Source organism: Phyllobates terribilis, unplaced genomic scaffold (genome assembly GCF_046119375.1).
Source record: "Phyllobates terribilis strain yellow unplaced genomic scaffold, ASM4611937v1 Scaffold_8__6_contigs__length_399053987, whole genome shotgun sequence".
In the NCBI taxonomy this organism is placed as follows: domain Eukaryota; kingdom Metazoa; phylum Chordata; class Amphibia; order Anura; family Dendrobatidae; genus Phyllobates; species Phyllobates terribilis.
This window is the reverse complement of record NW_027362768.1, coordinates 249549144-249693322: the sequence shown is the minus strand read 5'-3', so window position 1 is coordinate 249693322 and position 144179 is coordinate 249549144. Positions and strand designations below refer to the sequence as shown.

General features: G+C 45.5%; 1 protein-coding gene across 2 annotated transcripts; it reads left to right on the top strand.

Annotated features, from left to right (window-relative positions):
- The first annotated feature begins 42301 nt into the window (after positions 1-42301).
- PICK1 (protein interacting with PRKCA 1) lies at positions 42302-129154 on the top strand. 2 transcript variants are annotated; one of them, XM_073644134.1, is made up of 13 exons: positions 42302-42419; positions 52948-53014; positions 55118-55229; positions 61780-61908; positions 73465-73531; positions 82348-82437; positions 90819-90872; positions 104412-104474; positions 105550-105683; positions 111759-111851; positions 118874-118924; positions 121101-121245; positions 128826-129154. In XM_073644134.1, exons 2-13 carry the CDS (start codon positions 52974-52976, stop codon positions 129047-129049), a joined length of 1203 nt encoding a protein of 400 aa, XP_073500235.1. In that variant the 5' UTR covers positions 42302-42419; positions 52948-52973; the 3' UTR covers positions 129050-129154. The 2 variants fall into 2 exon arrangements, with proteins under 2 accessions (XP_073500235.1, XP_073500236.1); XM_073644135.1 differs by having other exon boundaries at positions 42404-42433.
- Positions 129155-144179: the final 15025 nt, after the last annotated feature.

Below are 144179 nucleotides of genomic sequence, written 5' to 3'. Positions count from 1 at the left end.
TGGAGCTGCCAGGAGGAGGGTCTGCCCCTGGAGTCAGTACTGTATCCTGTGCACTATATGGCGGGTTAGACTCGGGCTGCCAGGAGGAGGGTCTGCCCCTGGAGTCAGTACTGTATCCTGTGCACTATATGGCGGGCTAAAATGGAGCTGCCAGGAGGTGGGTCTGCCCCTGGAGTCAGTACTGTATCCTGTGCGCTATATAGCGGGCTAGAATGGAGCTGCCAGGAGGTGGGTCTGCCCCTGGAGTCAGTACTGTATCCTGTGCACTATATGGCAGGCTAGAATGGGGCTGCCAGGAGGTGGGTCTGCCCCTGGAGTCAGTAATGTATCCTGTGCACTATATGGCGGGCTAGAATGGAGCTGTCAGGAGGAGGGTCTGCCCCTGGTGTCAGTACTGTAGCCTGCGCACTATATCGTGGGCTAGACTCGGGCTGCCAGGAGGAGGGTCTGCCCCTGGAGTCAGTACTGTATCCTGTGCACTATATAGCGGGTTAGACTCGGGCTGCCAGGAGGAGGGTCTGCCCCTGGAGTTAGTACTGTATCCTGGGCACTATATGGCGGGTTAGACTCGGGCTGCCAGGAGGAGGGTCTGCCCCTGGAGTCAGTGTTGTATCCTGTGCACTATATGGCGGGTTAGAATGGAGCTGCCAGGTGGAGGGTCTGCCCCTGGAGTCAGTGTTGTATCCTGTGCACTATATGGCAGGCTAGAATGGAGCTGCCAGGTGGAGGGTCTGCCCCTGGAGTCAGTACTGTATCCTGTGCACTATATGGCGGGTTAGAATGGAGCTGCCAGGAGGAGGGTCTGCCCCTGGAGTCAGTACTCTATCCCGTGCACTATATGGCGGGCTAGAATGGAGCTGTCAGGAGGAGGGTCTGCCCCTGGAGTCGGTGTTGTATCCTGTGCACCGTATGGCGGGCTAGAATGGAGCTGTCAGGAGGAGGGTCTGCCCCTGGAGTCAGTACTGTATCCTGTGCACTATATGGTGGGCTAGAATGGAGCTGTCAGGAGGAGGGTCTGCCCCTGGAGTCAGTACTGTATCCCGTGCACTTTATGGCGGTCTAGAATGGAGCTGTCAGGAGGAGGGTCTGCCACTGGAGTCAGTACTGTATCCTGTGCACTATATGGCGGGCTAGAATGGAGCTGTCAGGCGGAGGGTCTGCCCCTGGAGTCAGTACTGTATCCTGTGCACTATATGGCGGGCTAGAATGGAGCTGTCAGGAGGAGGGTCTGCCCCTGGAGTCAGTACTGTATCCTGTGCACTATATGACGGGCTAGAATGGAGCTGTCAGGCGGAGGGTCTGCCCCTGGAGTCAGTATTGTATCCTGTGCACTATATGGCGGGCTAGAATGGAGCTGTCAGGAGGAGGGTCTACCCCTGGAGTCAGTACTTTATCCTGCGCACTATATGACGGGCTATAATGGAGCTGTCAGGAGGAGGGTCTGCCACTGGAGTCAGTACTGTATCCTGTGCACTATATGGCAGGCTAGAATGGAGCTGTCAGGCGGAGGGTCTGCCCCTGGAGTCAGTACTGTATCCTGTGCACTATATGGCGGGCTAGAATGGAGCTGCCAGGAGGAGGGTCTGCCCCTGGAGTCAGTACTGTATCCTGTGCACTATATGGCGGGCTAGAATGGAGCTGTCAGGAGGAGGGTCTGCCCCTGGAGTCAGTACTGTATCCCGTGCACTTTATGGCGGTCTAGAATGGAGCTGTCAGGAGGAGGGTCTGCCCCTGGAGTCAGTACTGTATCCTGTGCACTATATGGCGGGCTAGAATGGAGCTGTCAGGAGGAGGGTCTGCCCCTGGAGTCAGTACTTTATCCTGTGCACTATATGACGGGCTAGAATGGAGCTGTCAGGCGGAGGGTCTGCCCCTGGAGTCAGTACTGTATCCTGTGCACTATATGGCGGGCTAGAATGGAGCTGTCAGGAGAAGGGTCTGCCCCTGGAGTCAGTACTGTATCCTGTGCACTATATGGCGGGCTAGAATGGAGCTGTCAGGAGGAGGGTCTGCCCATGGAGTCAGTGCTGTATCCTGTGCACTATATGGCGGGCTACCTCTTGAAGCTCATCAAGAGAATGCCAAGAGTGTGCAAAGCAGTCATCAAAGCAAAAGGTGGCTACTTTGAAGAACCTAGAATATAAGACATATTTTCAGTTGTTTCACACTTTTTTGTTAAGTATATAATTCCACATGTGTTAATTCATAGTTTTGATGCCTTCAGTGTGAATGTACAATTTTCAAATTTATATATATATATATGCTGGGGGCAAAAAAGAGCATAACCCACAACTTTGCAGCCCTTACAAAGCAATTGTGCCCACATTGAAGCTCCCTAGTGTTCCCACACTAGAATACCCCCTCATGGACCCCATATTGTATGATACCAATAAGTGTGCCCCCAAACACAGTATTATACCCTAGAGTGAATTCCTCCACACTCACAGTATGATGACCCTACAGTACCCCCCGTGCTGTCACCTCCGCACACTCCTCTATGACACCCTGCGTCTGCTTTGGAGCTTAATACTTGCTGAGTTTAAGGGCATATGTATTTTTGCACTTTTGAATTTGACATTCTCTTTGGCCCACATGGGAACCTTGAATGTCATATGTCCATGATGATACCAATCATGTGACTACTTATCTCCCTCACTACCATCTCATGCTTTTTTGTATATAATATTGGGCTCGCTTTGCAAAGCATGGTGTCATGGTGTTTCGATCTATTGCAAACCATGTTAATTAGTTTGTATTTATTGAATCATATATTTTAAGATTATTTAATAAAATTATTTTTTTATGCCATGATACTCCTATTTTCTCCTTCTTTTAGTAACCCCCGTAAAGTAGAATACCACACAGCCCTCCAAACAGTATAATGGCCTCCACATAGTCCTCCAAATTGTATGATGGCCTCTACATAGCATTCCAAATAGCATGATGCCCTTCAAATAGTATGACTGCCCCCTCATAGCCCTCCAAATAGTATGACGGCCCCCAACATAGCCCTCCAAATAGTATGACGGCCCCCAACATAGCCCTCCAAATAGTATGACGGCCCCCAACATAGCCCTCCAAATAGTATGACGGCCCCCAACATAGCCCTCCAAATAGTATGACGGCCCCCAACATAGCCCTCCAAATAGTATGACGGCTCCCAACATAGCCCTCCAAATAGTATGACGGCCCCCAACATAGCCCTCCAAATAGTATGACGGCCCCCAACATAGCCCTCCAAATAGTATGACGGCCCCCAACATAGCCCTCCAAATAGTATGACGGCCCCCAACATAGCCCTCCAAATAGTATGACGGCCCCCAACATAGCCCTCCAAATAGTATGACGGCCCCCAACATAGCCCTCCAAATGGTATGACGGCCCCCAACATAGCCCTCCAAATGGTATGACGACCCCCACATAGCCCTCCAAATGGTATGACGGCCCCCACATAGCCCTCCAAATGGTATGACGGCCCCCACATAGCCCTCTAAATGGTATGACGGCCCCCACATAGCCCTCTAAATGGTATGACGGCCCCCACATAGCCCTCTAAATGGTATGATGGCCCCCACATAGCCCTCTAAATAGTATGATGGCCCCCACATAGCCCTACAGATAGTATGATGGCCCCCACATAGCACTTCAAATAGTATGATGGCCCCCACCTAGCCCTCCATATAGTATGATGGCCCACAAACAGTATGATTACCCAAGGTCCCTCAGATTCATGGGCCTCATAGCAGCCACATGGTTATCTGCTGTTAGCGGTATGCCACTGCGTCATGACCGTACCACATGTGACTGCTGCAGCCAATCAGTTGACTGATCAGCTCATACCATGTACACTAGGATTAGACTGCACCTGGCACAGCTGTGATGGATTTGGTTGGGCATATCAGGTGTACACATAGTGAGGGCAATATTATTCACTAGGTCAGATGTTGAAGCAGGGTAAGACATGGTTCCAGAGGCAACTGAGATGAGGATAGAGAAGCCATGCTCTCCTGTATCGTAGCCACCTCAGATATTGGAGGAGTAAAGGATCAGAAGCATTCGATAGGACCAGTTTCAGCCATGGGAGAAGATTCAATGGCAGAGTTCCAAAGCCAGCTAGCTATATTGTGTTCTGTGGGATTCGAGAGCTTGGTGGGGCAACACAATCTCTCAATGTCAACCTCGCTCTCCTTAATGTCCATTAAAAAGGCACATATAGAAGTCCTTATATTTAAAGGGGTTGTCCACTAGTTTTGTAGGATAGGGCATCAATGTAAAAGTAGTGGACAACTTCTTAAGTAGTATAAATCCAACTCAATAAGTGGATTCTTTCAGATGAGGTAGTAGAAGTTGGGACAGGACCCTCTAAAGCCCCCGTCTCACATAGCGATATCGCTGCTGAGTCACGGTTTTGGTGACTCACCAGCGATGTCGCTATGTGTGATACTTTGCAACGATCAGGCCCCTGCTGTGAGGTCGCTGATCGCTGCAAAGTGTCCTGGACCATTTTTTGGTCGTTGGCCTCCCGCTGGCCAGCACACATCGCTGTGTGTGACCAGCGGGACCAACGATCTGGCTGGTAACTATGGTAAACAGCGGGTTACTAGGGGCACGCGCGCACTTAGTAACCCGCTGTTTACCATGGATACCACTCTGCTACGGTGCTCGGAGGCTCCCGCGCACCGTAGCAGAGTGGTATCCATGGTAAACAGCGGGTTACTAGGGGCACACGCGCACTTAGTAACCCGATGTTTACCATAGTTACCAGCCTGCTCCTGCTTCAGCAGGCTGGTAACTGGAGCAGGACATCGTGGAACGATTCTTTCCACGATATCGCTGCTCCCCTGATCGCTGGTGAGCCTGCCTGTTTGACAGCTCACCAGCGATGTATTAGCGATGCAGCAACGATCCCTGACAGGTCGTATCGTTGTCGGGATCGCTGCTGCATCGCTTAGTGTGACGGGGCCTTAAGACCTGGTAATAGGTGGTCTTTTGTCTGTAGTGTCAAATAGGCAAAAACATTTAGATAAGGAGCATTGTCTGGTAAGACACTAATGTCAAGGCAGGGCCCCCAGAGAGGTTAGCGTGGGAACATATAGTTTTACAGGCCCATTAGAATATTTGCTCTGTAGTTAAGAATTTTGGCTATACAGTACTTTGGCTGTATTTGTGCTCCCCTTTCCGTTCTTATTTCTCCTCCTACTCTTTTCGGCAATGGTACTTATCATTTGAGAGTCACTGTTGTCTCAGCTGTGATCCTCTACGAGCAAGTTATAGAAGATTCTGTTGTTTGCGCAGGAAGATGCATCTTTATCCTGATTGGAGAACTAATGCTAGCGCGGGAATATTTCTGCATAAAAGGCCCAGTTTCACCAAAGTCCGGGGTAGTCCATGCACAGCAAGTCACCAGCGTTGGCCACCAACCCTCTTTTTGTTGCGATGCCTATCAGTTGGCTAAAGCTGGGAGGACTTGGTCCATTTTTGATAGTCAGTTGATTATTTATTTGATTACTGACTGATTACATTATTCCATGGTTTTTAATATTTATTGACTTATTAATTTATGTTTTAAGTAACCTATTCTTTATCCAAACTAACCTTGTCTAGTCTTTTTTTATTAATAGGTTAAAGGGAATCTGTCACCAGGTTTTTGTTACCGAATCTGAGAGCAGCATAACTCTGATTGCAGTGATATGTCATCTATTGGGCTGCTTGCTGTAGTTTTGATAAAATCACAGTTTTTTCAACAGGAAATTATCACTAGAGGACTAGTAATCCTGCTGCCAGGTAGTCCTCCATATTCATGAGCTCTATATAACCTTGCCCCCCACCGCTGATTGGCAGCTTTCTGCCTATGCACAGTGTACACCGAAATGTGCCAATCAGTGATGTGGGCAGGGTTATTGATGCGCCCCCTGGGCCGCGTGGGGAACCCGGAACCGGGCCTCTTGTGGGATGCTGTGGGTTGTAGTCACCGTGGCGGCGACCCGGTCCCGTGGCTCAGGGTGGTCAAACCAGTGGCAGACTATTTATATGGTTTTTATGGTTTAATGTCCGACTACGCCACCCGTTGAGTGCGGTCACGGTGTACCGCCGCTGCGAGGCAGTCCGCTGAGGCTGGTGTAGTGTGCGCAGCAAAAGATGGGATAACTCCCCATGGGAAGAGTATGGCCTCAGGGCAGGGAATGTGGAAGATGGGAGTGATGGTGCGCGGGCGTCCCAGTACTAGTAGTGCTGTATGCGGTGAGAAAGCAGGAACGACTCAGATTCTTTACAGTGCAGTTCATGGTCTTTACTGATGATATTATGGCAGACCCTCCCGGGAATACTGGCCAGCATAAGGGGCCTGGTCAGTCTGCGAGCAAGCAGGAGTTCCCCTGGCCAGGTGGAGTTATAGGCCTCCCCGTCTATCTGCACTCTTCCTGGCTACCTTGCTGTAAGTGAGTGGAAGTAGCCCACGTCCCTGAGTATACCGGGTGGTGCTCACCCGTATGGCTGGTGACTTGGGGCCTTCTGATAGCCTCCGCTCCTCGATGGCGGTGCTGGTCCCTTCCTTGTGACTGAGCCTCTGGGCTTCTATGGCCAGAGGACCTGGAATCCCCTGCCAGCTGGGTTCTGCTGCTGGACTTAGAGGTTCCCACAGCCTCGGACTCCGTTGTCCGGTAATTGTCTCTTCAACCAGGACGAGCAATATATCTGCTTCCAGTCCCTGGCACTCAGCTCCTGCTCCTACAGAGCTCCTGCTGTTGCTTTCCCTGTGTCTGCTTGTTCTCCCGACTCTGACTAATCCCGCCCCAGACCCAGTTTATAAGGGCAGATTCCTTCCCTCCCAGGTCTGGGCAGGAGGTGTTGCATGCTTAAGGGCTCCTGACCAGAGAAACCTCCCACTTGCTCTCAGACGTAATATTTCTATTACTGTGGTAACCAGACCCCTGGGGTGCCACATTCCCCCCTAGTAAATTTTAGTACTCCGGGACTAAACACATTTTTAAGAAAACACAAATACAGGGTATAAACAATAATACAACAACATATGTACAAGAAGCTTTAGTCTTTAGAGGTCACGGCGTGTCCGTAACCGGGTGTCCATGTCACCCAACAAGGTGAAGTCTTGGAACAGAGTAGGGGACCTTTCCAAAGCAAACCCCAAACGTTGGCCCTGGGCGTGGCTGCAAGGCTGAGGCTAGCTACTTTGGGCCACAAGGAGGCCACGCCAGACAGGTTTTTCTCTTCCGCGGCCATCTTCGCAAGAGGCACCAAGGTGCAACTATCTACAATGTAGTTCCGGTTACTCGGCGTCCATAACCTGTCAGTCCAAATAAACCTGCAGGGTAACTAGAGAAACATAATCAGTGAACAGGCAACAAAAACATAAACCTTTTTCAGCATTTACGTATGTACAGGTAAATATATACTTGGCATTAGACTCTCCAGCGAGCGGGCATTTGTCCTCTAGTGCTCCTTGTGGACCTACGTAACCCACTATCTGGTTCTGCACTACAGGGTGTAGAAGGTGTTGCGGGCAGGCCTGGCAGCTTTATGCGTACTCTTTGGCTTACTAGGGGCACGGCAAGCTCACTACTAGCAGAGGGTTGATTCTCCTGGTCTGCTGGTATGGGTTCTTCTGCCTCCTGGGCCGGCTGCTCTTCTGACACTCCCTGTTCTTCTGTAGGCCCTTGAGGGGCTGGCTGGAGAAAGGTGAGGACGGTTACCACAACTGCGTTGTTAATTTGAGTCCAGGACCGGGGAAAGTCTCCGAGTACGGTACTGATCATTTCTTCCCTTTCTTCTGTGGGTTGAGGGTTCTCTTGATCTTCGTCAGGGCTTTGCAGCTGCTCAGGACTCTTTTTCAGGTGGTCTCTGGAGACAATGGCTGTGGTCTCTCCTCCATCCTTACTGATTACACAGACTTTTGGGTTCTCATGGCTTGAGGGCAGTACGGTGTACGGGTCCTTCTCCCACTGGTCATCCAACTTGTGGAGTCGCCTCTTTCTCTTCAAGACCTGCTCTCCAGGTACCAGGGGAACAGCGGGAGCATGCTGGTTATAAGCCTTCTCTTGCTTGAGACAGACTTCGCTCGACGCTCTCCTGTACTTTCCGATACTGCTGCTGCCGTTCTGTATCCCAGTCTGCCTCTGGCAAGGTGTCCTCAGGTGTCAGGACTCCCATATCCAGGTCAATCGGCAGCTTACCAGGTCTTGCTCTCATTAGGTAAGCCGGGGTACAGTTGGTGGAACCTACGGGGATGTGATTATACAAGTCCACCAGATCAGGCAGTTTTTCAGGCCACAGACTGCGTTCTTCCAGGGCAACATTTTTAGCAAATGTATCACCACCTGGTTCATTTTCTCACATAGTCCATTGGTCTGAGGGTGATAGGGCGTTGTTCTTATCTTCCTGCAGCCATACAGGTTGCAGAACTCCTGGAAGACCTCCGCTTCGAAGGCTGGTCCTTGGTCCGTCAACACTTGCTCTGGATACCCGTGTGGACGGCAGAAGTGCAGCTGGAAGGCTCTGGCTGCTGTCTGAGCCGTTAAGTCTTTGATAGGGACCACCACCAGGAACCGGAAGTAGTGATCTACGATGATTAGGGCATAGACGTACCCAGATTTGCTTGGAGCCAGTTTCACATGGTCCAGGGCTACCAGTTCCAGTGGCTGCCTGGTGATGATGGGCTGCAGGGGAGTCTTCTGGCTGGCACGGTCCTTTCTTCTTAGGTTGCACGGGCCACAGTCTCAGCACCATCTCTCGATGGCTCCTCTCATGCCTACCCAGTAGAACCGTTCACGCAACAGGAACTCCAGCTTCTTCCATCCGAAGTGTCCTGCTCCGTCGTGGTATGCCTCCAGAACCATAGCCGCGTCTCGTCTTGGGACCACTACCTGCCAGGTCAGCTCATGTGTTCGAGAAACAGCTTACTTTTCTCCTTCCACAGTTGCTTGGTCTCCTCCGGAGCGTCTGGGTCAAGACGGGCATCAGCCTGTGTCAGCATTTCCTTACCAGACGGAATGCGGGATCACTGTCTTGTGTCTCCGCCCAGCTGTAGTGGGGTAAGGGATTGAACGTAGCAGAGCGCCTGTCCCTTACATGGTGGGAATACAGGGTAATCCCATGACGGTGGAACGCAGGGAGTTCGACTTCTTCCAGTTCTTCTGGATCTTCCCCTACGTCCGGTAAGTTTGGCATTCTGGACAGGGCATCCGCGTTGGCATTTGAGCGTCCCGCCCGGTATTTGATGGTGAATTCATAGTTGGACAGGCGGGCCATCCATCTCTGCTCCAGGGCACCAAGTTTTGCAGTGTCCAGGTGTGTCAACGGGTTGTTATCCGTGTACACGGTGAACTTGGAAGAGGCAAGGTAATGCTTGAAACGTTCGGTCACTGCCCACACCACTGCCAGGAACTCTAGCTTGAATGAGCTATAATTCTCAGGGTTTCTCTCTGTAGGCCGTAGTTTTCGGTTGGCGTAAGCGATTACCTGTTCTTTCCCCTGCTGGATCTGGGACAGTATGGCTCCTAGCCCGATGTTGCTCGCGTCCGTGTGGAGGATAAAGGGCTGACTGTAGTCAGGGTACGCCAGGATTTCATCCCCCGTGAGGGCCATCTTCAGCTGGCGGAAGGACTCCTCTTCCAGCTTTTCCCACCTGAAGGGTGGCTTCTGGTTTTTGGCCTTCCTGGATTGACCTATCAGGAGGTCCTGCATAGGAGCTGCCATTTTGGTGAAACCGGGAATGAATCTTCGGTAGTAGCCTACCAACCCGAGAAACTGCCGCACTTCCTTTATGCTGGAGGGTTTTGGCCAGTCTTTAATCACGGTGATCTTATCGGGGTCGGGAGCCACTCCGTCAGCACTCACCACGTGTCCCAGGTTCTGCACCTTTGGTTTCAGCAGGTGACACTTGGAGAGTTTCACCTTTAGGCCGTAGCTTGCCAGGGCGTCAAACACTTCTGCCAGGTGTTTCAAATGGTCTTCGTAGGTTTTGGAATAAACGATGACACCGTCCAGGTATAACAGGACCGTCTCAAAATTCCGGTGTCCCAGGCAGCATTCCATCAACCGCTGGAAGGTTCCTGGTGCATTGCAGAGCCCGAACGGCATACAGTTGAATTCGCTGAGACCCATCGGGGTGGTGAATGCAGTCTTCTTGTCTGCCTCTGCTACAGGAACCTGCCAGTACACGCTAGTAAGATCCAAAGTGGAAAAGAAGTTAGCAGATTTTAATGCAGCTAAAGATTCTTCTATTCTAGGTAACGGGTACGCATCTTTGTGTGTGATACGGTTGACCTTTCTGTAGTCTACACACATTCTCATTGTGTTGTCCTTCTTTTTCACTAGAACTAGTGGAGCTGCCCGGGGGCTACAGCTGTCCCTGATTACCCCAGCCTCCTTCATGTCCCGCAACATCCCCTTTGCATGCTGATAGTGTGCAGGGGGTACAGGTCGGTATCTTTCCTTTATGGGTGGATGGTCTCCTGTGGGGATGTGATGCTCTACCCCCTTTACTCGCCCGAAGTCTAGCGGGTGTTTACTAAAGACTCTTTCATACTCCCGAACCACCCGGTAGACTCCCTGTTTTTGGTGTGAGGGAGTGGAGTCAGTACCCAAATGCAGTTGCTGACACCAGTCCTCCATTTGTTTCTTAGAGCCGTTACCTTCCTCTGGTTGAGATGGAGGCAAGGGTTCTACGGCCTTTACAGAATTTTGGTTTGTGGTGAACAATTTGGCTAGCGTGGCATACCGGGGCAGGTGTACTTCTCTCTCCCCGATATTTACGATGCGGACAGGTACCCTCCCATGGCGTACATCGACCACTCCCCGTGCTGTCAAAATGGTGGGCCTACTGTCTGAGTAGACGGGCTCTACCATTGCTTGGTAGTCTCTACCTCTTAGACCAATAGCTGCCCGGCACCATATCATCATCTCACTTTTCGAGGGCATGGGAATAGGGAACGGGTCACACTGTTATGATCTGCTACAAGCACTAAGTAAAGAAAGGAGATCTGTCCCTACAATAGAACTAAGCTAGATCCCTACGATGTAACGGGGAACCTGATCCTGCGATCAGACCCGCTAAAGTCCTCGGCTAGTCTGTACGAAGACCTATAGATGCAAGGGAGGGATCCCTACAAGAACTAGGGACTGGGATAAAGTTGGGCACCTCCTAGCAGAAATTGTAGCAGTAAAAGACAAACACACAACATCGAACATAAAGGTCCGAAGACCAAGCTAAACAGACTGAGAAAGGTAACTAAGCACCAGGCTAACTTAAGAGTAGAAATTACAATGAAGTCCAGCAAGGCCAGGAGGGCGGAGCAGGATAAAATAGGCAAACAAGGTCATGTGACCAGCAAGATAGGTTTTTTCTAACAGGAGAGTTCTAACACACACATTCTCACGCTACCAATCTCACCACCAGATAATTCCACCCGTTGCCGTTTCATCAGTGCCCGGATTTCTTTTTGGAGGACACGCTGCTGGCTGGAACTGGCGTTCTTGGCAACCTGCTGTAAAATGAGAATCACCTTTGCAAGACAATTTTCAATCACATTAGTTCCCAAGGTTATTCTAGGGTGACTCTCATGATGCTGAATGTCCACAATAATCAGTCCTTGTGCCGCCAGTTCGACCTTACCGACCTTAATGAACCCCACCTGCAGCACGGGCTGACCATTGCTGGCGATGATACTCAGGTCGTCATCTGGGTAGCGGGTTATGTCCGAGTCATTCCAGTACCGCTTAAAGAGCACGTACGGGATGGTAGTCACCTGTGACCCAGTGTCTAGTAGGGCGCTCATAGGAATGCCATCCAGTACCACAGGCAAGACCGGACGTCCCCCTACGTATTTATCACGCCAGTTCGATGGGCCTGATGATCTTATGCCTGGGGGTTGGCCCTCTGCCCCAGGTTGTGCCCTTTTAAATTACAGTACCTTGCCATATGTCCGGGTTGATTGCAGCGGCGGCAGATGGGTTGTCCGTCCTCGTTGCATCTGTTGCTGGGTCTTCCTCTGGACGATGGGATCCTCCTCTGTCGGTGCCACGGGACGTCCTCCGGACTGGTGGCCAGCTTGATCCTTCCTGGAGGATAGACCTGTAAAGACTGCACAGTTCGGGTTAGCGCGGCTACGCTTTTAGTTAGCTCTTGGACCTGATGGTGCAGGTCTGTAGCCGGGTTGTTGTCCAAAGCCTGCGCACCAGCTCCTACAGGCTCTGCAGACAAGGGCGCCGCCTCTTGATGATAGGTAATAGCAGGGCGCCGGTGGGTTACAGCGCTACCCGGTGCCGGTTCTCGGAGCACCCGGATGGCCCTGTCCTTGAACTTTGCAAAGTCTAAACCAGGGTTCTGCAAGGCCATTGCACGCAACTGGGTTCGGTGGGCGTTGGACAGCAGACCCTCAATGAATTGCTCAGTTAACAGTTCATCTGCATTCCGCACACTGTCAGGGTCTGCCTTTTTAATGGCTCCCAGGGCCTCTTGCAAACTCAAAGCATAGTCTCTTATACTGTCTTGGGCCCGCTGCTTGCACCCAAAAAATCTCATTTTGATCTCGGCTGAGGTGCGGGTATCAAAAGTGTCCTTCAGACGGGCCAAGATCTCCTTTACGGTCTCCTTGTCCCGGACTGTACAGTCTCTCTTTAAAGTCGCTTAGGGTATGCGACTCCCCTGAGTATTGGGGCAGCCAGGCCGCTCCGGGGATGTAAGGCATTATAAATGGCATTACTGCGGCAGTGGCCGCGCTGGTGGTAGAGGGTCCCTCTGTGTCCGTCATCTTCCTCCCCCCTAGTTAAGTGTGGCCTACCTTCCGACGATCCTCTTCTGTAGGCCGCGGCTCCGCTGGTGCTGCTCCGGACGAGGACCTTGCGTCGCGTCCTGGTGACGTCAGCTTCGCTCTCTCTCCTTTCCAGGACCTTGTGCAGCGTCAGTGCGTGGGGCAGAGCTTCGGGTCTCGCGCGCTTTCGGCGTCCACGCCCCTCTTCTTCCCGCGCGGCATCCCGAAGATGGCGTCCGATGGCGGGAAAACGACTGCGGATGGCGGGAAAACTACTGCGGATGGCGGGAAAACAGCTGCGGATGGCGGGAAACTTCTGAAGATGGTGGGAAACTGCCCCGGATGGCGGGAACCTTCACCACGGCAGGTATGACAGTCTTTTGAAGGCACGCAGTACCCGGTGGTTGCGGGCACGAAATCCTGCCGACTACGCCAAAGTTGACGCGCCCCCTGGGCTGTGTGTGCACGTGTGTGGGTTACCCGGAGCCGGGTCTCTGGGGGTTGTAGTCTCCGTGGCGGCGACCCGGTCCCGTGGCTCAGGGTGGTCAAACCAGTGGCAGTCTTTATAGGGTTTTTGTGGTTTAATGTCCGACTACGCCACCCGTGGATTGCGGTCAGGGTGTACCGCCGCTGCGAGGCAGTCCGCTGAGGCTGGTGTGGTGTGCGCAGCTAAAGATGGGATAACTCCCCACGGGAAGAGTATGGCCTCAGGGCAGGGAATGTGGATGATGGGAGTGATAGTGCACGGGCGTCCCAGTACTAGTAGTGCTGTATGCGGTGAGAAAGCAGGAACGACTCAGAGTCTTTGCAGTGCAGTTCAGGGTCTTTACTGATGATATTAAGGCAGACCCTCCCGGGAGTACTGGCTAGCATAAGGGGCCTGGTCAGTCTGCGAGCAAGCAGGAGTTCCCCTGGCCAGGTGGAGTTGTAGGCCTCCCCGTCTATCTGCACTCTTCCTGCACTGTAGTTTCTTTAAGTGCAGAATCAAAGCTTTTCTGTACTACAAAAAACTCTTAGAATATGCTGCTTCACTTCTGCACCAAAAAGCATTAAATAAGGGGGAAGAGTCATAACAAATGCAATAATCAGAGAAGACTTTTATTGCGTAGTTTGGTGTGGACACCTGCAGAAAATAAAACACAGTATTTCTGCAACGTGTGAACATGGCCTTACAGTTACAAAAAAGCCAGATGTCATATAGCGAAGCTACATATACAAATGAGAACGTTCTAGGTGGTACGACTGTGAATGAATGAAAAAATAAATCCTTAAGCTTCAACTAGAGATCAGCAGGTTGCACAAAATGATGTCGCACCAGCCATAACTTATCAAGAGCTGTGCCTGCGACACGGGAAGGTAAGAGATTCGCAAGCCTCCTGGCTAGCCACCAGGTAGCACTGACTTGGACACTGGTCCAGAGTACCGTTAATCGATCCGCTCATCTCTAGTCCCAACCGTCATGGGTACGGTGGGACAGTCCTCAATTTGGTTCTACGCCCTGCAGTCTCAGGCGTCTGCTGAATGTCAGGGTAGAAAGAAATGGTAAATGCGTGTGTAACAGGAGTGGTGGAACAACTGTGTCGTGATCCGAAGAGAGCCTGGAGGGGCGTTACTAGGCAAACACCTGACTTTTCGCTAGAGCCCCTGATGGTGGGGTTAGACTTGGCTCCAGATGGACACCAGGTGCTACTCCAGGACAGACTTCGGAGGCACGGCAGCTGACCCCCCAAAGGGGCAGGTAGATGGAATGTCCAAGACTAAATGGGCTTGATAAGTACAGGCAGGCTTGACAGGAGACACAGCAGGTGCCGATAGGAACGGCTGGTATACAGACTGGTACAGCTAGTATACAAACTGGCACGCCAGGTGCTGGCAGGTACGACTGGTATACAGACTGACACAGCAGGTACGGCTTGTATACAGACTGGCACGGCAGGTACAGGCAGGTACGGCTGGTATCAGACAGACAGGTGCCGGCGGGCATAGCTGATACAGTCATATGAAAAAGTTTGGGCACCCCTATTATTCTTAAGCTTAATGTTTTCTAAAAATTGGTGTTTTTGCAACAGCTATTTCAGTTTGATATATGTAATAACTGTTGGACACAGTAATGTTTCTGCCTTGAAATGAGGTTTATTGTACTAACAGAAAATGTGCAATCTGCATTCAAACAAAATTTGACAGGTGCATAAGTATGGGCACCCTTATCATTTTCTTGTTTTAAATACTCCTACCTACTTTTTACTGACTTACTAAAGCACTTTTTTTGGTTTTGTAACCTCATTGAGCTTTGAACTTCATAGCCAGGTGTATGCAATCATGAGAAAAGCTACTTAAAGTGGCCACTTACAAGTTGTTCTCCTGTTTGAAGCTCCACTGAAGAGTGCCATCATGGGCTCCTCAAAACAACTGTCAAATGATCTGAAAACAAAGATTATTCAACATAGTTGTTCAGGGGAAGGATACAAAAAGCTGTCTCAGAGATTTAACCTGTCAGTTTCCACTGTGAGGAACATAGTAAGGAAATGGAAGAACACAGGGACAGTTCTTGTTAAGGCCAGAAGTGGCAGGCCAAGAAAAACTTCAGAAAGGCAGAGAAGAAGAATGGTGAGATCAGTCAAGGACAATCCTCAGACCACCTCCAGAGAGCTGCAGCATCAACTTGCTGCAGATGGTGTCACTGTGCATCGGTCAACTATACAATGCACTTTGCATAAGGAGAAGCTGTATGGGAGAGTGATGCGAAAGAAGCCGTTTCTGCAAGCACGCCACAAACAGAGTCGGCTGAGGTATGCAAAAGCACATTTGGAGAAGCCAATTTCTTTTTGGAAGAAGGTCCTATGGACTGATGAAACCAAGATTGAGTTGTTTGGTCATACAAAAAGGCGTTATGCATGGTGGCAAAGAAACACAGCATTCCAAGAAAAACACTTGCTACCCACAGTAAAATTTGGTGGGGGTTCCATCATGCTTTGGGGCTGTGTGGCCAATGCCGGCACCGGGAATCTTGTTAAAGTTGAGGGACGCATGGATTCCACTCAGTATCAGCAGATTCTTGACAATAATTTTCAAGAATCAGTGATAAAGTTGAAGTTACGCAGGGGATGGATCTTTCAGCAAGACAATGATCCAAAACACCGCTCCAAATCTACTCAGGCATTCATGCAGAGGAACAATTACAATGTTCTGGAATGGCCATCCCAGTCCCCAGACCTGAATATCATTGAACATCTGTGGGATTCATTTGAAGAGGGCTGTCCATGCTCGGCGACCATCAAACTTAACTGAACTGGAATTGTTTTGTAAAGAGGAATGGTCAAAAATACCTTCATCCAGGATCCAGGAACTCATTAAAATCTACAGGAAGCGACTAGAGGCTGTTATTTTTGCAAAAGGAGGATCTACTAAATATTAATGTCACTTTTCTGGTGAGGTGCCCATACTTATGCACCTGTCAAATTTTGTTTGAATACAGATTGCACATTTTCTGTTAGTACAATAAACCTCATTTCAAGGCAGAAACATTACTGTGTCTAACAGTTATTACATAGATCAAACTGAAATAGCTGTTGCAAAAACACCAATTTTTATAAAACATTAAGCTTAAGATTAATAGGGGTGCCCAAACTTTTTCATATGACTGTATACAAGCAGGCAGGTGCTGGCAGGCACGACTAAAATACTAGCAGGCAGGTGCAGGCGGGCATGGCTGAAATACAGGAATACAAGACAAGTACGGGCAGACAGGTACAGGGCAGGTAAAATGACTGGCAGGTACTGGAGACCAGACAACTAGCAAGCATGCAGACAACTAACTGTACAGGTTGCTCAGGCACCTCCCATCAGGTGGACATGCCTTAATTAATAAATATTTCCCAGCCATTGGTTGGGGACACCTTCGGACAGCGCGCGCTGTTCCTTTAAGAAGGAGGGAGCATGGGTACGCACACCCCAAGCACAGTGCCCGGGGATCTGTGAGCAGACCCTGGGCAGCAGCTGGAGGAGGAGGAAGTGTGGGATGGGGGCCGCAGCGGTGAGTGAGTCGGCGTCTCTGCTGGGAGAGGGGAGAAGCGTGCATGGACGCCGGCGCTACAGCGTGTGGGCAAGGGAGTGGCCAAAACTTGGCACGAAGCACGTAGTGCATCGCTTGATTTATCCCTCTTTGTGTTCTTCAAAGGTTGTGACGTATGGAAATGGTGACTCCAATTTTAGCCTCTCCGATCCTACACAGGAGAGTAACTATGCTACACTGTTTCTGTAACTCCCATTAATTTCTAAGGATGTTATGGAAATAGCATAGTGCTGCAGCTCTCAGCTGATTATGTGGCCTCACTTCCAGCGATTGGATCCTGGACAGAATAATTCCAAATCGGCCATAAAAGGTTCATATGAGAGTAACCTATAAAGGGATTGTCTCAACCTCTGCAATGGGTACAATTGCAAAGTGCTTGTGAACATCAGCAATTTAGTAATTCACCTATTCTTAAACATTCTCCGTCAAGATTCAAGGGATTTTTAATTTCTGGCTTAATAATCATAGCCTATGTTACCTACCACCTCTGCTGTCTATCAGAAATGGCCTGTTTCCAGGGGCGTACATAGAAATCATGGGGCCCCATAGCAGAAATTTTAATTGGGCCCCACTAAAAAAAAAATTAAAGGGATTGTCCACTATTAGGATAACCCCTTTTTGATCTAAATGTTTGGCACTGATAAAATAAAAAAGCTTATACTCACCTCCCGTGCTGGCGGCGATCTAGCGGTGTCTGCACTCGCAGGCCCGGGATTCTCGTGCGGTTGTATGACACGTGGCGCCCGGCACCCAATCAGCACTGGCGTCACAGTATGATGACTCCACTGTACCCCACCCTCCTTTAACTCCGCCGGCAAAATATTGTGACCCCCAACACAGTATGATGCCCCAACTGTGACCTCACACAGCTCTCCATGCAGTATAATGACTTCAACACACCTCCACTCAGTATGCTGGACCCCAGACAAACCTTCACACTTTAGAATTGCTCACATACAATATAATGGCCCCCACATAGCTCTCCAAGCAATATAATGACCCCACACATTGCCCTCCAAACAGTATAATGGCCCCCACAGCCCCCCCATATAGTATAATACAGTATAATAGGTCCAACGTTACCTTCCATTTAGTATAATCGGCCCCACATAGTCCTCTATATAGTATATTGGGCCCCACATTGCCTTCCATGTAGTATAACGGGCCCCATATTGCCGTCCGTATAGTATAATGTACCACCACAGCACTCCAAACAGTATAATGGCCCTCACAATGCTCTCATTCATTTAAAAAAAAAATGCTCACCTCTCATCGTTCCCTTGCTGCTTCGGTCTCGACAGCAAGTATTCTGAAGCTCTTCACTGCTCGGCACAGTGGGCGCGAAGTAGTGACGCTGAGATGTCAGAGCTCAGATGCAGAGGGAGAATGGTGGAGGAGGGAGTGGATGGTTCCCTCTTTTATCATTGTTTTCAACTATATTAGCAATTGGCATCCAGGATGAAAATATAGTTGAAAGTGTGATGTTGGGAGGGAAGGCCCAGTGGCAGACTCACAGGCCCCATAGCGGCAGCGTAGTCTGTCGCCATTGGCTGTATGCCACTGGTAGTGGCTTTCGTTTATGTGGCGAAAACCTGGAGACTGGTTCCCTTGAATTGTATGTTTGACCTGTTATATATTTTGTCCACTAGATGTCATCCTGGTACTAAGAAGATGAGTTTTTTAATCCAAAGGAATTTTTCATTTTTTCACATTTATTTCTTCTTCCCCTTACCATAACTTTTTTTAATTTTTTTTCTTTATTTTAGAATGGGGAAAAAGAAGGGTGATATAAACCTTTATATATTTTTCTATAATTAAAACATTTTCCTTTTCTTACTTGAACCTGCGATCGATCGTTCAATCTCTTCACTACATAAGACAATACTATGTTAGGGTATGTGAGCTTGTTCAGGATTTGATTGCAGAAATTTCTGCAAGGTTTCTGCATCTCTTGGCAGGAAAAAGCTGCGGCAAAAACACATTTTGACGTGATTTTGGTGCATTTTTGATGCGTTTTTGTACAATGAATGCTTTTTGGAGCTAAATAAAGATATTAGAAAAAAAGAAACGTGGGACATCGCTTTAACCCTTGGATTACTGTCGGACCTGGGTTGAGTATAGTGGTTCATTTAAATGATTAAAGAATGTGTCATATTTCAAATAAAGTGTCAGCTGCCCCAGAACTGGCACATCCATAAGATGCGCCAGATTGGTGCTTAGCCTCCGCTTTTCCAACTTGCTCTGGTGCGGTGGCAAGTGGGGTAATAGGGTTGGGGTTCATGTCAGCCTTGTATTGACAGCTGACATGAAGGCTAGGTTAGTATTGGAGAGGCGTCTATAAGATGCCCCTATTACTAACCCTGTAGTAAAGTTTTTGAAAGAAAGACACGGCCAGAATAAAGTCTTTTATTTTAAATAAAATTCCACACGGTTTTAATCATTTATATAACAATAAAAAACACTGTACAGTCATGGCCAAAAGTTTTGGGAATGACACCAAAATTATATTTTCACATGATCTGCTGGCCTCTGGTTTTTATTAGTGTTTGTCTGATGTTTATATCACATACAGAAGTATAATTGCAATCATATTATGAGTACCAATAGGTTATATTGACAGTTAGAATGAGTTAATGCAGCAAGTCAATATTTGCAGTGTTGCCCCTTCTTTTTCAAGACCTCTGTAATTCTCCCTGGCATGCTCTCAATCAACTTTTGGACCAAATCCTGACTGATAGCAGTCCAGTCTTGCATAATCAATGCTTGCATTTTGCCAGAATTTGTTGGTTTTTGTTTGTCCACCCGTCTCTTGATGATTGACCACAAGTTCTCAATGGGATTAAGATCTGGGGAGTTTCCAGGCCATGTACCCAAAATCTCCATGTTTTGTTCCATGAGCCATTTAGTTATCACCTTTGTTTTATGGCAAGGTGCTCCATCATGCTGGAAAAGGCATTGTTGGGCGCCAAACTGCTCTTGGACAGTTGGGAGAAGTTGCTCTTGGAGGACATTCTGGTACCATTCTTTATTCATGGCTGTGTTTTTAGGCAAGACTGTGAGTGAGCCGATTCCCTTGGCTGAGAAGCAACCCCACACATGAATGGTTTCAGGATGCTTTACAGTTGGCATGAGACAAGACTGGTGGTAGCGCTCACCTCTTCTTCTCCGAATAAGCTGTTTTCCAGATGTCCCAAACAATCGAAAATGGGATTCATCAGAGAAAATGACTTTGCCCCAGTCCTCCGCAGTCCACTCCCTGTACCTTTTGCAGAATATCAGTCGGTCCCTGATGTTTTTTCTGGAGAGAAGTGGCTTCTTTGCTGCCCTCCTTGAAACCAGCCCTTGCTCAAAGAGTCTCCGCCTCACAGTGCGTGCAGAAGCACTCACACCAGCCTGCTGCCATTCCTGAGCAAGCTCGGCACTGCTGGTAGTCCGATCCCGCAGCTGAAACAGTTTTAAGATACGGTCCTGGCGCTTGCTGGTCTTTCTTGGGCACCCTGGAGCCTTTTTGACAACCGTGGAAGCTCTCTCCTTGAAGTTCTTGATGATGCGATAGATTGTTGACTGCGGTGCAATCTTTTGAGCTGCGATACTCTTCCCTGTTAGGCCATTTTTGTGCAGTGCAATGATGGCTGCACGTGTTTCTTTAGAGATAACCATGGTTAACTGAAGAGAAACAATGATACCAAGGACCAGCCTCCTTTTAAAGTGTCCAGTGATGTCATTCTTACTTAATCATGACTGATTGATCGCCAGCCCTGTCCTCATCAACACCCACACCTGTGTTAATGGATCAATCACTAAAACGATGTTAGCTGCTCCTTTTAAGGCAGGACTGCAATGATGTTGAAATGTGTTTTGGGGGTTAAAGTTCATTTTCTGGGCAAATATTGATTTTGCAAGTACAGTAATTGCTGTTAAGCTGATCACTCTTTGGCAGTCAGGAGTATATGCAAATTGCCATTACAAAAAATGAAGCAGTAAACTTTGGAAAAATTACTATTTGTCTCATTCTCAATACTTTTGGCCATGACTGTATACTCACCTAACGCCCATTCCATTTGAAGACATTGTCTCCTATAAGAAACCAAAAATAAAAAACAATGATATCCCTCACCTGTCCGCAGTGATGTCATAATCCACAGTGTCCCACGACGATCCGGTCACTTTTACAGCAGTCATACCAGCAATCACTGATGTGACTGTTGTAGAGGACAGCACTCCATGCACTGACAGGAGTTTAATCGTTCCTGTCAGTGTATAGTGCTGAGTTGCCGGGACTGAAATCTCTGTCTTGAGTTCATCAGCTGAAGATCAGCTGACTAGCTCCGGTGACCTCACTTACTGCATCACTGTTGCGTGAGAAAATTCTCACACAGCACTGATGCAGTAAGTGAGGTCACCAGAGCTAGTAAGCTGATGAACTCAAGAGACCTCAGTCCCGACAGCTCAGCGCTATACACTGCTGGGAGTGATCGCGCTCTTGTCAGTGTATCGAGTGCTGCCGGGTGATTGGATCGCCTGGCACACAGATTAGCTAGCGTTTTTGGTGCATTTTTGAGAGGAAAAAAAGCTGCAAAACACACCATGTGCACATAGCCTTACAGTGTATAGAGAAATTGTGGTTCTCCTGAGCCCAGGTAGTGGCTGCGTCTCACAAGACCACACCACTCAAGCTTTTTTTTTTAAAGGAAAGCAGCGCTGGAGTGGTGCAACTAATCTAAGTTCCCTGGCCCAGTCTTATACTCACCAGCCGCCATCTTCATCTGTTTTCGGCGATGCTCCTGTCATCTTCTGCAAGTTATGACCTACAGATCGCTGTAGTGTTTGCTGGGCGATCCGGAAGTCACTAATGTCAGTCTATGAGAGTAAGAACATGGCTGTCATAGACTTACACTGAGAGCTTGTAACTGTTACTTCTGACTTCTAGTCACTCAGAAGCTGAGGGCTCTAGATGGCGAATCAGAACTAGAGCAACCTGATATAAGATGAAGACGGCGGCTGATGAGTAGAATACTAGTGGCAGGGAACTTAAATCAGTAACACCCAGTAGCGTAGCTACCAGGAGGCAGAGGGGGCGGTGGCCCTGGATCCCGCGCTATCAGGGGCCCACCCGGAGCTACGCTAGTGCAACTGTAAGGGCGTGCGCAGCACGCCGATACAGTTACACTCTGGGGCAGAGCAGAGAGACTCGATGTCCCTGCACTGCCAGGCGGCCGCTATGGGGCCCTTGAGAAGGAGGGGGGCCCCCGGTGCCAGCATCGGACCCCAAGTTCAATGATGAGAGAGGGAGCACGACGCTCCCTCTCTCATCAGTCCCCCACATCATCGGACGTCGACACTGACCTGGCGCGATAACGTCATCACTTGGTGCCCAATGTTCTAAGATGTGCGGGAGCTCGGAGCAGCGCTGGGTACAAGGAGGAGAGTTGAGTATTGTATTTTTTTTATGGTGGTGCATTATACTATATACTCTGCCTATGAGGGTGCATCATACTATATACTGTACCTATGGGGGTGCATTATACTATGGCTATGGGGGTGCAATATACGATAGACTCTGCCTATGGGGGTGCATCATACTATATACTCTGCCTATGGGGGTGCATCATACTATAGACTGTCTATGGGGGTGCATCATACTATATACTATGCCTATGGGGGTGCATCATAAAATATACTATGCCTAGGGGGGTGCATTATACTATAGACCCTACTGTGGTGAGGCCAGGGACTGGAAATTCATATTCCCAGTTATGAAGGTCTCAGCAAGAATGCTAGTCTGTCGGACTTCAAAGGACCCAAGGGGAAATGGTGTATTCCCCACAGTCAGGATATGACTTAATTACCATTACGCTACTATGCCGGCTCCAAAAGGCAATTACCAAAAGGATGCTATTGCCCAGGATGGCGTTTACAGGGACACGACCAATGTTTATAACGAGTAATACTGATTGTCATAGCAGCTGACCAATGTAAGGAATATGCCGTGAGAGAAAGGTATAGTGCTAGGTGTGAGGGACAACCTCATATATTGCGTCATTGATGGGATAGTTATTACATAGACCATAATGATAGCAGCCTGCAATATGATGTGTACTATGTACAAGGTGAGATGTTCTGCTTGTGCTATAGGACACTGTATTGGAGGTTGGCATACAGGATGGTCAGCAGGGGGTTGGAGGGCCATGTGTTCCCCCCTTCTTCCTGCTGCTTCCAGGTAATCAGCATTAACACAATGGGTACCTGGGCCTGCAGTCTCACCTCCGAGAGGACAAAGTATTTACATCAGCATTTGTTTCCCTTCAATACATCAACCCCTGGGAGCCTCCGTTCGATTCCAGGGTGACAAGCCAGGAGAGAATTGAATACAGGTCAGCTAGGATATATACCTTTGTAGTGCAAACGCCTATTCCTGACAAGAGTATGGGGATGCTAATTGAATCATGGCAATGAGGAATGGCTAACTGAATTACCTCTGAAGTCAGGGGAAGCTCCTGTGTTAGATCAATTACCATGCACACCTTACAATCAGAATATTGCTGGGAAATGGATTATGAAATGTCTGATAGAAGGGAAGAGGAGATTACATGTAAATCGCCTATTTTCTGCCCTGCCCAAATTACGTATAAATGTGTCCCTTTGTGAGAGAGGAGGGGTCTTCTGTTGAAGGTCACCTGTCGCTACAGATGGGCAGAAAGACACAAGGAACCGCCCTGGACCCATGACAGCACCCTTCCTGCCGTGTCCAGAGACCTTTGATGAAAGTGTGGTATATTCACTTTTTATTCCTTTTAATTTCACTGTATCGTATTACTGCTTCCTTACTGTATTTGTCTGACTACTGTATGTGTATGTATATATATATATATATATATATATATGTATATATATATATATATATATATATATATATATATATATATATAATCTTGTAACCGCTTGTATATATTGTACCTAGAATCGCTCTTTTGAGTAAATAAATACATTAAATTTTTAAGCTCGCTTCACATTATCCTAAACCCGGAACTCACGGAAGTTGTGAGGAAGGATCAGGGGCACGTGGCTCCGATCGGTTTGTGACACCTACCTATTGGGGTGCATTATACTATAGACTCTACCAATTGGGGTTCATTATACTATAGACACTGCCTATGGAAGTGCATTATACTATAGACACTGCCTATGGGGGTGCATTATACTATATACTCTGCCTATCGGGGTGCATTATGCTATAGAAACTGTTACGGATCCGGGTGGTGGAACCTCTGTGCTGCGGTGCAAGGAGGGACCAGAGGGGCGTAACTAGGTATCAACTTGGACTGACCAAGGTCGCACGGCGGCTCAATCGACCCCGTGAACCAGGGAAGGACCGAGCAGAGGGACCAGGTGCTACTCTGGGCTTGTCCTTGTATGAGACCAGGTGACTCCCACGGGTAACTGGCAGGAGCCTTCGGGTAGGCACTGCAGGGAACTGGTAGGAGCCTCCAGGTAGGCTGACAGATAGGCACGGCAGATAACTGGTACGTTCTCTGGGTAGGCAGGCAAGCCAGGCCCATAGACTGACTGGCGGGTTTGGATCGTAGGCAGACCGTCGGGCTGGAGAGTACACTTGGCTGGCGGAGACAGGTAGGCTGGCGGGCTGGACTGGTAGCAGGCTGGCGGACTGGACTGGTAGTCAGGCTGGCGGGCTGGACTGGAAGTCAGACTGGCGGACTGGACTGGTAGACAAGCTGGCGGACTGGACTGGTAGTCAGGCTGGCGGACTGTACTGGTAGTCAGGCTGGCGGACTGCACTGGTAGTCAGGCTAGCAGCGGGACCTGAGGGCTGAAGCAGAGTTAAGGACACAAAGCTGCAACCTTGCACGGGCACCTCCATTTTGGAGGAGGTGCCTTTTATATGAGAGGTCCTCCGGCCATTGGCCGGGGACTCCTTAGGATAGCGCGCGCGGCCCCTACAAGAGAGGGGGAGCGCGCGCGCCCTAAGCACAGTGCCTGAGAAGCTGCGCGCGCCGGCAGCAGCAGGAGCGCCGGGTGGGGAGCGCGGTGGTAAAAGGGATGGCATCTCTGCCTGTCAGGGGGCAGAGAGGCCGATACTACAGAAACTCTGCCTATGGGGTGTAGCGCCGGCGTCCCTGCCCTCTGCTAGGCAGGGACGCTGTTCCCCTCACCTCTCTGCTCCGTGCCCGGCATCCTCCTCCCGCTCTGCTGGCAGCGCGCGCTCCTTCCCGGCCACTGTGCTTAGGGCGCGCGCTCTCCCTCCCTCTTAAAGGGGCCGCGCGCGCCGTCCTAAGGAGTCCCCGGCCAATGGCCGGAGGACTTCACCATATATAAGGCACCTCCTCCAAAATGGAGGTGCCCGAGCAATGTTGTTGCACTGTTCACTACTCTGCTTCAGCCCTCAGGTCCCGTTGCCAGTTACCTGCCAGATTCCTGCCTGATTATCTGCTACCTGCCTGCTAGTCTGAGGTCCGATGGTCTGCCTTACTTCTCCTGTCAGTCTGTCTAAGGACCAGCCTGCCCGCTCACCTGGGAGCGCACATCAGCCACCTGCCTGCTTGCCCGAGGTCCGACGGTCTGCCTTCCAACTCCTGTCAGTCTGTCTATGGACCAGCTTGCCCGCTCACCTGGGAGCACACACCTGCTACCTGCCTGCTAGTCTACCTGGAGGCTCCGCCGTCACGTGCTGTGACCACCTGCCTGTCCAGTGACTCCTGCTCGCTCACCTGGGAGCGCTCATCAGCTGCCTGTCTACTAGCCTACCTGGAGGCTCTGCCGTCACGTGCTGTGACCACCCGCCTGTCCAGAGACTTCTGCCCGCTCACCTGGGAGCGCTCATCTGCCGCCTGTCTGTTGGTCTTCCTGGAGGCTCCGCCGTCACATGCTGTGACCACCCGTTCATCCAGAGACTCTCGCCTGCTCACCTGGGAGCTCACGTCTATCATCAGCCGCCACAGGTCGTACCAACCCTTCATCCAGAGACTGCCCCGGTCACTTGCCGTGACCATCAGCCCGTTCATCCAGAGACTACCCCGGTCACTTGCCGTGACCTCCAGCCCGTTCACTCAGAGACTGTCCCGGTCACCTGCTGTGACCTCCTGCCCGTCTTCCCTGGTCGCCACCCGCTCCCTTACAAGGACTGCCCCCTTGTATAGTAGCTCAGAGGTTCCGCCTCCCAGACCCGTTACAGTTTGCTCGGGCCATGGAACCCGGTGGCACCCAAGCTCCCTCGCTCTCGGACCTGTGTCATGAACTGTCCCGTCAAAGGTCCCAACAGGAGTCCATCCTGGGTCACCTGCGGAATGTCAATACTCGCCTGAACACTCTGACTGCTCCACCAGCAACCTCCGCCAGTGCCATGTCTCGCAGTCCGGCAGCTCCGCTGCCCACTAATACCATGGTATCCTACCCCGGACCCTGGCTTTCTGCACCTCCTCGCTTCGGAGGCGACTCCGCCCAGGCTCGGGGCTTCATAAATCAGTGCACCCTGCATTTTGAACTATTGTCCTACCAGTTTAACTCCGACCGGGCCAAGATTGCATTCATCATGTCCCATCTCACCGGGGAGGCCCTGGCCTGGCTAAATCCTCTATGGGAGAGAGGAGACCCCCTGGTGTCCAACTTGCCTGCTTTTCTCACGGCTTTCCGGAAAGTCTTCGACGAACCCGGACGGAAGACCTCATCCGCATCATCACTGCTACGCCTCCGTCAGGGAAGTCTCACCGTGGGCCAATATGCCATACGGTTCCGTACCCTTGCCTCGGAGCTGGCCTGGGATAACGACGCTCTGGTATCCGTCTTCTGGGAGGGTCTGTCCGGCCGTATTAAAGATGAACTTGCCGGTCGGGACATTCCTACCACTCTCGATGACCTAATAACTCTTGCCACCCGGATTGACCTACGGTTCCAGGAGCGTGCCAAAGAAGTCACCCGTGAGAGGAGGTTACCACGTCTAGCTCCTACTTTCAGAAACCCGTCACTCCCTCCGTCTCTACCCAGGTACACTCTCCTGAGCCTATGCAGGTCGACCAGACCAAGATGGTCAAAACTCGTCAGGACTTACGCCGTGCCGAGGGGAGCTGCTTCTACTGTGGCAGTAAGGAGCACCGGATCCGTGCCTGCCCGGAGAGGTCGGGAAACGCCTGTGTCTAGGTTCGCTCAGAGAGGTCGACCTAGACAAGAATAAATCCTCTCCATCTCTGCTGTTGTCAGTCTCAATCGTCTGCGGGGAGAACCGTTATTTCGAACTAGCCCAACTTGACTCTGGAGCAGCCGGAAATCTCATTTCACAGTCCCTGGTAGAGAAATACCGCATCCCCACCAAACCTCTGGCTGTACCCTTGTCTGTTGCTGCCGTGGATGGGGGTCTCTTACCACGCCCCATCCAACTCATCACCGAATCCATTACTCTGCAGGTGGGAATGCTGCATTCTGAGAGTATCTCCTTTCATGTTCTGCCTGGACTCTCTCACGCCCTCTTGCTAGGCCTACCTTGGCTCCAGAGACATGCACCCGTGCTTGACTGGCAGACCGGAGAAGTCCTTCACTGGGCACAGGACTGCCATAAGACCTGTCTGGTTCCCGTCCGTCCTTCTCCTACCCCAGCTAATCTACCCGGACTTCCGATTCCTTATTGGTCTTATGCTGATGTCTTTAATAAAAAGGAAGCAGAGACACTACCCCCTCATAGACCATACGACTGTCCTATCGACCTGTTACCTGGTACTACTCCTCCCCGTGGGCGTATTTATCCATTATCCGCTGCTGAGACCCGGTCGATGTCTGAATATATTGAGGAGAATCTGGCCAGGGGATTCATCCGGAAATCTACCTCCCCGGCGGGAGCAGGCTTCTTTTTCGTCAAAAAGAAGGACGGCTCTCTCCGTCCCTGTATAGACTATAGAGGCCTTAACCAGATCACGGTGAAGAATAAGTACCCCCTTCCGCTCATTCCGGAGTTATTTGATCGTCTGAGGGGGGCTAGAATCTTCACCAAACTGGACCTCCGTGGGGCGTACAACCTGATCCGTATCCGTCAGGGGGATGAATGGAAGACGGCATTCAACACCCGGGACGGCCACTATGAATATCTGGTAATGCCCTTTGGCCTCTGTAACGCTCCTGCCGTCTTTCAAGAGTTGGTCAACGACATCTTCCGGGACCTTCTCTACTCCTGCGTAGTGGTGTACCTGGACGACATCTTGGTCTTCTCTCCGGATCTCCAGACTCACCGGAGGGATGTTCGTCAGGTCCTGCTCAGGCTCAGGCAGAATCACCTCTTCGCTAAATACGAGAAGTGCCTCTTTGAGCAGACCTCGCTTCCGTTTTTGGGCTACATTATTTCTCAGACCGGCCTACGAATGGATCCAGAGAAACTGTCTGCCATCGAGAAATGGCCTCGACCGGAGGGGTTGAAGGCCATTCAGCGATTCCTGGGCTTCGCCAACTACTACCGCCTCTTCATACCACACTTCTCTTCCCGGACTGCCCCAATTTCCGCGCTCACCCGTAAGGGTACTAATCCCAAAGAGTGGCCGCCCGAAGCAGAGGAGGCCTTTCTTTCCCTAAAACAGGCCTTCTCTTCCGCCCCGGTGCTGCATCGCCCGGACGGCAACAAGCAGTTCTTCCTGGAAGTTGACGCCTCCTCCTCTGGAGCCGGAGCGGTACTTACTCAAAAATCATCTTCCGGGAGAATGGTAACTTGTGGCTTCTTCTCCAAACTCTTCTCCTCTTCTGAGCGCAACTATTCCATAGGAGACCGAGAGTTATTGGCCATCAAGCTGGCATTGGAGGAGTGGCGTTACCTACTCGAGGGGGCTCTCCACCCGGTAATAATTTACACTGACCACAAGAACTTGGCTTACCTCCAGCATGCCCAGAGACTTAACCCGCGCCAAGCCCGGTGGTCCTTGTTTTTTGCTCGCTTTGATTTTGTTCTTCATTTTCGCCCGGCTGACAAAAACGTCAAAGCAGATGCCTTGTCCCGATCCTTTCTGGTGTCCGATCTCGAGGAAGAACCTAAACATATCATCGATCCCGCCAGAGTAATGCAGGTGGCTCCCGTGAGTCTAAATCGTCTCCCTCCCGGTAAGACGTTCGTATCAGTACCTGATCGGGAGAAGATCCTACACTGGGGTCACTCGTCTAAACTAGCTGGCCACGCCGGTCAGAAAAAGACCCTCCAGCTTATTGCCCGGCACTACTGGTGGCCTACCCTGCACAAGGACGTAATAGACTTTGTTTCTGCCTGTGTGTCCTGCGCCCGCAACAAAGTCCCGAGACACCTGCCAGCCGGTCGCCTCCTTCCGCTTCCTGTGCCTGCTGCCCCCTAGCAGCATATTGCTATGGACTTCATAACTGATCTCCCCATCTCTGCCGGTTGTACGGTCATTTGGGTGGTCGCTGACCGCTTTTCCAAGATGGCTCACTTTATTCCCCTGCCAGGCCTCCCGTCTGCACCCGAGCTGGCTAAAGACTTTATCCGCCACATCTTCCGTCTTCATGGCCTGCCCCTCCACATCGTGTCGGATCGTGGGGTACAGTTCACCTCACGTTTCTGGAGAGCCACTTGTAAACTGCTAGACGTCACCCTGGACTTCTCTTCCGCTTACCACCCACAGTCCAATGGTCAAGTGGAGCGGATCAATCAGAACCTGACCAGTTACCTCCGGCACTTCGTTAATGCCCACCATTCAGACTGGGTGGATCTCCTACCTTGGGCCGAGTTCTCCTATAACAATCACGAGAGCGAATCCTCCTCCAAATCCCCGTTTTTTGTAGTCTTCGGTCAGCATCCTCGGATTCCTTTTCCTGTCTCCACCTCTGTGGACAACCCGGCTGCGGAATCTCTCGTTAGCAAATTTTCCTCCATTTGGGAGAGTACCCGATCCGCACTCCTTCAGTCGTCCGAACGGATGAAAAGACACGCTGACAAAAAACGCCTGGATCCTCCACAATTTCGTCCTGGAGATAAAGTCTGGCTCTCATCTAAATATGTCCGACTCAAGATACCTTCTTACAAGTTAGGGCCTCGGTTCATCGGTCCTCTGGAGGTCATTAGTCAGATCAACCCGGTGGCCTATAAATTGAAACTCCCGGCCAACTTACGGATCCCTAACTCCTTCCATGTATCTCTCCTCAAACCTGTGGTACTTAACTCTTTTTCCAAGTCTACAGGTACGCCTCCTGCTCCGGTTTCTGCTGAGGACGAGTTTGAGGTAGAGAACATTCTTGCCACCAAAAGGGTAAGAGGAAAGACCTTTTTTCTAGTAGATTGGAAGGGGTTTGGTCCTGAGGAGAGAACGTGGGAGCCCCGGGAGAACATCCATGCCCCTCTTATCCTAGCTAAATTTCTGTCTGGCCTAAAAAAGGGGGGGCCTAAAGGGGGGGGTACTGTAGCGCCGGCGTCCCTGCCCTCTGCTAGGCAGGGACGCTGTTCCCCTCACCTCTCTGCTCCGTGCCCGGCGTCCTCCTCCCGCTCTGCTGGCAGCGCGCGCTCCTTCCCGGCCACTGTGCTTAGGGCGCGCGCGCTCTCCCTCCCTCTTAAAGGGGCCGCGCGCGCCGTCCTAAGGAGTCCCCGGCCAATGGCCGGAGGACTTCACCATATATAAGGCACCTCCTCCAAAATGGAGGTGCCCGAGCAATGTTGTTGCACTGTTCACTACTCTGCTTCAGCCCTCAGGTCCCGTTGCCAGTTACCTGCCAGATTCCTGCCTGATTATCTGCTACCTGCCTGCTAGTCTGAGGTCCGACGGTCTGCCTTACTTCTCCTGTCAGTCTGTCTAAGGACCAGCCTGCCCGCTCACCTGGGAGCGCACATCAGCCACCTGCCTGCTTGCCCGAGGTCCGACGGTCTGCCTTCCAACTCCTGTCAGTCTGTCTATGGACCAGCTTGCCCGCTCACCTGGGAGCACACACCTGCTACCTGCCTGCTAGTCTACCTGGAGACTCCGCCGTCACGTGCTGTGACCACCTGCCTGTCCAGTGACTCCTGCTCGCTCACCTGGGAGCGCTCATCAGCTGCCTGTCTACTAGCCTACCTGGAGGCTCTGCCGTCACGTGCTGTGACCACCCGCCTGTCCAGAGACTTCTGCCCGCTCACCTGGGAGCGCTCATCTGCCGCCTGTCTGTTGGTCTTCCTGGAGGCTCCGCCGTCACATGCTGTGACCACCCGTTCATCCAGAGACTCTCGCCTGCTCACCTGGGAGCTCACGTCTATCATCAGCCGCCACAGGTCGTACCAACCCTTTACCCAGAGACTGCCCCGGTCACTTGCCGTGACCATCAGCCCGTTCATCCAGAGACTGCCCCGGTCACTTGCCGTGACCTCCAGCCCGTTCACTCAGAGACTGTCCCGGTCACCTGCTGTGACCTCCTGCCCGTCTTCCCTGGTCGCCACCCGCTCCCTTACAAGGACTGCCCCCTTGTATAGTAGCTCAGAGGTTCCGCCTCCCAGACCCGTTACATGGGGGTGCATTATACTTTATACTCTGCCTATGGGGGTGCATAATACTATATACTCTGCCTATGGGGGTCCATTATACTAAAGACTCTGCCTATAGGGGGTGCATCATACTATATAGACTGCCTATGGGGATGCATTATACTATATAGACTGCCTATGGGGGTGCATTATACTATATAGACTGCCTATTTGGGTGCATTATACAATATACTCTGTCTATGGGGGCACATTTTACTATAGACTCTGTCTATGGGGGTACTGTATACTATAGAGGCTTATGGGGTGCATTTTACTATATAGAGTCTGCTTATAGGGGTGCATTATATACTATATGGAGGCCTATGGGGGTGCATTATACATAGTAACATAGCTTTTAAGGTTGAAGGAAGACTAAGTCCATCTAGTTCAACCCATAGCCTAACATGTTTATCCAGAGGAAGGCAAAAAAAAAAACATGTGGCAAACACCAACTCCACATTGGGGAAAAAAATTCCTTCCTGACTCCATACAACAATCAGACTAGTTCCCTGGATCAACGCCCTATCGAGGAATCTAGTATATATAACCTGTAATATTATACTTTTCAAGAAAGGCATCCGTGCCCTTCTTAAATTTTAGTAGTGAATCACTCATTACATCATGCGGCAGAGAGTTCCATAGTCTCACTGCTCTTACAGTAAAGAATCCACGTCTGTGATTATGATTAGGCTGTGTGCCCACGTAGCATTTTTCAAGCGTTTTTGATGCGGAATTTCCGCAGCGGAAACGCTTGTAAAACGCTTGGTAACACGCACCCCATGGTCCCCAATGGGATTCCGCAAGTTCTATGCACATGCTGCGGATTTTTCCGCAGCGTTTATGCTGCGTTCAAAAATCCGCAGCATGTCATTTAATTTTGCGTTTCCGCAAGCAGAATTGCCTTTGTTCAATGCATAAAAAACGCAAGGCAATTCCGCATGTGGAAAACGCGTGATAAACGCGCGAAAAATGCGCGATAAACGCGTGCGGAATTCCGCATGCGTTTTTCCGGGAGAGGACTTGCATTTTTGCAGCAGAAATTTTCTGCTTCATAAATGCAACGTGGGCACATAGCCTAAAACCTTCTTTCCTCAAGACGTAGAAGATGCCCCCTTGTCCCCGTCTCAGGCCTCAGAGTAAAAAGATCAGTAGAAAGGTCTTTGTACTGTCCCCTCATATACTTGTACATAGTAATAAGATCACCCCTAAGCCTTCGTTTTTCCAAAGTAAATAACCCCAAGTGTAATAACCTGTCTTGGTATTTCAGACCCCCCAGTCCTCTAATAACCTTTGTCGCTCTTCTCTGCACCCGCTCTAGTTCAGCTATGTCTTTCTTATACACTGGAGACCAAAACTGTACACAGTATTCTAAGTGTGGTCGCACTAATGACTTGCATAAAGGTAAAATTATGTTCTCCTCATGAGCATCTATGCCTCTTTTAATGCATCCCATTATTTTATTTGCCTTTGCAGCAGCTGCCTGACACTGGCCACTAAACGTGAGCTTGTCGTCCACCAATACACCCAGGTCTTTTTCAGTTACAGTTTTGCCCAGTGTTTTACAATTAAGCATATAATTATACATTTTATTTCCTCTGCCCAAGTGCATTACCTTACATTTATCCCCATTAAAGCTCATTTGTCATTTATCAGCCCAAGCTTCTAGTTTACATAGATCCTCCTGTAATATAGAATTGTCCTCTGTATTGATTACCCTGCAGAGTTTAGTGTCATCTGCAAGTATTGAAATACTACTCTGTATGTCCTCTACAAGGTCATTAATAAATATGTTAAAAAGAAGAGGGCCCAATACTGACCCCTGTGGTACCCCACTGTTAACTGAGACCCAGTCTGAGTGTGTTCCATTAATAACCACCCTTTGTTTCCTATCACTGAGCCAGTTCTTAACCCACATACATATATTTTCCCCTATCCCCATTGTTCTCATTTTATGTATCAACCTTTTGTGTGGAACCGTATCAAAAGCTTTTGAAAAGTCCATATACACAACATCCGCTGCATTTCCTTGGTCCAGTCTGAGACTTGCTTTATCATAAAAGCTGATCAGATTAGTTTGACAGGAACGGTCCCTCGTAAACCCATGTTGATATTGGGTCATGAGGTTATTTTTCTTCAGATGCTATACTAGAGTATCTCTTAGGAAACCCTCCAGGATTTTACCCACAGTAGAGGTTAAGCTTACTGGGCTATAATTTCCAAGTTCAGTTTTTGTCCCCTTTTTGAATATTGGCACCACATTTGCTATACGCCAGTCCTGTCGTACAGACCCTGTTATTATGGAATCTTTAAAGATTAAAAATAATAGTCTATCTATGACGTTACTTAATTCCTGCAGTACTTGCAGGTGTATCCCATCCGGGCCCTGGGATTTGTCAACTTTAGTGATTTTTAGACGCCGTCGTACTTCCTGCTGGGTTAAGCAAGTGACATTTAACCCTCCGTCACATACAATAGGCCTGACAGGCACATCTCTTTTACTTTCATTTCTCCTTCCTCACCAGATTGTGAGGAAATCCCCTCCCTCCAGGTAGTCTCCTGTCTCTAGCAGCTCTGTGAAACCTCATACCACAGTTGGATTGCAGAGCTTCAGGAGGACAGATATAACTGCGCTAATCTCTCAGGCTCATTGTATGTGAACACGTCACACTCAATAAGGTTGGTATTTTATGTTTTTATTCATCACAGTTGTTTATTTAGCTTGTTTTATGAATGTATAGCACAAAGTGTGAGGATATTTCATAGAAATAAGGCAGATTAAAAAAGAAAGTGTGCTGCTCAGGCATATACAGTAGTTCCCTAACACATATTCCTTCTCTTGCTTCAGATTATATGCTAAAATGGAGAGGAAAATGTACAATTTATCAAAAAACCTTGATGTTGAGGAAGTAAAAAACATGCTGTTAGATGAAGCCGACCCCACACTGAATGAGGATTTAGGAGAGGAAAGTGAGATTGATTCTCATGATGAGGTGGAAGTATGTGAAGTGGATTCTGAAACAGAGCAAGATGGTGACAGTGATGAGGATGAAGATGTAGAATCTTATTATATGGGAAAAGATAAAAAAAAAACAATGGAACAAGAAGCCACTCCAGAAAAAACGTAGGGAACCTCAAAACATTATTACTCACCTTCCTGCAGTTATAGGAACTGCAAGTAATGCAAAAACTGCAGTTGAATGCTGGAATAGTTTATTCACAGATGACATTCTGGACTCTATTGTCACATATACCAACCAATATATACATTATAAAGGACAAGTTCATCTGCAACAGAACCATCAAGGCCACAGATGAAATAGAACTGCGTGCTTTTTTTGGATTATTATACTTTGCAGGAGCTTATAGGGCAAATAGACAAAGTTTGGAGGAACTTTGGAGTAAAGATGGGGATGGAGTTGAAAAATTTGGCCTTGTTATGTCCATAAACAGATTCAAGCTTCTAATTCGTTGCCTTCGGTTTGACGACAGAACTACCCGAACCGAACGTAAAACACATGACCGACTTGCTCCAATTCGTGATATATTCCAAAAATTTGTTGAAAACTGTAAAAAAAAGCTATTGCCCTGGGGAGAATCTCACTATTGACGAAATGCTCCCTGGTTTTCGTGGTAAATGTGCCTTTCGTCAATATATTCCATCAAAACCTAACAAATATGGAATAAAAATGTATGCCCTTGTTGATGCCAGTAAGACCTACACTTACAACCTGTAAGTTTATGCAGGAAAACAACCAGAAGGTCCTTACTGTGTCAGCAACAAACCCAGTGATGTTGTTAAAAGACTGGTTGAGCCCTTATTTGGATCGGGTCGCAATATAACAGCTGACAATTGGTTTTCAAATTGTGATCTGATTGATTATCTGAAAATGCAGAAGCTTTCATATGTCGGAACTGTAAGAAAAAATAAAAAAGAATTGCCTACACAGTTTGTAAGTGTGAAAGGGAGACAACAGTACAGCAGTATGTTTGCATTCCATAATGGAAAGGTTTTGGTTTCCTATGTACCACAAGCAAAAAAAATTGTACTTCTTCTATCAACACTTCATGATGATGATGCCATCGATCCTGGGACTGAGGCACAAAAAAAAAAGGAGATAATTACATTTTATAATGCAACCAAAGGAGGTGTTGATACAGCTGATCAGATGTGCTCAACTTTCAACGTCAGCAGAAACACCAAACGCTGGCCAATGGTCATATTTTTTACTATGTTGAATTTGGGTGGTATAAATTCACAAGTCATTTACCTTGAAAACAAGCTTGAACCACTCCGTAGACGATTCTATCTGAAAAAATTGGCCCATGAACTAGTGCTTGGAGAGCTACGCAGGAGAAGTATGAAAACAATCAGTATCCCCTCTCGCCTTCAAGTTCAGCTCAAAAGATTCCGCCCAGAAGATGATAGTGAAAATTCACCACCTGCACCACCTCCCAAAAGAAGGAGATGCACCACCTGCACCACGGAAAGCGGAATCAGAAGACTTTCTAATTATGAATGTCACAAATGTCATAATGCAATCTGCCTGACACATGCAAAAATGATGTGTAATTCTTGCTCTTTGCTCTGCAAGTTTAATTTTTCTGGGGAAACTTCAGGATCTAATTCTGATTGAATATGTGTTTAATAGTACTTAAGGTACCTTAAAATTAACTTTATTTCCATAAATTTTCTTTGTAGAGTTTTTTGACAGAGTCGAACTGGGGACTATTTGGCGGGAGTTTTGAAATGTTAGTATTTCAGAGTTATTAGTTTTATGTTAAGTAAATGGTTTTTTTTTTTGCACCTGATTATGTGTAGTCTCTTTTATTACATCCCTATGAAGGTCACTGATCACTTTTAGAGCACTGAAATTGCAAACATTAGATATTATAGGTATTTTTCTAGCCTGCGCCTGACAGTCACATTGTATGTGAACTTGTTAGAACCGATATTGTATGTGACGGAGGGTTAATGGAGAATTTTTGTTATCACTGATCATGTTTTCTGTCATGCGATTTTCTTGTGTAAATACGGTTGAAAAAAAATCATTTAGCATATTGGCTTTTTCCTCATCCTCATCCACCATTTCACCCAGACTATTTTTAAGGGGGCCAACACTATCATTTTTTAGTTTTTTACTATTTATGTAGTTAAAGAATATTTTGGGATTATTTTTACTTTCTCTGGCAATGAGTCTCTCTGTCTCAATCTTTGCTGCCTTGATTTGGTTTTTACAGAATTTATTTAATTTTCTGTATTTATTTAATGCCTCATCACTACCTACTTACTTTAGTTCTCTAAATGCTTTCTTTTTGTCACTTATTGCGCCCCTTACAGCTCTATTTAGCCATAGTGGTTTCCTCCTATTTCTAGCATGTTTATTCCCATAGGGTATATATTGTGCACAGGTCCTATTCAGGATGCTAATAAATGTCTCCCATTTGCTTTGTGTAGTTTTATGTCTCAGGATATCGTCCCAGTTTATTGCACTAAGATCATCTCTCAACCGTTGGAAATTTGCCTTCCTGAAGTTTAGTGTCCTTGTAACCCCTCTACTACACATCTTATTAAAGGTTACATGAAAACGTATTATTTTGTGATCACTATTACCCAAGTGACCCCCAACTCGTATATTTGATATGCAGTCTGGCCTGTTGGTTAATATTAGGTCTAGCTGTGCCCCCCTTCTTGTTGGGTCCTGAACCAGTTGTGAAAGGTAATTGTCTCTCAAAGTTGTCAAAAACCTATTACCTTTGCTTGAACTACAGGTTTCTGTCCCCCAATGTATTTCAGTGTAGTTGAAGTCCCCCATAATAATGACTTCTCCTTGAGTCGCTGCTTCATCTTGTTATGCACACGCCCGGACTGACTGGCGTGTGCGGGTGTTGTGGTTCCACTGGACCATGGACCGGAGAGTGCCTGGAGGGGCGTGACTAAGTATCTGGCCGATCCGACCAAGGTGGCACGACGGCATACGACGCCAGTGCACCAGGGAGAAACCGGGCAGAGGGACCAGGTGCTACTCCAGGTCAAACTCCGGACACGGGGGTTGACCCACACTGGGAATACTGGAACAGGCAGGTTAGGCTGGCACAGACTGGTGGATGTAAGCAAACACGGCAGGTATGCAGATGGGTGGATACAGGCGAGTATGCAGGCAGGGAGGTACTGGCCGAAAGGACGGGCTGGAGCACAGAGAGGTTAAGACCCAGTACAGACTGGGTCACAGAACCGCAGATGCGGTAGACAACCACAGCAGAGAGGGAACGCCCGAAGCGGTGGGCAAGAACAGAGCAGGACGGGGCTGCAGGAGCAGCGAGCACAAGCAGGGCAGGACAGGACTGCCGGAGCAGCGGGCAGAAGCAGGGCAGGGCGGAAACCGCAGAAGCAGTAAGCAAGATAAGAGCAGAGCAGAAACCGCAGGAGCGGCAAGCAAGGCAAGAGCAGAGTGAAAACCGCAAGAGCGGCAAGCTAAGCAGGAGCAGAGCGGACACCGCAGAGCGGTAAACAAGGCAGGAGCAGAGCAGAAACCGCAAGAGCGGCAAGCTAAGCAGGAGCAGAGCGGACACCGCAGAGCGGTAAACAAGGCAGGAGCAGAGCAGAAACCGCAAGAGCGGCAAGCTAAGCAGGAGCAGAGCGGACACCGCAGAGCGGTAAACAAGGCAGGAGCAGAGCAGAAACCGCAAGAGCGGCAAGCTAAGCAGGAGCAGAGCGGACACCGCAGAGCAGTAAACAAGGCAGGAGCAGAGCAGAAACCGCAAGAGCGGCAGGCTAAGCAGGAGCAGAGCGGACACCGCAGAGCGGTAAACAAGGCAGGAGCAGAGCAGAAACCGCAAGAGCGGCAAGCTAAGCAGGAGCAGAGCGGACACCGCAGAGCGGTAAACAAGGCAGGAGCAGAGCAGAAACCGCAAGAGCGGCAAGCTAAGCAGGAGCAGAGCGGACACCGCAGAGCGGTAAGCAAGGCAAGGGGATAGGACTCTGTTCACAAAGAACAGACGGAGAAGGAAAGGCAGAACCAGAAGCACGCACAGTACTTACATAGAAGTAGCGATCGTACACTAAATTCACAACAGAGGTACAGAGACGACGAGAAGGAATTTAGGAGCGGGTTCAGACTCTGCAGAAAGACGCAGAAAACACATAGAGGGAAAAGGGAGACAAGGTTAAAGTAGAAACGAGGCACAGACAACAGGGAACCGAGGAACGGGAACAGAGACAGCAAGGCAGGAACACAAACAGGACTCTGTTCAGACGGGAACAGATACCGCAAGGCAGGAACACGAACAGGACTCTGTTCAGACGGGAACAGATACCGCAAGACAGGGACACAAACAGGACTCTGTTCAGACGGGAACAGATACCGCAAGGCAGAGACACAAACAGGACTCTGTTCAGACGGGAACAGATACCGCAAGACAGGGACACAAACAGGACTCTGTTCAGACGGGAACAGATACCGCAAGGCAGAGACACAAACAGGACTCTGTTCAGACGGGAACAGATACCGCAAGACACAGATAGGCAGATCTAGGAATACGGCCCCTAGAAGGCGAAAGAACAGGCAAGAAGCGTGTTCACAAGAACAGACCACAGTTCAGACACAGAACTGGAAAACAGGCAGGAAAGCAGGATAGGACCTGGCATGTCAGAGACAAAAAGCCAACTGACAAGAAACAATGCTCAGGCGCCATCTTGAGGAAGAAGGTGGTATAAATACCCAAAGATGGACAGCAATAGGCTGAAGGTGCAACAGGGGCGTGTCCGCAGCAGGTACAAGAAACAGGAAGTTCAGCGGGCGTCGCCCTATGCAGCCAAAGTGGAGCAGAGCAGAGCACAAGGAAAGAAGCCAGACCAGGAAGCTGGGCGGGAGATGAAGTTTGCGATCTTGCATGATGAGAGATGGAACACCATGCAAGAACGCCGCCAGGTATGCTACACATCTATTTGCTTTATGAGGATATTCTCCGCTGCTTCCATTATTTTTGGAGACTTATAACAAACCCCTATCAGTAATTTATTATTTTTCTCCCTCCCCTTATCTCCACCCACAGGGACTCTACATTTTCATTAGATTCACATATATTCTCACGCAAGATGGGTTTTAAGGATGATTTTACATATAAACACCCCCCGTCCCTTGCTTGTTTGTACGGTCATTTCTGAACAGACTAAAGCCCTGTAAATTAACTGCCCAGTCATGGCACTCGTCCAGCCACGTCTCAGATATCCGTACCATGTCATAATTATTTTCCAACAAAATTAATTCTAATTCCTCCATTTTGTTGGTGAGGCTTCTGGCATTAGTGTATATACACTGTGTGCCAAATTATTAGGCAAATGAGTATTTTGATCACATGATACTTTTTATACATGTTGTCCTACTCCAAGCTGCATATGCTTGAGAACCAACTACCAATTAAATAAATCTGGTGATGTGCATCTCTGTAATGAGGTGTGCTTAATTATTAGGCAACTTCCTTTCCTTTGGCAAAATGGGTCAGAAGAGAGATTTGACGGGCTCTGAAAAGTCCAAAATTGTGAGATGTCTTGCAGAGGGATGCAGCAGTCTTGAAATTTCCAAACTTTTGAAGCGTGATCACCGAACAATCAAGCATTTCATGGCAAATAGCCAACAGGGTCGCAAGAAGCGTGTTGGCCAAAATAGGCACAAAATAACTGCCCACGAATTGAGGAAAATCAAGCGCGAAGCTGCCAAGATGCCGTTCGCCGCCAGTTTTTCCATATTTCAGAGCTGCAACGTTACTGAAGTATCAAAAAGCACAAGGTGTGCGATACTCAGGGACATGGCCAAGGTAAGGAAGGCTGAAAAACAACCACCTTTGAACAAGAAACATAAGATAAAACGTCAAGAATGGGCCAAGAAATATCTTAAGACTGATTTTTCAAAGGTTTTATGGACTGATGAAATGAGAGTGACTCTTGATGGGCCAGATGAATGGGCCAGAGGCTGGATCAGTAAAGGGCAGAGAGCTCTACTCCAACTCAGACGCCAGCAAGGTGGAGGTGGGGTACTGGTATGGGCTTGTATCATCAAAGATGAACTTGTGGAACCTTTTCGGGTTGAGGATGGAGTGAAGCTCAACTCCCAGACCTACTGCCAGTTTCTGGAAGACTTCTTCAAGCAGTGATACAGGAAGAAGTCGGTATCGTTCAAGAAAAACATGATTTTCATGCAGGACAATGCTCCATCACATGCATCCAACTACTCCACAGCGTGGCTGGCCAGTGAAGGTCTAAAAGAAGAAAAAATAATGACATGGCCCCCTTGTTCACCTGATCTGAACCCCATAGAGAACCTGTGGTCCATCATAAAATGTGAGATCTACAGGCAGGGAAAACAGTACACCTCTCGGAACAGTGTCTGGGATGCTGTGGTGGCTGCTACACGCAATGTTGATCGAAAACAGATCAAGCAACTGACAGAATCTATGGATGGAAGGCTGTTGAGTGTTATCATAAAGAAAGGTGGCTATATTGATCAGTAATTATTTTGGTTTTTGTTTTTGCATGTCGGAAATGTTTATCTCTAAAGTTTGTGCACTGATGTTGGTTTACCTGGTGAAAATAAACACGTGAGATGGAATTATATTTGGTTTTTATTAAGTTGCCTAATAATTCGGCACAGTAATAGTTACCTGCACAAACAGATATCCTCCAAAGATAGCCAAATCTAAAAAAAAAACACTCCAACTTCCAAAAATATTAAGCTTGGATATTTGAGTCTTTTGGGTTAATTGAGAACATAGATGTTGATAAATAATAAAAATAATCCTCTAAAATACAACTTGCCTAATAATTCTGCACACAGTGTAGTGTATATATAGAGTCTGCCTATGGGGAGTGTATTATACTATAGAGGCCTATGGGTAGTGCATTATACTATATTGGGGACTATCTGGTGCATTATACTACTGTATATGTAGGTTATTTAAGGGGCCATCATACAGTGTTGGAGCCATCAGTTTGGAGGCTACTAAGGGGTCAGTATACTGTGTGGGGGGTACTATACAGTGAGAGGGCATTATACTATGTATAGGAGAGCATCATACTGTGTAGAGGGAGCTGTAAAGGGGGAGACTCAGGACATTATTACATGTTAAGTGGGCACTTATCGTTATAGAGGACCTCAGGTTATTGTGATTGTCAAGTAGCAAACAGAGGGCATTATTACTTTCTAGGGGGCAAAATGTGGGCTTTGTTTTCTCGGGCGTTTCTATAGTCTAGAGGGTTGTTTTACCATTTAGAGAGCAGGCACTACCACACAGCAGGTGCAGTAATAGGGACACGGCGGCAGCAGCAGCTCAGTATTGGATGAAGGGTTTGTGCAGGTTGGGAATAGATGAGGACGGGGCATGAAATGTAAGGAGTCAAATGTGTCTTTGTTGTAATCTCAGTAGATGAGTCCTGGATGGAGAAGTTGTCGTGTCGGTCTGGGCCAGATGGAAAATACAGGAAAAGTGAACTATTTCATCAGAAAGAACGTCAGCTGTAAGGTACTATATATAACTGTGCTGTGATCTCTTTAGTGTTCTGCAGGACTGGTATCTAGCTCTATATGTCACCATATAGCAGTAATATCAGCGCTGGTCTTTGTATAGAGATTATTTTTAGTAACAGCGCGGTCATCTGATGAGGTTCTCCTACATCCACTATCTGGGTGCGCCACCATAGCTGTAATCAGGGTTACCAGGTGGGGCCCACTCAGATGTTTCGTTTCCCCCTGAACCAAGCCCTAGTTACGCCTCTGGTGCTTAAGACCCTTGCTCTACCCCTGTAGAGGACTTTATGTAATAGCACAAGTAGTCAACCCCACATAAGCAGATAAAGGGGTTGCCAGAAGATCTGCTGATTGCCATGTGACCGCTGTCTATAGGTCCCTCTATAACAGGCATTGCCTCACTACTCCGCGCTGAGGGACAGCAGGTTACAGACAATGGCAGCCGCAGCACAGCGACCGTATGGACGCGCGCCTGCGCAGTACGCAGCTCCACTTCCTGACAGTCAGACCTGTAGAAAGTTACGCGTCACCAGTAGCTGCTGCAACGTCAGATCCCTTGGCGCATGCGCGGTGTTGAGGTGAGTACCGGCAGGTGCGGATGCTCGGCAGCAGTGATTATGTGTTTCTATATTGAGCCTGTACCCGATGTGTTGTCCGGCAGAAGCGCGGACTGCTCTCCCCTTGGTGCCGGTCTGGCGGCCATTATTTCCTGTTACCAGTGTGGTGCGGTTGTATTAGGTCGGTAATCTGCAGATAAGGCTGCAGTGCTCGGTGTATGGGCGCTGTGCTGTGCAGAATGTGACGTCTCCCACAGCTGCCCCTAATGTGAGCTGCTGAGAAAGACCATTACAGACTTGTCCCGGGGGTGTTTACCATTTGTTCATGAACCTGTGACTGAAGTCCCCATACAGAATATACTAATGTGGGCCGCACCCACCAATCTCGATGGGTTCTGCCGACATTTTGATGTGTATGACGGCATCTACCACTGATCTTTGGGGGAGAGGGCGATCCATCATGTCCCATTTCAGAGTGCTCATCCCTCTGTTCTCCCAGAGACACACCGCAGGCTGAGAAGTCTGGTATCGGCTCTCCTGGAGAGAACAGATGTGCCCCTGTGTGTGTGTGAGCCGCCACAGCACCAGAAGGAGCCCGTGTGTGTGTGAGCCGCCACACCGCCAGAGGGAGCCCGTGTGTGTGTGAGCCGCCACACCACCAGAAGGAGCCCGTGTGTGTGTGAGCCGCCACAGCACCAGAAGGAGCCCGTGTGTGTGTGAGCCGCCACACCACCAGAAGGAGCCCGTGTGTGTGTGAGCCGCCACACCACCAGAAGGAGCCCGTGTGTGTGTGAGCCGCCACACCACCAGAAGGAGCCCGTGTGTGTGTGAGCTGCCACACCACCAGAAGGAGCCCGTGTGTGTGTGAGCCGCCACACCACCAGAAGGAGCCCGTGTGTGTGTGAGCCGCCACAGCACCAGAAGGAGCCCGTGTGTGTGTGAGCCGCCACAGCACCAGAAGGAGCCCGTGTGTGTGTGAGCCGCCACAGCACCAGAAGGAGCCCGTGTGTGTGTGAGCCGCCACAGCACCAGAAGGAGCCCGTGTGTGTGTGAGCCGCCACAGCACCAGAAGGAGCCCGTGTGTGTGTGAGCCGCCACAGCACCAGAAGGAGCCCGTGTGTGTGTGAGCCGCCACAGCACCAGAAGGAGCCCGTGTGTGTGTGAGCCGCCACAGCACCAGAAGGAGCCCGTGTGTGTGTGAGCCGCCACACCACCAGAAGGAGCCCGTGTGTGTGTGAGCCGCCACACCACCAGAAGGAGCCCGTGTGTGTGTGAGCCGCCACAGCACCAGAAGGAGCCCGTGTGTGTGTGAGCCGCCACACCGCCAGAAGGAGCCCGTGTGTGTGTGAGCCGCCACACCGCCAGAAGGAGCCTGTGTGTGTGTGTGAGCCGCCACACCGCCAGAAGGAGCCTGTGTGTGTGTGTGAGCCGCCACACCGCCAGAAGGAGCCTGTGTGTGTGTGTGAGCCGCCACACCGCCAGAAGGAGCCTGTGTGTGTGTGAGCCGCCACACCGCCAGAAGGAGCCTGTGTATGTGTGTGAGCCGCCACACCGCCAGAAGGAGCCTGTGTGTGTGTGTGAGCCGCCACACCGCCAGAAGGAGCCTGTGTGTGTGTGTGTGAGCCGCCACACCGCCAGAAGGAGCCTGTGTGTGTGTGTGTGAGCCGCCACACCGCCAGAAGGAGCCTGTGTGTGTGTGTGTGAGCCGCCACACCGCCAGAAGGAGCCTGTGTGTGTGTGTGTGAGCCGCCACACCGCCAGAAGGAGCCTGTGTGTGTGTGTGAGCCGCCACACCGCCAGAAGGAGCCCGTGTGTGTGTGAGCCGCCACACCGCCAGAAGGAGCCCGTGTGTGTGTGAGCCGCCACACCGCCAGAAGGAGCCCGTGTGTGTGTGAGCCGCCACACCGCCAGAAGGAGCCCGTGTGTGTGTGAGCCGCCACACCGCCAGAAGGAGCCCGTGTGTGTGTGAGCCGCCACACCGCCAGAAGGAGCCCGTGTGTGTGTGAGCCGCCACAGCGCCAGAATGAGCCCGTGTGTGTGTGAGCCGCCACAGCGCCAGAATGAGCCCGTGTGTGTGTGAGCCGCCACAGCGCCAGAATGAGCCAGTGTGTGTGTGAGCCGCCATAGCGCCAGAATGAGCCCGTGTGTGTGTGAGCCGCCACAGCGCCAGAATGAGCCCGTGTGTGTGTGAGCCGCCACAGCACCAGAATGAGCCCGTGTGTGTGTGAGCCGCCACAGCACCAGAATGAGCCCGTGTGTGTGTGAGCCGCCACAGCACCAGAATGAGCCCGTGTGTGTGTGAGCCGCCACAGCACCAGAATGAGCCCGTGTGTGTGTGAGCCGCCACAGCACCAGAATGAGCCTGTGAGTGTGTGAGCCGCCACAGCACCAGAATGAGCCTGTGAGTGTGTGAGCCGCCACAGCACCAGAATGAGCCTGAGTGTGTGAGCCGCCACAGCACCAGAATGAGCCCTTGTGTGTGTGAACCGCCACAGCACCAGAATGAGCCCTTGTGTGTGTGAGCCGCCACAGCACCAGAATGAGCCCTTGTGTGTGTGAGCTGCCACAGCACCAGAATGAGCCCTTGTGTGTGTGAGCCGCCACAGCACCAGAATGAGCCCTTGTGTGTGTGAGCCGCCACAGCACCAGAATGAGCCTGTGAGTGTGTGAGCCGCCACAGCACCAGAATGAGCCCTTGTGTGTGTGAGCCGCCACAGCACCAGAATGAGCCCTTGTGTGTGTGAGCCGCCACAGCACCAGAATGAGCCCTTGTGTGTGTGAGCCGCCACAGCACCAGAATGAGCCCTTGTGTGTGTGAGCCGCCACAGCACCAGAATGAGCCCTTGTGTGTGTGAGCCGCCACAGCACCAGAATGAGCCCTTGTGTGTGTGAGCCGCCACAGCACCAGAATGAGCCCTTGTGTGTGTGAGCCGCCACAGCACCAGAATGAGCCCTTGTGTGTGTGAGCCGCCACAGCACCAGAATGAGCCCCTGTGTGTGTGAGCCACCACTCTGCGAGAAGCCCCTGTGTGCGTGTGTGTGAGCCGCCACTCTGCTAGAAGAAGCCCCTGTGTGTGTGAGCCGCCACTCTGCTAGAAGAAGCCCCTGTGTGTGTGAGCCGCCACTCTGCTAGAAGAAGCCCCTGTGTGTGTGAGCCGCCACTCTGCTAGAAGAAGCCCCTGTGTGTGTGAGCCGCCACACTGCCAGAAGAAGCCCCTGTGTGCGTGAGCCGCCACACTGCCAGAAGAAGCCCCTGTGTGCGTGAGCCGCCACACTGCCAGAAGAAGCCCCTGTGTGCGTGTGTGTGAGCCGCCACACCGCCAGGCGAAGCCCCTGTGTGCATGTGGGAGAGCTGCCACACCGCCAGACGACGCATCGATCGGCTGACAGCCATCTCCTGTGTATGGAGGCTTAAGGTCTTGTTCACATAGTGTGTTCATAGGTTCCATCCGAAACCCCCTAAAAGTGGGAGTTCAAATGAAGAAGTTTGTTTTTTTTTCTGAAAATGTCCGTCTTAGCACATCTGGCACATATATGTGGGCTGCTATGTTTCTGTGTTCATGTGAAAAAATGAACATTTTCATCTCATTGAAATCTATGGTCTCCTTGAGGGATCATCTGAAACAGAACCCCCAGAAATGCAGTGTGAACAGGGCATTAGGGGTTAGAGTTGGTACCACTGGTGTTAGGTGCACCCTGCCTGCAGCATTGGTTTCATAACGTCCATCTGAATCCTTGAAAGTCAGGGTTGTGCCTGTCGTCTGTCGGCGCTTCTCATTGTGGTCAGACAGGCTGAGATCACATGGACCCTATCTCTGCTCCTTGTCAGACGGGCACAAGAGCAGTCCTCTGTTTCTGGGCCTCTCTTAAAAAGAGTCTGTCACAAGGGTTTTGCCACCTAATCTGATAGCAGTGTGATTTTGGGTCAGAGACCAGGTATGTCACTTTCTGGGCTGCTTGCTGTAGTTTTGGTAAAATCACTGGTTTATCAGCAGGAGATTATCACTAGAGGACTAGTAACCCTGCTGCCATGTAGTCCTCCATATTGAAGAGCGCTGTATAACCCGCCCCCACCACTTATTGGCAGTTTTCTGCCTATGCACAGTGTACACAGAAAAATACCAATTGTAGCGTGAAGGAGGGTTCGTAATCCACCCACTTTACATAGCTAACACCTTCCTTAGACCACCTCAGGCACTAATGGCAGCCAGTCTGCTGATCTTCGCATCATTGTATCACACCAGTGGAATAAAGAAGGGTTAAGTACCAAGCCGATTTTCTAACATTTAGCTGTTCTTGATATGGCCATTTGTGAAAGTTGTTTACTGGGCTGGTAGTCCAGACTTGGAGGAACACGGTGGACCCCTCCTTATTGGCCTGCTGTATTCATGAGAGGTTGCTGCCCACCCTGCCGCTCTCCTGAGTGACTGCTGCCCACTATACACCGATGGCTGGCACTCCGCACTAAGGACATTTTGATTTTGTAACATACTGTTTACCTTAAGTTTTTCAAGTGCAAGATTCATTTAGAAAAACGGCATATAAAAAAGCAAGGTGGGGAAACCCCTTACCGACATCCACCATAACATCCAGCACAGTGAGGTTTCGGGTTACAGAGCATGTTAAAGGGGCGCAAGATACATTTCTTCCATCACTTTGTGACAGTGTGGGATGTGCACACTGTCAGGATTCCCCTCTATTTCCAGTGCAAGTTGGTGGTGTAGATTCACATGCTCACGGTCAGCTGCCGTCTAGATTCTCATCCTCTCCTCTCAATGGAACATTGAGCAACTACACAAATCGCTCATTGCACACTGTCACGATTCAGCAATCTGCACTTGCATAGAAGTGGCTGCAGATGTTTCTCTTGAGGCTAGAAAACCCCTTTAAAGATACCGGACAACCCCGGCTTAATCAACTTACCGTAGGACCTAAACTGAAAACGGCCATGTCAGCGCCACTTTTGTCATACAATGAGCAGCCTTTCCTTAGCTGTAGCTCATTGCTATTCTGCCCGGGTGGAACATTAATTTCCGTTTTGTGCCTTCATTTTTTTCTTCCCCAGCTTCTAAGATCCATAACTTTTTATTTTTATATGCATCTGAATAAAAGCCTTTTTTTTTTTTTTTGTTCAATATCCACTCATTTTACAATAACATGTACTGCGGTGAAATGGAGGAAAAAAAGTACAATTTAGACGTCACAGGTGTGCTTTTCACACCGTTCATTGTACTTTAAGGGAATCTGTCACCCCTGGGATGTACACTGCTCAAAAAAATAAAGGGAACACTCAAATAACACATCCTAGATCTGAATGAATGAAATATTCTCATTGAATACTTGGTTCTGTACAAAGTTGAATGTGCTGACAACAAAATCACACAAAAATCAGTGGAAATCAAATTTATTAACCAATGGAGGCCTGGATTTGGAGTCACCCCCAAAATTAAAGTGGAAAAACACACTGCAGGCTGATCCAACTTTGATGTAATGTCCTTAAAACAAGTCAAAATGAGTCTCAGTATTGTGTGTGGCCTCCACGTGCCTGTATGACCTCCCTACAACGCCTGGGCATGCTCCTGATGAGGTTGAGGATGGTCTCCTGTGGGATCTCCTCCCAGACCTGGACTAAAGCATCCGCCAACTCCTGGACAGTCTGTGGTGCAACGTGATGTTGGTGGATGGAGCGAGACATGATGTCCCAGATGTGCTCAATCGGATTCAAGTCTGGGGAACGGGCGGGCCAGTCCATAGCTTCAATGCCTTCATCTTGCAGGAAGTGCTGACACACTCCAGCCACATGAGGTCTGGCATTGTCCTGCATTAGGACGAACCCAGGGCCAACCGCACCAGCTTATGGTCTCACAAGGGGTCTGAGGATCTCATCTCAGTACGTAATGGAAGTCAGGCTACCTCGGGCGAGCACATGGAGGGCTGTGCTTCCCTCCAAAGAAATGCCACCCCACACCATTTCAGACCCACTGCCAAACCGGTCATGCTGAAGGATGTTGCAGGCAGCAGATCGCTCTCCACGGCGTCTCCAGACTCTGTCACGTCTGTCACATGTGCTCAGTGTGAACCTGCTTTCATCTGTGAAGAGCACAGGGTGCCAGTGGCGACTTTGCCAATCCTGGTGTTCTGTGGCAAATGCCAAGTGTCCTGCACGGTGTTGGGCTGTGAGCACAACCCCCATCTGTGGACGTCAGGCCCTCATGCCACCCTCATGGAGTCGGTTTCTAACCGTTTGTGCAGACACATGCACATTTGTGGCCTGCTGGAGGTCATTTTGCAGGGCTCTGGCAGTGCTCCTCCTGTTCCTCCTTGCACAAAGGCGGAGGTAGTGGTCCTGCTGTTGGGTTGTTGCCCTCCTAAGGCCCCCTCCACGTCTCCTACAGCTGTGACATCAGCAACCAGAAGTGACCCAGATTGTCGTGGGACACTTGGTGGTACGTGGACTGCATCGGACAGGTGAGGAATATGGTTGTTTGTTGTTTTACGTTTTTTCAGGAGATCGAGTGCTTCGCGGAGGCGTACAATGAAAAAAAACTTAAAAACCGTGTGTTTTTTATTTCATGAAAATACTTTATTCTGGCCGTGTTTTTATTGAAAAGGCTGCGACTATTTTACTACGCAGTTAGTAATGGGGGCATTTTTATAGACGCTCTCCTTTACTAACCTAGGCTTCACGTCAGCCGCCAATACAAGGCTGACGTGAACCCCAACCCCATTCTCCCACTCGCCACCGCTACAAGGCTGTAGGAAGAGAGAGGCTAAGCGCCAGATTTAGCGCATCTTATGGATGCGCCTTTTCTGGGACTGCTGAGGGGTGATATTAATAGATGCGGAGGGTCTAGTATCCATGCCCCCTTCCATGTGTATTAATATCAGCCCGCAGCTGTCTAGTTTAGCTGTCTGGTTAGATTTTATAGAGGGACCCCACATCAATCTTTTTCTGGGGTCCACCTGTAATCTAGCCAGTAAGGGCTAAACAAACAGCTGTGGGCTGATATTAATAGCCAGGGAACATTGTTGGCTAATGGGCCCCTTCCCCGACTACTAATATCAGCCCCCAGCGGTTGGCTTTCCATCTGCTAGTTATAAAAATGATGTGGGAGCCCGCAACATTTTTTTTTTTTTTTAATTTTAGGCTCTGTGCCCATAATTCAGACGTAGTAGTAGCGCTTTGGACACAAATTTTTTCTGCATCCAAAACGTTGCATTCTATTGAACGCAGGTAAATCCACGTGTTCACTGAACCATGCGTATTTACATTTTAATGAGAGGTTATTTTAACTTTTACTTTCATATTTTTAAAAAACTATTTTTATTTTTGACTATTAATTTGTCGTTAGAGCAGGGGTCCCCAACCACCGGTCCTTGGACCTGGACCGGACCGTTGGAGTTTTTTGCCGGTCCACGCCGCCGCAGACCATGACTAAACACTGACTGTGTGCTCTGCGGCGGCGCAGAGCACACTGTGTGGGGTGGATGCCGCCCTCTGTTCTAGAGTCCCGCAGGGTATTAGAGGACCTGTGGTGACATCAAGGTCACATGACTGTGATGTCACCACAGGTCCTGAAGCAGGATGAAGTGAATGCAGCTGAACAGCAGCTGTCAGGGCACGGCTTGACGGAGAGGGGAAGCAGGCTGGCCTCAGTAGACTCGGCAGAGAACATTATGCGGGGCGTGCCAGGGTGGCGGGCTGGACTTAGTGACACTACTCTTTGCCCAGCACAATATGTGGGAAGGGTCGGCTATCTGGCCACAGTGTCATGGCTCCTGGCATAGCTCCTGGCGGGGACCTGGTTTACAATGTAGACCACGTCCCCGCCAGGAGCCACGACACAGGACCTCTGCTGATGTCAGGCCCAAGTGACCCCTCCATAACCGCGCCCCCATATGAACAAAGCCCTGCCCCTTCCCCACCCACACCCCGCTTTGCAGGGCCATGGAAAAATGGTCTTGCTTGAAGTTGGTCCCTGGTGCAAAAAAGGTTGGGACCACTGCCTTAGAGGACATGAATCTTGTGCTATATACAACAATACCACAGTATTTCTGCATATAGTGAAATTCACGGTCTCATTAGAGCTCTTCCACAGGCTGGCTTTCGAGGGAGCCCTGTAAAGACTGGCGTGGAGGTTTTCAACAAACCACCAGCTGTCATAGTATCCCCTTTGGGCCATACGATCACATCATGGGAGCACTGATGGGTGGATAGAAGGACGCGCCTCAATGCTAGCGTGCTGGTATTTCCACTGTCAGAGTTTGACAGCAGCATTTAACAGTTGCGGAGGGAGTGGTTGTTGGAGGCAGGTCCAGACTGTAACACCAGATCTAAAGTGATAATAGTGCAAGTATTGTCATTGAATAAAGTACACATCAGGTCATCCATACAAGGGAAACCATGTCACAGATAGATATATTTTTAAAGTATATGCGCAGTGCACATGGTGCCCTCAGCATGAATTTGGGTATGTTATGGATCATCTGCTGTGTTGTTTCATGAATTGGTATTTAACATCTGCACTATGTCACTTTAAATGTATGATTCTCCATGTGCACTGCACCTTTATATTTCAAAAGTATATATATCTGTCTGTGACATGGTTTCCCTTGTATGGATGACCTGATGTGTACTTTATTTAATGACAATACTTGCACTATATAACTTTAGATCTGATCTTATATATGGGCATTGTATGCTATATATGTACCATTGATAGTGTCCTGGTCTATAGCATAGCTACTTTATGAATCTTAACTATATGGGGCACTTTATAGCTATATTTATGATCTGGGTGGATAGCAACATTGCGTTTATCATGCGGTGTGCACCGTCCTGCTTTACTTTTATTGTTTGTGTTGTATGTTTTTAATTGTTTTGTGGTGTCTTGAGATAATAAATACAATTTATGATTCTTTACTAATGATTTCATGGCATTTTTCGCTGCTTATGATTATGCCCTAGTGGCGATATATGGTATATTAATATGATTTGGGACTTAAATCCTTCTATAGTTTTGGTAACCAGACTGTAACACACAGCCATTATCTACCAGGTATGGGGTGAGTTCACACCGTGAGCCTGCTCCATATACTTGCTACCCAATTGCATCGTACATGTACAGTGGATGTCCGTAAAGGGTTAACCATGTGTTGAAGAGTTATGGCTTATGGAATACAGGTCTGTGTAATATGCTGCCCATACACGCAGCCTGTTTAGGGGACAGATTTGCTGCTGTTTTTAGAAGAAAATGTTTTCTAATTCTAGATTACCATTTTAAGGTTTAAATAGTATTAAAGGGAATCTGTCAGCAGGATTTCACCCTCCAAACTATTTATATGCACATGTACCTCTTGCAAAGATGAGATCAGCAATACCTTTACATGGCCAGTCTGTTCCTCCATTACTGAGAAATCTGCATTTGAATTTATTTATTTATTTTACTCACTTATATAGCGCCATTAATTCCACAGCGCTTTACAGACATGATGGGCACTGTTCCCATCAGGGCTCACAATCTAAATTCCCTATCAGTATGTCTTTGGAGTGTGGGAGGAAACCGGAGAACCTGGAGGAAACCCACACAAACACGGGGAGAACATACAAACTGCTTGCAGATGTTGTCCTTGGTGGGATTTGAACCCAGGACCCCAGCGCTACAAGGCTGCAGTGCTAACCACTGAGCCACCATGCTGCCCATTGATATGCAAATGAGGCTGAAGTAGATCTGAAGCCTCTGTCACTCCAGCTCTATTCCCACCCAGCGCTGCTTCCTCCTGCTTGACTGAAGTGACAGAGCATAGAGGCTGCCAGTCAAGCAGGAGGAGGTGGCACTGGGCGGAGAATAGAGCTGGAGTGACATAGACTTCAGATCTTCAGCCTTATTTGCATATCAATTAAAATGCAGATTTCTCAGCACAAGAGGAAACGACTGGCCATGTAAAGATATTACTGGTCTTGTCATGTGCGTATAAACCGTTTGGAGAGTGAAATCCTTCTAACAAATTCCCTTTAAAGGGTTTCTCCACGACTAGGAAAACTCCTTCTCTATCTGAATGTTTGTCCCCAGGAAAATAAAAACACTTATATTCCCCTCCCGTGCCAGTGCAGTTCCAGCGGTGTCTGCACTCGTGCTCCCGGAACGCACGTGCAGTTGTCATGTGAGCCCTGCGCCCAATCAGCGCTGACATCACGGTCCCCAGCTTCAGACATATCAGTAATCAAGGCGATTGATTTCCATTTGATTACTTACAAATCTGAAGACGGGGACAGTGACGCCAGCGCTGATTAGGCACAGAGCTCATGTGACAACTGCACGTGCGTCCCGGGAGCACGAGTGCAGAGACCGCTGGAACAGCACTGGCACGGGAGGGAAGTATAAGTGTTTTTATTTTCACGGGGTCAAACATTCAGATCAAGAAGGGGTTGTCCTAGTGGTGGAGAAACCCTTTAAATGAATTGCTACTTTCTATATATGTTAAAACCATTTTGCAACAATTAATATGGGCTGTAATTTCTGAGTTCCTATATGTGTTCTCTCTACAGAAAGGCTGACTGTCACATAAAGTGAAATGTTTTCAGAATACGACTATGACCTTGACGAAGACAAACTGTAAGTAAATGCTAAGTAATGGATGATTGTGAGCAGTTGGAGGGAGCCCCGTTAGGGCTCATACTCATCTGTGAGAAAAAACAGACGAGTGCAATCCGATAAAAAAATCGGATTGCACTCTGACAAATGTTATTATATGAGGCACACCTCATCTGCAATTTTTTTCTCAGCTGAAATCAGACTGAGAAAATAAATTGCATCATGCTGCGTATTACTGTTTATCTCGGACGAGACTCGCCGATGCAAGTCAATGGGTGTCAGAAAAAAATTTCACAGCACTCGGACCATGCGAGTGTCATCCTATTTTTACACACCCGTCTCCTTGAAAACCCAACAATTCATCAGCCGTGTACAGTAAAATCACAGCGGGACCGAAATGATAGAATAGAGCAAAGAATAGATATATACATAGAATGGACAGTTTGAAAGCTGTCAGTGACATATATAATTAGTGCAGTGACAGTGTAGTTTACTGTACATGTATTTTATCATTAAATTAATAATTTTCTTCAAAAAATTGTGTGGGCTCCCCCGTAATTTTATTAACAAGCAGAATGAAAGCGGACAGCTGTGGGCAGATATTTATAGCCTGGGAAGGGAGGGTAATGTCCATTCAGCTTCCCAAGCTATTAATATCAGCTCACAGCTGTATACTTAGCCTTTACTGGTTATTAAAATGGGGGACTCCAAAAAAACATTTTTACGTGGGGTCCCAGCAAAGGCTAGGCATACAGCTGGGGGCTGATATTAATAGCCTAGTAAGGGGCCATGAATATTGGCCTCCTCCCAAACTATAAACATGAGCTCTCAGAATAGGCACATTCATAAGATGCTCCAATTCTGGCTCTTAGTCTCCACTCTTCCCACTTGCCCTGGTGCTGTGACAAGTGAGGTAATAGGGTTGGGGTTGATGTCAGATGCCAATACGAAGCTGACATCAAGTCCAGGGGTTAGTGATGGAGAGGAGTCTAAGGTACCCCCATTTCTAACCCCATAGTCAAATAGTGAAATAAAACAACACCACCCAGAATAAAATAATTTATTTGAAATAAACACACAGACTCCTTTAAAATTTAAACTAAACCAAAAAACTTTAGTTACGCCCATTCCGTTGAATCCCATGTCATCTGCAATAAAAATAAAATGATAAAGCAACCTCACCTCTCCGACGTGAAGAGAAGAATCCATTTCTCCCGTGACGGGTCTAGCTATGCTACGTCTAGATGTCAGCCTGCATAGTAGCTTAATGCGACTATACAGCCTGCCATCCTGCAGAGACACTAAGGAGCGCATGCTTACCACCTCAGTGACTCACAGTGACATGATAAAGTTGAGCGGAGTTCATATCCAATGAATTCTGTTCACCTCACTGACGTCTCCGCAAGTGTGAGAAGGTTCTCACTCTCGTGGTGCAGGCAGAAAGGTCATCGGAGTTCATATCCAATGAATTCTGTTCACCTCACTGACGTCTCTGTGAGTCTGAGAAGGTTCTCACTCTCGTGGTGCAGGCAGAAACGTCATCGGAGTTCATATCCAATGAACTCCGATCATCTTCATGACCTCAGTGCATGTGCGGGGAGAACTTTCTCATGCTCGCGGTGATGTCAGTGGATATGTACCCCACCTAACTTTATCACGTCACTGCGAGTCACTGAGGTGTGCAAGCATGCTCTCCTCAGTGTCTCTGCAGGATGGCAGGCTGTATAGTCGCATCAAGCTACTTTTATTGTTTTAATAAAAATAAAAATTCACAATTTCGCTACAGTTTTCAAAACATTATAAGGTAAAATGAATGGTGTCATTCAAAACTACAAGTTGTCTCACAAAAAGCAAGTCCTCATACTGCTGTGTGAACGGAAAAATCAAAAAGATAAGGCTCTTGGGAGCAGGGGAAGAAAATCTGAAAGCACTTAATCAAGAATTGTCCAGCAAGAAGGGGTTAATAGAATTAAAAATTCTATCATTGCATGTGTCCGTCAGCTTGTGAGCACCTATCTAAATGTGTTATGCTGTGTACAATGTAGAGCAGTAAAATGATCCCCACTGTCTGTCTTGTGTGAGTATATACTATATCCGCCTCATCACTCCCCATCTTTATTCCAGGGGGATACCCACGGTCCCAGGCACAGTGTCGCTTAAGAAAGACTCCCAAAATGTAATTGGGATAAGTATAGGAGGAGGAGCGCAGCATTGCCCCTGCCTTTACATTGTACAGGTGAGACCCTTGTGTTATACATTGTTCTTTGCTGGTCAGAATTATTGCTTATTTTTTATAGGTTCATGAAATAGTTAAAATGATAGCTTTAAATGAAATCGAGGTCTCCTACATTTTCTCCTTTCAGCTAGGGATTATGTAAGAATTCACAATTTCATGAGTTTGCTGCTAATTGAGGAAACTTGGGTTGGTCATAAATGGCAGCCTGCATTCTGCTGATAGATTCACAGGGCAACAGTACAAAAAATGTTCTTCTCCCTGACATTGTTATACTTTTGTATGAGGGGTCTTGATTTATCGGAGAATTGCTCAAAGGGAACCTGTCACTGGATTCATGCTGTCCGAAACACGAGCAGCATGATTCAGAGTCTGTCTGCGTTACTGATGTCTGAAGCGTTGCGGTAGGAGACCATGGGGTGAGATGTGACTAGCCGGTGCTGACCCCGGCCTGCTTCTCCACACCGCCACACTCCAGTTAATTCACAGGTATCTCCCCATGTAATCAACTGGAGCGTGGTGGGGAAAAAGCAGGCCGGGGAAACAACAATCAGGTCTGTCCCTATGGTGTCTGGCCGGCTTTACAAAGTATGTTTTCTCGGTAATGCTGCAGCATGTGAGTACAACATACCTGGCTGCAATTGAGCATCAATGACATCAGTGGATGTCAGGGGCAGCTGCAGCCGGGGTCAAGTGATGCGGACTGAGTGGCCAGCGATAGCGCCGCTCACAGGCAAGTATGGAAGCAGAAGGTATTTACAAAATACTTAAACGGTATAAACCAATGGGAGCATTATACAATATAGTGGACCACCTCTTTAACTCCTTAATGGCCACCAATATGCCTTATTACTGACCTGCGAAATAAGAGAATAACGCCCCCTTATTATGTAGCTGACACCCTATTGCATCTGTTATGATCAGTATAATTATCGATCATGGCTGTTTAGCCACCTAGTTGCTGCTGTCAATAGAGACAGCGACATGTAGATGGTTAACAGAAAGAAGGGGCTTCCTTAACCCTATCTGCACCCTATGAGCACGATTCTGTGATCAAAGGTGACTATGGCAACCTGAGTCTAATTAATGACCTTTGTGTCTGCAAGGTGGCGTATTGGAGAATAGCAACATTTTAGTGGAAAAAAAATGTAATTTTTAATTGCTTATTCATGTCAAGCACCTAGGAAACTCATTGATCCCTTAACAGCAAGCAAAATCTGAAGCCGGCAAGGGTGATGAGCCTGCTTCATACCAGTCAGACGCCGGCTGGGTTACATAGCTAGCATATATTAACTATGTAATATAAAAAAACACATTTGATATTGTTATCCCCCAAAAAGTTAAAATCTACAATTATTGAAACCATATGTTAACATAAAAAATAAAACAAATCTCCAGAATTGTGTTTTGTTTTTTTGTCTCTGCATTTGCCTAAAAAATACAGTAGGAGGTGATGAAAAGATTATACATACCCCAAAATAGTAATAAGAAAAAGAGCAGCTCTATGCACAAACCCTAACACAGATCCGTGGATGGGGAAAAAAGTTAGGCATTTTTATTATTATTTATTCCATGGCGCTTTACATGTGAGAAAGGGGTATACATACAAGAACAATTAAAATAATCTTGAACAAAACGTGACAGCGACTGGTACAGGAGAGGACCCTGCCCGCGAGGGCTCACAGTCTACAATCAGTCTGTTTTTGTAGCATTTTTTTTTTCTGCTGCCAAAATCTTCACTTTTGGCAGTAAACACGCTGTATATAAGGTGCAGCGATTTGCTTTTTTTGCTGCATTGTTAGGCTTTGTTCGCACAGTGTTTTTATAGCGATTTTTTTTTTTTTTTTTTTTTTTTTTTTTTTCCTGCAGGAAAGAAGCTCCTTTTTAGAGAACCAGCAAAAGCTATGAGGCTTCATAAATCTCATGCACACACTTGTTTTTTTCCCTCACTCAATTTGAGCACTGCAGTGTTTTTTTAAATCTGCAGCATGTCAATTCTTTCAGAAAATGCAGAAACCGCAGCACACAGGTTTTGCTGTGTTTTTTTTTTTTTTCTCTTGCATTTTTGGTGAATTAAACTAACTTTATTAAACCTGTGCTGAAAACGAATCACACATGTAAGCTGCACCAAAAAACAGCATAGAAACACTGCGTTTTGAATGCAGCATTTTTACTGTCAAGAGCTGCAGAAAAAAAAAAATGTTGCGTATAAACATCGCCTTATGCTACAATTTTCAGGCTTGATCATATGTGTAATTTGGTTACCAGATATATTAATAAGTTTTATTCATGAAAAATGCTGCCAAAACGCAACACGTTTTGCTGCATTTTTGCACTCTCATTGCTTTTTATGAGTGAAGAAAGCTGAAAGAATTGACATGCTGCATGTTTCAAAAACGTTGCAGAGCTCAAATTCTGTTAAAGAAAAAACAAGCGTGTGTATGAGATTTCTGAAATCTAGCTTTTGCTGTTACTGTAAAAAGCAGCTTATTTTCTACAGAATAAAACATTGCAAAAAAAACCACCATGTGTGAACAAAGCCCTCATACGACTGTGTGGATAGAAAAATCAAAAAGTTATGACTCTTGGAACAAGGAGAGGAAAAAGAAAAAAAAACGAAAATAGAGAATTCCTGAGTCGAATAACGAGGCAAATTGGGTCACTTCGGAGTTCATGTAGCCTCTATTCACACAGTGTTTCTTTTTAAGGCATGCACAAACGTGTTGTCGCCACGCTTTTGAGCACCTTCAAGAAGATGGACACCACCGTAACAGAGACAGAACAAACTGCAAAGTGACTCAATCTTCATTATATTCGGGGTTCTGTCTGAATCCCACATTTTGTGGAAACCCTGTCGTAAGTGCTAAATTAAAGCACAGGATAAATGTGAACTAAGACTTAGGTCAAATGTGGTGACAGATTCCCTTCATCTAAACTATTAATATGGGCATACAGGTTATAGTCTGCTGAAAAAAGTCCTACATGTATGACTCATCAGATGCCTTGTTGTTGATAAATCATCTTTTATCACACATCTGGGTTCAAACCCTTGAGCCTGTGCTTTGTGGTCAGCTTCTCTGTCCGCCAAGCCACAGCACATACACCTTTTCTTCAGGTGTTTTAGTTTGGTATGCTTGCTTCTGTCTTTTTAGGGTAACAGGTGTTTTCATTTACTTATTTGTAAATCTACTTTCCTCCTGCTGGTATTTCCTGCTGGTGATAGTCTCGCAGGGTCAGTTGCAGTTTTTAGTGTGTTTTACCTATTTTCCCGAGTGAGTTTAACACACTATATAAATTACCTCTTCCAGGCTATAGGTAGGATGTTGCCTGGAGGATAACTCTGCCTCCAGATATTATTTTAAATAAAAGGGGGAGTTATGTGAGGCCTTGATATGGAGTCGTGGCGACTGTCTTCGGGAGAGTATTCTTCACCTTGCATTGATTAGCACCTCTTTAGTAATTAGGAACATTCAAAGTTTGCCTTTCCAAAAACTGGCAGCTACTTGTTAATTAACGTTTATACTCGAGTATAAGCTGACTTTTTCAGCCCATTTTTTAGGCTGAAAAAGGCCCCCTCGGCTTATACTCGGGTATATACAGAGTCTGGTGGTGGTGCTGCCGGCTGCTGCAGCTACCACGTGTGCCCGCTGCTAAAGGGAAATGAATATTCACCCTTCTCCACACCCATGGGAGTGGAGAGGGGTGAATATTCATTGCTTTAATAGTGTGCCCACAGTGTCAGCAGCGCTGCAGCGGCTCAGTGATCCTCTATGCCCGCTATTAAAGAGTGTGCATATTCATCCTTCTCCACACTCATGGGCATGGAGAAGGGTGAATATGCATTCTCTTTAGCAGCGGGCAAACAAGACAGCTGAGCCGCCGCGGGAGCTGCGGCCCTGCTGACACTGTGCGCACACCATTAAAGAACAGGGATGTTCACTCTTCTCCACGCACATAGTCCCGGCGTGGAGAGGAATGAATATCCCTGCACCTCACCTCGGCGTCTGAGAGCGCATGGCAGTGACATCATGCACTGCTCAGATGCGGAGGCGAGCTGCTGCTGGCAGAATAGGGGCAGCACTGGAGCAGAGGGGAGGGAGGTGAGTATGAGTGTTTATTTTTTTTAATGTGTGCAGTGATGAGGACAATGCAAACCAGGGTTGGGGATAATGGGGCCATGCATACCAGGATTGGGTCTGAGGGGGTCATGCATACCAGGATGGGGGATGAGGGGTGACATGCGTACCAGGATTGGTGATGAGCAGGCCATGCATACCAGGATTGGGGATGATGAGGGCCATGCATACCAAGATTGGTGATGAGGGGGTCATGCATACCAGGATTGGGGACAAGGGGTGCCATGCATACCAGGATTGGGGATGATGAGGTCATGCATACCAGGATTGGGTTGAGGGGGGCCATGCATACCAGGATTGGGGATGAGGGGGGGGGGCATGCATACCAGGATTGGGGATGAGGGGGGGGCATGCATACCAGGATTGGGGATGAGGGGGGGGCATGCATACCAGGATTGGGGATGAGCAGGGGTGGCATGCATACCAGGATTGGGGATGGGGGGGCCCATTCATACCAGGATTGGGGATGAGGGAGGGAGGGCATGCATACCAGGATTGGGAAATTTACCAGTAGCTGCTGCATTTCCCACCCTAGGCTTATACTCGAGTCAATAAGGTTTCCCAGTTTTTTTGTGGTAAAATTAGGTGCCTCGGCTTATACTTGAGTATATACGGTACTCTGTATACATACTCCATGTCTGCTCTCTATCAGGTAAGCTGCTTTAATCACTTATTCACAGCGGGGGGTGCAGACAATGATCCAATGCCCCACAGATTTTGATGTGTATAATTCATAACTCCGTTTGTGATAGTAAATATAGGAGGTTTCTACATTTCTGGTGGCACAAAGACCCTGGAAAAGCACATGGCTGTTTAACAAAAAGTCCAGTAAATTTGCGCTCTCAAAGCCAAATGGTCCACCTCCCACTTCAGAGCCTGCAGCATGTGAAGACAGTAGTTATCATCCACATGTATGGCATTACTGTAGCAAGAAGAAGTGTGACTCCAGAAGCGCAAGCTTGGCACAATGCATGGGCACTAAGCTGGCATGTATGTAAAATATGGTCCTTTTTAATAGAGTAGTAGTGGGTCCATGAGTTCTTGATTATTCTTCTGTTACTGGGAAAACCTCTTTAACTCATTTCCGTCTAAACCTGTTTTCACCTTCCTGACCAGACCAAGTTTTTCAAATGACATGTAACTTTATGTGGTAATAACTCTGGAATACTTCTACATATCCCAATAATTGATTGTTTTTTTCCTGACACATTGTATTTTATATTAGTGGTAAATTTAGGACAACATGATTTGCATGAATTTTTAAAATATCTGTAATTTGCCAAAGATTATCAAAATTTAGTAATTTTCAAACTTTTTTTTTTTTTTAATGTTCATTCATTCACTTCCATATATTGATCTACTTTGCAGGAGCTTTCCTTATTTTTGGACTACAAGCCATTTTTTTTTTAGCAAGGAAACTGCTGAGCTTCTTGTGTTTAGGTGATGGAGCCTTTCTGCTCTTACACAGACGCATACTTTAGCTATACTGTTTCGTATTCTGGAAACAAAGAAGAGTTGGCCTCTTACATATGAGCTTTACAATCAAAAGGCATTTTAAACTTTTTTGACAAACATATTTTGGTAACGGTACTTAATACCAAAATCCCATGTTATTTTATATGAGATTCTTCAGTCTTTTTTCTATGTATTTTACTTGAGTGATTGCAATTCTTTTTTGAAACTGATGAACTCCTATTCCTTAACGCATATAAATGTATATTCTATTTGAAAACATTTTAGGTAAATTAATGTTATACTTGTGATATTCTGATTTATAGGTGATGTACATAATCTCTAGATGGGTGAATCTCTTATTTTTCACCAACTTTATTGTTTTTTGTTTTATTTTATTGTCTATAGGGTCATAACATGGCGTTTCTCCACCACAACACAATTGTCACAAAAAATACAATTTTATTGAATATTTGTTCACAAATTCAGCTTTGCTCCTGTAAACCAGGGCTGTGGAGTCGGTGTCCATTTTGGTGGAGGGGGAGTGGTATAAAATGGATTGACTCCGACTCCTAAAATCTATAATAAATTGGGTACAGTAGTTTAATGCAGTTTGTGGGGAATATTTTTTCATAAGAATTTGGGAAAGTTATGAAATGTCCTATTCCTGATCTAAGGGTCTAGACTTTTAGCGGAGATGAATCTGTGCTACAGTAAATTTATCACTTAAACATGAGCCATGTATGAGGGAGTCGGAGTCTTGGAGTCGGTGTCATGGAAATTGAGGAGTCGGAGGTTTGGCTTACCGACTCCACAGCCCAGCTGTAAACTTTTATGCAAGTCACATGATGTTTTTAGTTGCATGAGTTTTTTGAGATTTTAAATCAAGACTCTTTGCAAAAGCATTTCATTTTTTAGATCTTTAAGTTGATATAAGCATATAACTTCTAATGTTGGCTTTGCAGGTGTTTGACAACACTCCTGCCGCTCTAGATGGAACCATTGCAGCAGGAGATGAAATTACTGGTGTGAATGGAAAATCAGTTAAGGGCAAAACAAAGGTAGAAGTGGCCAAAATGATCCAGACGGTTAAGGTGAGAATAATTATTTTGATGGTTACCTCCCAAATGTAGAGAACTTAAAAGGTTATTCTCAAAACAGTTACTGATCACTGAGGGTCCAACCGCTGATCGTGAGAATGGTGTTCCTGAACCCAGAGACCTTGGATGGAGTTGTCTAGCATTTGTGCCCCCGATCCATTGAAGATGGGTAACTTCTCGGTTCCTGGTTTCCGTAGAGCAATTGTTGGGTTTGCTGGGGGGCCAAGTGATCGGACACGCAGTGATCAGTAACATATCCCTTATCTTATAGATGGGGATAACTTACTGTTATGGGAATAACTTTTTTAAGGGGAACTATACATTCAAGTAGACTTTGCAGCTAAGCTGTCGTGTGTGTACATGATTAATATCACAATTTCTGACCATTATATGACTTGTATTCTGCATTTTCACTGTTTTTTTCCCTCTGAAGACTCTCTAATTTGCAGTTGACTCTGATCCATTGAGTGGATACTAGTTGCTATTCTGTCTCCCATACACTAAACACAGAAAGAAGAATACCTGCTTTTTTCCTTTTGGTAGCACACGTACAGAAGCAGCAGAGGTCTGCAAGAAATTATAAAGCTGTACTGAGCAGTGTAGCTGTAAATCCTTCACTGGGTTAAACTATGATCTGCACAATCTGTTTTTCACTCTGCTCCTCTTTTCTCCTCCCTTCATAAATTACATTGCACCGTGTAACCTGACTGTGCCTGCAGTCCGTCTTGAGTTGTTGTTTTCAGAGGGAAAGAGTTCAGACGCTTACTATAGATTGTGTGATTGAAATTATTGCATGCAAAGAAAACAAACATGCCACAACAAATGTGCCACAAAACCACCTGTATTTCAATGACCATCCCATATAGCCTTGCAGTGAATGTCACTTTTATTTTGCTTTATGCTACCATACTGTTATCTGCATGTTTTAGATTGATGAAGACTGGTTATCCGGCCAAAAAAAAATAAAAAAAAAACTCTAATAAGTAATACTCTATTTACCGATATTATGTTTGTTTCTGTCCTTTCTCCTCCATATGGACAGGCATCTGACTGCTGCAGACAATCACTGGCTGTATTAGTGACCATTGCATCTTCGTTAAAATCAGTGATTGGCTGCAGCAGTCATATGTCTTCCAGGATTATGAATGAATTATATGGAGGTTTGGAGACAAATCCATTTAATTGTAGGCTTTTTCTCTGCTATAAATGTTTTGCTGCAGTTAGCTTCAGGGGTGAAAAGACTATTAGCATGGCAAAAAATGGAAGCTGGCACGTTTAGGCGGGCTGCTCTGCGGGAATGAAGAGGCTTGGGATTCCAAGACGATTTTTATTAATACCAACGCGTTTCTGCGCCATATCGGTGACTTTCCCAAAATGGCACTTCCATTTTTTGTTATTACCTCTGGAAGACCCCTTTCCTCCAGCCACGGGGCAGGCGCGGCGGCTTTTGATGCATCTATAGGTGTTGTGCCACCATTGATTATACCTACCCCTTGCCAGACGGTATTGCCCTATTTTGTGTGCGCTTTTGTCCCTCTCCAGAGCTTCTCAAGACTATTAGCATGGCATACACTGGTCTACGTATTCTCAATACACCTATGTGCAGTGTTTTTTTATTATTAGAAGTTTTTAGCATCCAAGATGATCACATTTCTATTTTTGTATTACATTATGATTGAACCCTTTCCATAAATTACCATCTGTATTTGGAGACTGATAATTCAACATCTCCTGGTCATTACATGATTAATATCCACTTACAGCAACTCTTTATTTATTTATTTTTTTGTTACTCGGAATAATTGCAAGCATATGTAAAAAAATGTATATTTTTGTCTCATCTTTTTAAAGTGAAAGACTGGAAAAGTTTACTTTTTTATTGATTCAGTAAAATACCAAAATTGCAAGAAGACTGAAATTTCAGTGCTGTTAAAATTAGTGGGATTTGGCCTTCACTCTGCTGAAATGAAGAAGTAGAACTGTGTCCCTGTAAAGATGATTATGGCCATACACATTACATAAGACTAGGCATATGGTTGAACTAACGACTCTAAGGACCAATATTCCTCTACCTTGATCCTTAGTCATTCACACTGACCCTACATTAGAGGACACCAGGTGAGGACTAACAACTTTTCTGAGAAATTCTCTCAAATACAGATGATTTGTGGATAAAAGATCTTTTGTGCAGAAATATCAGAGGGGAACAAATGGCCTGGGAGGGATACATTACTGCTCCTTATGTGAATAGTATGTATATAATAATAATTTGGATACTGTGCTATTTACGGTACATAGTGATATGGTTATCTAGCACGATAAATTATCTTGCCACATTTACATCTTTAATTATGCACCATATATCTTTTGGTTTGAGTGACATGGCTAATGCCCTTTTAATAATATAATCAGTGCTGATGGCCTGATGTGGTTATTATCGTTTTCTTTGTGATAAGTATATCTTAGCGTTAGGCTCTGATTGGTATGCCGTCACAGCAGACACTCTGATTAGTGGAGAATTCCTGTAAAGCTGTTGGCTCTGTTCTCATCTAATTATGTTGTGCCAGTGACGTGAGGTGACCAGCACACCTACTATGGGTGTGCGACTAGTGTATCAGATAGTTGGAGCATTTATGCAGGAAGGGGGCGTATCTGGTCTGCGACATTAACGCTATTGTCCCATCCCCTGATAACGTGCGAATGCAGTGAAACATGTTGGGGGAACTATTTATTTTAATCTATATGTCTTCCTGCAGTCAGTTCAATGGCTGTCATTCAGAGCAGGAGTCAGGTAACCCACACTTTGTACTCTCTTCTAAGTATGTACTTTATTCCTGCGTCCATACTGCTGTGTGCTTTTTTATCCATATTCACCGCCCTATCCCCCCTTCATCGCCACTCATCCATATCTGCCCCTCTCTCCTTCCCTCTCCCATGTACAGCTCCCATGCTCTTTTGAACTTCCTGAAAAATCTCACTCTGTCTCATCCAAAGGTATTGCACAAGAAACCATGTCACAAATCCAAAAACTATCTGCTCTTGCTCTTTCTCTCTTTACTGCTACTACTCATTTCAGGGGATATCTCTCCTAACCCCGGTCCACCCTCCGCCAACCTCAACCTCTCCCTCACCTCACATCTAAGGGGTAACATTTCTCCTTGTGGAGAGTGACCTACTAGCACTGACTTGTCAAGGTAAGGAGGCTTATTCTCCGTGCAATGCTCCTCTGGGAAATGTAATATGCAAATTGCCTCTTCAGAGAAAAAGAGGACTTGAACTCTATAGCGCCACCTATTGGAAGCAGCAATCCTACAAGTCACAATCAACCCTTTAACGAGTCGTGCAATATGACTTGGGATAAAAGCCAAATCAGAATCTCAATTTGCAGACACGGTGTTTCGGGCTGTTGGCCCTCGTCAGTGCAAAGTATGAGAACTGATTTGGCTATATGAGAGGCTCTGGACTGAGGTCTAAGGGGTAACGTTTTTCCTTGTGGAGAGTGACATACCAGAACATCACCTCACCTCACATCAAAACCCTGCTAACCTTATTAACATCAGCTGTACTCCTTCATCTCCCTCCTTCAATTGTGCACTGTGGAATCCACGGTCTGTATGCAACAAGCTTCCTTTCCTGCACAATTACTTTCTGAACAACTGTCTCAATCGGCTGGCCCTCACTGAAACCTGGATCCAGGATTCTGACACTGTCTCCCCTGCTGCTATTTCTCATGGCGGCTTGCATTTTTCCCATTCCCTGCAAACAGACTTGGTGGTGAGGTCGGCCTACTACTGTCCCCAGATTGCACCTTCCAGGTCATCCCCCTAGTTCCATCACTCTCATTCCCTTCTTTTGAGGTCCACAACATCAGGCTCTTCCATCCCCCTCTCCCTCCGAGTAGCGGTCGTATACCGTCCCCCAGGCTCGCATCCGAGCTTGCCTGGAACAACGAGGCTCTGGTGTCCACCTTCTGGGAAGGTATTTCCGGTCGGATCAAGGATGAGCTAGCCGGTCGTGACATCCCTACCACCCTGGACAACCTGTTATCATTAGCTACCCAGATTGACAGCCGTTTTCAGGAACATGCCAAGGAGACTACCCGGGAGAGAAGATTTCCGCGTCTCGCTCTCAACCAGCAATTCCCCGGGCATGTTCGCCTGAGCCCATGCAAATTGACCAAACCAAGATGGTCAAGTCTCACCAGGAGACGCGCCGAGCCAAGGGGAGTTGCTTCTACTGTGGCAGTAAAGAGCATCTGATCCAATCCTGCCCGGTGAGGCCGGGAAACTCCAGTGTCTAGGACCGCTCTGAGAGGTCGTCCTAGGCAAGAGTAAATCCTCTCCGTCCTTGACTTTGTCTGTTTCTATTTCCAGTGGTGAGACCTGCTTCTTCGAGATTGCCCATCTGGATTCCGGAGCTGCTGGGAATCTCATCCAACAGGCTGTTGTGGAGTGGTATCAGATTCCTACTGTATGTCTGGCTGAACCGTTGGCAGTTGCCTCCGTCGATGGGAGGCCTCTTCCGGAGACCATCTTGCTCGTCACAGAGCCTGTAACCCTTCAAGTGGGAATGCTCGGAGAAGATCTCCTTTCATGTGCTGTCCGGTCTCTCTCACTCCCTCTTTCTTGGTCTACCCTGGTTACAAAGACATGAGCCCATCCTGAATTGGAGATCCGGTGAAGTGCTCCGTTGGGGTCAGGAATGCCATACGTCCTGCCTGGTTCCGGTTCGTCCAGCTCGACCTCTGTCTAATTCGGCTAATCTACCTGGTCTGCCGGCACCCTACTGGTTCTATGCGGACGTCTTCGACAAGAAGGAAGCAGAGACACTACCACCTCATAGGCCGTATGATTGCCCCATTGACCTGGTACCTGGTGCTTCTCCTCCCTGAGGGCGCATCTACCCCTTGTCGCTGGCTGACACCCGGGCCATGTCTGAGTACATTGAGGAGAATCTTGCTAGGGGATTTATCCAGAAATCCACCTCTCCGGCTGGAGCAGGATTCTGCTTCATCAAGAAGAAGAATGGCTCTCTACGTCCCTGTATCGATTACAGGGGTCTCAACCAGATTACCATCAAAAATAAGTACCCCCTGCCTCTCATCTCGGAGCTGTTCGACCGCCTTAAAGGCGTGAAGATCTTCACCAAGCTCGATCTTCATGGGGTGTACAATTTGGTCCGGATCCGCCAGGGAGACGAGTGGAAGACTGCATTCAAAACCTGGGATGGTCACTACGAGTACCGCGTGATGCCTTTTTTCGTCTCTGTAATGCTCCAGCTGTCTTCCAGGAGCTGGTTAACGACATCTTCCGTGATCTTCTGTATTCCTGCGTAGTGGTATACCTGGATGATATCTTGGTCTTCTCTCCAGATCTGCCCTCACACCAGAGGGATGTTTGTCAGGTTCTGCTAAGGCTCCAGCAGAATCGCCTATACGCTAAGTTCGAGAAATGCCTCTTTGAGCAGACCTCTCTACCGTTCCTGGGCTATATTATCTCCGAGACTAGTCTGCGGATGGATCCCGAGAAGGTCTCAGCCGTCTTAAATTGGCCCCGTCCGGAGGGGTTGAAGGCGATTCAGCGATTCCTGTTACCGCCTCTTCATTCCTCATTTCTCCTCCCGGACTGCTCTCTTCTCTGCGCTCACCCGTAAAGGAGCAAATCCCAGGGAATGGACTTCTGAAGCGGAGGAGGCCTTCGTCTCCCTAAAGCAAGCCTTTTCTTCCACCCCTGTGCTGCACCGTCCGGATTGCAACAAACACTTCTTCCTGGAGGTTGATGCATCCTCCTCCGGAGCCGGAGCGGTGCTCACCCAGAAGTCCTCGTCCGGAAGAATGGTAACCTGCGGCTTCTTCTCCAAGCTCTTCTCCTCGTCTGAGCACAATTACTCCATAGGAGATTGTGAGCTGCTGGCCATCAAGTTAGCGCTGGAGGAGTGGCGCTACTTGCTGGAAGGGGCTCTGCACCCGGTGGTCATCTACACTGACCACAAAAATATCGTTTATTTGCAGAAAGCCCAAAGATTAAATCCACGCAAGGACAGGTGGTCTCTTTTCTTTGCCCGATTCTACTTCACTCTGCATTACCGCCCGGCAGACAAGAACATTAAAGCTGATGCTCTATCCCGCTCATTCCTGTCTTCCGACCAAGAGGAGGAGCCTCTACATATCATCGACCCCTCCAAAGTAATGACTGTGGCCCCATTTGACCTGTCTTATCTTCCATCCGGTAAGACCTTTGTAGCGGTACCGGATCGTAAGAAAGTTCTACTCTGGGGCCATTCATCCAAACTAGCCGGTCATGCTGGCCAGAAGAAGACCTTTTTGCTCATCGCCCGACATTACTGGTGGCCTTCCCCGCGCAAGGATGTTGCGGACTTTGTCGCGGCTTGTTCCTCCTGTGCCTGTAACAAGGTTCCCAGGCACCTTCCATCTGGCCGTCTTCTTCCTCTTCCTGTGCCTTCCGCTCCGTGGCAACACATTGCAATGGACTTCATTACGGATCTCCCGGTTTCTGCCGGTTGTACTGTTATTTGGGTGGTCGTTGACTGCTTTTCTAAAATGGCCCACTTCATCCCTCTGCCTGGTCTTCCGTCTGCATCTGTGCTGGCTAAGGACTTCATTCATCACATTTTTCGTCTCCACGGCCTACCCCTCCACATTGTCTGATCGCGGAGTTCAGTTCACTTCGAGCTTCTGGAGAGCTACGTGTAAACTGCTGGATGTCTCCTTGGATTTCTCCTCCTCTGCTTATCATCCTCAGTCCAATGGTCAAGTGGAACGTATAAACCAGGTTCTTACCAGCTTTCTTCTGCACTTTGTCAATGCTCACCATAACGATTGGGTTGAGCTCCTGCCCTGGGCCGAGTTCTCCTATAATAACCATGAAAGCGAGTCCTCTTCCAAATCCCCGTTCTTTGTGGTCTACGGTCAACACCCCCAGATTCCGTTTCCCGTCTACTCTTCAGTGGACAATCCTGCTGCAGAGTCTCTGGTCAGCGAATTTTCAGCCATTTGGGAAGACACTAGATCTGCACTTCTTCAGTCCTCTGAGCGGATGAAGAAACATGCTGATAAGAGACGCCTGGATCCACCTCAATTCCGTCTGGGAGACGAGGTCTGGCTTTCCTCCAAATATGTTCGTCTCAAGATACCTTCCTATAAGTTGGGTCCGCGGTTCATCGGTCCTTTCGAGGTTCTGAACCAAATCAATCCCGTGGCTTACAAGCTGAAACTCCCGGTCACCTTACGGATTCCCAACTCCTTTCACGTATCCCTCCTCAAACCTGTTGTCCTTAATTCTTTCTCTGACAATCCAGGTACCGCTCCAGCTCCACTTTCTGCTGAGGACGTCTTTGAGGTAGAAAACATTTTGGCCACCAAGAGGGTAAGAGGAAAGACTTTCTTTCTTGTGGCTTGGAAGAGGTTTTGGCCCTGAGGAGAGGTCTTGGGAACCCAGGGAGAACATTCATGCCCCTCATCTTAAAAAATTTCTTGCGGGCCTGAAGAAGAGGGGGCGTAAAGGGGGGGGGGGGGTTACTGTAGCATCGGCGTCTCTTCCTCCAGCCGGGCAGAGACGACGTTCCCTTCACCGCCACGGTCCAGGTCCGGCGTCCTCCCGCTCCCCTGCTGCTGCGGCACGCTCTGCGCGCAGCTTCCCGGGCTCTGTGCTTAGGGCGCATGTGCGCCCCCTCCCTCTTAAAGGGGCTGCGCGCGCCGCCCTATAGAGTCCCTGGCCAATGGCTGGAGGACTTCCCTTATTTAAAGCACCTCCTCCAATATGGAGGTGCCTGTTCAAGGTGGTTGTTCCGTGTGCTAAACACTTGCTCCAGCCCTCAGGTCCCGCTGCCTGTAAGTCCTGCCTGCCAGTCTTCTGTCAGTCCAGCCCGCCAGCCTGTCTAACAGTTCTGTTCTCCAGTCTGTCTGCAGTTGTGCCCGCCAGTCTGCCTACCTGGAGCACCTGTCTGTAACCTGCCCGCCAGTCTGCCTACCTGGAGCATCTGCCTGTTACCTGTCGTGCCCGCCAGCCAGTCTACCCGAAGCATCTGCCAGTTACCTGTCGTGGCCGCCTGCTCACCTACCCGGAGCACCCGTTTGGCTATCTGCCGAACCAGCCTGCTTATCTACCCGGTCCACCCGTCAGCCTTCCTGCCGTGCTCATGCGCTGTACCGGTCAGTTCCTGCCATCTGACCCGTGGGAGTCACCTGCTCTCACACAAGGTCGGTCCCAGAGTGGCACCTGGTCCACCTGCCCGGTTCCTCCCTGGTTCACGGAGTCGACTAAGCCGCCGTGTGACTTTGGTCGGGCCGTGTAGGCACTTAGTCACGCCCCTCTGTTCCCTCCTTGCACCAAAGCACAGAGGTTCCACCACCTGGACCCGTAACAGTGACCACTCTCTGCTCATTCTTCTTGACCTCTCTGCAGCCTTTGACACCGTTGACCACCAACTCCTACTCTCTATGCTCCACTCAATCGGCATAAAGGACACTGCTCTCTACTGGTTCTCCTCCTACCTATCTGACCGCTCTTTCAGTGTATCGTTTTTCTGGCTCCACTTCTTCCCCCCCCTTCCTCTCACTATTGGGGTTCCTCAGGGTTCCGTCCTTGGCCCGCTTCTCTTCTCTCTCTACACAGCCCCAATTGGACAGACTATCAGCAAATTTGGTTTTCAGTACCATCTTTATGCTGATGACACACAACTATACACCTCATCCCCTGACCTTACCCCCACTGTCCTACAGAACACTAGTGACTGTCTGGCCGCAGTTTCTAACATCATGTCTGCTCTCTACCTGAAACTCAACCTTTCCAAAGCTGAACTTCTTCTGCTCCTGCCGTCTGCTCATCTCCCTAAATCTGACATCTCTCTCTCCGTGTGTGGCACCACAATAATGCCGAGCCAGCAGGCGCGTTGTCTGGGCGTTGTGTTTGACACCAAACTCTCCTTCACCTTCCATATACAATCTCTTGCCCCCTCTTGTCTCTTGTATCTGAAGAACATCTCTAGAATCCGCCCCTTTCTCACCTTGGAAACAACAAAAACCCTCACTGTTGCCCTGATCCACTCCCGCCTTGACTACTGTAACTCTCTCTATTAATTGGCCTCCCCTTCACTCGACTTTCCCCCCCTCCAGTCCATCCTTAATGCTGCAGCCAGGGTCATCGATTTGGCTAACTGTTACTCAGACTCCTCTGCTCTGTGCCAGTCATTGCACTGGCTGCCCTTGAATTATAGGATCCAATTTAAATTGCTTGTTTTCACCCACAAAGCTCTCCACAGTGTGGCACCCCCTTACATCTCTTCCCTCATTTCTGGTTATCGGCCTACCTGTTCTCTACGCTCTGCAAGCGACTTTCGACTAACATCCGCACTAATCCATACCTCCCGCTCCCGGCTTCAAGACTTCTCCCGAGCTGCACCTATTCTTTGGAATGCTCTACCCCAAGAAATTAGGATGAACCACAACTTACACAGTTGTAGGCGATCCCTAAACACACACCTGTTTAGGGCGGCCTATCACCTTCCCTAATGAGCTCATGCAGCCTTTATCTATCCCTCATCCCCTCAAGATGGCTGGACCATCCTTGTAAATAAGCCATTGTAGTTTGTGTCACCCCCACCTCATTGTAGATTGTAAGCTCTTACAAGCAGGGTCATCATTATTTTTGCTGTAATTATTGTATTATCTGCTATTATTAGCTATGTTACTTATGACTGTTGTATATGAACCTCTGAATTGTTAAGCGCTGCGGAATATTTTGGCTATATAAGTAAAGATTATTACATTATGTCCTATCCTGCCATCGTTTGATAATGAGAAGCCGCATCTTATAGAATTTATGCAGCTTTGGCAAATTAGCGACAGATTCTTTTAAGATTCACTACTCTATTACCCTGATTCATTTATTGATCACTAATAAAAGTTAAAGGGAATCTGTCAGCCCCTGGCACTTATCTGACCTCTAATATGGGCATACAAGTGATAGAAATGTAAATCTATTCCTACCTATCCTGTATGCCTCATATTAGAGGTCTTGTTGCTGTGAAATTTATTTTTATTCCTACAAGTTTCTGATGCATTCCCATCCCAGGGCCTGGAAGAAATCCCACCTCCTGTGTGAATTATAATGTTTCCCCCCTCCCCTGCACGTCACAGTGCCTTGTGATGTACAGTTGCGGCTGCCAAATCCTGTGTCTGCGCACTTCATCTTTTACGCGAGGCGCACTTCTTTCTGCCATCTATGTTCATTGTAGAGCAGGGATCTTGTGTGCAGGCGAGTCACTGTGACTTCCCTTCACCTGCGCACAAGATCCCTCATGTACACTGAACATAGACTAGCATAGAGGAAGAAATGCGCCTTGTGCAAAAAGTGAAGTGCGCAGGATTTGACTGCTACAACTGCATATCACAGACACTTTGACGTGCAGGGGAGGGGGGAAACATTGTAATTAACTCAGTAGGCGGGGATTTCTTCCAGGCCCCGGGCCCGCAACCATCAGACTTGATTGAATAAAAAGACATTTCACAGCAACAAGACATCTAATATGAGGCATACAGGTAAGAATAGATTAACATTTCTATCACCTGTTTGGCCATATTAGTAGGTCAGATAAGTGCCAGATGGTGACAGATTCCCTTTAAGTCTTATGGCCTGTTAGCGAGGGTTACACAGTGGGGTTCTCCCCTTTTTGCTTTTCTATCTTTTTTGCAGCTAGATGACAATTTCTAACACTGTCCACATCATTCTTAACACTGTCATCTGTTGGCTATCCACAATCATGCATTGGTAAATGGTAAGCTGTCCTGTGAGAGTGCATAAGGAATAACACCATTTCTGGCCATGATGTGCTTTATGTCCTGCATTCTCCCCACTTTTCCCCTCTCCATGCTCTCTGTAATTTGCAATCCACTGGGATCTGGTGGAGGAGACAAGCTGCAGTGATTTCTCCTTTAGACGCACAGCTTAGAGGGGATTCCTGCTCCTCATTCACATAATAGCTCACACAGTTACAAGCTGCAGCAACATGGAGGGCATCATGTAGCAGAGCTGAGCTGTCTTGATCTGTATCAAGCTCTGATGTCCGGTAAAACTCTTGTTACAGAGCTCTGCCTCTGTCTCTTCAATTCCCTGCTCGTCTCCTCCTCCCTCCTTTCTCCATAGAGGATAATGTCTTGTGACATCTGCAGTCCGTCTCCTCTGAACAAGATGGACTTGAACTGCTTTTTCACAGTAGATGACATGTTCAGGGGGGGTGGGGAGATGTGTCTGATAAGTGGGGAGGAAAGCTGATTTCTCTGATAAGATAAATAACAAAGTTCCTTATAATCGCTTGTACTATAGATTCATGCAAAGTTTGTTGAACCGTTCCTTTTACATGTCACCCAGCGAAAAGTCCATTTTCATAGACATTAGTTTAGGACAATCCTTTGTTCTGCCAATGATGTCATGATTTGTAATCACTTTTAGAATGGAGTCTATGTTCAGTGTGAATTTTAGTGAAATCATTATCGAATCTTTAGGATAACCTAAGGTCTATTGTCCTCTTTAGGGCGAGGTGACTATTCACTACAACAAGTTGCAAGCTGATCCAAAGCAGGGAAAATCACTTGATATTGGTAAGCCATTTTTTTAACCCCTTCCCAACGCGTCCTATTTCTGATTTTGCATTTTCGTTTTTCCTGCCCCTTCTCCCCAGAGCCATAACTTTAGTTTTCTGTCCACATACAGTGGGGAAAGTAAGTATTTGATACACTGCCAATTTTACAAGTTTTTCCACCTAAAAAGAATGGAGAGGTCTGTAATTTGTATTGCAGGTACACTTCAACTGTGAGAGGGAAAATCTTAAAAAAAAATCCAGAAAATCACATGATTTTTACGTAATTAATTAGCATTTTGTTGCATGAAATAAGTATTTGATACAATAGAAAAACAGAACTTAAAGGGGTTTTCCCACGAACAAAGTTCATTTTAATCAATAGATCTTGATTTAAACATTTATTTAAACATAATTGGATGTGTTTAAATAAATGTTCCTGTGCTGAGATAATCTTATAAATGTGCCGCTGCTGTGTACTGTGTAATGGCTGTGTCTGACCGTACAGGAACATGGGCTGATCATACTACATCTCCTGGGCAGGGGAGGATAAAAAAGAATATACAGACAAGACAGAATGGGATGGCTAATAATTCTTTCTTTTGAGGTAAAACATTTTTAAAAACAGGCAGGGAAATGCTTTATCTCACAAAAAGAATCAGCTGCAATCACCTACTGTAATGTCTGCATCTTCTTTTGCTTCCTCCCCTGCCCAGGAGCTGTGGTATGATCAGACCATGTTCCTGTACGGTCAGACACAGCCATTACACAGGACACAGCAGGGGCACATTTATAAGATTATCTCCGCACAGGAACATTTTATTTATACACATCCAATTATGGAAATTATTATTATTCCAAGATGTATTGATTAAAATCAACTTTAAAATTAACTTTGTTCGTGGTAAAACCCCTTTAACCCCTTTACCCCCGAGGGTGGTTTGCACGTTAATGACCAGGCCAATTTTTACAATTCTGACCACTGTCACTTTATGAGGTAATCACTCTGAAACACTTCAATATATCCCCCTGATTCTGAGATTGTTTTTTCGTGACATATTGTACTTCATGATTGTGGTAAAATTTCTTCGATATCACTTGCGTTTATTTGTAAAAAAAACCGGAAATTTGGCGAAAATTCAGCAATTTTCAAAATTTGAATTTTTATGCCCTTAAATCAGAGAGATATGTCACACAAAATAGTTAATAAATAACATTTCCCACATGTTTACTTTACATCAGCACAATTTTGGAACCAAAATTTTTTTTTGTTAGGGAGCTATAAGGGTTAAAAGTTGACCAGCGATTTCTCATTTTTCCAACAAAATTTACAAAACCATTTTTTTAGGGACCACATCACATTTGAAGTCACTTTGAGAGGTCTTTATGACAGAAAATACCCAAAAGTGACACCATTCTAAAAACTGCACCCCTCAAGGTGCTCAATACCACATTGAAGAACTTTATTAACCCTTCAGGTGCTTCACAGGAATTTTTGGAATGTGGAAGAAAAAAATGAACATTTAACTTTTTTCACAAAAATGTTACTTTAGAGCCAATTATTTTTATTTTCGCAAGGGTAACAAGAAAAAATGGACCCCAAAATTTGTTGTGCAATTTCCCATGGGCATTTGGAGCTCCCCCACAAGTGACCCCATTTTGGAGACTAGACCCCCCAAGGCACCTATCTAGATGCATAGTGAGCACTTGGAACCCCCAGGTGCTTCACAAATTGATTTGTAAAAATGAAAAAGTGAAAAGAAAAACACTTTTACTTTTATGGATTAATTTGTGAAGCACCTGGGGGTTCCAAGTGCTCACTTTGCATCTAGATAGGTGCCTTGGGGGGTCTCGTTTCCAAAATGGGGTCACTTGTGGGGGAGCTCCAATGTTTAGGCACACAAGGGCTCTCCAAACGCGACATGGTGTCCGCTAACAAATTGAATGGAAAATCGGCTCAAATTGTTAGCGGACACCATGTTGCTTTTGGAGAGCCCCTGTGTGCCTAAACATTGGAGCTCCCCCACAAATGACCCCATTTTGGAAACTAGACCCCCCAAGGCACCTATCTAGATGCATAGTGAGCACTTGGAACCCCCAGGTGCTTCACAAATTGATTTGTAAAGATGAAAAAGTGGGAAAAAAAACACTTTTTTATTTTTACGGATTAATTTGTGAAGCACTTGGGGGTTCCAAGTGCTCACTATGCATCTAGAGAGGTGCCTTGGGGGGTCTAGTTTCCAAAATGGGGTCACTTGTGGGGAGCTCCAATGTTTAGGCACACAGGGGCTCTCCAAACGCGACATGGTTCCAGTTTGTTAGCAGACACCATGTCGCGTTTGGAGAGCCCCTGTGTGCCTAAACATTGGAGCTCCCCCACAAGTGACCCCATTTTGGAAACTAGACCCCTCAGGGAACTTATCTAGATGTGTGGTGAGCACGTTGAACCCCCAAGTGTTTTGCAAAGGTTTATGACGTAGAGCAATGAAAAAAAATCATTTTTTTCCACAAAAATGCTCATTTAGCCGCAATATTTTTATTTTCACGAGGGTACTAGGAGAAATTGGAACCCAAAAGTTGTTGTGCAATTTCTCCTGAGTACGCTGATACCCCATGTGTTGGAGAAAACTACTGTTTGGGCGCATGTCAGGGCTCGGAAGGGAAGGAGTGACCCTTTGGAATGCAGACTTTGATGGAATGGTCTGCGGGCGTCATGTCACGTTCTCAGAGCCCCTGATGTGCCTAAACAGTGGAAATGCCCAACAAGTGCCCCCTTTTTGGAACGGATACCTGATTTGTCAATTTTATAATGTAGTGTTATACGCCAGTTGTGTAGGACAACCTGACAAACACTACACAACTGAAGTATGACAACCTGACGAACACTACGTCAGCTGTGTAGTGTTCGTCAGGTTGTCATACGTCAGAAATTAATTCAATAGTCCATGGAAGTATGGTACCTTTTGAAGCATTCTTTCATGCACAGGCCAGGTTTGTCAGGGCAGGTGTCACATTGGTAAATGGTGTCCTTGCGTATTCCCCTTCGGTAACACACTCGGCACTTCTTTTGTGACTTACCTTTTTTTCCACTGTGAGGGATCTGCCCCGGGAAATGCTGGCCTGGTACAATTCGAGGTCCTTCAGTTCCAGAAGTAGTGAGGCCGACTCCGCCACCACTGCCAAATATCAGGTCCTTGATAACTGTCTCCTGAAAGTGAAGCTACGACGCAGAAGTCTGGCCTGCACATTTTGACAGAAGGAAAGCGTTGTGCATTGCCATCTGAACAATGTGCACGGCCAGCTTCTTATACCATACCTTGGCCTTTCTCAAAGCACTGTACGGCTGGAGGACTTAATCGGAGAGATCAACTCCCCCCATGTACTTGTTGTACCCCACTACACAGTCTGGTTTGGCGACCTGTGTAGTGGAACCTCTTACAGTGCTGAGGGTGCTGCCATCACCATGTATGGTGGTCAAGAGAAGGACATCCCTCTTGTCCTTGTACTTGACCACCAACAGGTGGTCGCTACATTGGGCTCTGCTCTCACCCCTTCTGAGCAGCTGCCCAATTAGCGTCTTTGGGAGGCCTTTCTGATTTTTGCGGACAGTACCGCAAGCTGCGGTATGTCGCGCAGAGAGGGACTTGAAGAGCGGGATACTTGTATAAAAGTTATCCACGTACAGGTGATAACCTTTATCCAGCAGTGGGTGCACCAAGTCCCACACAATTTTCCCACTCACTCCCAGAACAGGGGGGCATTCAGGGGGTTCAATCCGGGAGTCCTTCCCTTCATAAACTCTAAACTTGTGAGTGTACCCTGAGGTACTCTCACAAAGTTTATACAGCTTGATCCCGTACCTGGACCTTTTACTGGGCAGGTACTGCCGGAATCCAAGCCGCCCTTAAAAGAAATTAAGGATTCATCCACGCAGATGTCCCTTTGGGGCACGTACACTTCACCAAACTTGTTGTTGAAGTGCTCGATGACCGGCCGAACTTTGAAAAGACGATCAAAGTTCGGGTCATCGCGTGCAGGACACCTTGCATTATCTTGGTAATGCAAGAACTTGCGGATGGCCTCAAAACGTGTCTGGGTCATGACCATTCGGAACACTGGAGTGTTATACAAAACGTCAACACTCCAGTATTGCCGAACCTCTGTTTTTTTCAGGATCCCCATATGAAGGACCAGGCCTCAAAACTTCATCATTTCTCCTGCGTCTACAGGAGACCAGTTAGAAAATGATGAAGAGGGGTTTTGTTCCAAAAATTGATGAGCATACAAATTAGTTTGGCCCACCATTAGGTTTATAAAATCCTCAGAGAAAAAGACTTTGAAAAAGTCTATTTCTGTGAGGCCGGTGATGTCAAACTTGATTCCTGATTCCGCCACGAAATCAGGAATCAGTGGCTCAAAATTTTCGGGGGGCGAGGTCCATATGGGGTCAGTAGTGGGGGGTGCTGGAACATCTTCTCTCCTGCGACGACTGCGGGGCGGTCCAGCAGCACCTGAGGAGGAAGAAGAGGAGGACGATGAGGCGTCGGAAAAGTAAAGAAATGTGGGATCCTCGCTGTCAGTCTCAGTGTCGGAGGCAACAATAGCGTATGCCTCCTCCGCTGAATAGCGAGTTTGGGATGAGCCAGACATTTTTTTTTTCTCGTGTATGTGGTGCGTGTGTGTCAGTACTTTATTTAGAGTGTGTGTGTGTCAGTGTGCTTGGTGGGAACTTTTTTTTTCTGAAAAAAAGGAACTACCGTAGGTGGTGCAAACAGCGAGCATGAGTGCGGATCGCTGAACTATGTCACCAATCAACTCTCGGCAGCTGCTAGGTGTGTGCGCGGATGTGGTGCAAAGGTGTGTGGGGGGGAATTGACAGGGACAAGAAAAAGTCCTGAAAAGCAGCGAGCACGGACGTTAATTAGTGACGTAGACACTGCTCAGATCTCGGCCGCTGCGGGACGCACGAAAAAAAACAAAACTGGGGGGGGGGGGGGGGGATTGGTGGTAAAAGGAGGCGGGGAGAGGAGGAGGTGGGGGGGAGAGGGGTGGATGAGGGGAGAGCAGAGGTGGACTTACCAAAGTCTTCTCTGTTCTTCTTTCAGCAGGATCAGCAGCAGGTTCTGGAAGAGGCTCTGGAGCAGGATCCGCAGCAGCAGGATAAGGAGCTGGAGACCCAGGACCCTGAAGACAGCAGCAGGACGCCGAAGCTGGAGACCCAGCAACCTGGAGACAGCAGCAGGACGCCGGAGCAGGAGATCCAGGACCCTGGAGACCGCAGCAGGATGCTGGAGCAGGTAGGAGAAAGGTCTTGTAGTGTAACAGAAGATTCTGTGGCACTACAAGGCCCAGCACAGCGCAGATCAGACGTGACCGCTCTGTAGAAATCCTCACCAAGTGTGAGGATCTGCAGGGCGGTCACAGGGGGGTGACAGGCAGGTCACAGGCCGGTCACCTCCCGGTCAGGTACTCTGATTGGTGCGATCGATGATGACATCGATCGCACCAATCAGAGATGGCTGGGGCCTGGGCACGCACCACAGGGAGGTGACAGGCAGGTCACAAGCCGGTCACCGCCCTGTGACCGCCCTGTTACCTGTGTTCAGGTACTCTGATTGGAGCGATCGATGTCATCATCGATCGCTCCAATCAGAGCTGGCTGGGGCTTCTTTGACATCACAGGGGGTCATGGGGAGGTGACAGGCAGGTCACAAGCCGGTCACTGCCCCTTGACCGCCCTGTTACCGCGCGGTCCCGCTGTGATCGGTGCAATCGATTTGATTGGCGATCGGACTGATCCTAGCAGTTTGGGGAGAGGGCTGGGGTCACTAGGCAACAGTCTAGGATCGGTGCTCTTAGGAGCACCGATCCTAGGCTGCACATCACTGTTTCCGGCAATCTGATTGCCGGAAACAGTGAGAAATGCTGTGATTGGCTGTTCAGAATTGAACAGCCAATCACAGAGATCGTGGGTGTGAAGGGGCGGCGACACCCCCCTTGATGTCGGCGCCATCTACCCTAAGGTAAGATGGTACCGGAACTTTAATGCTATCACCGCGACTTCGGTCGCGGTGCCGCATTAAAGATAGGGCGTATTAATACGTATCTGGTCCATAAGGCCCAGGGCACAGATAGGTACTAGTACGCCCTATGTCGTAAAGGGGTTAATATTTGGTACAGAAACCTTTATTTGCAATTACAGAGGTCAGATGTTTCCTGTAGTTCTTGACCAAGTTTGCACACACTGCAGCAGGGATTTTGGCCCACTCCTCATACACATCTTATCCAGATCTTTCAGGTTTCTGGGCATGCTGGCCAACATTGAGTTTCAGCTCCCTCCAAAGATTTCCTATTGGATTCAGGTCTGGAGACCGGCTAGGCCACTCCAAGACCTTGAAATGCTTCTTATGGAGCCACTCCTTAGTTGCGCTGGCTGTGTGTTTTGGGTCATTGTCATGCTGGAAGACCCAGCCACGACCCATCTTCAATGCTCTTACTGAGGAAAGGAGGCTGTTGGCCAAAATCTCGCAATACATGACCCCATCCAGCCTCCCTTAAATACGGTGCAATCGTCCTGTCCCCTTTGTAGAAAAGCACCCCCAATGTATGATGTTTCCCGCACCCTGCTTCACCGTGGGGACTGTGTTCTTGGGGTTGTACTCATCCTTCTTCTCCCTCCAAACACAGGAAGTGGAGTTGATACCAAAAAGTTATATTTTGGTCTTATCTGCCCACATGACCTTCTTCCATGCCTCCTGTGGATCATCCAGATGGTTAATGGTGAACTTCAAATAGGCCTTGGCATGTGCTGGCGTGAGCAGGGGAACCTTGCATGCCAGGCAGGATTTTAATCCATGACGGCGTAGTGTGTTACTAACGGTAATGTTTGAGACTGTGGTCACAGCTCTCTTCAGGTCATTGACCAGGTCCTCCAGTGTAGTTCTGGGCTGATTCCTAACCTTTCTCAAAATCATCCTTACCCCATGAGGCGAGATCTTGCATGGAGCCCCAGACCGAGGAAGATTGACAGTCATCTTATGTTTATTCCATTTTCTCATAATTGTGACAACAGTTGTTGCTTTCTCACCAAGCTGCTTAACTATTGTCCTGTAGCCCATCCCAGTCTTGTGCATGTCTACAAGTTTGTCCCTGGTGTCCTTAGACAGCTCTTTGGTCTTGGCCATGGTGGAGAGGTTGGAGTGTGATTGATGGAGTGTGTGACAGGTGTCTTTTATACAAGTAACGAGTTCAAACTGGTGCAATTAATACAGGTAATGAGTGCAGAGTAGGAGGGCTTCTTAAAGAAAAACTAACAGGTCTGTGAGAGCCAGAATTCTTGCTGGTTGGTAGGTGATCAAATACTTATTTCATGCTGTAAAATGCTATTTAATTATATAAAAATCATACAATGTGATTTTCTGGTTTTTGTTTTTAGATTGTCTTCCACAGTTGAAGTGTACCTACGATATAAATTACAGACCTCTCCATTCTTTGTAGGATGGGAAACTTACAAAAGAGTCAGTGTATGAAATACTTGTTCTCCCGCAATAGACAAGACCTCATATCTCCAGTGGGGAAGATGAGTTGTATTTCTAAATGACACCGTTCATTTTACCACATAATGTACTGGAAAACAAGAAAAAAAATCCAAGTGCTGTGAAATTGTGAAAAAAAATTGAAATCTGACATTGTATTTTGGATATTGTTTTTCTGATTTTGCTGGGTACAGTTTGTGGTAAAAATTCTCGCAATATGATTCTGCTCAGAAGTAAGATTACGCCAGTGCCAAACGTGTCCAGTTTTTCGAGTTGTATGCCATTTTTAGGTCGATGAAGCTGTGCTTTTTTTTTATCTCTGGACGAGACATCTTTATACCATTTTGGTATAGATATGACATTTTGATAGCTTGTTACTACAGCATTTCGTGTGGTATTGAAGTGACAGAAAAAACTTAACTTTGACTTTCATGAATTGCTTACGTTTACAATGTTTACCGATCGAGTTAATTATTTTTATATTTTGATAGATTTGACTTTTATATATGCGGCAATGCCACACGTGTGTATTTTATGGGGGAAAAGGAGGTTTATTTGAACTCCTTATGTACATTTTTTTTTCTTTCTTTTCATTGTATTTGTTAGCCCCTTGGGGGACATGAACCTGCGATTGTCTGATTGCTTTTGCTCTATACAGAAATACCACAGTATTGCTGCATATAGTAAAAACCGCGGTCTCCTTTGAAGCTCAGCCACAAGCTGGATTTCATGGGAGCTCCGTAATCACAAGTATGTATGTCAAGCCTTCAACAGACCCCGGCTGTCATAGCAACCCATTGGCAATGCTCGATCACTTCATGGGCGCCCCAATGGGCACATGGGATGACGCGCCACATTGCCAGTACACTATCAGAGTTTGACAGGGGCTTTTAACAGGTTAACAATCGGCGGCGGCACTTCACGCCACCCATGGTTGTTAGAGACAGGTCCTGGCTGTATCACACAGGCATTACCTGCCGAGAATGGGGCGAGCTCACCCCGAGAGCCTGCTCCATACAGCTCCTACAGACATACGCCGTACTTGTACGTTGGATGTCGGTAAGGGGTTAAAACCTATATAGCACTATTCTTTGAGCCACGTTCTTAATTGTGAAATGGCTGGAAAAAAGTAGGCAAAGCTGAATTTCCTAGCACCATATTTGTTTTTCACTACTTTGTTGTTTTTCCCCACTGAAGTGTTTTTTTAATTTTTTTTCCTAAATTTTATATATGGGTTTTCAAAGTGAAACATGAACTACACCTTAGTGATTGCATTTTAATATTTATCTCTGTGTTTTTTCAGTATTGAAGAAAGTGAAGCATCGCCTGGTAGAGAATATGAGTTCAGGCACTGCCGATGCTCTTGGCTTAAGTCGTGCCATCCTGTGCAATGGTAACTTCTCTTCCCATATATACCTTATACAACGCGCTGGAAGCCGCCTATCCTAGATCCTGGGATTCACGTGCTTTTATTAGTGTCCTGTGTAAATGCTTACACACCCTTGTCTGTTCTTTCTTCTATTGATTACCTAAAGATGTTAGCAGATAACAGACATTCACGTTCTTACAAGTGTGATGTCCTATAATTGGTTTCTAAATACAGTGTCTCATAATGGGTGAAAAATTTAAATGTAACGTTTGCAGTGTATCCGGTTTGCGCCCCCATACAGCTGACCGGGTTTGCTAAGGTACAGTAGCCAAACTGGGACTAGACCTTCCTGACACACAGACCCCCCACCAGCCCACATATAATATCACCCCCAGCACTCCAACAAGGAAAAAATAGCAGGGTGCAATGCAAGGTTCAGGAAAATTAGCCTTTCGCCTCATTCAGACTTTTTTGGTTTTTCTCAGTGTGTGTGGTTGGGGTGTCCATTTTTACCATCAGTGATTTTTCTCAAATGCAAAAAAATAAACAATTGTAAAGCTACTATTACAACGGTAAAACCAGACAGTGTACATTTTACATGTGGATGGCATCCGTCTGCTGCCAGTGATATTCACGGACCCAGAGACTTGTATAAGCACTTGTGGTCCATGACTCATGTCAACGGCCCCATAGACTATTATTGGTACGTGTTCTAGTCTTGAAAATCATTCATAAAACACATAAATGAATAAAAGGACGTCTTAATGAGGCGTGTCTTTCAGTGCTCCCTTAAACTTGTAACCGCACCATCAGGATCATACAGTCAAGGAGAAAGTATGGTACCACAATACAACCGAGCACTGAAGCCATGATTCTTCTGTACAGTGACTATATGGTGATCTACCCATGTGCTCTGCTGACAATTCTCACACTGCTGGCTACATATGAGACTGCAGCACTGATCATACACACTGGCAGAATATATCACTATTGGAATAGGTAATATCCAATTGGTGGGGTCGCACACATGGCACTTACACTGATCAGCTTTTTTTAGCTATTGCTGTGTCCAGATAGTGGTTCCAATACTCCAGACCTCATAGCCCCCATCACATCATGTTTTCAGGATTCCCTTAGTATTGCACCGGTGGGAGAACCTGTGGCAGTTTCTGACACCTTAATAATAATTCCATCACCTGTGCAATATTAACCCCTTTCTGATGTGGGGCGTATTAATGTGTATCTGCGTTCTGGGCCTATTGGACCAGATACGTGTTAATACGCGCTGGCGCGATTGCCGCCAGGTGTCAGCTGATAGTACCGGTTGTCAGCTGTGACAATGTGCAAGGGGCAGTGCTGCACCGCTCTCACATTAATACCCCGAAATACTGCGATCGAAGTCGATCGCAGCATTTCCAGGGCAGGCACCGGTAAGAGCGCCCCCTCTTACCTTCTATCCGTCATCCCGCACTGTGTATGCTGGGTCCGGATAGTTGCCATGGTGACCCGATTTCGTCATGACAACATCCGGGTCACCAGGCATCAGCATGTTAGGTAGATCGTGCTCACTGCACAATCTACCTAACTTGTGTGTACCGAGCTGCAGCCTGCATAGCATATGGGATGATGCTTCATCCTTATGCTGTGCAGGCGATCAGCCTGCATTAAAAATGAAAGCCCCATAGTGGGACAAAGTGTAAAAGTTAAAAAAGTCTCAGAAAGGGGGGAAAAAAATTGTAAAAAAATAATCCAAAAGAATAATAATATACTGTACTCATAAATAAATAGAATAAAAGAAAAAACAATAAAAGTACAAATATTTAGTATCGCCATGTCTGGAACGACCTGACCTATAAAACTGTCCCACTAGTTAACACCTTTAGTGAACACGGTAAAAAAACAAAAACAAAGCAAAAAAACAATGCTTTATCATCATACCGCCAAACAAAAAAAATGGAATAAAACGCGATCAAAAAGACGTGTGTAAATAAAAATGGTACCGCTGAAAACATCATCTTGTCCCGCAAAAAACAAGCTGCCATACAGCTCCATCAGCTGAAAAATAAAAAAGTTATTGCTCTCAGAATAAAGCGATGCAAAAAAAAATGTTTTTTCTAAAAAAAAATTGTTTTTGTGTAAAAGCGCCAAAACATAAAAAAAACCATATAAATGTGGTACCTCTGTAAGCGTACTGACCCGAAGAATAAAGCTGCCTTATCAATTTTACCACACGCAGAACAGCATAAAAAAAAACAATTTCTGAATTGTTGTTTTTTGTTTATTCTGCCTCCCAAAAATCGGAATAGAAAGCGATCAAAAATGTCACATGCCAGAAAATGGTACCAAGAAAAACGACAACTTGTCCCGCAAAAAACAAGCCCCTACATGACTGTCAGAAATATGGAAAAAATATAGCTCTCAAAATATGGCCATGCAAAAACTAGTCTTTTTTTATTAATTTTTTTTAGTGTGTGACAGCTTCCAATCATAAATACCCGATATAAATCTAGTATCTGCACCAACCCGAAGAATAAAGTCGTCTAATCATTTATACCGCACGAGGAATGACAAAAAAAATAAACGCTAGGGTTGGGGTTGTGTTGTGATTTTTTTCAAAAGTAAAGAAAAAAAAATGACGACAATATGGCGATTAGTGTTGCAAACTCAAGTAGCGAGTATTTGCTTTCATCGGGTGCTCGGATATGCACCAAGTATCGTGGGTGCTTGAGTGACATGCTTGAGTCTCCTCCCCATATGTTTCTTGGCTGTTAAACAGCCAAAAAAAACTTGCGGGGATTGCCTGCCATGCACGAGCGATTCCCGCATGTTTTTTTGGGTGTCTATCAACCGTGAAACATGCGGGCGGGGACTCGAGCATGTCACTCGAGCACCCGCTATACTTGGTGCATACCTGAGTACCCGATGCAAACTCAAGTAGTGAGCACTTTTCTCAAGACTAATGACAACTTATTCAATATGATGACCTAATGTTTTCAAATTCTGTGTCGTACCTCTGGGTTCAAAATGTTCACTATATCCCTTAATAAAATCCTTGAGGGGTCTGGTTTCCAAAATAGGGTCTCTTGTGGGGGGTTTCCACTGTTTAGGCGCATCAGGGGCTCTCCAAACGCGACATGGCGTCTGCTCTCAATTCCAGACAATTTTGCGTTCAAAAAGTCACACAGTGCTCCTTCCCTTCTGAACCCTGCCATGTGCCCAAGCAGTGTATTTTCCCCACATATAGGGTGTCGGTGTAGTCAGGAGAAATTGCACAACAGTTTTTGGGGTCCATTTTCTCCTCTTACCCTTGTGAAAATAAAAAAATTGGGGCTAAAACATTATTTTTGTGGAAAAGGTGTTTTTTTTTTTTTTGTTTTTTTTTTTTATTATTTTATTTTCACGGCTCTACGTTATAAACTTATGTGAAGCACCTGGGGGTTCAGGGTGCTCGCCACACATCTGGAGAAGTTCCTTGAGGGGTCTTGTTTCCAAAATTAGGTGTTTTGTGGGCAGTTTCCACTGTTTAGGCACATCAGGGGCTCTCCAAATGTGACATGGCGTCCACTAATTATTCAAGCAAATTTTACATTCAAAAAGTCAAATGGCGCTCCTTCCCTTCCGAGCCCTGCCGTACGCCCAAACAGTGGTTTTCCCTCACATATGGGGTATCGGCTTACAGCAGTTTACTATGAGTGCATCATTGCACTACATAACATTTCATATTCATCCCACCATTCCCACAGTACTCTTACACTAAGGTAGAAACCATCCACATGACAGCCCACATATAGGTCATGTCCTGTGGGTTTTAGATTAGTATGGGCTGTAGTATATAACAGAAGATTAACATTAGGGATTCTGAATATACATACAGTGACATGTAAAAGTTTGGACACCCTTGGTCAAAATTACTGTTATTGTGAACAGTTAAGCAAGTTGAACATGAAATGATCTCTAAAAGGGCCTAAGGTTAAAGATGACACATTTCCTTTGTATTTTAGGCCAAAAAAAAATATTGTTATTTTTACATTTTAAAAATTACAAAAGGAAAATGGGCCGATGTAAAAGTTTGGGCTTCCTTGGAGATTTGTGTGCGCAGAAAATTTTGACCAAGGTTTCAGACCTTAATTAGCCTGTTAGGGTTATGGCTTGTTCTCTATCATCTTTAGAAAATGCCAGGTGATGCAAATCTCGTAGCTTTATAAAAACCTAGCCTCCTCTAACCTTGTGCCAAAAACTGCAGCCGTGAGTTCTTCTAAGCAGCTGGCTAGCACTCTGAAAATGGTGGAGGCCAAAAAGTAGGAGAAAGCTATAAGAAGATAGCAAAGTGTTTTCAAGTTGCCATTTCCGCAGCTGGAAATGTAATTAAGAAATGGCAGTCAACAGGAACAGCGGATATCAAGATAAAGCCTTGGTGCCCAAACTTTAATATGCCACTGTATTGCGCACACACAGACACCAAAAGAAAGGGACCACGGTACAAGAATTGTGTATGGGCCCCCACCTTTAAAATGAATCTTTCGCTAAGTTTTTTGCCAACTAATCTGAAAGCAGAATGATGTAGATGCGGAGACCCTGATTCCAAAAGTGTCACTTAGTAGCAGGGCTGTGGAGTCGGTATAAAATGGACCGACTCCTAAAATATACACTGCTCAAAAAAATAAAGGGAACACTCAAATAACACATCCTAGATCTGAATGAATGAAATATTCTCATTGAATACTTGGTTCTGTACAAAGTTGAATGTGCTGACAACAAAATCACACAAAAATCATCAATGGAAATCAAATTTATTAACCAATGGAGGCCTGGATTTGGAGTCACCCCCAAAATTAAAGTGGAAAAACACACTACAGGCTGATCCAACTTTGATGTAATGTCCTTTAAAACAAGTCAAAATGAGGCTCAGTATTGTGTGTGACCTCCACATGCCTGTATGACCTCCCTACAATGCCTGGGCATGCTCCTCATGAGGTTGCGGATGGTCTCCTGTGGGATCTCCTCCCAGACCTGGACTAAAGCATCCGCCAACTCCTGGACAGTCTGTGGTGCAACGTGACGTTGGTGGATGGAGCGAGACATGATGTCCCAGATGTGCTCAATCGGATTCAGGTCTGGGGAACGGGCGGGCCAGTCTATAGCTTCAATGCCTTCATCTTGCAGGAACTGCTGACACACTCCAGCCACATGAGGTCTGGCATTGTCCTGCATTAGGAGGAACCCAGGGCCAACCGCACGAGCATATGGTCTCACAAGGGGTCTGAGGATCTCCTCTCGGTACCTAATGGCAGTCAGGCTACCTCTGGAGAGCACATGGAGGGCTGTGCGGCCCTCCAAAGAAATGCCACCCCACACCATTACTGACCCACTGCCAAACCGGTCATGCTGAAGGATGTTGCAGGCAGCAGATTGCTGTCCACTGCGTCTCCAGACTCTGTCACGTCTGTCACATGTGCTCAGTGTGAACCTGCTTTCATCTGTGAAGAGCATAGGGCGCCATTGGCGACTTTGCCAATCCTGGTGTCCTGTGGCAAATGGCAAGCGCCCTGCATGGTGTTGGGCTGTGAGCACAACCCCCATCTGTGGACCTCAGGCCCTCATACCACCCTCATGGAGTCGGTTTCTAACCGTTTGTGCAGACACATGCACATTTGTGGCCTGCTGGAGGTCATTTTTCAGGACTCTGGCAATGCTCCTCCTGTTTCTCCTTGCACAAAGGCGGAGGTAGCGGTCCTGCTGCTTGGCTGTTGCCCTCCTACGGCCCCCTCCACGTCTCCTGGTGTACTGGCCTGTCTCCTGGTAGTGCCTCCAGCCTCCGGACACTACGTTGACAGACACAGCTAACCTTCTTGCCACAGCTCACATTGATGTGCCATCCTGGATGAGCTGCACTACCTGAGCAACTTCTGTGGGTTGTAGAGTCCGTCTCATGCTACCACGAGTGTGAAAGCACAACCAGCATTCAAAAGTGACCAAAACATCATCCAGAAAGCATTGGTACTGAGATGTGGTCTGTGGTCCCCACCTGCAGAAATACTCCTTTATTGAGGGTGTCTTGATAATTGCCAATAATTTCCATCTATTGTCTATTCCATTTGCAGAACAGCATGTGAAATTGATTGTCAATCAGTGTTGCTTCCTAAGTGGACAGTTTGATTTCACAGAAGTTTGATTTACTTGGAGTTATATTCTGTTTTTTAAGTGTTCCCTTTATTTTTTGAGCAGTGTATAATAAATTGGGTACAGTAGTTTAATGCAGAATGTGCTGAATATTTTTTCATAGGAATTTGGGAAAGTTATGAAATGTCTTATAAATAGCTGTTCTATTCCTGATCTAAGGCTACATTCACACACAGCATTTTTGCTGCGTTTTTTGAGGGTACGTTTTTCAGCTGCAAAAGCAGATCAGCTTTTTAAAAAAAACGCATCACCTGAAAGGTTTTTGAGCTCATAGATAGTGTTTTCAATAGCAAAAGCAGATTAGAAAAACGCCGCACAAACTGACATGCTCACTCTTTGTGAGGATCCGTTTTTGAGCCCAAAAATGGATCCTCACAAAACGATGTGTCTGAATGTCATATCTTGAAACCCATTGACTTTGCTGGGATGCCCAGAGTCACTGCATTTTACTGCAAAAAACAGATCCACAAAAACGCTCTGTGTGAATCATGGCCGTAGCCAGCGAGGGGCAGGGGGGGGCAGCTGCCCCCCCCCCCTAGAAGCAGGGGCACGCACCTATCAAAACTCACTTGTATGCTGCAGTGCTCCCGTCCTGAACCGACTGCAGGGGGCAATCTGCCCTCCTCTGGTCCTGTCTTCTGCCGTCTTCACCAGAGAGAGGAGGGGGAGGGGTGCCTGCCCTGCACAGGATCTGATTCCTGGGCCCCGATCTGGAGAAAGTGAAAGTACTACTGCTCATCTCTGTCACAGGAAGGTAACTAATGCTAATATTGTAGGTGATTATTATGTGCTCTCTGTACAATGTGTGAACTATATGTGCGATATGTGCAATGTACTATTTGCTGTCTGTAGCTGTCATTTGTCTGTCACACTCTATCTATCCCTCCATGTATTCATCTATCTATCCATCCCTCTATGTATCCGTTCATGTATCCGTTCATGTATCCGTTCATGTATCCGTTCATGCATCCGTTCATGTATCCGTTCATGTATCCGTTCATGCATCCGTTCATGTATCCGTTCATGTATCCGTTCATGTATCCGTTCATGTATCCGTTCATGTATCCGTTCATGTACCCGTTCATGTACCCGTTCATGTACCCGTTCATGTACCCGTTCATCTACCCGTTCATCTACCCGTTCATCTACCCGTTCATCTACCCGTTCATCTACCCGTTCATCTATCTATCCATCCTTTCATCTATCCCTCCAGCTATCCCTCCAGCTATCCATCCAGCTATCCATCCATATGGCTATCGATCATCTCTCTATCCATATATTTATCCATCCATCCCTGTATCTATCTATCTCTCCATCTATCCATCCCTCTATTTACCTATCCATTCCTCTATTAATCTATCTATTCCTCTTATCTATCCCACTATCTATCCATCCCTCCATCTATCTATCTATGACTTTATCTATCTTATCTTATCTATCTATCCATCCTTTCATCTATCCCTTCATCTATCCCTCCATCTATTCATCCATATGGCTATCTATCATCTATCTATCCATATATTTATCCCTCCATCCCTGTATCTATCCATCTCTCCATCTATCCATCCCTCTATTTACCTATCCATCCCTTTATTAATCTATCTATTCCTCCATCTATCCCACTATCTATCTATCCATCCCTCTATGACTTTATCTATCTATCTATTTAAATATAAGAAGTATATGTGGGAGTCGGAGCTGGTGTAAGGGAAATTGAGGAGTCGGAGTCGCAGGTTTGGCTTACCAACTCCACAGCCCTGCTTAGGCTACTGGCTGTAGTTTTGATAACAGTTTTATCAGCAGGAGATTCACTCAAGAACTAGTTAAACTGCTGCCATGCAGTTCTCCGTATTCATGAGCTATTTATAACCCTGCCCTATCACTGATTGGCAGCTTTCTGCCTATGCACAGTGTACACAGAAAGCTGCCAATCAGTGAAGCAAAAATTTGCTATATATGTCTGTGCACACCCATTGGGTATTCGTAAATCTGTGATTATACCCTGTGTACCCCTACATGTATATGTGTGTGTGTATAATCTGTATATATCTGCTTTCATGTTTTGCATTTCCCTGACATTGTTATATATATATGATTATTTTTAATAAGCAAAATGTAATAAAAACAATATATTTTAATTACACAATTTTGTACAGTTACTATTTATGATAAAGAGGCTATACCAAAAAGAGAGATTAAAAAACAAACTAATATTTCTATTTTAGATGGCTTGGTAAAGAAGCTGGAGGAGCTAGAGAAAACAGCCGAATTCTACAGAGGTAATAAAAATTATTTTGAGTGTTGCCTATTCATCCCCATTGTCCTCCACTTTAGAGGATTGTCTAGCACTAACTTGAGATTACTTTTCTGTTGCTGTTTTCTGTTGCTGAACGGCTTTTCTGTTGCTGTTTTCTCTATGGCCAAATAATCACTTTAATAATCATGTGTACAAAAGTGATGGAAATCCCTTGGTGAAAAGCAGAGAAATGTGGCGCTGTCTAAGCGTAGTAAACAGATGTGGTACAATTAGGTGAGAGACTGTGTGCTCACCTGAATGGCTTGTGCTGACTGAGGCCCAGCACTAGGAGTAGTTTGTCCAAGATGCAATGGGGAGCAGCCGACTTGGTGTGCTGCAGGAAGTTCCTCCAGTGTGTGATAGCGGTGTGAAACCCAGGTGTTGGCGCTGCCACAGTAGGGACAAGGTAAAAATTTAAGTGTTGACAAAAATATCTTTTAAAAAAAAAAAACAGAAATAAAAACCCAATGTGTTTTCAGTTGCTAACAGCCTTCCTCAGGTGCCTGGAGATGAAATGGAAATCCAGACCCACTTACACATCTCCTCAATTGGAATGGGTGTAGCAAAAAAAGTCCTGATTTTAAAAGGGCTCATTCCAAAAGAACCAAATATTACGTTCTGTAGGGGTATCACTGTTAGGCTATGTGCCCACTATGCAGAAATGCTGCATATTTTTTCCGCTTCTCCCTGGCAGGAAAAACGCATGCAGATTTTACATGCGTTTTTCCCGCCATTTAGAAGCGTTTGTCAAGCGTCTTTGCATGTGGGTTATCAAGCGCTTTTCCAAGCGATTTTAGCATCACTTGGAAAAGTGCTTGACAACTTGGTCACACTATATAAATCCATGCAACCGGCATGGATTTATATTGTGTGACCAAGTAATAGTTAAAAAAAAGAATAAGAATGTTAAAAAATAAAGATTATACTCACCTTCCGATGTCCTCCCAGTGTTTTCTCTGCTGCATCCGGTGTCTTTGGCGGCTCACGGTGGTGTGAAGGACCTGCGGTGACGTCATTGAGTCATGTGTCAGGTCACATGACTCAATGACGTCATGGCAGGTCCTTCACAACACTGCGACCCATACAGCAGACCAGACGGAGGGGAGAAAACACCGGGAGGACATCGGAAGGTGAGTATAATCTTTATTTTTTATTTTAAATTCTTTTTTTAACAGTTTCTATGGTACCCAGGTCTTGAGGAGAGTCTCATCTTCTCCAGGCCTGGGTACCATCCGCACATAGAAACGCATAATATCCGTGTGTGCAAATGTGCTGACATGGATATTATGCGTTTCAATGCAAGTCAATGGCGGCAATTACGCTGCGTGTCCGAAAAATTAATGGACATGCTGCATATTTTTCCGCAATGATAATCCGCAGCGTAAATTTCCGCAGCATGTGCACAGCGCATGCGGATTATCATTGGGGACCATGGGGCACGTATTACCAAGCGTTTTTTAAGCGTTTTCGCTGCGGAAATTCCGCGGCAAAAACGCTTGAAAAACACACAGTGGGCACGCAGCCTTAAAAACGTGATTGTACCAAGCAAATTAAGGTAACTTGACCCAAAGGAACAAACAACAAAAATTGATATCTCATCTGGTATGAATAGAGGAGTCACCAGATGTGGGATAAAAAACTGTTGTTGTTGTAAAATGTTTGATCGTGATTCTAAGCAAAGAACATTTAATAGTACTGGTGATGGGGTTAATATTCAGTTTATCATGCAACTCTGATTGCGTTATTTATGTGATTAATTCCATAATAATAATTTGCGATCTTCAATTTGTTTGCCACACAATGCAAACATTAGGGTCCCGCATGAATGGACACAGACATAATATTAATTTTTTTTTTAAGCCAAGTCTTTCACGCCATCTTGCTATTAATCATGAAAAGAATTTTGATGTGATCAAAGTAACACCCCTAGAACAGATGAGTAGTGAAACACCAAACACAGAAAACATTAAGTTTTAAAGAGTCTTATTGGATATATAAACTACAAAGTTTGCATTCTGATGGCTTAAACCCTGTAGTAGAGCAGGTTTAGTGTGTATATCCATAGCCTTTCATAATTGGCATCTATTCTCTGAAAGATACTTTACCTACATCTCTCCTCTGCGAGGAGGCATTTAAATGAACAACGCTTTCCTCATATGTATGAGCCCTTTGAGTTTCCGTAGCCAATTTCTTTAAATTATAGAATAGCCTTTTTCATTTTCAAACTTGTTTCAGTATTTCTTTGGCACTATCTGTTTGGGATAAATGTTGTTGTCATGCGGACTTTGTGTCGACAAGTAATTATAACCGTTTGTTATTTTCTGTGTAAATGTGCAATACATTTTTTTGGTTACCTCTTTGTGTTTTTTGTCCTTTCCATATGAGTCCATATCTAACAATTGTTTTTTATTTATTGATGTGCTGAGAACAATTGTTATTGTTTAAGGCTGTGTGCTTTTTTTGTTAATTAATAACCCAACCCATTCTAATGGAGGAGATGTAGAAGTGGGTCTCCATTTCATCTCCAGGCACCTGAGGAAGGCCGTTAGCAGCACTTTGTGTGTTTATTTCTGTTTCTTTCTCTCATCGCTAATAACCGTATGTAGAAGGGAAGTATGGGGTTGTTTAATCCTATCTGTACATGAAGATGAAACTGATTTTGATGAGTATATTCAGGTTTTTGTCAGAGACAGGTGACATTGCTGGAGCTTAAAGTGGTGTGAAAATGATTGGACTACCAGTTAGACCACTAAAGAAGCAGCCATTCCCCTCTGCTAACCCAAACCAAGCAGTGCGTCAGGTTCCTCATTGTAAATGCTCTAGAAATAGCCAATTAATTTATAACATTTATTAAAGTGCAATATCCTTTCCAAAACAACCCACTCCAGATTACTGAAGAATTGCTGACATTTCTGGATCATCAGCTTTTTGCTTGGTGAAGCTGAAGTCACATATTACAGATTGCCCATGCACAGTAATTTAGTAAGGTGGAAAAAAAAAGTCACAAGTCCATCACCTACAACCTATTATCTTGACGTGTTGGTGGAGAGAAAAGCGAACCCTATAAGACAGAAGCAAATTTTTCCTCAAACTGTGATGAATCCCTGATAATCAACAACTACAGCAATCTAGTACAACCCCAGTTCCAAAAAAAAGTTGGGTCGCTGTTTAAAATGTAAAGAAAACATGAATGTAATGATTTGGAAATCTCTTATAGCCATATTTTATTCACAACAGATCATAGAACACAGATCACAAGGTGAACATTAGACATTTTCCATTTCATTTGAAAAAATTAACTCAGTTAGAAATTGATGACGGCAACGCACCTCACAAAAGATGGGAGAGAGCCATGTCTACCATTCTGTAGCATCTCCTCTTCTTTTTAGAACCAGCTGTAAACGTCTGGGAAGTGAGGAGCTCAATTGCTGGAGTTTTGTGGGGAGGAATGTTGTCCCATTCTTGTCTGATGTCGGATTCTCGCTGCTTGACAATCCGGGGTCTTTTACTGATTTTTTAAATTCATAATGCGCCAAATGTTTTTTATTGGTGAAAGGCCTGGACTGCTCGCGGTGAGTTCATCACCCGAACTGTCCTGCAAAAAGCCATGCTGTCATGATAGATGCTGTGTGTGGTTTAGCATTGTCTTGCTGAAATGTGCAAGGCCTTACCTGAAATAGACATTGTGTGGATGAGAGCAAGCTATATGTTGTTCTGAATCCTCTGTATAATAATCAGCATTGATAGTCTCTTTCAAGATGTGTAAACTGCCCATGCCATAGGCACTAATACAACCCCATACTATCAGAGATGAAGGAATTGTGCGCTGGTAGCAAGCTGGATGCTCCCTCTCCTGAATCCACGGGACATGGCATCCATGGTTTCCATAAAGAATTTCACAATTTGATTCTTCTGACCATAGAACAGTTTTCCATTTTGCATCCGCCCGTTATAAATGAGCCTTGGCCTAGAGTAGACGGCAGCGTTTCTGCATTGTGTTGATATACGGAGGCTTCTTTTCACAATTGAGCTTTAACTTTCATTTGCTGATTGCACAACGATCTGTGTTCACAGATAATGATTTCTGGAATTATTCCTTTTTACGATTGAACTATGCCTGTTTTAATGCAGTGCCATCCGTATATCACGAATATCCAATATTGAACGTTGGCCTTGTCCTCATGCTCATGAATAGCTCCAGAATCTCTGAATCTTTTCATGATATTGTGTATTATGGAAGGTGAAATTCAAAGTCTTTGCAATTTAATATTGATGGACATAAATTATTTTCAAAGTTGTTTAGATTAGTGAACTTCTGACCCTCTTTGCTTTTCAGAGACTCTGCCTCTCTAACATGCTCTTTTCATACAGTCATGTAAGTTGGTTACAAATTGACCCTCCAGTTGTTTTTAATTAGTACCACTTACTTTTCCAGCCTTTTGTTAACCCTATCCCAACTTTTTTGACATGTGTTACTGTCATGAATGAAATAATGTCTAATGTTCACCTTCTGATTTGTGTTCTAAGTTCTGTTGTGAATATAAAATTTTCAAATCATTGCATTCTTGTTTTCTCATTATTTTACACAGTGGTGCAACATTTTTGTAATTGGATTGTGTATATATGCATTTCTTGCATCCTTCAGTAGAAAGTTTCAAAAATCTCAATGCTATTTCAATAAGGAAACCGCCCTTCCCCACGCTTGCTCAGGGCCCCGGCAGCCAGATACTTGCCTCTCCCCATGCCTCCGCAGATCCGCTGTCTTCCAGCTGTGCGCTCCCTGTGACGTTTCAGGTCAGAGGGTGCGATGACATCTTTCCACCGCACCCTCCCCTGAACCGTCACAGACAGCGCAGAGCGGGGCGACTCTGGAGTCCGGACCTGAGCAGCGGCAGCAGGTGAGGAGGAGTGAGGTGAGTATTTGATTTTTTTATTTTTTTTAATGTATTGAGGCATGGGGCATTATATGGGGGGTGACATCCTGCATTGGGGCATTTTAAAGAGAGGTGGGTGATATCCTGCATGGGGCACTATAAAGAGGGGGGTGACATCCTGCATGGGGCATTATATGGTGGTGGAAAGGGACATCCTGCATGGGGCATTATATAGGGGGGGGGGACATCCTGTATGGGGCATTATATGGGGGGTGGACAATCCTGCATAGGGCATTATATGGGGGAGGCATCCTGCATAGGGCATTATATGGGGGGGCATCCTGCATAGGGCATTATATGGGGGGTGGACATCCTGCATAGGGCATTATATGGGGGAGTGACATCCTGCATGGGGCATTACATGTGGGGGGGGGGGGAGTGCCATCCTGCATGGGGCCTTACATGGGGGGGGAGTAACATCCTGCATGGGGCCTTACATGGGGGGGGGAGTGACATCCTGCATGGGGCATTATATGGGGGGGGGGAGAGTGACATCCTGCATGGGGCATTATATGGGGGGGTTGACATCCTGCATAGGGCATTATATGGGGGGGGACATCCTGCATAGGGCATTATATGGGGGGGGGACACCCTGCATAGGGCATTATATGGGGGGTGGACACCCTGCATAGGGCATTATATGGGGGGTGGACACCCTGCATGGGGCATTATATGGGGGGTTGACATCCTGCATAGGGCATTATATGGGGGGGTGGACATCCTGCATAGGGCATTATATGGGGGGTGGACATCCTGCATAGGGCATTATATGGGGGGTGGACATCTTGCATGGGGCATTATATGGGGGGTGACATCCTGCATGGGGCATTATATGGGGGGTGGACATCCGGTTTGGGGCATTATATGGGGGGGAGAAGTGATATCCTGAATGGGGCATTATATGGAGGGGGAGTGACATCCTGCATGGAACATTATATGGGGGGATGACATCCTACATGGAAAATTATATGGGGGGTGGACATCCTGCATAGGGCATTATATGGGGGGTGGACATCCTGCATAGGGCATTATATGGGGGGTGGACTGACATCCTGCATAGGGCATTATATGGGGGGTGGACTGACATCCTGCATAGGGCATTATATGGGGGGTGGACTGACATGCTGCATGGGGCATTATATGGGGGGGAGTGACATCCTACATGGGGCATTATATGGTGGGGGAGTGACATCCTGCATGGGGCATTATATAGGGGGTGGACATCCTGCATGGGGCATTATATGGGGGGAGGACATCCTGCATGGGGCATTATATGGGGGGAGGACATCCTGCATGGGGCATTATATGGGGGGGGTGACATCCTGCATGGGGCATTATGTGGGGGGGAACAGCCTGCATGGGGCATTATAAGGGGACCAGTATCCTGTACAGAGCGTTATATGGAGGCCAGTATTCTGTATGGAACATTTTATGGGGGCCAGTATACTGTGTGGAGCGATTCGCCGGTTTCTAAGCTATTGTGGAATTTATAATAGATATCACTCATGTAATGTAAGAAGTGAAATCTTTGCGTTGTACTATATCTATATTTCTCTGCGGTATCTGTGCATCATGAATCATGGTATGTGTTAAAGGGGCCCATTGAGACTCTTTCACCCGGGGCCTAGAAAAACCTGGAGCCAGCCCTGTGGGGGAGGATACAGTAGGTGAGGGTAGAGCTAGTTGTGCAGCGGTATGGTGGAGCAAGGGTTACCGCAGGTTGTAGGCTTGTCGGAAGAGGTGGGTCTTCAGGTTCCTTTTGCAGGTTTCCACGGTAGGCGAGAGTTTGATGTGTTGGGGTAGAGAGTTCGAGTATGGTGGATGCACGGGAGAAATCTTGTATACGATTGTGGGAGGAGGAGATAAGAGGGGAGTAGAGAAGGAGATCTTGTGAGGATCGGAGGTTTTGTGTAGGTAAGTACCGGGAGACTAGGTCACAGATATATGGGGGAAACAGGTTGTGGATGGCTTTATATGCCGTGGTTAGGGTTTTGAACTGGAGTCTCTGGGCAATGGGGAGCCAGTGAAGGGATTGACAGAGGAGAGGTCGGGCAATAGTGGGGGGACAGGTGGATTAGTCGGGAAGCAGAGTTTAAGATAGATTGCAGGGTTGCGAGAGTGGTAGAAGGGAGGCCACAGAGCAAGAGGTTTCAGTAGTCGAGGCGGGAGATGATGAGGGCGTGCACTAGTGTTTTTGCAGATTCGTGGTTGAGGAATGTGCGGATCCGGGAGATATTTTTCAGTTGGAGTTGGCAGGAAGTGGAAAGGGCTTGGATATGTGGTTTAAAGGAGAGGTTGGAGTCCAGGGTTACCCCGAGGCAGCAGGCTTGCGGGACTGGGAAAAGTCGTCAGCCATTGACTTTGATGGATAGGTCAGTTGGGGGGGTTGAGTGTGGTGGGGGATAGATGATGAATTCAGCTTTATCCATGTTTAGTTTTAGAAATCTGTCAGAGAAGGATGAAATAGCGGACAGACATTATGGGATTTTAGTCATTAGGGAGGAGATATCGGGTCCAGAGAGGTAGATATGTGTCATCAGCATAGAGGTGATAATGAAAGCCATGGGACTCTATGAGCTGTCCCAGGCCAAAGGTGTTGATGGTGAAGAGCAGGGGTCCTAAGACTGAACCCTGGGGGACACCAACAGATAGGGGGTGGGATGAGGAGGTGATGTGTGAGTGGGAGACACTGAATGTCCTGTCAGTTAGGTATGAAGAGATCCAAGATAGGGCCAAGTCCGTGATGCCAAGAGATGAGAGAGCCTGTAGTAAGAGAGAATGGTCCACTGTGTCAAAGGCAGATGACGGGTCCAGGAGGAGGAGGACAGAGTAGTGTCGCTTGGATTTGGCAGTAAGTAGGTCATTGGTGACTTTAGTCAGGGCAGTTTCAGTGGAGTGGTGCGGTCGGAAACCAGATTGGAGGCGGTCAAAGAGTGAGCAGGAGGAGAGGTGGGAGGACAGTTCAGAATGGACATGCTGTTCCAGTAGTTTTGATGCATAAGGGAGAAGTGATATGGGGTGATGGCTAGACAGAGGATGGGTCAAGGGATGGCTTTTTGAGGATGGGTGTGATCGAGGCATTTTTGAATCATGAGGGAAAGACACCAGTTGTTAGTGACAGGTTGAAAAGGTGGGTTAGGGTTGGGATGAGGATAGTGGTAAGGTTAGTAGGGATGAGGTGGGACGGGATTGGGTCAAGTTCGCAGGTGGTGATGAGTTATTTGGAGAGTAAAGAGGAGAGTTGATCTTCCGTAATGGTGGAGAAGCTGGTTTTGGAGGAGGAGGATTGAGTAGGTGTGAGGAGGGGCTGTGGGGACTTTTGGCAAAAGCTTTGTCTGATGTTATCAATCTTCTACTTGAAGAATGTGGCAAAGTCTACGGCTGAGATGAGAGGAGAGGGAGGAGGCGCTGGGGGATGGAGGAGAGAATTGAAAGTTTTGAATAGCTGTTTAGGGTTGTGAGACAAGGAAGATATGAGAGATGAAAAGTATGTTTGTTTTGCTGCAGTGAGTGTGGACTTGAAGGTAGTGAGGGACTGTTTGAATGTGGTGAAGTCCTCGTTGGAGTGATACCTTTTCCATTTCCGCTCAGCAACCCTGGAGGCCCTTCGCAGTTCTTTAGTCAGATTGGTGTGCCAGGGTTGCCGGTTGAGTGGGCGAACTGTGGTATGTGTGAGGGGGGGTGACTGAATTTAGTGCTGCAGCTGTTGTGGGGATATATAAAGTGGCAGCAGCATTTGCATCATGTAATGAACTTATGCCTGTGAGAGGGAGAAGGGATTCAGAGAGGGAGTGTAGGTCAAGGTGTTTGAGATTTCTGCGAGGTTGTGCAAGTTTGTGGAGTGGGGCTTGAGCACCTGGAGAGGAGCAGGTAGAGAATGTGAGTAAGTTGTGGTCAGAAAGAGGGAAAGGTAAGCTAGAGAGGTTAGATAGGGAACAGAGGCGGGTGAAGATGAGGTCCAGTGTGTGGCCAACTTTGTGAGTGGGGGCAGATGACCATTTAGCAAGGCCGAAGGAAGAAGTGAGGGATAGAAGCTTGGAGACAAATGAGTGGGAAGTGTCAATGGGGATGTTGAAGTCACTCATGATGATAGTGGGGATGTCAGCGGAAAGGAAATGAAGTGGTCAAAGAAGGTGGTCGCCAGTCCTGGGGGGCCGTAAACGATGGCCAGTTGGAGGGGTAGTAGATGCGCGCGCACACAGTGCACTTCAAAGGAGGGGAGATTAATGGAGGGTGGCAGTGGGATATGGGTGAAGGAGCAGTTGCCTGACAGGAGAAAACCTATTCCTCCACCATGCTTGCCATTGGAGCGTGGGGTGCGAGAAAGATGGAATCCACCGTACGAAAGTGCAGCTGGGGAGGCCGTGTCAGAGGGAGTCAGCCAGGTTTTGGTGATACTGAGGAAGGAGAGTTTGTTGGTAATGAAAATATCATGGATGTAGGAAAGTTTATTGCAGACAGAGCGGGGGCTGGGCGGATGGGAATAAAGTTAGAAGGGTTGCGAGAGTTTGTGACAGAACGTGGATAGGAGGTGGAAGTGACTGTGGGGATGTGGTGAGGAGGACCAGGATTTTGAGAGATATGGCCGGCAGTCAGAAGAAGCAGGGAAAGTGTTAGCATGTGGGAGCAGGAAAGGGCATGAGGTGGCTGTCTGTGTTTGGAGACACAGGATAGGATGTTTGGGAATAGTTCTGAGGAGGAGGTGAGATGAGTGGGGAGGATGGAGGGAGAAATGAGGAGTTCCTTACTAGGTGTAGGGATTATGGGGTTGGGGTTAGTAGAAAGTGAAGGACTATAAAGGAGAGTGAAGACAAACAAGAACATCATTTACTTTGCCTGGGTATCCTGTTTCCTTCAGTTCCCTTCAAGTTAAATTCAGGATTAATTCAATGCCACGCTTGCTTCATCACACTTGGTGAATTCACACTGGCCAGACTTAGGCTGCGTGCCCACGTTGCGGATTACAAGCGTTTTTGCTGCGGATTTTCCGCAGCGGAAACGCTTGTAAAACGCTTGGTAATCCGCATCCCATGGTCCCCAATGAGAATCCGCAAGTTCTATGCCCATGCTGCGGATTTTTCCGCAGCGTTTATGCTGCGTTCAAAAATCCGCAGCATATTCATTAATTTTGCGTTTCCGCATGCGGAATTGCCTTATTTAATGCATGAAAAAAACGCAAGGCAATTCCGCATGTTGAAAACGCGTAAGAAACGCGCGATAAACGCTTGCGGAATTCCACATGCGTTTTTCCGGGAGAGGACACGCGGAAATGAAGCAGAAATTTTCTGCTTCATTTCCGCAACGTGGGCACATAGCCTGAGGCTTCACAATATATATGCTGGCAAATGCATTCAGCTGTTAAGGGGAGGGGAGAGGCTTCTGACCCAGGTTTATCAGATAATTACAAATTGGGCCAGAGCAGGATATAATACAAGCAAAGTAAAACAGGTTGGTCATAAAGAAAAGAAAGTGTTGAACAGGGGGTCGTGCTGTGGTCAGCTTACAGACATTCCAGATAGTGCAGATGATAGGAATGGCAAGATAGGTCACACATATGGAAAGATGGGTGCCGTACCAGGTTAGTGCAGATGATGGGAATGGCAAGATAGGTCACACATATGGAAAGATGGGTGCCGTACCAGGTTAGTGCAGATGATGGGAATGGCAAGATAGGTCACACATATGGAAAGATGGGTGCCGTACCAGGTTAGTGCAGATGATGGGAATGGCAAGATAGGTCACACATATGGAAAGATGGGTGCCGTACCAGGTTAGTGCAGATGATGGGAATGGCAAGATAGGTCACACATATGGAAAGATGGGTGCCGTACCTGCACGAGGAATAGACAAAAGGACATGCTGATTAGGGTGCGATGGTCATAGATGACAAGATGCAGACAGCATACATAGTATTAAATTCAGGATTAATTCAATGCCACACTTGTTTCATCACACTTGGTGAATTCATACATACATAATTATATTTTTTTTATTTTCAGAATTAATAGCATCTTAAAGGAATCTCCAGGAATGAAATAAAATGGTGTCCCTGATATAATTGTCACATGTCAGGACGGGCTACTGATTGAAGACCTACAGCTCCTGAGACCTGGTGTCTCAACTGACGAGCTGTATCACACATACCTCAGTTGTCTAGAAGCAGGGCTGTCTTATGTTAAGAAGATTTTTAGAACCCATGTTGTGCTCAGCAAAGATATCTCCAGCTTCATCCTCCTCCTCAGTCTGACAGATTTTAGTCAAAAGGAAAAAAGGATTTGGTACCGTGTTAGCCAATTGAATAAAGATTGATTGCTGTCAGTAGGAGAAACATAATAATAACTACAAGATTACTATTTTGTCTCTCCTACTCAGAGCTTTATAGTAGTGCACAGAGACTGACTGCGCCCAACTGGAAAACAAACGTTGAGACTGAAGCTCGAGAAAACGCCCCATGTGATAGGCGAGGAAGAGATATATTTCTTCACATATCACAGCCGTGCTCCCAATCACCGACTGAGGTATGCGTGCTACAGCTCTGCAGCCTGTGCTGACACGTCACTAGAATGGGCTGCAAATTAGAAGGAGATAGACCGGCACACTGTCCTTTTAAAACAATTGTGTACTTGAGGAAGGGACTCGTGGTCCAGACTTGTTGACATAGGAACCTCAGCACCACAAAAGAAAATGAGACTGTAGGTCTTGCTGCAGTGTAAATTTATTTTGATCCAGCAAATTGTCTCTTCAGAGAAGAAGAGAACTAGAACTCTAGTGCCACCTATAGGAAGTAGCAATCCTAAAAGTCAATATCGACCCTTTAACGATCCTTGTCACATGACTTAGGATAATCCAGCTAGGAGTCAAAAACAGATATGGTCCAACGTTTCGGCCAGGAGCAGTTTTTGTCAAGGACATCTGTTGCGGGTGCAGGTAGGCAGAAATCTAGTAGAGCAATAACACATGATCTTTCATGTCAAGGAGTACCTGTGTGGAGCAGGAGCCGGGAATCAGGAAATGCGTGAAGTTGGGTGTAAGTCGTGCTTGCACCCTGCTTGCTGCATTTTCTGATTCTCGGCTCCTGCTCCACACAGGTACTCCTTGACATGAAAGATCATGTGTTATTGCTCTACTAGATTTCTGCCTACCTGCACCCGCAACAGATGTCCTTGACAAAGACTTCTCTTCGAAACGTTGGACCAGATCTGTTTTTGACTCCTTGCTTGATCAAATTAAATTTACACTGCAGCAAGACCTACAGTCTTGTTTCCTTTTGTGGTGCTGAGGTTCCTACCTCAATAGGACGGGGTTGCAGTTTGAATTATATCGGGCATGCCATTTCATCTAATTTTCAGAGAACCCCTTTGAAGCAGTGTGATGGTTAATATCCTCAGGTTATGCAGTTAAAAATTTATTGTATGACCATTAACAATGAAACTGGTTTTAGCTGCACTCAGTCTGAACACAAGCCAGCATATCTGTGAGGTTTTGAAGTCCTCGCAGGTGCACGTTGGCAGCATTGGGGCTGTAACATGTGAACCCAGCCTTACTCTCCATTTTGCTTTTCTACTTGTTTCTCAACACAGAGTAGTAGTATCCTCAGGAAAAACACCGCTCACGGTAATACCATATTTTTTAAGGCATTTTTTTTTTATGTTATGTATCATGGAACATTACATAAAGGCAGAGTGAACTGTAGTTGGTAGCATTTTGACAGCAGCTCAGGCTTTGGGAGTTCAGGTCATATTTTTCCTAGTTAAAACCGTGAAATTTGTCTCAAAACTCCTGGTGAGGAAAGGGATCACTTTTATGTATTTCGTATTTTTAATAATTGTAACAAACAATGTTTAGGAGATTTTACTCACATTTATATTAAGCATGTATTTGATATAGGGCGCATTTCTGGTAGTTATACCTCAGTAATAATAATAATAATGCCGAAAAAAATGTTTTGTTTATAAAATTCTAATAACGATCCAAACTTGTCAAGACTGAGCATACCCTCATCCTGTGTAGGCTCATCAAAAAAAAGTCTAATTAATGGGAATATTTCACCAGCATGATGTAGAGGCAATGACCCTGGTAACAGTAATGTGTCACTCACTGGGCTGCTTGGGGTAGTTTTGATAACTTCCTGTTGATAAACCAGTGCTTCTATCACTAGAGGACTAGTAAACCTGTTGCCATGTAGTCCTCCATATTCATGAGCTCTGTATACCCCCGCCCCCACCAGTGATTGGCAGCTTTGTGTGTACACTGTGCAAAGGTAAAAAGTTGCCAATCGGTAGTCTGGGTGGTTATACAGAGCTCAGCATTCAGAGAACCTGCAGTTCTTGCAGATAAAAACCATTGTTTTATGAGAGCAGCCCAATAAGTGACACATCGCTGGAATCTGTGTCTCTGCCCCTACATCATTCTGCTTTCAGATAGGTTAGCAAAAACCTGTTGACAGATTCCCTTTAAATCCTCAGTTTTTCAGTGTTGTTGCAGACTAAAACATGGTAATCTCCTAAGGCAAATTACTCTTTATGGACCCTATAAATTGTATTTCTATTTTAAAACTTTAAGAAACGATTTCCTGTTCTATTTCCAAGGTATGATGGAGCACACCAAACGTCTCTTAAGAGCATTTTTTGAACTCTCCCAGACGCACAGAGGTAATAATTAAGAGCATTCAATCAAGCATTGAACATGGTGTATTTTCTATTGACCGATTATTTGTGATACTTTTTCACTTTAGAGTTAGCAGCAGAACAGTAGTTTAAGAATGTTATTTCTCTTGTGACCCATGTTGTAACCCCACTCCAGGCAGCCTGGGTGAGCCAGCAAAGAGTGCAGGACCTGGTCACCACTGAGGCAGCACCCATGGGATAATTGGTGCTTTTACTGTCTAAGGCCCCGGACCAACTATCAGTTTTCGGTCAGTATTTTTCTCTCAGAAGTGGGAGCCAAAACCAGGTGAGGAACAATCAGAGAAAAGATATAATAGAAACAAGTCACCAATTCTGCATTTATCACCCACTCCGGGTTTAGTCTCCCACTACTGAGAAAAAATACTGACCGAATACTGATAGTGGGGCTGTGGCCTAATAGGAAAACTGAGGCTTTCACCAGGGGCATAGTTAGATTTTGATGAATGAACTTTTAGCAGCATTCAAGTATTTTACTAAGATTAAAGGGGTATTCCAGGCTAGACAAATTATCACCTGTCAGTCATTGACTAGGACCATCCCTCAGACCCCTGAGCCAAGCAGGGAATGAGCAGAGCATTCCATTAATATTATACAAGTTAGGCCTCATTCAGACACGTTGTTTTTCTCATACATGAAAACACTGTCTGATTTCCATCAGTGTGCTTTATTAGATCAGAGTTTGGTCAGTGTGTCAGTTTTTTACCGTCAATGTTTCATCAGTTCTTCTCATATGCAATAAAAGACCTATAGACTCACCCTGGCGAGTTTAATCTGTGTCTTAGATCAAAAACATAGACTGTAAAGAGCACTGACTCTGAACACGTATGTGCAAAACTGACATCGTAATGAGATCTTGTACTGGATCTTTTACTGCAAAATGACGATGTCATCCTCCTGCATCCTAACATGAGGTTGGCGGATCACTCTGCTTGTTTATTGTGACAGGTTTCCCATAAAGGAAAGACGTTGTTGTTTTTTTTGCTCATCTTTGCTTTTTCTGAAATAAATTATATTGATACTTAAATTTTAATTTTCCCAGCATTTGGAGATGTGTTTTCAGTGATTGGTGTCCGAGAGCCACAGCCTGCAGCCAGTGAAGCGTTTGTAAAATTTGCAGATGCTCATCGAAACATTGAGAAATTTGGAATTAGTCTTTTAAAAACAATTAAACCAGTAAGTGATCTTCTTTAGAGTACATAGTCTCATGCTGATCCCCTGTGTCCAGGAGCCACAGCTGTAAAGTCATTGTATATATACACTGTATCATTGTATGTCTGGGACTATCAGATGCACTTTTTATCAAGATTAGAAGAGTGCAACCTATCGTCTGCAGGCAATTTTGTCATGATCAAGGAGATGACACAGCTTCCTTCTCTATACAGCACCGCCAAGTAAGAATGCTTTCAAAAATTTCAAAAATAGAAGTGTTAATACTTTATTTGGATTAGTTAACAAAATGCAAAGTGCGTGGGTGAGTAAAAGAAACATGTAAATCAAAGCAATATTTGGTGTGACCACCCTTTGCCTTTTATAACGGCATCAGTTCTTCTAGGTACACTTGCCAAGAAAACTTATTGCTGCAGATGAAAGACCCATCATGCTCACTTCCTCTCAAAATTGGAAGATGTCCAGCAGTGCCATCATAGACTTGGTAGCAACCAATGGGACCAAGCTACACCAATCTACTGTTCGGAGAAGTCTGGCCAGAAGTGGTCATCATGGAAGGTTGAGGCCAAAATCCATATCTTATACATATTTTCTACATGTAAACAAGCCCAAGTGACTGAACTATGCACGAAAACAGGAACTTAAGTGCAGAAAATTGCAGCAGGTGCTCTGGAGTGATGAGTCAAAATGTGTAATATTTGGCTGTAACAGAAGGCAGTTTGATTGCTAAAGGTCTAGAAAGTGGGACAATGAGTGCCTGCAGGCAGCCAAGAAGAATGGTGGAGGTTTCTTGCAAGTCTGGGGCTTCATTTGAGCAAATGGAGTTGGGGAATTTGGGCAGGGTTAAAGGGGTTGAGCCACGAACAAAGGACATTTTAATCACTAGATCTTGAAATAAAAAATAAGTTCCACTTATTGGATGTTCCTGTGATGAGATCTTATAAATGTGCCAACTGGAGAATGGAAAAAATCTTCAGGCACCACTGTGTGATATTTATATTGTTGAACAACAGCAGTGGTGACGGACAATAATGGTGGTGCAAAGGCTCAAGTGTGGCATCTATGTAACAAGTAGAAAAATGAATAGCACCACTCACCAAGTCCTTTGGCTAAAAAGTCCTTACCATTGAAAAATAGTGAGTTATTGAGTTATTTGAAAAATATGCAGATAAAAGTAAATTATAGAGCCTACGAAGTTTGTTGAATTCTCGTGGTTTTTTTCGTAAAAAGGTCTGCTATATCTCTAAAGCAAAAGAGGCCTGACTTTATCCAGTGTACTGTCATGGAAGATGTGAGACTCTCTAGGAGGTGTGGGGTAAACAACAAGGGAGTTAAGAGAGACGCATGAGTGGCTAGCTGATATTTAATTCTACATCTGCGCCAGATGTCTCCAGAGAAAGCCATGGGACCCAACATAGAACAGGTTGAAATCTCATAAGGAGTACCCCAGATCAATGAACTAGGGTGATACGGTCAGCACAGTGGCTAGCACTGCAGCCTTGCAGCGTTGGGGTCCTGGATTCAAATCCCACCAAGGACAACATCTGCAAGGAGTTTGTATGTTCTCCTAGTGTTTGCGTGGGTTTCCTCCCACACTCCAAATACATACTGATAGGGAATGTAGATTGTGAGCCCCAATGGGGACAGTGCCCATAATATCTGTAAAGCGCTGTGGAATTAATGGCGCTGTACAAGTGAGTAAAATAAATAAATACGGTACAAACCACGGTTTTTCTATTTCTGTCCATTTATTGAAGGCATATAATGACGTCCCAGATGGCGCAAATGTGTAGCTTAATACTATAGGGTGATGTTGGAAAAGGCAAAAGACCTTCTTGCAGTTTCGAGGCATACATGACCGAATTAGGGATACAGCGCCTACCTGAGCGCCAAATAAACTTCAAAAGGGAAGTCTTCATTTTCTTTAAAGTTTATAAAGGGTTTCAAACAGGTAGAGAAATTTAGGTAATATGGACATTTTGACTGCCGCTATCTTATCCAGAAAGACATGGAAAGATGTCCGTTAGTTTAGTTGTTAGTCAATATCTCGTATCAGGGATGGGAAGTTTGCCTAAACGAGGGAGTTCTATAGATCCCTAGGTATTTCAATGATTTTTTTCGCCAATTAACGTTATAAGACTTTTTTAAGATTATAGTTTAGATTCCGGGATGTTAAGAGGTAATCCGTTTTATCTCATTCAGTTTATAACCAGAAAGCTTACTATATTGGTCCAAAACCCGATTGAAGTTGGGGAGAGAAATGAGTGGGATTGTTAGCGCTTTTTGCGGATGACATGATGCTCACACTATCTCGGACTGGTAATCCTTTTGATGTCTGGGTTAGCCCTAATTTGCTCTGCTAATGGTTCTATACTGAGTACATATAAAAGGGGGGGGGGGGAGTGGGCATCCTTGTCGGGTATCATTTCTGATGGGCAGACTTGTTGATTGGGCATGAAGTAGACAAACAGTAGCTCTTGGGCATGAGTAAAGCCCTTTCAATGCTGTCAAGAAAGGTCCTAAGATTAATTGAGCCTCAACTGTCTTCAATTCTGTTTCACACATGAGGTATTTAAAGCTATAATCTTATTTCAATCGAGAGGATAGTGCTATACACACCTCAAAATACTGGTTTATGTGCCTCCCAAAGCACAGGAAGTGAGGGGGATGTTGGGACATTTTCTAAAAGATAATTAGTGAGGGAGTTCCTTAGTTTTTCTCGCGATATGTGATCAATTATAAGGGATTCATGCAGTCACCAGTGCATTACTCACCAAGGATTTATGCAGAATTGTAAGTCTACAGTACCCGGGGCTTGGTCCGACCAGGATATTGGTCCTATATATGAAGTGGATACGGATATTAGGGTCACAATGTTCCCAATGAAGTAGTCTATTCGCCTATGGGTTTGGTGGGGATGGGAGAAAAGTGTATATTCTTTAGCTGTAGGGCTATTTATTCTCCATAGGTCATATAGCATATAATAGCGGATACTTTCACGAAAGTCCAATGATGGGAAATATTTTGCTTAGGATATGAAGGTGAAGAAGTAAGCCTGTCCCTAATCTCAGAAAATGCCAATTAAATATCCCCCTATCCTCCCGCCAATTAGGTGCGTATAGATTGCACATAACTGAGCTTTTACCCCAAGTGCTGTGTAGAATTAAGAATCTACCTAATGGATCAAAGTCCACTTTGGAAATATGTAATGGGCATGAACGCGAGATCAAAATAGCAACTTCCACATTTTTTTTTTTAGTGGCATCGCCAGTAAATGACTGGGGGAACCAACTCTGTGCAAATTTAAAAGGGCATAAGTTAGTAAAATGGGTTTCTTGTCAAATTGTCGGCCTTTGAATTCCATATTTCATGGTGTTAAGCGCCTGTTAATATCTGAGTTCGAACCCTAGGAACATTTTTTTTTTTTTTTTTAAACACATCCAATTGTGGAAATTATTATTATTCTATGATCTATTGATTAAAATGTAGTTTGTTCATAGGAAAACCCCTTCATCCCCCAAACCTGTTTTCACCTTCTCGACCAGACCAAATTTTACAATTCTGACCAGTGTCCCTTTATGTGGTAATAAGTCTGGAACACTTCAACGGATCATATTGATTTTGAAACAGTGTTTTCACTATACATGATGTGCCTAAACAGTGGACAACCCCCACATTTGACTCCATTTTGGAAACTACACCCCTCAAGGAACTTATCTAGAGGTGTGGTGAGCACCTTGAACCCACAGCTGCGTCACAGAATTTTATAACATTGAGCCGTGAAAATTAAAAAATAATTTTCCCACAAAAATGTTAGGTCCCCTCCCCCCCCCCAATTTTTTCATTTTCACAAGGGTAACCGGAGAAAATGGACCATACAATTTGTTGTGTAATTTATCCTGAGTACACCGATACCCCATATGAGGTGGAAAACTACTGTTTGTGCTCAGGGCTCGGAAGGGAAGGCGCACCACTACTTTTGAGGCACATTTCAAATCTCAAAATGGAAGGATCGCCATATTGTAGTTCACATTTTGCTGGAATAGTTTGAGGGTGCAAATTTTTTTTGTTTCACTTTTTTACTTAGTCCCAGGGGCTTTAACTTTTATTAGTCTGATCGCTGATATAATGCATTGCAATGTGCCAGCATTGCAATGCATTATATCTGTCAGTGCTGCACTTACAGTAGCCTTTTAGACCATGCTCCTGGTATGGTCTAACAGGCTTGCCATAGCTGGCTAACCTGGAGATCGTCGTGACCTCGTGATAATGACGTGGTGGGGGTGCCAATGTGAAGGGGGAAGGAGCCCCCTCCCTCTCCAAGCCTTCTAAATGCCGCTATCGTTATAGAATGCAGCATTTAGGGGGTTAAATGTCCCAGGACGGTGCAGGTACCGCTCCTGGCAGTGACTGCTGGGTCTCTTCTATAGCTTAAGCCGAGCTCCTGGAAACGATCTTGCGGGCGCAGCTCCTGTGCCTGTATGATAGCTGTGACGTAAATTTAGGTCATTTCGAGGGAGCACCTTCCCAACCATGACGTAGACTTGTGTCAAATGTCAGGAAGGGGTTAATGGTGTCCTCACTGCTGAGAAATACAGGCAGATACTTATACATCATGCAACACAGTCAGGGAGGCGTCTAGTTACAAAATTATTCTGCAGCAGGATATAAACGCCAAACATACAGCCAATGTCATTAACCCTTTCATCCATATAAGCATAATTGTCTGTCATGCTCTGTGATGCCATTTGTGACCGGGACGAAGGAGCTCGGCATCCTCCACATCTGACTGATGCCAGCTGTATTACATAGTTGACATCTGTTTCTTATCAGCCATGGCCAGAGCCCTGCCACAGCTGGTAACCATTTAAATGCCGCTTTCAGTTTGTTTGACCATTTTAATGAAACGATTGCAGGGTGCCGATGAGTTACTTTGATAGCTGGGGCGCCTACAGAGCTCTGATATCAGCGTCTTAAAGTTTCTCTGGGATTACATGGAAAGACAGAGTTTGCACAAGCCTACATCCACAGAAGATCTGTGGTTTAGTTCTCTAAGATGTTTGGAACAACCTCCTGGCAAAGTTCCTTCAAAAATTGTGTGCAAGTTCCTAGATCTCGCTGTTTTGAAGGCAAATGATGGTCTCACAAAATATTGTTTGTTCTAGATTAGTCTTTTGTTCATTCACTTTGCATTCTATTAATTCATAAATATAAACTATTACCACTTCTATAACTGAAAGCATTTTTACTTTTCACTTTATTTCCACACCTGTGTAAAACTTGGGCATAGTACTGTGTGTGTGAGATATATAATATTATCTAGGGGCCCTATTTATAAAAATAAAACAAACCCAGGGTATTAGCGCGGGTTCAGCGCCGGAGCCCACACTGAACCGGGGGTTACGACGTGGTGCGTACTATTACGTACCACGTCATAAAGGGGTTGTCCGTCCAAAATGATAAGGTCTGCAGTCACTCTTTTTGGCTACAGACTTTTGAATCCCCCAGCACATGCACTGTGCACAGATATTGCCAAATCCTCGCAGCACACAGTGCCTGTGCTGGGGGGATTCATGAGTTTTCAGGCACACAGAGTGACTGCAGACTTATCATTTTAGACTGGACAACCCCTTTAAGAAGAAGTTGAAATTTCAGCTTACCACTCCAAAGTCCTGCTCTCGGCAAGTTTCTCTGAGGAAGTTTCCCTACCATAGTTCTCTGACAAAACACTTGAATTAGTTCAGGCTACCTTAGAGAATAATGTAAGGGCCCATTTCAATTTTAATGATATGCAATGGTGAATCTTTAAAGGATCCCAATATTCCCAGTTTGTCCTTAGGATGAGCTTCTAATATCAGATCAGTGGTGGTCGGACGCCGCCGATCGGGTGTTTGTGAACGTCTTTCTTTACGTTGCCTCATTTACCTGCATTCCCTACTCTTATAGCAGCTGGACTGACTTCTTCCTTTGCCACCAAGATTGTGATCCCAGAAAACGACTTTCTTTTCCCAATATTTTTCTGCATTTAATGTTAATAAAAAAAATTATTTTGTGTAACTGATATAAACTATTTTTTAACAGATGCTGAATGATTTAAATACATATCTCAATAAAGCCATTCCTGACACAAAATTAACTATCAAAAAATATCTTGATGTTAAGTTTGAATATTTGGTAAGTAACCATTGCTCCCAATTCTCTTTAGATTGGTTATCTGGTTTAAGGAGAAGAAAAGAAAGTATTCTTAGCTGTTTCTCATTGAAGGGTTATTCCAGTCTAAACAAGTGATCACCAATCCACTGCATAGGAAATCAAGTGTATAATACATTCTATGATAACCCATTCAGGCTACGGCAAATTTTTGTTTTGGCACTTTTCATTTTTTCCTTCCCTTCTTTCAGGAATCATGTATATGTATATATATATGTGTATATATATATATATATATATATATATATATATATATAATGGAACAGCACCATTGCAGTGGTAAAAAAAAATCTGAAGTTTTATAAAAATAAATGAATAAAGTTTGCATAAACCCTACAACAAGTAAATACGTAGTAATGGTACATGCAGTCCTAACCTGTCTGGTATTGTATTTTTGTATTTTGTGGGGTGAGCTGACTTTTTATTTATACTATTTTGGGGTGCATACTATGTTTTGACCACTATTTATTTTTGTACAAAGGTGTGGAATAAAAAAAAATGGCAATTCTGATTTTTCTTTTTTTTTTTTTTTAAAGAAATATTGCTTCACGGCATTTAGGCATTTACTATTTGGGTTAACTTTTTTTTTTTTTTTTTGACTGAGTTTTTATTGATTTTTCATAAATTATTACATACGAGAAACAAGAAGACTCAACCCAGAGTCTTCATCTTGACATATCACATAAACAAGTACAGTAACACAAGACATTGACACATAAGGTTTAGAGTGGAGGTGGAAAAAGAACGAAGTTTACTTGACTTAGCTGACCTACTAAACTTTTTGCAACTACATTCCTTAAGGGTCTCTTTGAACCCAGTATTTGTCTCAAAGAGTCCATGTTACTTTAAAACACTCAATTGTATTATTTAATAAGGCATTCCATACTTCTAACATCTTGTATTTGTAGCTGAAGTTCATTCATGGATTGAGGTAAGTCGACTTCCACTTACAGGCTATCAGACACCAAGCAGACGTTGTCATCTGCAATACAAGTTTAATTTTGCGACCTATTTGAAACTGTGAAATACTAAGTAGATAGAATTTTGGATCCAAAGAGATCTGAAGTCTAGATTTGAGCATGACCAAAACAAATGGGGTAGATCACCTTGTAAATTTCCACACCTCCAACAACAATTAGGGACTGCGGGATTAAGTTTATGCAAGAGGGAGGGCGTATGATTCCAAAATATGAGTAATTTGTACTGGTTTCCCTGTAAGTATAACATGTAGATGAAAGTCATAGGAAACATTGCGGTAACCTGGTATTCAGCTCACCCATGGACTGAGGATCTCCTCTGCACGGACATCTTGTAGTATAGGTAGCAAGAAACAATGAAGAGAAAAGGAAGGTACATCCAGCACTGGGTCCTCATAAAAAATTCTTCTTTATTGCAAAGCCATAAAAAACTGCCGCTAGAGTCATATGCAATGACTAAGGACGTAACTTATGAAACGCGTATGCGATTACTCTGTCTGGAGTTTTTTTTGGATTTGCCGTAAAGAAGAATTTTTTTGAGGACCCAGTGCTGGATGTACCTACCTTTTCTTTATAACATGTAGGTGTTTTGTCTGAATCTGTTGTTGTCAAACACAAAGTGGAAGAGATCCCCCCTGAAAGCTTTTCCCATTTACTCATGTAGGAGTACTTCGGGTGATCATCTGGACAGGGATTAAGTAATATCTGATAGATGTCTGATATAAGACCCTTGGTTGAAACACTTGCTCTACACAATTTTTTGGGAAGAGGGACTTTGACGGTTGAAAAAAGAGAAAGCATAAAGTGTTTGATTTGCAGGTATTGGTAGTGAGAATTAGCAGTTAGATTGTAATTAGTGTATAAAGTATTAAAAGGTAATAAAATCCTAGAATGAGTATCCACTATATCTGCAAAGCAAAAAAGTTGTTTTTAGCTCTGTTTGTACCGTGACCCTGTCCTTGTATTTATCCTCTGCGTACTTGTTATTGTCCTGTGCTAACCTGTCCCTGTCTGTTCCATGTGAACAGAGTCCTGTCTTGCCTGACCGTGCCTGCGGTTTCCTTGCCTGACCACACCTGGGCCCTGTACCGGGCCCTGTCCGCTCCTGTATTCCAGCCTGCACCGGGCCCTGCTCGCTCCTTCATTCCAGCCTGCACCAGGCCCTGCCCGCTCCTTCATTCCAGCCTGCACCGGGCCCTGCCCGCTCCTGCATTCCAGCCTGCAACGGGCCCTGCCCGCTCCTGCATTCCAGCCTGCACCGGGCCCTGCCCGCTCCTGCATTCCAGCCTGCACCGGGCCCTGCTCGCTCCTGCATTCCAGCCTGCACCGGGCCCTGCTCGCTCCTGCATTCCAGCCTGCACCGGGCCCTGCCCGCTCCTGCATTCCAGCCTGCACCGGGCCCTGCCCGCTCCTGCATTCCAGCATGCACCGGGCCCTGCCCGCTCCTGCATTCCAGCCTGCACTGGGCCCTGCCTGCTCCTGCATTCCAGCCTGCACCGGGCCCTGCCCGCCAGTACCCACCAGCCTGTCTATATACCAGTCGTGCCCGCCAGTACCTGCACCTGCCAGTGCTTATCTGCATACCAGCCGAACCGGTCAGAAACTGCATACCTCGTTGAAGGTCAGCAGCCGTGTGTCCGAGGTCTGCCCTGCTGTAGCACCTGGTCCACCTCCCTCGTCCTTCCTCGGATTGTGTCATCGTCAAGCCGTCGTATATCCAAGGTCGGATTTGCTGAGGTCCCTAGTCACGCCCCTCCAGGCACTCCTCGGTTCCTGGCACAGTGGGATCACAATCCACGCTCGTGCTAAACAGTCTGAGCGTGAGCGTAACAGCTGGAGGATCTTTGAGGGAACGTAGGACAACGGAGTGCCCATTCTTCATGACAATGAGTGCAAATGGAAAACCTCATCGATACTTGAGATCCTTATTTTTCAGGGCAAGAAGTAACGGTTTTAAATGCCTTCTTCTTTGGAGAGTAATCCAAGAGAAGTCAGGATATAGCTGGATGAGAGTCCTTTCATAGTCAATCCTGCTGAGTGTGCAGGCTTGTGACAGTATAGACTCCTACAGTTGCTTGGGAGCTCTTAGAGTGGTGTGCTCTGTCTAGCTTTATTTTGTAGGAGACAAGTTGTCCTCTGATGGACTTAAACACCAATTCAAGCAATGCTTAAGATAAAGGTCCTCGAGCCCGTTGCTTCGGAAATGCCCCTTACCCTCCTATTCTTACGCCGACCTCTATTGTCCAAGTCTTCAAGGTGTTTGTTTCATCCAAATGCTTAGCGTAAGTAGTAACACTGCTCTGTAGTTTAGAAATGTATTGCCTGGTAATATCATGTTCGGATTCCATGGAGTACATTTTGTTCGCAAGGAGCCTAACATCCTGACGTATAGAGGTAATTTCTGCTCTGCAGGTATCTTTGACTTAAGAAACCAGGGACTTGAAATCTTCTTTAGTGAGGAGATGACTAAGATATTTTTCTAGGAATTTATTTCCTGAGCCCATATCACTAGATTCAGCATCAGATGGAGAATCTTGAGAACTGCCATCTGCATCTAGAGAGGAGACCAAAGCAGTTAGTGATGGTGTTACCCCCCAGTTCCATGTCTAGAGGGTCTGCTCCAGCTTCTTTGTTTATCGAGCCTCCATTTTGAACTGATTGTCTTTGTTATTTTTGTGGGATAATTTATCCAGTAATGTGAGCTCCTTTTACAAGGAATCGATCTAGGGATGTCAGATGGGCTGTGGTTCTCCACGCCCTTCGTAATGATTCCGCTAGTCTCTCTCTCTTTGTTTTGGCCAGTATATTGTACACGTCTGTCAGGTTATTATCTCTCTATAGGCAGTGAGGTCTGGAGAAATACTATTATGTGGCCATCGGGTATTGTTTCTTAACCCGACCTCCAGGTCTAGGCCAACTATTTTGTATATTAGATTTCAATCTGAGTTGAGTCAATAGTGTAGTTACAAGAAATGCCACAAGGTGGCAGCGGAGGTGAACAATTAAAGGTTATGCTAACCTGGTTAAGTTGTGATCGCACAAGAATATTAGAGCATGATTTCCCAGCTGCTGCAGGTCCACGGGTCCTCAGACCAGATATAAACGTGAAGAAGGAATTGTGGATATTCCGCTCTGCTAGTAAGTTAAATGGCAAATCCAGATACTAATCCATATCATGTTTTTTTTGTCCTGAAGAAGAATGTAAGCTACGAAACGCGTTGACAAATAAAAAAAACAAACGCATACATATCCTGTGTGTACCTGTATTTGTTGTTCTAACTAGCAGCAGCGCGGATTATTCACAATTCCTTCTTCACGTTCATATGGGTGTCAAGTATCCCGGACTGCATAGATTCCAAACTGATTCATTGTGATCCCAAGTTCACGTTATTCTAGAAACTGCAGGGTGCTTTAGCCAAACATTAATATTGGGTTTTTATTTCCCCTCTGCCTTTACCTCCCATATTTAGCAGAAAGAATTCTAGTTTTTCTTCTAGCTCTGGGCTTGCACAGATATACTCCCTACCTGGTTGCTCCACGTTTCTTGGCACCTGCTTTTGTGAGAATTGCTTCTTCCAGGATCCACTCCTCCATTTAAAGAAACACTCCTATCATTGTTTTTATCCTTTTTAACATTTTGCAATCATCATATTATATAGCACTGTGTACTTACAGTTGCATAATTTACTTTTATACTTAGTTAATTCTTCTCTTTTCTCTGCTCTGTGTAGAAACAAGAAATCTCTTGTCCCTGCAAAAAACATTCCCCTCTTCATCTCCTGACCCAGCTGCTCCCTCCTCCACCTGCCATAGACTTTTGCAGTGACTAAAAAGTTGTGCAAAGAAAATTGAACTTCTGTTTCTACATAGAGCTTAGAAGGATTCAGCTAGTCAGTTTAATCATGTGATGCCATAGACCTAATGGAAAAGAGAAGAAATAGCTGGGTAGAAGGGCAAAATGAGCAATTGTAACTACATAGTGCTATATAATATGATTACTGCAATATATTAAGAGCGTAAAAACTTTCTTGGGAGTGCTTCATTAAGGTTCTAAAACCTCACTCAATAGCGTGATGGTTGACATCACCATGCTATGAATTTGTGTTCTTTTTCTGAACAAGTGATTCATTCTATCATTTAGACTGCATACCATATTTTTCGGACCATAAGACACACTTTTTTCCCCAAAAATTTGGGAGGAAAATGGGGGGTGCTTGTTATGGTCCGAACGTTGCATACCTGCGGTGGAGGTGGAGCGGGATCGCGGGGCCTCCCTCCTTCAAGAACCCGCCGGTGGTGGTGGCGGCGGCAAAGGAACAGGAGGTGACATGCTGCGGGTGTCTAGCTGCGGTCCGGGGCTGGTGAGTGGCGCAGGTTCCGGTGTATGCGGTCATCTTCCTGAAGCTATGATCCATAGGAAAATGGTCGCCCAAGCCAGTGCATGTGCTGACTTGTAGCTCGGGCGGCCTTTTTCCTGTAGATCACAGCTTCAGGAAGATGGCCGCATACACCGGAAACCTGTGTCTCTCACCGGACCCGGCGCGTAGCCAGACACTGCCCGCATCCAGTCCAACCTGCGCCGGCCCCCAGCCAGACACCCGCAGCATCTCTCCTCCTCCTTTGCTGCTGCCGGTCAGCATCGGTCCCCAGGCAGGCCCCGGCGGCACGCAGCTAGGCCCCGGTCCCGGCCCTCAGGCTGGCCCTGATCGCCACACACCGGGCATCAGCCAGGCCCAGGGCACGTCCCCCAGGCCTCAGCCATGTCCCCAGCTATGCATCGGGCCCCAGCCATCTCTTCTGCTGCAGCCACCAGGTTCCTGAGGGAGGGACCTGAGGGCCCTGCAATCCTGCTTCACCACAACTACCCGCTGCTGGAGCACCGGATTCCTGAAAGACCCTGCCTCTTGTGACCCTCGCTCCGCTGCCCAGGTAAGATACAGTACTCATTAAGACTATAAAACGGACCCCTATCTTATAAAAATATTTTTATTTCTATATTCCACCCCAAAATTTGGGGTGCGTTTTATGGTCCGAAAAATACTTTAATTCAGACAGCCACCTTTCTTCCGAATCCACCATAAACATGCACATTCTTACTTACTGGTGTGAATTAAGACATCCTGCCACTTCTTTTTTCAGACCAAATTGGCTATACATATTTGTTTTTTGTTTTTTTAGATTTAATACTGTTCTCAGGGGTTTTAAGCATTTTTTGCAGCAAAGGCATTGCCTTCATTTCTTTTGTCAAGATTGTTTCCTCCAGTTGGTTTCAGCCTGGCCTAATAGACCTACTATCATAGGGCAGACAGCTTTAAAGAGGACCTGCCAATAGGTTAAAAGTGGACAATTTTCAGTCTTATTCTATTTCTACTGTTCAAATGAGTATACTACCTTTTTCTTTTATTTAAATCTGCCACATGGTTTAAGAGATATGGCCTTTTGAATTAGTGCTAGTTTTTATGGTCTTTACCAAGGAAGTTGTGCTCATAGGGGCATACTTTTAGGCTGCTCTGCATTTTTACTTTGTGGCAACGACTCTTGGTAAAGACCATAAGCATACTGGGTGTACTAAATTAAAAGGCCCATATCTCTGGCATCGTATGGTAGATTTTTAAAACGAAAATAGCAGTCTACTCGGGGAAAGAGCAGGATTAAAATAACAGTAAAAGCAGACCACTTTTGGCCTGGTGATGGGTCCTATTCAAATTCTGGCTCTTGGAAGAAGGTGAGAAAGAAATGGAAGTGTGGGAACAAAAATTGTCATTGGCAGAACAGGGTTAAATGTTTGATGTGGATTAAATTTGGTAACTCAGATGATCTATTACACATGTAGTAATATAAATGAATGCTCTAGGAATGCCAATTGTGACATCAATATACTGGCTATCATGTAGGCTACACAGTATAAACAAACATTTTGTGGGTTTGCATAAAGTAATTGCTGGATTGTTTGCTACGAAATTTGTCATAGAATTAGCTTATAGTAATACTCCTTTCAATATTTTCCAGTCATACTGTCTGAAAGTGAAGGAAATGGATGATGAGGAGTACAGCAGCATAGTAAGTATGATGAATAAAAAATGCTATGTAACTACAGATACGGTGGTAATCTTCAGGTACATGGCATTTAAATGCTGTGTAGTCGGCTCACTGGAGCAGGGGCTACAGGGTGGAAATTATTCTGAAAGCCTCTGGCTTTCCAGCATGGGAGCAGTGCAGAGCTGGTAAACTCACCCCTCCCTACTCTGAGAGCTGTAGTCTCTCCCCTCCACATAGTTTGACAGCCGGACCAGACTAGTCCCGCTCCATCCCTCACAGGCTCTTCCCAGTGATAATGTACCTGAAAGGTGGAAATAAAGGGTGCAAACTCGCCTTGAAAGGTTGTGTGGTAGGCACAACAGCAGTCGGGTAGGGTGGGATAGTGATGCTGCCTCAATCCTGGGTCTTCCGTGATTGTCAAAAGCTACCAGAGGTAGAGTAATCAGGTCAATGGAAAAACAGTGAAAGTGGATCTTCTGTAGTCAGGATTGTCTTGGACATTGCATCCAATTGAGGCGATGATAGTATAGTTGAGGATTTTATTGGAAAGTCTCAAATAACTAAGTGTTTCAGGATACAAAGACCTCTTTTTCAAGTCACAGAGATAGATGGTAACCAAACAATGGTCAGTTACTTAGTGCCTGAAAGGGCGTCAAAGAGCTGCTAATCGCCCGTGCATGCACAAGGCATTGCTATGGCGAGAGGACGTGAAACTGCAAGCATATGATCGGTGACGTCCAATCACAGCGAGCGCCCAGCATGCGCCTGTGGTTGTTATAGCGATTGGACATCTTCCACATGATAGGATCAGCATGTGTGAGGGGATGTCAGTACCGCTAAAAGGGCGTGTTGGGCGTCGTAGAGAATATTACTATGCCTGTATGGAAATAGACCAGCGCCTGTAATGATAGAATCGGAAAGCTGGAAGGAGAATAAAAATTGCGGATATAGTAAGTGGACACTAATGAAGACAAACAGTGCTTACACAAGGTGGCTATGGTGAGAGGACATCCATCTGCAAGCACACTAGCAATGGTGTCGAATCACAGCAAGCGCCCAGAGTCCATCCTACCTGTCCTTGCCCCACCAGTGATCCTTCCATTTCACTCACCCACCACTCCAACCCACTAGATCTATCCACAGAGCTCCTTTCTACTTCTACCTGTCAGCATCACCCCTCCCTAGCCATTCATTCCTAGCCACTGACGCCCTCAGGCACAGCCCTAAAACCACCACCATCACACATTATTCTCAGCCCTGAACCAAGAGTTAAAAAAAAAATTAAAATACAGAAAGGGGGTGCAGAAGGGGCATCTCCAGAAAAACTAAATGAACAGGAACAATCAAAGCCGATGACCTCAAATGGAATAAGATAAGGAAGTAAAAATGTTCAATCTCTTTTTGCACATATTAATATGAAAATTAAGTTTTGTGTAAAGGATTATCCTTTAGACATTTGCGGTTTGGTGTCTTCTCACCACAGCAATGCCATGTGCTCACCAAACCTCACCAGCGTGGTTTGTCTTCATTAGCGCCCGCTTACCTTAGCAACCGAGCCGCCTTAAATTTGTTATCCTAACGTTCAGACATATAAATTCGTTTTATACACACATCCTCTATTAATTCAAATAAATGTATTTTCTTGTTGTTTTACTATATTTTTTCTGTTGTAATTGATTGTATGGGTGGTAACAAATGGCGCTCTGGTTCAGTTTCAGGCACTAATTAACTGACCTTTGTTTGTTTGGTTACCAGCTGTTTTTGTGCCTCAAACACATGGGTGGTTGAGACTTTCCAATAAAATCTTAAACTTTACTGCTATCGCCTCAGTTGAATATTCTGCTCCCAAGACTTTCCTGGCTACAAAAGATCCGCTTTCCTCCTTTCTCCATTTGCCTCAGTGCTACTAGTGGTAATTGATGGGAAATCCATAGCGAGAGAGTTGGCCGAGTGTGGCAGCGGACTAGTCTCGTCTCTGACTATGGTCCCTGGCCGGATCTTCTAACTATATTCTCTGACACGCCAGAGCAATTGTGCTGCCAGGTTAATGCTACACACAGTATCTGCAGAATGAAAAAGATGGCTGGTTCCTTTTAAATATGGGGTATATAATAGGAAACGGAGGACATTTATCTGAAGCAAATGTAATACTGAATGTTTTAATGTAAAAAAAAAAAAATGTTGTTTTTTTCCCTAGGCATTAGGGGAACCTTTGTATCGTGTTAGTACTGGAAATTATGAGTATCGCTTGATATTGAGATGTCGGCAAGAAGCACGTGCACGGTTTGCTAAGATGCGAAAAGATGTCTTAGAAAAGATTGAACTACTGGATCAGAAACATGGTAAGACTAATGCGCGAACCTTCTCTTGTAGATGGTTATTGAGGTTCCAATATGACAAAGTGCCAGGATGACCGTGGCTGTAACCGCAGCATTATATTGAAGGTTGATATTATTATTATTAATTATTATAGCGCAATTTATTCCATGGCGCTTTACATGTGAAAAAGGGGTATACGTAGCAAAAACACTTACAATAATTTTGAACAAAACGAGTCAGCGACTGGTACAGGAGGAGAAAGGACCCTGCCTGCAGGTGCTCACAATCTACAAGGGATGGGTGAGGATACAGTAGGTGAGGGTAGAGCTTGTCGTTCAGCGGTATCGTGGGGCGATTGTTACTGCAGGTTGTAGGCTTGTCGGAAGAGGTGGGTCTTCAGGTTCCTTTTGAAGGTTTCCACGGTAGACGAGAGCCTGATATGTTGGGGTAGAGCTTTCCAGAATAGGGGGATGCACGGAAGAAATCTTGTATGCGATTGTGGGAAGAGGAGATAAGAGGGTAGTAGAGAAGGAGATCTTGTGAGGATCGGAGGTTGTGCTCAGATAAGTACCGGGAGACTAGGTCACAGATGTATGGAGGAGACAAGTTGTGGATGGCTTTGTATGCCAAGGTTAGGGTCTTGATCTTGAGTCTCTGGGTAATGGGGAGCCAGTGAAGAGATTGACAGACATGGGTGGCCGGGGAGTAGCGGGGGGACTTGTGGATTAGTCGGGCAGCAGAGTTTAGGATAAATTGGAAGGGTGCGAGAGTGTTAGAAGGGAGGCCACAGACCAGGAGGTTGCAGTAGTCGAGGCGGGAGATGATGAGGGCATGCACTATTGTTTTTGCAGAGTCTTTGCTGAAGAATTTGCGGATCTGGGAGATATTTCTGAGGTGGAGTCGGCAGGCAGTGGAAAGGGCTTGGATATGTGGTTTGAAGGAGAGTTCAGAGTCCAGGGTTACACCAAGGCAGCGAGCTTGTGTTACTGAGGAGAGTGGCCAGTCATTAACTTTGATGGATAGGTCAGATAGGGGGTTGAGTGAGGTAGGGGAAAGATGATGAATTCAGTTTTATCCATGTTTAGTTTTAGAAATCTGGCAGAGAAGAAGGAATGAAATAGCGGACAGACATTGTAGGATTCTGTGTTAGTAAGGAGTTGATATCGGGTCCAGAAAGGTAGATCTGTGTGTCATCAGCATAAAGGTGATACTGAAAGCCATGAGACTCTATGAGTTGTCCCAGGCCGAAGGTGTAGATGGAGACGAGCAGGGGCACTAGAACTGAACCTTGGGGGACACCGACAGATAGGGGGCGAGATGAGGAGGTGAGTGTAAGTGGAAGACGCTGAATGTCCGGTCTGTTAGGTGTGAAGAGATCCAAGATAGGGCCAAGTCTGTGATGCCAAGAGAAGAGAGAGTCTGGAGTAAGAGGGAATGGTCCACTATGTCGAAGGCAGATGACAGATCAAGGAGGAGGAGGAGGAGGACAGAGTAGTGGTGCTTGGATTTGGCGGTTAGTAGGTCGTTGGTTACTTTAGTCAGGGCAGTTTCAGTGGAGTGCTGCAGTCGAAAGCCTGATTGTTATTGGTTGAAGAGGAAGCAGGAGGAGAGGTGGGAGGACAGTTCAAGTTGTTCCAGTAGTTTTGTGGCATAGGCGAGGAGTGATATGGGGCGATAGCTAGACAGAGGGTGGGTCAAGGGAGGGCTTTGTGAGGATGGGTGTGATTGAGGCATGTTTGAAACATGAGGGGAAGATGCCAGTTGTTAGTGACAGGTTGAAGAGGTGGGTTAGGGTTGGGATGAAGATTGTGGTAAGGTTAGGGATGAGGTGAGACGGGATTGGGTCGAGTTCACAGGTGGTGAGGTGTGATTTGAAGAGTAAAATGGAAACTTAATCTTCTGTAATGGTGGAGAAGCTGGTTTTGGAGGAGGAAAGTTTGGTAGGTATGAGGAGGGGCTGTGGGGACTTAAGGCAGAAGCTTTGTCTGATGTCAATCTTCTGCTTGAAGAATGAGGCAAAGTCTTTGGCTGAGATGAGAGGAGAGGGAGGAGGCGCTTGAGGATGGAGGAGAGAATTGAAAGTGTTGAATAGCTGTTTAGGGTTGTGAGACAGGGAGGATATGAGAGATAAGAAGTAGGTTTGTTTTGCTGTAGTGAGTGTGGACTTGAAGGTAGTGAGGGACTGTTTGAATGCGATGAAGTGTTCATTGGAGTGGGACCTTTTCCATCGACGCTCAGCAATCCTGGAGGCCCTTAACAGTTCTTTAGTCAGGTTGGTGTGCCAGGGTTGCCTATTGATTGTGCGAACTTTGGTATGTGTGACTTGGGCGTCCAAATCGAGAGCTGCAGCTGTTGTAGTGTTATATAAAGCAGCAGCAACATCTGCATCGTGTAAGGAACTTATGTCTGCAAGAGTGAGGAGGGATTCAGAGAGTGAGTGTAGGTCAAGGTGTTTGAGATTTCTGCGAGGGTGTGCAAGTTTGTGGAGTGGGGTTTGTGGACCTGGAGAGGAGAGGGCAGAGAATGTAAGTAGGTTGTGGTCAGAAATAGGGAGAGGTGAGTTGGAGAGGTTAGATAGGGAACAGAGGCGGGTGAAGATGAGGTCCAGTGTGTGGCCATCTTTGTGAGAGGCTGTGGAAGACCACTGAGCAAGGCCGAAGGAGGAGGTGAGGGATAAAAGCTTAGAGACAGATGAGTAGGAAGTGTCAATGGGGATGATGAAGTCGCCTATGATGATAGTGGGGATGTCGGCGGAAAGGAAGTGAAGTAGCTAGGTGGTGAAGTGGTCAAAGAAAGTGGTGGCTGGCACTGGGGGATGGTAAATGACAGCCGGTTGGAGGGGGAGTAGATGCGCACACAGTGCACCTCAAGAGGGGAGAGTAACGGAGGTTGGCAGTGGGATTTGAGTGTTTGAGTGAAGGCATAGGTATCAGACAGGAGAAGGCCTCCTCCACCATGTTTGCTGCTGGGACAGGGGGGTGGGGGTGTGGGAAAGGTGGAATCCATCGTATGAAACTGCAGCTGGAGAAGCTGTGTCAGAGGGGGTGAGCCAGGTTTCGGTGGTGGCGAGGAAGGAAAGTTTGTTAGTAATGAAAAGATCATGAATGTAGGAAAGTTTGTTGCAGATGGAGTGAGCGTTCCATAGAGCTCCTGTTAGTGCGACTGGGGAAGTGGGGACTGGGTGAATGGGTATGAGGTTAGAGAGGTTGCAAGAGTTTGTGACAGACTGTGGATAGGAGGCGGAAGTGACTGTGGGGATGCAGTGGGGAGGACCAGGATTTGGAGAGATGTTGTCGGCAGTGAAGAGGAGCAGAGAAAGTGTTAACAGGTGGGAGCAGGAGAGGGCATAGGGTGGTTGTCTGTGTTTGAATACACAGGATTGAATGTTGAGCAATAGTTCTGAGGAGGAGGGGAGATGGATGGAGAGGATGGAGGGAGAGATGACGAGTTCTTTACTTGGAGTAGGGATTAAAGGGGTTAGTAGAAAGTGAAGAACTATAGAGGAGAGAGTGAAAACTAATAAAAACATGGTTAAATGAGTAAAGAGTCAAAGTGTGAGTTACCTGACTCTTGCCCTGACTAACTGCCTCTAAAGTAACTGCCCCCACTTGGCGACGAAGACACGCTTTGCGGAAGAAGACGCGTACATCCACCCCACACGCATGCACCCCTTATGTAACTTCTAAATTTATAGGTCAGACTAAACCATCACGTGAGGGGCATTGTGGGAGCTGCTTGTGGATAAATTAACAGCTGGCCAGCTCACCAGGACATGGCTGGGTGATCAAAGACAGAGCAAGGGCTATGTGGGGATATGCAGTTTAATACCTTTAAACATCTGATAAAGTCTACAGTGGGGGGAGGACAGACATATCAGTGAGTATTGAATGGAATGTAATAGATAACAAAGCAGAAATATCAAGCAGAGATATTGTACCATTGGATTGTTTCAAGGGAGAAGTAGCAGCAGATGACAGACAGCAAGCAGAGATATTGTGCCAGATATTGTATCAAATAGAAATTCCGATACTGGTCCATGCAGGAGTCCTACAGTGGGTACGGAAAGTATTGAGGACCCCTTTAAATTTTTCACTCTTTGTTTCATTGCAGCCATTTGGTAAATTCTAAAAAGTTCATTTTTTTCTCATTAAAGTACACTCTGCACCCCATCTTGACTGAAAAAAACAGAAATGTAGAAATGTTTGTAAATTTATTAAAAAAGAAAAACTGAAATATCACATGGTCATAAGTATTCAGACCCTTTGCTCAGACACTCATATTTAAGTCACATGCTGTCCATTTCCTTGTGATCCTCCTTGAGATGGTTCTCCTCCTTCATTGGAGTCCAGCTGTGTTTAATTAAACTGATAGGACTTGATTTGGAAAGGCACGGACCTGTCTATATAAGATCTCACAGTGCATGTCAGACCAAATGAGAATCATGAGCTCAAAGGAACTGCCCAAGGAGCTCAGAGACAGAATTGTGGCAAGGCACAGATCTGGCCAAGGTTACAAAAGAATTTCTGCATTACTGAAGGTTCCTAAGAGCACTGTGGCCTCCATAATCCTTAAATGGAAGAAGTTTGAAGTTAATAGAGGCAGCTGTGCACATGTGCGGCCCCCCTCCATTCATTCTCCACCTGGCTGCAGTGGCCAGTGGATGAGGGGGCAATCTCCACATACGTGTAAATCAACATTTTATGATATGAGGATTTGCTGTGAATGTTCACAGGATTCCGCTGCAGACAAAACACATTAGACTAAGGTTGACAGAACCCGCCAATTTTGGAGTGATCAACTGACCGTCTAATAAGTATGGGGATCTGCTGACTCAGATCTGACTAATGATTTTGGGAGAGAAGGATCTGACCTTTGAAATGTTAATAGCCTATCTTTTTGTTGTGAAATTTATAGTGGAAATGTTGCAGATTTGTCGTAGCCTTCACCCTTTGCAAGCCAGTGAAAATGCAGAGCATAAATGACATGTTGTGGGTTATAAATCTGCATTCCTAGCCATTTTAGGCTCCACAGGGCGTAGATGAGATTTTGGAAAATCTCCAATCCACAATGCTGGTATTGTATCTGCCATGTTTGCACATAAACTATCAAAGGGGTTTTCCACTACTTGGACAACCCGTTCTCAATCAGCTTGTTTGCTAACAACGCTTATAATCTTCTCCAACGCTGAAGCACTCGCTCTCCCGGGGCTTGTCACATTGGGTGATGGCTCGCATGACATAATAATCAGCGCTTATTATTATTATTATTATCGGACTAATGTAGTCCAGCAATGTTAATTTCTTAGTGATAAATCCTTCAGTTAGTAAAGCACTTTGACAAGTAACATCCCCGAAATCTGTATCTCAGCCACTATCTCATGGTGTCTGCAGATTACATAGCAAAAACCTGCTGACGGATTCCCTTTAATGTGCCATGTTATTCATTTTTGCAATTCCCCTCTGTTATCCCAGTATCTTCCCCTTTCTGTTTATTGTTTAAAGCATGTTGATAGGGGACTGACCAGTTCTCGAAGATGGCAGCAGTGGTCGGTTCCCTTTGCAGTGAGCTGCAAACAAAAAGATAGAAAAGGGGAGAATGAAATTGAATCTGAATAGAAAGTAAAATGAAGTTCCTTTTTAGTGAAGTGGCCTGGGATCTCTTAACCCTGGCTGCCTCTCCAGTCCCTTTGAGTTGTATAGGACTGCTCCTGGGCATGCACAGTAGGGCAGGAATAAACTTGTGCTGCTGATCACTTTCCTTTTATCAATAAATCAGTGCTGTCCACCTTCAGAGCAGCACTCGCACCGTTTACTTCTTGGCTGTCCAGCCCTTAGGCTATGTGCCCACCATGCAGAAATGCTCCGGATTTTACCTGAGCGTTTCTGCATCTCCCTGGCAGAAAAAACGCATGCGGATTGTGCATGCGGATTGTACATGCGGATTGTACATGCGTTTTTCCTGCCAGGGACATGCGGATGTGAAGCGTTCTTCACTTGCATTTCCGCATGCAGGTTGTCAAGCGTTTTCCAATCGATTTTAACATCACTTGGAAAAGTGCTTGACAACTTGGTCACACTATATAAATCCATGCAACTGGCATGGATTTATATAGTGTGACCGAAAGAATGTTTAAGAATAAAAAATAAATCTATACTTGCCTTCCGATGGCTCCCGGAGTCTTGCTTCGCTCCGTCCTGGCTGCCGGCGTCGCGTGACCCGTCACATGACTATGACGTCAGCGCAGGTCCTCCAGTCCATCGCGATCTGCCGGCAAGCACAGACAAGGAGACCGGGGGCCATCGGAAGGTAAATATAATCTTTATTTTTTATTTTATTCTTTTTTTTACAGTTTCTATGGTACCCGGGTCCGGAGGAGAGTCTCCTCTCCTCTAGACCTGGGTACCATCTGCATATTGAACGCATGTATTCCGCATCTGCTTATCTAGTGAAGCGGAATGCACGCGTTCTAATGCAAGTCAATGGCGGCGAAAACGCAGTACTTCCGCAAAATAATTGGTAGTGCTGCTTTTTTTTCCGCAATGATAATCCGCAGCGAAAATTTCCGCAGCATGTGCATAGCACATGCGGATTATCATTGGGGAACATGGCAGGCCTTCTACCATGCGTTTTTTAAGCGTTTCTGCAGCGTTTTTGCCGCTGCGGAAACGCTTAAAAAACGCATCGTGGGCACACAGCCTAAGCCTAATAAGGCTGTGTGCCCACGATGCGTGAGCAGGTCCTTCAGTGCAGTGTAGTGCGATCTGCCGGCAGCCAGAACGGAGCGAAGCAAGACTGCGGGGGCAATCGGAAGGTTAGTATAGATTTATTTTTAACATTCTTTCGGTCACACTATATAAATCCATGCCGGTTGCATGGATTTATATAGTGTGACCAAGTTGTCAAGCACTTTCCAAGTGATGCTGCAAATCGCTTGGAAAGCGCTTGTCAACCCGCATGTGGAAATGCAAGTGAAGAACGCTTCACATCCGCATGTCCCTGGCAGGAAAACGCATGTACAATCCGCATGTACAATCTGCATGTGTTTTTTCTGCCAGGGAGATGCAGAAACACTCAGGAAAAATCCGGAACATTTCTGCATGGTGGGCACATAGCATTAGCGGTACTTTGACTGTTCAGGCCAAGCGCATGATAATGTCATTCACTTCCCATCACTCAAGGCTGTGTGCCCACCCCACAGCAACCAGGACGTCTGCTGCCCGGAGGGGCAATGAGAGGTGGAGATGGGAATACCTGTCAGTACGAGACATACTACAGCCAAAGTGGGCTGGGATTACTGGACCATCTGAGCAGGTGGCTGTTCATATAATCCCAGCCGCAGCATAAAGCTGTGAGTGGCTGAGATGGGAATACCCTATAAATGTCAGAAATAACTAACTGCCTTCCCTAGCAATAAGAGCTGAACTTGGGGAAGAGGACCAGATCACCGGGTCATGTAGGAGCCGCATTGCACTACATATACCACACTCACTTGCAGCCATAATACAGCCATGTGCATAGAGCTTTTTAGTGTAGCTGATTATTATTTAGAAAACCTCTGGGGTGCAATCTTGGGTCTTGTACTAATTCTGCCTTTCCTCCTCAGTGCAAGACATAGTGTTCCAGCTTCAGCGTTTTGTTTCGGCCATGTCTAAATATGACGACCAGTGCTATGAGGTTCTGAAAGAGGCAGATATTTTCCCAATTGAAGTGGACCTGGCCCATACTACTCTTGCTTATGGCCAGAATGATTTATTCACAGATGAAGAGGAAGACTTGGAGAAAAGGAAAGAAGAGGAGAAAGGAGAAAAACTGATAGATGATGCATAGCATATGAAAAGAAGATGGTCTTGTTTAATACTTTTTTGTGTGTTAAAAATAGAGTTGTTCTATGTTAATTCTTTTCTTTTTTAACCTAACGATATGTTATAGAAATTTTTTTTTCACAATATGTGGGAGATAAAGAGATCAAAAGGGTAAGTTTACTCAATAGCCCGCAGCCCCTAAAGTGACCAAACACAGCAATGCAACATATACATATATATATATATATTTATATATATATATATATATATATATATATATATATATATATATATATATATATATATATAAAATATTTATATTGGATCTGCCCAAATTTAGCTAGGTAGGACTACAAATCTATGTGGCACATTGCTTGGCTGATCCATTTCTGTTGTTGCTGTCCCTCAGTGTGAGACCCTTTTTAGTTTCATCATGTTTGTTATGTGAACCCTGATTCCAATAAAGGTCTTTTATTTATATAAACCTCCCCTTTTGATCTCTCTATGTCTGCACATACAGTAATGAATAGTGCATGTCTATAGGACACTATTTTCTGATTATAAATATGTGGGAGATGTAGCAAAACTAGTATATATGAAAAGTAGAGGAGTTGTCAATGGCAAGAAAAGATATGTAGCTATTTTTTCAAGGGTTCTATAGAACATAAAAGCTGCAACCTGAGTGATGGATATAAACGATTTTGCCGCACTTTTCTAGGTTTGATAAATCACCCCATAAAAATATTTTCTGGTTGGGAATCTGTCAGCAGGATTTTACACCCAAACTATTTACATGTGCATGTAACTCTTTTTCAAGAACTGGTTAAGTAATACCTTTACATGGCCAGTCTGTTCCTCCATTACAGAAAAATCAGCGTTTGAATTGATAAGCAAATGGCTTTGGTAGATCTGAAGCCTCTGTCACTTCGGCTCTATTCTCCATCCAGCGCCTCCTCCTCTTGAATGACAGCTTCTTTGCCTGAAGTCACATAGCAAGCAGTCAAGTAGGAGGAGGTGGTACTGGGTGGGGAATAGTGCTGGAGTTAGAGGCTTCAGATCTACCATAGCTATTTGCTTATCAATTCAAACACTGATTTTTCTGTAATGGAGGAACAGACTGGCCATGTTAAAGTATTGCCGGGCTTGTCTTTAAAAGAGCTACATGCTCATATAAATAGTTTGGGGGGTGAAATACTGCTGACAGATTCCCTTTAAAGCTGTATAATCTATGCTATTATAACTAACTAGAGTTATATTTGATTGAAAACGATATTTTATGAAAGTGCATGATTATATATTCTCTGTAAATAAACACCAAATACATCAAAAAGCTCCTGTGTCTTAGAATGTAATAATGCTTTATTAACACTTGCTTTACCCCTTTTATATCAGTGACAGTACATATTTAGAGGGAATCTCTGACCAGGTGTGTGTTTCCCAATCTGAGGCAGCATAAACTAGGGACAGATACCCTAATTCCAGCAGTGTCACTTACTGATCTTCTTGCGGGATGTCAAATACACAGACGGCCAAAATTAAAAGCTTGGGCAAAGTCGCGATCGGCCAACCTTGATATTTATTTTTGAAAAATGTGTACAAATGAGAAAGTTTTCACTTATCAAATATAAAGATGAACTTTTTCATATGGAAACACATTTAAAGGGGTTTTCCCACAGAGTGCATTTTAATTAATAGATTTAGCATATTATATTATTCCAAAATGTAATTCTATGTACGAGCAGTAAAAAGCATAAGGCCCAATTGAAATATGTAATAACAAAGGATAAAAATCCTTGAATAATACAGATAAAGTATGATGCAAACAAAAGTGGCCCCAAACACAGTATGATACCCCCACATTGAATTATTCCCCAGTGCCTTGCACACGCACAGTATGATGACCCTACTGTATCCCCCCCCCAGTCCACTTGACAAAGAATGGTGACCCCATCACATTATTATTCTCCAACTATAATCCCCACACAGCCCTCTATACAGTAGAATAGCCCCACATGGTGCTCTGTATAGTAGAATGGCCCCACATGGTGCTCTGTATAGTAGAATGGCCCCACATGGTGCTCCGTACAGTAGAATGGCCCCACATGGTGCTCCGTACGGTATAATGGCCCCGCATAGTGCTCCGTACAGTATAATGGCCCCGCATAGTGCTCCGTACGGTATAATGGCCCCGCATAGTGCTCCGTACAGTATAATGGCCCCACAGAGTGCTCTGTACAGTATAATGGGCCCCACATCAAAATAAATACCTCTGCCCGTTCTCCAGCTGCTTCGGTCTCTTCATGGTGTCTTCAGATCCTCTGCACATCTCTTTACAGCGGGCGCGATGTAATGCCATCATCGCACCCACTGCACTAAGACGTCAGATGCAAAGGGGAATGATGGGACAGGGAGTGTCAGCTGACGCTCCTTCCTTCATTATTGCTTTCAACTTTATTGGTATCTAGGATGCCGATATAGATGAAAGTGCGATGCCGGGCGGGAGTCCCGCCAGGCGTTGTGGGCCAGATATTGGCTTGTTGGCCAGAGTTTGACATGTGGTTTAGATAAAATCACTGATTACAGGTATCCAGTCACCATGCCTATCTGTCTTCTTTGACAGTGGCTACAGGGTGAAAATAATGTTATGTAGTTATATTCTCCCTGCAGCTGCTTGCTTCCAGTCATCGGGGCAAGGTGCTATTACAGTCACCGCTCACTATACAGAGAGCTTGGCTCTAATCACATTGATTGACAGCTGTATGTGTAGAGCAGGTTGTCAAAGTTCTGGGAAGGGATTACAGCCACGCTGTCTGTATAGTGAGCAGTGACTAAAAGCTCCCCGCCCTGATGACTGGAAGCGAGCTGCTGCAGGAAGAATATAACTATACAACATTTTTAACTGAAAAAAAAAGTTGTCACTCCATCCTCCGTGATGACTTCTTGTTTCTTTATTCAACAATCCTGTGCATAGTCAACGTTAAAAGTATCAGAGCATCTTCTTACGCGTTTCGAAATAAAATTCTTTAATCATAGCTGTTCAATACATGTTACCATCACAATTAACAAGGTTATAGCGCAGACCTTCCCCTTTTAACCTTCCTCAAATTAGGTCACAGTTAATTAGCGGGTGTGCGATCTCCACATGGAAATAACCTACATGTATAAACTACAAACTAAAAATACAGACAAAAAACAGACTTCAAAAAATATTAAAAACAAATACCTGCTGCATCCCTATGTTATACAGCCGATCAGACTGCAAAAAGTGAAAGTCCCATAGTGGGACAAAGTGTAAAAGTAAGAAAAAGTGTCAAAGTGAAAAAAATATAATTGTAAAAATATTTAAAAAATAATAATACCATAAAAATATATTCTACCCATGAATAAATATTATTCTGGAAAAAAAAAACAATAAAAGTACACATACTTGGTATCGCCGCGTCCGGAACGACCTGACCTATAAAACTGTCCTGCTAGTTAACCCCTTTAGTGAACACTGTAAAAAATCAAAATAAAACCACGAAGCAAAAAACGATGCTTTATCATCATACCACCAAACAAAAAATAGAATAAAACGGGATCAAAAAGACGAATGTAAATAAAAATGAAAACGTCATCTTGTCCCGCAAAAAAACAAGCTGCCATACAGCTCCATCAGCCGAAAAATAAAAGTTATGGTTCTCAGAATAAAGCGATGCAAAAAAAAATTTTTTTTTTCTATAAAATAGTTTTTATTGTGCAAAAACGCCAACACATAAAAAAAACAATATAAATGTGGTACCGCTGTAAACATACTGACCCGAAGAATAACGCTGCCTTATCAATTTTACCACACGCGGAGCGGCATAAAAAAAAAACAGCAAAAAACAATTTCGGAATAGTTAGGATTACGCTAGGGTTAGGATTGCGCTACGGTTAGGGTGTTGGGATTGGGATTTTTTCAAAAGTACAGAAAAAAAAAATGATATGGCGACTAGTGTTGAGCGCAAGTGCTCGCTACTTGAGTTCGCATTGGGTGCTCGGGTATGCACCGAGTATCGCGGGTGCTCAAGAGACATGCTCTAGTCCCTGCCCCATATGCTTCGCAGCCAAAAAAACCTCGCGGGATATATGGAGGCTCACACACCCACCGGTCAAGGATTACTCTTTCTACTCTCCTCCTCATGACTCATATAGCGGGATCGACTATATTCTGGTGCAACATCATGCTTTATCGTGGCTTCCAAAGACTGACATAGGAACTATGCTATGGTCTGATCACTCTCCTGTGTTTTGTTGTCTTGCTGTGCCTTCACTTTCCAAGTCAGGATGGATATGGAAATTAAACAAATCCCTACTTCTGGATCCGATTTGCACTCAGGATGTGGCCAATACATATCACATTTTGGGCAGGACCATGAATCGGACACCTCCTCTCCCACAATAAAATGAGAAGCTTAGAAGTGTGTGCTAAGGGGCATCTTCATAAAACATGGCTCTCGACTGAAATGTGATAGAGCAGAAAAGATCACACTAGCCATTCGTAAGGTGGAGACTCTAGATCGTGCTCGTAAATAGGCGCTTGCCCCGGCAACACTCAGAATTATTAACAGCTTGACTAGAAGCTAAGAAATTATTAGATCTAGCCCAGAGATGTTCACTTCAAGTTTGTCGTAGCAAATTCTATGAATTTGGTAACAAATGTGGCTGTATGTTGGCTAGAGGACTGACAGCTCAACAATCCCAAAACCATATTCCCAAAATAAAAAATGCCGCAGGCCATATTTTACACACAACAGAAGAGATCTCCATACAATTTCATAAATATTATACTAACCTATATACCTTAGATGGCCCTCCGGACAATACACCCCCACCTGAAAATGCTGCACCTTTTTCTGAAGATACATCTTCAGCGTCCTTGATGGATGAACCCCTATCAGATTCTGAGTTATCCTCAGCAGTCCAATCATTGGCGAGCAGAAAAAGTCCCGGACCCGATGGGTTTACTGTTAAATTTTACCAAGACATTCCTTCCCCTTCTCTCCCCCCTTATATTAGCATCGTTCTACCATGCTATCAACATTAATCCATTCCCCCCCCCTCAAACTACAGAGGCCCATATCACAATACTCCCTAAATCTGGTAGGGACCCCCTCCTTTGCTCAAATTACAGGGCTATTTCTTTGCTGAATGTCGACTTAAAAATATACGCAATAATATTGGCAAATAGACTCCAGCCCCTACTCTCTAACCATATTCATTTGGATCAAGTTGGGTTCCTGGTCGGTAGAGAGGCCCGCGATAACACACTAAAAACCATTGATATCATTCACTACGCTCAAACAAGAAACATACAGTGCATTGTCAAAGTATTTGGCCCCCTTGAACTTTTCTACCTTTTGCCACATTTCTGGCTTCAAACATAAATATATAAAATTCTATTTTTTTTTGGGAAGAATCAACAACAAGTGGGACACAATCGTGAAGTGGAACGAAATTTATTGGATATTTTAAACTTTTTTTAACAAATTAAAAACTGAAAAGTGGGGCGTGCAATATTATTTGACCCCCTTGAGTTAATACTTTGTAGCGCCACCTTTTGCTGCGATTACAGCTGCAAATCACTTGGGGTATGTCTCTATCAGTTTTGCACATCGAGAGTCTGAAATTCTTGTCCATTCTTCCTTGCAAAACAGCTCAAGCTCATTGAGGTTGGATGGAGGGCGTTTGTGAACAGCAGTTTTCAGTTCTTTCCACAGATTCTCAATTGGATTCCGGTCTGGACTTTGACTTGGCCATTCTAACACCTGGATATGTTTATTTTTGAACCATTCCATTGTAGATTTTGCTTTATGTTTGGGATCATTGTCTTGTTGGAAGATAAATCTCCGTCCCAGTCTCAGGTCTTTTGCAGACTCCCAACAGGTTTTCTTCTAGAATGGTCTTGTATTTGGCTCCGTCCATCTTCCCATCAATTTTAACCATCTTCCCTTTCCCTGCTGAAGAAAAGCAGGCCCAAACCATGATGCTGCCACCACCATGTTTGACAGTGGGGATGGTGTTTTGAGGGTGATGAGCTGTGTTGCTTTTACGCCAAACATATAGTTTTGCATTGTGGCCAAAAAGTTTGATTTTGATTTCATCTGACCAGAGCACCTTATTCCACATGTTTGGTGCGTCTCCCAGGTGGCTTGTGGCAGACTTCAAATGAGACTTTTTATGGATATCTTTGAGAAATGGCTTTCTTCTTGCCACTCTTCCATAAAGGCCAGATTTATGCACTGTACGACTGATTGTTGTCCTATGGACAGACTCTCCCGCCTCAGCTGTAGATCTCTGCAGTTCATCCACAGTGATCATGGGCCTTTTGGCTGCATCTCTGATCAGTCTTCTCCTTGTTCGAGATGAAAGTTTAGAGGGACGGCCGGGTCTTGGTAGATTTGCAGTGGTCTGATACTCCTTCCATTTCAATATGATCGCTTGCACAGTGCTCCTTGAGATGTTTAAAACGTGTGTAATCTTTTTGTATCCAAATCCGGCTTTAAACTTCACCACAACAGTATCTCGGACCTGCCTGGTGTGTTCCTTGGTCTTCATGATGCTCTCTGCACTTGAAACAGAACCCTGAGACTATCACAGAGCAGGTGCATTTATACGGAGACTTTATTACACACAGGTGGATTCTATTTATCATTACCAGTCATTTAGGACAACATTGGATCATTCAGAGATCCTCACTGACCTTCTGGAGTGAGTTTGCTGCACTGAAAGTAAAGGGGCCGAATAATATTGCACGCCCCACTATTCAGTTTTTAATTTGTTAAAAAAGTTTAAAATATCCAATAAATTTTGTTCCTCTTCACGATTGTGTCCCACTTGTTGTTGATTCTTCCCAAAAAAATTAGTATTTTATATCTTTGTTTGAAGCCAGAAATGTGGCAAAAGGTAGAAAAGTTCAAGGTGGCCAAATACTGTCACTCGACGCTGAAAAAGCGTTCGACAGAATACCATAGTCAACCATCTATTACGCCCTCAAAAAACTCAATATAGGAGAACGCTTTATAGCTAAAATAATGGTCCTCTATTGTAACCCTTCAGCAAGATTAAAGATAAATGGAACACTGTCCCCATCATTCACAATCTCTAATGAAACAAGACAAGGGTGCCCTCTCTCCCCTCTCCTGTATATCCTCGTGATGGAACATTTACTATCCTATATTCGCGATACCCCTGATATTAAATATCACTACAGGGCAAAAGGAATATAAATGCTCCGCCTTTGCGGATGATGTCCTTCTATACATTACTAGCCCACATACGTCAATTCCATCTATCATGACAGAAGCGGATAATTTTGGCACATGGTCCAATTTCAAAATAAACACTTCAAAATCTCAGGCTCTCAACGTTTCCTTGCCAATTACCACTCAGGCTATCATGCAATGAAATTTCCTTTTTCTTGGCCATCACAGGGTATAAAATACTTAGGGATACGCATACATAGTGATCTTTCTCGATTGTTTGACCTCAATTACAAATCCTTACTTGGTCAAGTCCATAAGGATCTTAATTCATGGACTGTGAAGGATTTCTCATGGTTCAGCTGAGTAAATATATTAAAAATGAATATTTTACCTAGACTACTTTACCTTTTTCAAACTATCCCTACCAGAATCCCTTTTCATTTTTGGAAACCTTTACGTAATACCTTTTGTAAGTTCATCTGACCGACTGGTCGTCAATGTATTCATGGTGATATATTAGTCAGGTCTAAACAGGTGGGAGGCCTTGGTTGTTGAAAATACTACATGGCGGCAGTCCATGCCAGAATACTCGATTATTTTCACCATCAACACGGGAAGCTTTGGGTTCATATAGCACAAACTATATGTCCAAGGGCATTAACTACTCTCCTCTGGAACCTACATCCCTCGGTCCTTAAACCCTCTCAACAATCCTACACCATATACTGTACAATCCTATCCCTATGTCGAGACAATAAGAAGATCTCTCTAATTGACCCACAAGGCCCATTATACCCAATCTCAGACAATCCCACCTTTTTACTGGGGCTATCTTCCGATCGATTTCTGGGTAGAAGTAAATATCGCCCTCTTCACTTTGCTCATGTACTATCTAATGCATCTTTAATACCCCTCAACGAGATATTTCAGGACTGCTCTATCGCTCCAAGAGCCAACTATGACTATAGACAATTGCAACTTGTCTATTCCCATTTTAGAAAAGATAGGGATTTTACAAATTTTGAAAAACTGTGCCTGTCGTCAGCTCCACCCTTGCACTCCATCTCATTGCTCTACAAACACCTAATAGCCCATACTACAACTATCAAACCACCCTATTGCGATGCATAGGAAAGAGAACTGGGCAAATCTTTTGAAGACTCACAATGGGCTAAATGTTTTTAATTTGCTCACAAAACGTCAATTGCAACCAAAGCTCAAGAGACCTCCTTTAAAATAATCTCCAAATCGTACCGTGTTCCCATCTTACTTCATAATTGGTTCCCGCAGTATCAGATAGATGCTGGAGATGTGGAGTGGAAGAGGGGACGATGACACACATTTGGTGGAGCTGTCCTATAATAAGAGGTTTCTGGACTCAGGTAATTCAGACCATTAAAAAAATGACTAGTCTCCCTGTGCCCGACTCTCCTGAATCTCTTGTGCTCTTTATGATCCCAACTAGTCTCACCAAATACAAAAGGTTTTTAATAAGCCACCTTATACAGGCTGCTAAGAATATCATTCATCGCCACTGGAAAAGTACTTCACCTACTCTGGAGGAGTGGTTGTGTGAAATAGCCCTTCTAAATAGGATGAAACATTTGACTGCCCAATCCCCCACTGATTGTGCTAGATACTGTGAGACTTGGAGGGACTGGATTGAATTCCAGGAATCCGATGCCTACCGTCTTACATCAGACTGATGTGACCCACCCTTTTCTCTGGTGCGTTTGTTCTCTGTCCGGATTGTGCTCCCTGTTGGTTTGTGACTGGCTGCACTATGTATGGTTTCCATTGGATTTTAGTAACTTCATACTGATGGCCTAAAATGTTCCTTTCCTTCCTTTATCTTCCTATACGTTGATGTTTTATTGGACGTTATACTTATATTCTATGATATATTGATGCTGATATTGTCCTGGTTATTCTTTTTTTTTTGTATTTTTGTAATTGAAAATTATTTAACCTTTCAATAAAAATGTAATTTTGAAAAAAAACAAAAAAACGCAGGGATTGTCTGCCATGCACGAGCGATTCCCGCATGTTTTTTTATGGGTGTCTAACAACCGTGAGACATGCGGAGCGGGGACTCGAGCATGTCACTCGAGCACCCATGATACATGGTGCATAACCGAGTACCCGATGCAGACTCAAGTAGCGAGCACTTGCTCTCAAGACTAATGACAACTTATTCAATATGACGACCTAATGTTATAAATTTCTGTGTTGTACCTCTGGGTTCAAAATGGTCACTAAACCCTTTGATAAAATTTTTGATGGGTCTAGTTTTCAAAATGGGATCACTTGTGCGGGGTTTCCACTGTTTAGGTGCATCAGGGGCTCTCCAAACATGACATGGCGTCTGCTCTCAATGCCAGCCAATTTTGCGTTCAAAAAGTCACACAATGCTCCTTCCATTCTGAACCCTGCCATGCGCTCAAACAGTGTATTTTCCCAACATGTGGGGTATCAGCATACTCAGGAGAAATTGCACAAAAGTTTTTGGGGTCCATTTTCTCCTCTTACTGTTGTGAAAATAAAAAATTTGGGGTTAAAACATCATTTTTGCGGAATTTTTTCTCTATTTTCACGGCTCCATGTTATAAACTTCTGTGAGGCACCTGGGGGTTCAGGGTGTTCACCACACATCTAGATAAGTTCCCTGAGGGTCTAGTTTCCAAAATGGTGTCAAATGTGGAGGGTTTCTATTGTTTAGGCACATCAGGGGCTCTCCAAACGCAACAATTATTCAAGCAAATTTTACATTCAAATGGCACTCCTTCCCTTCTGAGCCTTGCCGTGCGCCCAAAGAGTGGTTTTCTTCCACATATGGGGTATCTGCTTACTCAGGAGAAATTGCACAACAAATTTTGGGGTCTATTTTTACCTGTTACCCTTGCAAAAATAAAAAAATTGGGGTCTAAAATAACATTTTTGTGAAAAAAAGTTAATGTTAATTTTTTTTCTTCCACATTCCAAAAATTCCTGTGAAGCACCTGAAGGGTTAATAAACTTCTTGAATGTGGTTTTGAGCACCTTGAGGGGTGCAGTTTTTAGAATGGTACCACTTTTGGGTATTTTCTGTCATAAATGCCCCTCAAAGTCACTTCAAATGTGATGTGGTCCCTAAAAAAATGGTTTTGTACATTTTATTGAAAAAATTAGAAATTGCTGGAAACTTTTAACCCTTATAACTTCCTAACAAAAACAATTTTGGTAAATGTTATTTATTAACTATTTTGTGTGACATATCTCTCTGATTTAAGGGCATGAAAATTCAAGTTTTGAAAATTGCGAAATTTTCACCAAATTTCCAATTTTTTTCATAAATAAACGCAAGTGATATCGAAGAAATGTTACCACAATCATGAAGTACAATATTTCAAGAATAAAACAATCTCAGAATCAGTGGTGAGAAGCGTTTGAGTAATTACCTCATAAAGTGACAGTGGTGAGAATTGTAAATATTGGCCCGGACATTAACATGCAAACCACCTTTGGGGGTAAAGGGGTTAATGACCAGTCCATATTTTTTAAATCTGACCAGTGTCACTTTGTGGCAATAACTCTGGAACGGTTCAACAGATTCCAGTAATTCTGAGATTGTTTTTTCGTGACATATTGTACTTCATGATAGTGGTAAAATTTCTTCGTTATTATTTGCGTTTATTTGTGAAAAAAATTACATTTGGCAAAAATTTTGCAATTTTCAAACTTTTAATTCTTATGCACGTAAACCAGAGAAATATGTCACACACAATAGTTAATGAATAACATTTCCCACATGGCTACTTTACATCAGCACAATTTTTGAAACATAATTTTGAAACATTTTTTTTTTCCTTAGGAAGTTAGAAGGGTTAAAAGTTGATCAGCTATTTCTTATTTTTCCAACATTTACAAAACCATTTTTTTAGGGACCAAATCACATTTGAAGTGATTGTGTTGGGCCTATGTGACAGAAAATACCCAAAAGTGACACCATTCTAAAAACTGCACCCCTCAAAGTCCTCAAAACCACATTCAAGACGTTTATTAACCCTTCAGGTGCTTCAGAAGAATTAATGCTATGTGGATAAATGGGCCTCACTGCGATCTATGGGAGGCAGAATGAACAAATCAGTTTATTTATTTTGTTACGCCGTTCCTCATGTGGTATAAGTGATTAGACGACTTTATTCTTTCGGGTCGATGTGATTACAGCGATACCAGATTCATATCGGGTTTTTATGATTGACAGCTGTCACACACTAAAAGACGCTTTCTTTTGCAAAAACTAGTTTTTTGCATCACCATATTTTGAGAGCTATAATTATTCCATATTTCAGCCAACTGTCATTTGAGGGCTTGTTTTTTTGCGGGACAAATTGACATTTTATTGGTACTATTTTCGGGCACTTAACATTTTTTGATCGCTTTATATTACGATTTTTAGGAGGAGGAATGAACAAACACCAGCAATTTAGGAATTATTTTCTGGGGAGGTTTTTTATGCCATGCCACGTGTGGTAAAATTGATATGGCAGCTTTATTCTTCGGGTCAGTAAGATTACAGCGATAGCACATTTATTTAGTTTTTGTTTTATGTTTTGGCGCTTTTACACAATAAAGACTATTTTATAGAAAAAAATATTATTTTTGCATCGCTTTATTCTAAGAGCTATAACTTCATTTTTTTGGCTCGGTTTTTTTTTTTTTTTTTTTTTAACAGTGTTCACCGAAGGGGTTAACTAGTGGCTGTGTGCACACGTTGCAGATTTGGTGCATTTTTGTCGCTTTTTTTTCTGGGAAGATTTGTAACAAAACCTGATGCCAGCAAAGTGAATGAGAAACCTGAAGTATCATGCACACATTGAGTATTTGTGGCTTGCAGATTTGGTGCAGAAAATAATCTGCAGCATGTCAATTCTCTGTGCGTTTTTACCGGCGTTTTTCACCATTGACTTCACTCAAATCAGTCAAAAATGCATTAAAACGCGCATATTTTCCACTGCATTTTTGCTGCCAACAAATTCCTAGAGATGCAGAGACGTTGCAGAAATTTCTGCAATCAAATACGTAAACATGTGCACATAGTCTTATAGCTCGGGTCGTTCAGGGTGAGGCGATACCAAATATGTGTACTTTTTTTTTTCCCCCATAAAAATATTTATTTATGGGTACAATATATTTTCATTTTTTTATTATTTTGTGACTTTTGTTTCAATATTTTTACTATTTTTTTTTTACTTTATTACTTAGTCCCTCTATGGGACTTTCACTTTTTGCAGTCGAGCATTGCAATGGTTTATAGCTGTTAGTGCTGCACTGACACAAGCTTGTTAGACCATGCACTGCGTCATGACGACATCGGATCACTTTGACAACGATCGTCGGCTCCTCGCTATGACGCCGATCAGAGGGGAGCCCACCTCCGTTTCTCTGCCTTCTAAATGCTGGGATCAATATCTATCAAATTATCAAAAATGTCCAAAAGAATAAAAAAATGGCACTTCCCACAACATTTTATAACCCGGAAGAAGCGAGTGGCGAAACATGCGTCGGGGTGAGGTGACACCAATCCCTCTCCACTGCTCAATCCTGTCCCTGCTATCAATAAGTAAATATCACACGTTACTCTTACTTTTTGTGGCACCACCTTCACTTATGAAGCAGATCACATCTAAAGTATACATGGTGGATATCAGTTATTACATTATTATGTACATGAAATAGCGGTATTTCTGCATCTGGTTATGGCCACTAATGCATGGTGACAGATGGTATCATAATATTGAGATATGTATATAATCGTTATACTTAGCAGCAGTTGTTTCTTTGATAACATTAATATTTAAAATCAGTTTTCTACTGCTGTTATAACATACTCCTTTTGGGAAGTGTTATTCCCTAAAGTCATTGGCATCATCATATAATTGCAGTGGTCGGATATACAGGTGATTGGGTTGAGTATAGTATTTTATATGCATTAACCAATTTTTGGGGGGAATTTTGAAGACATATTCTGTGCACCAATAGAGAAACTAGCATATTATACACTGGGTTTTGTTTAACGTCCCCTCTTAGAGGCATTTCCTGTTTTGTTATTTATTTTAATATTATTAACAAAGATTGATGTTTTCATATTCTAATGGATCTCATTATTCCAGTCTATAATTTTACTGGGATAGTTGTTGATCGATATCTATCGCAGCATTTAGAGGGTTAAACTGCCGGGAGAGGTGTGGCCAGTGAGAGTCGGGTGTCAGCTATTGGGTTAGCTGAACACCCAGCGGTGATCACGCTCACACAGCTACTGTGCACGCAAGATTGCAAGGAAGTATCCATACGTCCAAGGTCGGGAAGTCCTTCCCAACATGGACGTATGAATACATCTTAGATGGTGAATGGGTTGAATAAATTGCCAGATTGTCAGCACTGAGGTTTAGTGATGGGGGCATGTACTTTAGGACTGAGGAGGGGTATGAAAAAAAGTGTCAAAGAGTCGTTTAGGATTGTTGGATAGTGAGGTTATTAGGGTGTTACAAGTAAGCCTGTTTGAAGTGGGGAACGGCAGAGTTATATATTTTAAGCATGCTAACTTATACACACGTGACCAAAATTGTTGGCACCCCATGTTTAATGAAAGAAAAACCCATAATGGTCACAGAAATAACTTGAATCTGACAAAAGTAATAATAAATTAAAAATCTATGAAAATGAACAAATGAAAGTCAGACATTGCTTTTAAGCCCTGCTTCCACAGAACTTTTAAAAAAATTAAACTCATTAAATAGGCCTGGACAGCAATGATGGTACTCTTAACTTAATATTTTGTTGAACAACCTTTTGAGGCAATCACTGCAATCAAACGATTCCTGTAAGTGTCAATGAGACTTCTGCACCTCTCGACAGGTATTTTGGCCCACTCCTCATGAGCAAACTGCTCCAGTTGTCTCATGTTTGAAGGTTGCCTTTTCCAGACGGCATGTTTCAGCTCTTTCCAAGGATGCTCAATAGGATTTAGGTCAGTGCTCATAGAAGGCCACTTCAAAATAGTCCAATGTTTTCCTCTTAGCCATTCTTGGGTGTTTTTAGCTGTGTGTTTTGGGTCATTATCCTGTTGCAAGACCCATGACCTGAAACTGAGACCAAGCTTTCTGACACTGGGCAGCACATTTCTCTCTAGAATCCCTTGATAGTCTTGAGATTTCATTGTACTGTGCACAGATTCAAGACACCCTGTGCCAGATGCAGCAAAGCAGCCCCAGAACATAAGAGCCTCCTCCATGTTTCACAGTAGGGACAGTGTTCTTTTCTTGATATGCTTAATTTTTCCATCTGTGAACAAAGAGCTGATGTGCTTTGCCAAAAACTTCATTTTTGTCTCATCTGTCCATAGGACATTCTCCCAGAAGCTTTGTGGCTTGTCAACATGTAGTTTGGCAAATTCCAGTCTGGCTTTTTTATGATTTTTTTTCAACAATGGTGTTCTCCTTGGTCATCTCCCATGAAGTCCACTTTGGATCGGACAACAACGGCTGGTGCGATCTGACACTGATGTTCCTTGAGCTTGAAGTTAACCTTTAATCTCTTTAGAAGTTTCCCTGGCCTCTTTTGTTACCATTCATATTATCCACCTCTTTGATTTGTCATCAATTTTCTGTTATGATCTGCAACAAGAACTAAGGAAAGATGGGGGAAAGCTGTCCCTACAGTAAGACTAAGCTGAATCCCTACGATGTAGCGGGCTGCCTGTTCCTAGTGAACAGACCCGCCTTTGTCCTCGGCTAGTCTGAACGAAGACCTACAGAATTAAGGGAGGGGTCCCTAAAAGAACTAAGGACTGGGACAAAAATTGGACACCTACTAAACAGAAATGGTTGTAGAACACAAAAGACAAACTGACAAAAAGTACTAGAGTTCCCAGAGGACCAAGCGAACTGA

Excerpts from the sequence above, each read along its gene's own strand:
- PICK1 (XM_073644134.1), top strand. The coding sequence starts at position 52,974 with ATGTTTTCAGAATACGACTATGACCTTGACGAAGACAAACT. Across the intron at positions 53,015-55,117 it reads GACCTTGACGAAGACAAACT|GGGGATACCCACGGTCCCAG; the intron begins GTAAGTAAATGC and ends TCTTTATTCCAG. Across the intron at positions 82,438-90,818 it reads TCGTGCCATCCTGTGCAATG|ATGGCTTGGTAAAGAAGCTG; the intron begins GTAACTTCTCTT and ends TTTCTATTTTAG.